The sequence below is a fragment of the Tinamus guttatus genome, unplaced genomic scaffold (genome assembly GCF_059628265.1).
Source record: "Tinamus guttatus ecotype Peru unplaced genomic scaffold, ASM5962826v1 Tinamus_guttatus_pri_ptg000732l, whole genome shotgun sequence".
Taxonomy (NCBI): domain Eukaryota; kingdom Metazoa; phylum Chordata; class Aves; order Tinamiformes; family Tinamidae; genus Tinamus; species Tinamus guttatus.
This window is the reverse complement of record NW_028289266.1, coordinates 1,325,406-1,458,093: the sequence shown is the minus strand read 5'-3', so window position 1 is coordinate 1,458,093 and position 132,688 is coordinate 1,325,406. Positions and strand designations below refer to the sequence as shown.

At 61.3% G+C, this 132,688-nt stretch overlaps 11 protein-coding genes across 11 annotated transcripts; 5 read left to right on the top strand and 6 right to left on the bottom strand.

The window, feature by feature from the left end:
- Positions 1-3,514: 3,514 nt before the first annotated feature.
- Positions 3,515-6,631, bottom strand: LOC148591678 (myosin light chain kinase, smooth muscle-like). The gene is made up of 10 exons (XM_088537145.1): positions 6,603-6,631; positions 6,345-6,432; positions 6,026-6,229; positions 5,538-5,755; positions 4,982-5,105; positions 4,758-4,910; positions 4,414-4,534; positions 4,250-4,340; positions 3,929-4,060; positions 3,515-3,735 (listed from the first exon to the last, which is right to left on the bottom strand). Exons 1-10 carry the CDS (start codon positions 6,616-6,618, stop codon positions 3,515-3,517), a joined length of 1,368 nt encoding a protein of 455 aa, XP_088393271.1. The 5' UTR covers positions 6,619-6,631.
- Positions 6,632-14,425: 7,794 nt separating this feature from the next.
- Positions 14,426-15,390, bottom strand: HEXIM1 (HEXIM P-TEFb complex subunit 1). Its single transcript, XM_010227076.2, has one exon. It carries the CDS (start codon positions 15,358-15,360, stop codon positions 14,443-14,445), a length of 918 nt encoding a protein of 305 aa, XP_010225378.2. The 5' UTR covers positions 15,361-15,390; the 3' UTR covers positions 14,426-14,442.
- Positions 15,391-16,946: 1,556 nt separating this feature from the next.
- On the bottom strand, positions 16,947-22,749 carry ACBD4 (acyl-CoA binding domain containing 4). The gene is made up of 9 exons (XM_088537210.1): positions 22,657-22,749; positions 22,460-22,580; positions 22,296-22,380; positions 22,108-22,228; positions 19,040-19,113; positions 18,450-18,555; positions 17,626-17,807; positions 17,298-17,342; positions 16,947-17,051 (listed from the first exon to the last, which is right to left on the bottom strand). The coding sequence occupies exons 1-9, from the start codon at positions 22,724-22,726 to the stop codon at positions 16,947-16,949; spliced, it is 909 nt and encodes a 302-aa protein (XP_088393336.1). The 5' UTR covers positions 22,727-22,749.
- Positions 22,750-26,695: 3,946 nt separating this feature from the next.
- On the top strand, positions 26,696-36,262 carry PLCD3 (phospholipase C delta 3). The gene is made up of 16 exons (XM_088537243.1): positions 26,696-26,783; positions 28,793-28,951; positions 29,722-29,950; positions 30,039-30,168; positions 30,403-30,628; positions 31,411-31,612; positions 31,738-31,882; positions 31,981-32,133; positions 32,228-32,380; positions 32,680-32,715; positions 33,174-33,333; positions 33,733-33,849; positions 34,737-34,906; positions 34,990-35,125; positions 35,957-36,106; positions 36,174-36,262. Exons 1-16 carry the CDS (start codon positions 26,696-26,698, stop codon positions 36,260-36,262), a joined length of 2,343 nt encoding a protein of 780 aa, XP_088393369.1.
- A 2,324-nt stretch (positions 36,263-38,586) lies between these two features.
- NMT1 (N-myristoyltransferase 1) lies at positions 38,587-53,030 on the bottom strand. Its single transcript, XM_088537263.1, has 12 exons — positions 52,814-53,030; positions 48,636-48,747; positions 47,246-47,390; positions 45,267-45,385; positions 44,600-44,691; positions 43,854-43,970; positions 43,183-43,353; positions 42,667-42,775; positions 41,355-41,525; positions 40,899-41,066; positions 40,490-40,627; positions 38,587-38,926 (listed from the first exon to the last, which is right to left on the bottom strand). Exons 1-12 carry the CDS (start codon positions 53,014-53,016, stop codon positions 38,906-38,908), a joined length of 1,566 nt encoding a protein of 521 aa, XP_088393389.1. The 5' UTR covers positions 53,017-53,030; the 3' UTR covers positions 38,587-38,905.
- Positions 53,031-54,779: 1,749 nt separating this feature from the next.
- DCAKD (dephospho-CoA kinase domain containing) lies at positions 54,780-59,562 on the top strand. Its single transcript, XM_088537264.1, has 4 exons — positions 54,780-54,892; positions 56,724-56,927; positions 58,805-58,892; positions 59,274-59,562. The coding sequence occupies exons 1-4, from the start codon at positions 54,781-54,783 to the stop codon at positions 59,557-59,559; spliced, it is 690 nt and encodes a 229-aa protein (XP_088393390.1). The 5' UTR covers position 54,780; the 3' UTR covers positions 59,560-59,562.
- Positions 59,563-68,431: 8,869 nt separating this feature from the next.
- On the top strand, positions 68,432-73,624 carry C1QL1 (complement C1q like 1). The gene is made up of 2 exons (XM_088537138.1): positions 68,432-69,046; positions 73,424-73,624. Exons 1-2 carry the CDS (start codon positions 68,459-68,461, stop codon positions 73,601-73,603), a joined length of 768 nt encoding a protein of 255 aa, XP_088393264.1. The 5' UTR covers positions 68,432-68,458; the 3' UTR covers positions 73,604-73,624.
- A 1,533-nt stretch (positions 73,625-75,157) lies between these two features.
- On the top strand, positions 75,158-85,744 carry KIF18B (kinesin family member 18B). The gene is made up of 15 exons (XM_088537208.1): positions 75,158-75,473; positions 76,625-76,782; positions 76,997-77,101; positions 77,335-77,445; positions 78,689-78,886; positions 79,106-79,282; positions 79,656-79,730; positions 79,883-79,957; positions 80,682-80,797; positions 81,766-81,977; positions 82,600-83,116; positions 83,755-83,853; positions 83,945-84,057; positions 85,003-85,022; positions 85,658-85,744. The coding sequence occupies exons 1-15, from the start codon at positions 75,158-75,160 to the stop codon at positions 85,742-85,744; spliced, it is 2,379 nt and encodes a 792-aa protein (XP_088393334.1).
- Positions 85,745-93,077: 7,333 nt separating this feature from the next.
- FAM187A (family with sequence similarity 187 member A) lies at positions 93,078-94,322 on the bottom strand. The gene has a single exon (XM_010227252.2). It carries the CDS (start codon positions 94,320-94,322, stop codon positions 93,078-93,080), a length of 1,245 nt encoding a protein of 414 aa, XP_010225554.2.
- A 2,427-nt stretch (positions 94,323-96,749) lies between these two features.
- DNAAF19 (dynein axonemal assembly factor 19) lies at positions 96,750-99,902 on the bottom strand. The gene is made up of 3 exons (XM_010227263.2): positions 99,738-99,902; positions 99,070-99,202; positions 96,750-97,233 (listed from the first exon to the last, which is right to left on the bottom strand). The coding sequence occupies exons 1-3, from the start codon at positions 99,878-99,880 to the stop codon at positions 96,763-96,765; spliced, it is 747 nt and encodes a 248-aa protein (XP_010225565.2). The 5' UTR covers positions 99,881-99,902; the 3' UTR covers positions 96,750-96,762.
- A 627-nt stretch (positions 99,903-100,529) lies between these two features.
- Positions 100,530-120,375, top strand: EFTUD2 (elongation factor Tu GTP binding domain containing 2). Its single transcript, XM_088537216.1, has 27 exons — positions 100,530-100,666; positions 101,211-101,376; positions 101,809-101,887; positions 103,952-104,027; positions 104,328-104,393; positions 104,657-104,692; positions 105,596-105,686; positions 106,747-106,829; positions 107,276-107,442; positions 108,474-108,598; positions 110,292-110,355; positions 110,724-110,814; positions 111,197-111,332; positions 111,633-111,760; positions 112,712-112,905; positions 113,035-113,146; positions 113,366-113,506; positions 113,812-113,913; positions 114,786-114,868; positions 116,001-116,087; positions 116,371-116,497; positions 116,951-117,038; positions 117,535-117,653; positions 118,096-118,190; positions 118,439-118,592; positions 119,492-119,599; positions 120,242-120,375. Exons 1-27 carry the CDS (start codon positions 100,562-100,564, stop codon positions 120,335-120,337), a joined length of 2,919 nt encoding a protein of 972 aa, XP_088393342.1. The 5' UTR covers positions 100,530-100,561; the 3' UTR covers positions 120,338-120,375.
- The last annotated feature ends 12,313 nt before the right edge of the window (positions 120,376-132,688 follow it).

Below are 132,688 nucleotides of genomic sequence, written 5' to 3'. Positions count from 1 at the left end.
CGGAGCCAGAACTAAACACCTGGGACCCCCAACTTGGACAGTGCCGCGTTCGCCAGGCCCCCAAGCACCTCCCATTCTGCAAGATGCACAGGGCGCAAACACCCGCCGAGGCACCGTGTTCAGTCACCCGCCGCAGAGGCCGCGCGGGCCGGGCAAACGCGCTGGACCTGTTTGACCAACGGTTGCAGCAAACACAGCAGGGAAAATTAACAGCCTCAATCGCCGGGTGGCTCCAAACTGCTCCCTTTGCAAACCCCATGGGCCACACGGGGATGCTTGACGCGTCTGACGGGAAGCGACGAGGAGGCGGCTATGGCCCTGCCACAGATTCCTGCGGTGACCTTGGCACATTGCTGTCCCCTCCCCGTGTGCTCAGTGCCATCCTGGTGGCTTGGGAGGTCTGAGAGGAGCTGCCGGCATCTCAGAGAGGGAGAAATTGGGGTCACCCACATCCTGGTGTGCGCTGACTTTCCAGGGCTCAACTTTGCAGTTCCAATACTGTCTTCTCATTAAATATTTCATTAATTCATTAAGGATTTTGCCTTTACATCCCTGGGTGCCCTTCTGCAGGAGGAGCATTGCGGCTGGGGCCAAACCGCCCCAGGGAGCCAGGTGTCCCATGTGTGCCACATCTGCGCTCCGATGACGGAGCTACGGGCAAGGGGAGGGCACCAAGGCCCTGCCCTCATCCTGGCTCGGCCACGTGTTCCTGGCTCTTGTCCCCATGTTGTCCCTGGAGCACCCAAGGGAATCAAGGTGGAGGGGGCATGGAGGAAGCCACAGAGTGAGACCGCAGGGGACGCCTGGGGACAGGGAGGGTAGAAGCACCACAGAGTGTGACTGCAGGGACACAAGGACGTGGCTGCTGGGGACACAGGCGCTGTCAGGACACCCCTCAGAGCAGCCGCCTCCAGGTGCCATGGGAGCGCTGGCACTACCGTCCCACTTGCACCCAGCGGGGTTTACAGGGACGGGCGCTCGCTCGTCCCCTGCCACTCCAGCCAGGCTGCGGAATGGGGGGTGCCCCCATGCAGGCAGAGCCAGCAAGGGGACGAGCCCTCAGGGTGGCACACGGGGACAGCGGGGCCTGTCCCGGGGTCTGGGGCTCCTAAGGGCAGGTGGCACCTCGCTGTCCCCGCCCGGGGACACCGGGAGGTGCCGGCGCCGCAGAACGGCGGGGAGCTGCTGCCCTCGCTCGGCGGCCGCCGGGCGCTGCAGCCGGAGCCGCCCGGACGCCACGGGGATGGCACCGCCGGGTACCGGCTCCCTGCAGGACAGCGGGCCCAGCGCGGGCACCGCGGCAGGGACAGCGGCCTCCCCAGGCCAGCAAGGGGACCCTCGGCCTCGCCGCCGCACCGGGTCACGCCTGGCTCAGCGTCACCTCGTCCTCCAGCACCGTCCCCTCGGCTCACGTTCCCCACATTCCCATATCCCACTGACTCTGCCCTGGGAGCTCCTGTGCAGGGAGGCAGCCCAGGGATGGAGATCGGCCCCAGACACCAACGGGAGAAAAAACTTGAATACTTGGCTGTGAAATGAGGAAGGCTTGAACTAAGAAGACATCAAATCACTCCCCTCATATACAGGCCCCGTGGTCTCTGCGTGGGGACACCGCTAAGCCGGCCGCAGGCGCTGAGGTTAGCACAAAGCTCAACCCTTTCCCTAAACACCTCCTTCAGCGCTTCGAGATCCTCTCCTGGTTTGGCCATCTGTGCACGGGGTGAGGGCAAAGCTCCACATTCCCTCTGTCTTCTCCTCCTGCTCCTGCCTTTCCGTATTTTTCTTGAGCTACATGAAAGCTTTTATCTGCCAACTCAAATTACGTGGTAGCTCTTCATTTCCCGCAATAATAGTCATTTAAAAAGCAGCCTAGAAATGACATATTAAAATAATCTTCTCGACTATGTGCCCTGAGGTTTTTTTTTTTTTTTTTCACATTAAGCCCAGCTTAGGTTTGTTCTCTTAATTCATCTCAATTTGCAGGAAAATACCCAAGCAGGAAATCACACTCATGGCTTCTGGTGGTTTGGTTTCTTTTTCTTTTTTTTTTTTCCTTGTCAAACACAGGAAGGAGGGATTCCATGAAGAAACACTGTTTCTTGATGCTAGTGCTACCTAGCTGCATGCCTAAAGAAGCAACCTCATGCAGCCTAAAATAAAGAGTAGTTCATGAGGATGGCTTGGTGTGGAAGGGAGAAGTCTAAGGGGGTTTACGATACTGAAGGGGACCAGGTACCGCTCTTCCTTTCTGTCTCACTCGGAAGTTTCTGGTGATTCTTGTGCATCTCTGCAGAGAGGTGAGATTTGGTTTCTATTTTTGGGACTGCTGAATTTCTCTGCCATCGTGATGAGTCCCAGCTATAATTCCACTCTTTATTTAGCCAATTCCTTTCACTGGCAAGTGTTCATTGTTCTGCATTAATCTACGGGACGTCGGGGAAAGAAGAGAAATGTGCTGAGCCCCAAGCAGGATGTATCATACGAACTGTAGGCAAATAAAGCGACAAGCAAAATCATGGAGAGGAGACTTCTGTCGGGAGTCCCGGGGCATGGAAATTCAGGATTGAGGGTATTTTGAGGGAGAGGGTAAAATAGTTCCTACCCGCACATATTTTGGTAAGGTCACACATTAAAGAGCTCATCGAGAGATCCATCATATGTAACTTGGTGCATGGAAGAACTTTTACACCCAAACCAAGTTCTCTCCCTGCCTTCCCATTCCAGAAGCACCACACCTCTAATAATATCTCCAACTGGGAAAAGGGCAGAGCTGGAATTTTTGCTCTGCCCCTGAAGCAGATGGGCCCATCTGCCCCAGGACTGGAGCATTTCGGGCTCTGGCCCCACAGCAGGCTGGACTGGGGCCACCCAACACCCCATGGCTCCAAAGGGCCCTTGGCTCTACAGGGCCCAGCTCTGGCTCTCAAGGCCTCTAAGTTGGAGCCGGCCGTAGCCCAAAGCAGCTGCTGGCAACGGAGATGACCCAGGGGAGCAGGACCCTGCCCCAGGGGAGGGCAGCAGGACCCAGTTTGCTTTGCAGGAGAAGAAGGGAGGCCTTAGTGCCCTGGTCACCATGCTGCCCCAGCCCCACTTAAACCAGGAGGTGCTTGTGAGACCTCAGTGCGGGCAGCTCCCAGCCCAGCTCCACAGGAGCTGGTTTCAGCGCAGGAGCGCGCGGCCGCTGCAGCCGGCTCCTCGCTGGAGCTGCCCTGGGAGGGAAAAACTAGAAACGCAGCAGGCCCAGGGCTCCCAATGCCCCATTTCTACAGAAAAGGCTCCTCCGGATGAAACTGGGAACCCCAGTGCCATCCCGGGGGCCTTGGCACCTTCTTTCCCACCCCTCTCCCTGCTTCTAAGAAGAAGACACAGTCACCCTGGGAACACAAAAGCCTTCAGCATTTTATTGGCCTTGGGAAACAAGGAGCAGAGCTGAGCCCGCCGGAGGAGGGACAATGTGGAGCAGACCCTGCTCTCCGCGGCGTCCCCTGGGCTCTGCTGGGACAGCAGGGCAGCACTAGGTGTCCCTGGGAGGGGGCAGCACAGCCAGCGCGGCGCTGCTCTCCACGGGGCCTGCGGCCGTCGCGGCCCTGCACACGTAGAGCCCTGCGTCCGCGGGCACCAGCGCCGAGATGTGGAGGCTGCAGCGCCCATCGGCCCCGCGCTCCATGCGCACACGGGGACCGGCACAGACGGGAGCGCGATCCTGCAGCCAGGTCACCTCCAGAGCAGGGACACCTGCAGGGAGGTGACAGGGAAGGGTAGGGATGGGGCTCGCTGCCCTTCGGTGGGTGCTTCTGTGGGGAAGAGCCACCCCTGGGCATTGCCACCATCCCAGGGCACTGCCATCTCTAAAGGACATCGGGCTCCCTAGTGTTAACCAGGGCCACCCCAAACTGTGGTTGCCCTGGCACCCCCGGGCAGGTCTCACCTTCAATGCGGCACTGGAGGGAGACGCTCCCACCTTCCACCCCTTCCTGGTCTGTCAAGGGCTCCGAGAAGCTGGGGACGCGCCGAGATGGGAGCGCGGAGGCTCCATCCTCCTCCGGGCTGCAGCTCAGGGCTGCATCTGGACAGACTGACAGAGAAGCAGTGAGGAAACTACCACCTTCAACCCTCCCCTCTGCCAGAGGGATGGGGCCAGGGGGTTGGTGGCACAGGGACAGGTCAGGCTCAGGTGGAAGATGCTGCCCTGGGGCAGCAGAGGGAGCAGGGGGGATGAGTTGGGGTCAGCACTTGCAGGGACTCTCACCTTCCTCGCCTTGGGTTTCCGCTGCGTCCCTGTCCGGGTTTGGGGAGCGCAGAGCGAGTCTGTTGAGAGCCAGCAGGGCTTGGCCCGTTCTCTGGAGGGGGAGAAGGAGCGCTGTGTCCCAGCAGAGCCACGTCCTCCCCTCGCCGAGCACATCCCCAGCGTACCTGCCACTTGCGACGCGTCAGAAACTGCTTGATCCTCTCCTTCGAGAGCACCTTGGTGCTGCTGAGCACCGGCTGCTGCAACCAGGGGTGCAGCAGGGCCTCACTGCTGGAGAGCCGGCACCTGGGGGCAAAAACAGGGTGGTTCAGGGGGCTTCATCATGCTCAAAAGCTCATGGAGGCCCTGGAGAACCGCTCCAAGCAGGGGTCCGCAGGGGCCGGGCAGATGCTGCCTTCAGCTTGTCAGGCTGTGCCCAGTCCCAGGCTTGTCCTTCTGCTCCCCAAAACCCAGCTCAGCTCCATCCTCCAGCCCAGGGATGTCCCCACGCTCCTTGCCCAGGTCCTACCGGGCGTCCTTCTGCAGCAGCTGCCTGATGAAGTCTTTGGCCTGCTGGGAGATCTCCGAGAAGGTCTCCTCCTCAAACTCCCACTGGGCAGCTGTGACGTTGCTCAAGGTCTCCATGTCATTCTCCCCCTGGAAGGGGGACTCCCCACTCAACCTGAGGGGACAGCTCACAGCAGTGGAGGCCCAGCCCTCTCCAGCCCAGCTGCTCTACCCAGAGTCACTCACAGGATATAGCAAATGACACCGATGCTCCACATGTCCGTGGCAAGTCCCACGGGCTCGAAGGAGACCACTTCAGGAGCCATGAACTCGGGGGTTCCGTGCAGCACCTTCACAGGGGTGCCTGGAGCTGCAGAGAAGGTGGAGGCCTCGGGATGGGTCTCTGGAGGTCCCTCCCCAGCTGGGGCCTCCTGACCCCAACCCCAAGCCAGCTCAACCCACAGCCAGGGGGATGATGAAGCCCTGGCATCCAACCAGTGTCCACTGCAGGTCTTGGTGCTCTCCTAGGGCACCCCTGGGCACTGAGCACCCAGAGCCAGGCCTAGGAGCTGGGGACTGCCCATCTCAGAAAGGGCTGGTGACATCCCATGATCCCGGCTCATCCCATGATCAGCAGCAAGGGCCCTGATCCAGTGTCACAGAGCTGCGCATCCTGGAGACGCACACAGCAGGATGCAGGAAGCATCTAAGAGTCTGCTGATGTTGCTGGATTGGGCCCTACAGCAGGTCTGTGATGGTGACAGTCCCTGTCCTGGTCACCCAGGTGTTCCCCTGTGCTCACCTAGTTTCCGCGCCAGGCCAAAGTCAATGATCTTGAGCCAGTGGCTGCTCGCTTTGACGCAGACGATGTTCTCGGGTTTGAGGTCCAGGTGGACGATAGCCTGGCCGTGCATGTACTGGAGCCCCTCCAGGATCTGCCGCATGTACTGGATGCTGCTGGGCTCCGTGTGCTCAAAGTCGTCGTCCACAATGCGCTCAAAGAGCTCCCCACCTGCAACGCTGGGGAGCAGACAAGGCTGCGCCAAGAGCTTGGGACTTCTGCTAGGGTCTGCCAGCCCCAGGGAGGAGAAACCCACCCAGGAGCCACGCAGGCTCTCGAGGGCATCTTGGAGAGCCTGTGTCCCCCGGGTCCCTGATCCATGTTACCCCCAGAGCCAGGGCCCAAGGTACGGGGGCATCTTCCCACCTTAGCCAGCCCTCCTGGTTGCACCCAGAGCAGACCCAGAAGTGGCCCTGTTCCCCTCACACTCCGTTATCTCCCCTACTCACTATTCCATCACCATCACCAGCTCCCGGGGGCCCTGGAAGGCGGCAAGACACTGCACGAGACGTGGGTGATGCAGCAGGTTCATGAGCTCCACTTCAGCCTGAGCCGCCTGCCTCTCTTTGGGCGTCCGCGTCCGGAAATACTTCCCAGCCCGGATCTTCCCGGTGGCTTTTTCCTGCAGCTTGTACACCATCCCGAACTTCCCCCTGCGATGGGGCACAGGATGCGGGAAACCATCACGACCTCCCTGCAACCCACTAGCGCGAAAGCCCCATGGAGCCCGGCGGTGGCATCGGGGTGGACGTGGGGACTCCGACTCACTCCCCGAGCTTCTCCAGCTGGGTGTACACATCGGAAACCTTCTCCCGGCTGTTGATGGTAACGTCACAGCACTCAAAAGCCTCCTCGCCTGTGGGGAAGGAGAAAGAGGTGGCCATGAAACCAGGTCCCAGGGGCTTCTCCAGGGCTTCTCTTCACGGCTTCTCCAAGGCTTGTGCTGGGAGATGCCCTTGGGAAAGGCTTTGGTGAGGATGGGACACTGAGCTGGAGGTCAGTCCAGCGGCAGGGTGTTCCGAGTACCTTCATCCTGGGACATGGTGGTGCCAGCAGCTCCTTGCTCCATGCCGGGCCTGAGGTGACAGTCAGGATCGAGGCAGGATGTGACTCTCGGTGCTCTGCAAAGGGCAGACACGGGGACAAGTGCGTGGTGTCCCAGCGGAGGTGGGGAGAGGGTTTTAAGATGACCCCATTTCCCTCAGGGAGCAGAAAACCCTTTTCCAGGAGCAGCAGCGGCAGCTCCTCGGGCTGCACTGCCAGCCTTCCTCCCGCTCCTCCTCACAGCGGCCAGGAAATCCCCAGGAAAGAGCTGCGGTTCCAGGGCAAAGGCGCCAGCGGAGCCGCTTCCGTGCACGGAATGGCTTCCCAGCACGCGCAGTGCCAGGCCGCGCGGCTCACCTGCCTGTCCCCGTCCCCAAGCCCACACGTCCAAGGGAGCTGGAGAGGAAAGGGAGACACCGGCCCTGGGAGCCCTGGGGACACTTGGCCCCACGGGGACTTGTCCTGGCCCAAGGGCTGGTGACGGGGATGCAGGCAGGAGCATTTCGCCCGTCCCGGAGCAGCAGCAGGGGAAGAGCCCCAGCTCCCTCCTCCCCTTCCTTCCCGCCGGAGCGTTTCCCCTCGCCGCATTCCCACCCTCGCAGACAAACACAGCCCCCACAGCCCCCCCGAGCCCGTGTCCGTCACGGCAGCTTGGGGCCCTCTCCGGTACCACCCAAGCCCGGACCAGGCAGGGCTGGGGACACGGCCCAGCCGAGAGCACCCAGGACTGCAGAGACCCAACCCACCTCATCACACAGAGGGCAGCAGCAAAGCTCAACAGCAGGAGGGGCCAGAACCAGGTATCCCAGTGGCCCTTCCCACATGGCTCCAGAGCCATAAATCTCAGGAGCTAAATCCAGGCATGGCCATGGCACCCTCCCTCCCCTCCCGCACCTGCGGGTGGGCTCTCGTCAGCGCTGAGTGCCCCCACCTGCTCCCGCTGTCCCCAGCTCCACCTGCAGCCGGCATCATCCCGCCGGAGCGGCCGCATCCCGCCGGAGCAGCCGGACACTGGGCTCCGGGCCGGGCCCGGAGGGGTTGTGACGGAGCAGGGACAGCTCCGTGCCTCGTTTTCCCTCTTTAATTAGGAATAACCGGATTTGTCCCGAGGGCGTCCCCAGGCCCGGCCATCGTTACCTGCGGGCGGTCACGGCGCAGGCGGCTGCTGCTCCCGGCCCAAAGTCCAGGCCCGTCCCTGGGGCTGGCGGCAGCTCCACACAGTGACAGCCGCCCTGTCACCTTGTCACCGTCACCCCGTCAGCTTGGCCGGCTCCCGGCGGGATATCGACTGCCACGAGCCTCAGGGCCGGAGCGGTGCCGGACCTGGGTCCCCACTGCAGCGCGGGGGGAAAAGTGCCGCCTGCAGGGCACGGCCACCCCCCTGTCACCGCACAGCAAGGCCTGGCCGCCCCCATGGCCATCCCGCACAGTGCGCCCGCTGCCAGCTCCCATGTCCACCTGCCACTCCACAGTGGGTTGGGGCCACCCCAGGGCACCCGCTGCCACCCCACAGTGGGACAGAGCCACCCCACAGCAGGCATGGCCACCCCACGGCCACCCCGCAGCCGAGCAGAGGGGCAGCCCCGTGGGCCCCCCCAGGCCCCGTGCTGGACCCCCAGGGCTGGCAGTGCCCCGAGGCCTGGCCGGGTGACGGTGCCACCCTTGTGGGTCCCTTGCCAGGGGACAGCCCTCGGTGTGGGGTGGCAGGGGGCAGCAGGGGATCCTGCTGTCCCCAAACGTGTCCCCCTCCCGCCCTCAGCAGCAGCCTCTGGAGCTGATGTGACCCCGCGGGCGGCAGCTCCCGCCACGGGGACGTCCCCGAGTCCCCCCGCCCCGGTGCCACCACGGGGACAAGCGCGGGGTCACCGGGGGGGCCCGGCTGTGGGCGGGGCTGAATCCCCAACCCCCCCGGAGGCGGGGGGGGGCCAGCCCCTGCCGCGCGGCTTGTGGCGGGGGCCTCGCTCGGCACGGCGGTTGTGGGCGGGGCCCTCGCTCGGCACGGGGGTTGTGGGCGGGGCGTCGCTCTGCACGGCGGTTGTGGGCGGGGCCTCGCTCTGCACGGCGGTTGTAGGCGGGGCCTCGCTCGGCACGGGGGCCGTGGGCGGGGCCTCGCTCGGCACGGGGCCGTGGGCGGGGCCTCGCTCGGCACGGGGGGCGTGGGAGGGGCCTCGCTCGGCACGGGGCCGTGGGCGGGGCCAAGCCGCCCCGTTGCTCCCCTCGGTTCCAGCCCCGCCACCGAGAGGCGCCTCCGGTCCCCGGTGCCTCGTCCCCCAGCACCTCTGCCCCCCTCCGACAGTGGCCTTGAGCGTGCAGCATGAACACCACCGGGGCTGCCCATGGGCATCATTCCCGTCCGTCGTGAGGCACCAGATACAGGATGTGGCACGGAAGCACCGTGGCGGTGCCAGCCCTGGCCAGGGCGCTGCCCTCTGCCATTCCATTGCGAAGCTCTGTTTCCTCGAAATCCGAGCAGACCCTGCCAACTCATTGTCAGGCTTAAATCCAAGAAGTGCTGGAACATCTCAGGACTTTCAGGTGGGAGGTGGCTCGGGGTGAAGTGTCCCCCGAACTGTGCAAGAGCAGGGTCATGCTGGCACCACCCAATGCCCCAAAATACTGGTACATGGGGGAGCAATGATATCAGCAGGGCCTTTTCCCTCCAGAAACACAAAAGCACCTATCCGGTCTTTGAAACCTTGATGGACCTGGAACTGTGATGCTAGATGGACCTTGAGCAGCCTCTGCTTCTCCACAGCCTCAGACCAGCGCTGCCACCACCCGTGGGGCAGGCCGGGCCTCTTGCTGGCTGCCAGCACTTGCAGCTCCCAGCTCGTGCAGGCTTACAGATTTCTTTAAAATTCCTTACAGATTTCATTAAATATAATGGTAATAATAAACACCACATTTTCATGCACTACTTGGTAGTAGAGCTGCGATCTGCTGAAATGAAAAACTGTAACGCACGTGTCTGTGATTTTACCGATTTTTAGTGTCGTCTCCCACACAAGAAAAAAAAAAAAGTTTCATTTTAGCAGCGCGACCTGATTCAGAGGCCCCAGGCCCGACACGGGGGCGGCAGCCAGGCCGCGGCCTGGCCGGGCCCGTTGCCATGGCAACGCTTCCGGGAGGTGCCGCGAGGCATCTCGGGACCGCGAGTCCCTCCCGCATCGCGCGTCCCGGCCGGGGCGAACCACAGCCCCCACAACCCCCCGCGGCGCCGCGCGCCCCGCCCCTTCCCCAACGAGTCGCGCCGCTGTTGGCTCCGCCGCGTCGGCCAGCAGCAGTACGGCGGCTCCTGATTGGCCGCGGCGCGCCCGGGCAGAGGCGCCCGCAATGGCGGCTGCTGGGGCGGTGGGGGAGCGGCGGGCGCCATTTTGTGTGTGCGGCGGCGCGGGCCGCCCGGGGGCGGCGGGGCCGAGCGAGGCCGGGCCGGGTCTGGTCTCCCGGCGCTGCCGCCGCGGCCGTTTCCTCCCCCGGGGCGGGGAGGCCGCTCGGGGGGCAGAGCGAGTCGGGGGCCCCGGCGGCTGGGCCCGCAGCGGCCTTTGTGCGGAAGCCCCGCGGCCCCCCCGGGCTGAGGGAGCTCCGTGACCCCCGGCGGGGCCGGTCGGGGGGGTCAGTCCCGGGGCCTGGGGGAGGGGGCGGTTTAGGCCGCCCGCAGAGCCGGGGGGTGTCGCGGGGCTCCGTCCCGCCCGTCCCGGCACTCAGGGAGGAGGGGAACCGGCCACAAACCCGCTCCGAAGGCAGAGGAAAAACGGGTCAAATCGCGCGGCATTGGGATGCGGTGACCCCCAGGAGCAGAGGGGGCTGCGGCATGGGTTGGAACCTGGAACAGAAGAGAACAGGGGTGAAAAACCCCTTTCCTGGCCGGGGTGGAGGCTGCTTTGGTGGCTGCCGATTGCACCATTCGCCTTTACCCCCGATACGTAAAAGGAAAAAAAAAATGTGAATCCCCCAAATTGGCTCCCTTGTGTCACCCGCTCGCGCTGGAGGCGCCGGGTTCCCACGGGAGGTGTCACCGGGCGCCCGGGCCCGGAGGAACGTGGCCTCCCCGTGGGGCCTGAAACAAAAGCTCTCTTGGCGGGGCCGGGAGCTCCGCGCACCGGAGCGAACGGCGTCCGGGCGCCGCGGGCGCAGTCCTCCAGCCGGGGATGCCACCAAGGGCCTTTCTAGCGGGCGCTCAGAAAACGCCAGCGCGGACGTAGCCGTGGGAGTTCCGGGGCTGTTGGGGTCTTCTGAATCCCCGAGGAGCTGTGGGAATCATGACAGCCCACGGCAGCGGGAGGGCTCTGTGTGCCCAGCGGCTCTGAGCGGGCTGCTTGGCCACCTTTCCTTCCCCCTCAACATGGAGGTGCCGCCAGGTTCCCGTGTGAAGCCGGGAGCTTTGGGAGGCTTCTGCTTTGAGCGCAGCTTGTGCCGCAAAATGGGGAGGTTTTTTCACTTGCAGAACAATATTCCACGCTATGTGCAGTGCATTTCATCAAGTGCTCCGCTGAAATTGCTCTGCCGACAAATTTTAGGCCCCTCCCGTGTTGCTGTGCTGCTTCCTGGGCTCTGGAGCGTTGGGTTTAGCTATGACTGCGTTTCCCAAGCTGCAGAGCTGCGCTCTCATCCACATCTTCGCGTACACGAAGTAGCTGGGGGTCTAATTTGAAGTTGATTGTTGCCAAACTAGGAGGCGTATTTAGCGTGAGCCGCCTGCCTGGCACCTAGCTGCGCTGCTGGGGTTTTGTCCTTGCTGGTTTTTAAGGTTGGGGGCAGGAAACGGGAACAGGAAAGGCCTCGTCCACAGAGCCAGCGCTCAACAGGCTGCAGACGGAGCCAAGGCTGGTTCTTGGGGAGGCTGAGGGTGAGGGCCCTATGGAGAGGCCTATAAAGGAGCTCTCCTTGTATCCAGTTGACTGTGCTGGAGATTTTCCTCTGCAAAAACCAAAACCCAAAACGTTTCTTGAATCCAGTCAAACACAACCATGGGGCTATCCAGAGCGGCCATGTTGATTCGTTGCCATAAACGTCAATTCAAGGCGTCTCGGGTAGGCTGGGTTCGCCACGGTCCGCGCGTTCCTCACGATAAGACGTGACAAATCCCAGATGGGTTTGGTGCTTGGCGGCAGGAGCAGGACACGGAGCTGCCTCGGCGGGGCTGGAGCAAACGGGCGCGTGCGGAGGTGCCCGCGGGGCCGCCGTGGAGCGGGAAAAGGTGGCGGCAGCTCCCGTCCCGCCAGCGCCCGCACGGGGCTGCGGCCTCCCCTCGCCGCGGCGGTGGCCAGAGCTCCTGCTCTGGGGCCGTGTGGCCGTGGTGACATGCGCGGGGGCTGCTCTGGGGTGGCTGCCTTGCATTCAAAACAGCCCCCCGTTTGCAGAGTGGCCCGGGTGGCCCCAGGCCGTCCCTGCCGCCCGGCCCCGCGGTGCGGCCAGGCCGAAGCTCCGAGGGGCCCCGTCCTGCGGGGCCGGGTCCCGTTGCCGCCTGTTGGACCCTGCAGGGCCGTTGGGAGAAGCCCGAGTGCGGCCGCAAGCACTGGCAACGCTGCCATGAGCCGGGACCCGGCCTCAGCAGGCCGTGGAGCCCGGGGAAAGGGGCGGGCAGCCCCACGGGCCCGGCGGAGCGGAGCGGCACCAGGCGCAGGAGGGCTCTGCGCAGGTCCCACAAGCGGGGGGCAGCGGCACCGCTGCCGTGTGTCCATACAGACCGGGGCCGCCCTCGATGGCACCACGGGGGGCGTTGGGCCCCAGCACCTCGCGGGGTCGGTTTGTGCCTCAAACCAGCCGCCCCGTGCACCGGCCTGCGGGGGTGTCTCATCCCGTCACCCCTCTCTCCCAGGGCCGCAGCCTGGCCGAGCTCCCCGGCGGCTGCTGGTCCACAGGGAGGTCCCAAGGGCCCGGTCCGGCCGCAAGGGCCGTCCCGAGCCCTGGCAGAGCCGGGGGAGCCGCGCTCGGCGCTTTGGCAAGGAGCAGCCCTGGGGAGCAGCGATAACCCGGTGCTTAAGGCAGGCGGGTGCCATCAGAGCAGTTTGAAGGGCCGCAGCGCGGCGCGAAGCAGAAAGGCCGGGAGAATCAGAGCGCTGGGGCCAGGGCACAATGGCAGCAGTGCTTTTTGTGGGGGGAAACGTCTTTAAGTCACAGCTGTTAAAGCAGTTGCAGAAAACCCAGAATGAAGCTTTATTTCCTTATTAGAAGAGACGCCACTTTGCTTGTAACGGCCATCGCCGCAGCCTTTGCCGAATACCCCTTCCTGGGGGTCGGCCTCTTTGTGTTAACTGGAGGCCGAGGACAGTGTCTCAGCGCGGGACACCGAGACCCCTTGGAGCGCAGAGCCGGCACCGACCGCTGCGGTTTCCCTGCCGGAACGCGGAGCCGTCGTGCGGTTCTTTGGAGGGACGAGCTCCTTAGGGCAGACAAACGGCACCAGGACGGGGCCGGGCTCCCCGCGCGGCGCCGGCCCAGCCAAGTCACGGCAGAGCGGAAGGAAAATGGGCACCCGGGAGGGTCTCGGGTGAGCAACCTCCACCCGTGCCTTTTTCCCTTCCCAAAGCCAAGAGCGGTGTCAGCACATGCCCTGCAGCAGAAACGTTGCCAATTTTCCTTAAAAAAAAAAAAAAAAAAAAATCTAAAATGCCTTAAAATCACAGGCCCTTGGCCACAGTGCTGCTCCCCAGCCCCTGCCCGGGGCCTCTGCTGCCCACCCCGGCCTGGATGCACCCGCTACCTGCCACCTCAAGGATATTTGTGAACCCCCTAATTGTAGGAAAAGGAACCGTTTTGTGTTGCGCTTTCCCTTGCGGAGCGTGGCGGCTGTTCAGACCTCCCGATTTGCCCCGTGTCCATGTCAGGCCCCACATGGATCAGAGCGGATGGGTCCGATACCACTTCAGGCTTCGCCGCCCCCAGACCGCAGCTCCCGCCGTGCTGGGGGACAGCGGTGCCTCCACCTCGGCTGCCAGCCCTGTGTGCGGTGCAGCGCCCGCTCCCCCCGCAGCGGCGCGCGGAGCTTCGTCCCGCTGCCCTGTTTCGAGGAGTTTCTTCTGCTTGGCTTCCTACAGAGGGACAGAACCGTGCTTTTAACGAGATGGATACACCCCAATCCGCGCACATCAGGAGGGCCAGGGCCCTGTTAGGGAGGTGCAAACAGGGCCCTGGGCCCTCCTGATGCTGCGCGGATCGGGGCTGTCCCCTCTCGTCCAGGCAGGTTTGTTGTAGGCAGAGCAGAAACTCCTCGAGGGTTAAAGCTCCCGGCAAGCAGCGTCCGCAGGGGGAGCTCCGCGGAGCGGCCGGCCAGGAACCGGAGCCAGGCCCAGCTCCCCGCGCCGGCAGCGCCCGCGGAGGCGCCCGGAGCAGAGCGACGCTCGGAACCTTCTTCCAGAAACGACACCAGAACCGTTACAGTTACAAGTAGTTAAATTTATTAGACCTCTATAATTTTTATAGTCTTTTTTTTTTTGCCAATTTACAGGTTTCCTGGGGAGGTTTTCTTTTCGGGTTTGTTTTTGGTTTAAACACAACAAAATAAAACAAGGGGAGAAAAAAAGCAAAAAAAAAAAAAAAGGCAAAAAAGCAAAAACAAAAAGAAGAAAAAAAATCAAGTTCACTTATACATCACCCCTCCCCTAGCCCCAAAAGCCACCTACAAAATAAAAAAGAAACAAAACAAACCAGGCAACAGCAAGGAGGGGACGCGGCCGCCGGGCGCGCGGCGCTGCAGCGCCCGGCCCGGGCAGCTCCGCGCCGTCTCTGTACACGGGTATTTATAATGTTACCCCCCACCACTGTAAAAAGCGACCCCCCGCCCCGCCACCCCCCCGAGTGTCACCCCAGCCCCCCCACGGTGTCACTCGGCCGGCGGCGGCGCCGGCTCCTTCTCCTGGAGCAGCCGCAGGTTCTCGGCTCGCAACTTGTCCACCTCGAGCTCCAGCTGCCGCAGCCGGGCCGCCTCCCCCCCGCACTTCTTGCTCTCCATCCGCAGCCGGTTGTTCTCGTCCTCCATGCGCGACAGGCACTTCTCGAGCTCCAGGTACTCCTTGACGAGCTCCTGCTTGCTCATGTTCTGCAGGCTCTCCACGTGGTACCGCTCGTAGGTCTCCGAGAAGTCCCGCTGCAGGAACTCGCTGCCGTCGCCCCCCATGCCGTCGCTGCCGCCGTCCTCGTCGGCCGCCTCCTCCAGGAAGTCCTCGTCGCTCGTCTCGGCCGGCTTGGCGGCCGCCCGCCGCGGGTACAGCCCGGTCTTGAGGTCGGGCTCCTCCTGGTCGTGGTCCTCCATGAGGAACTGCGTGGTGTTATAGGGGGCCACGGGCTGCCCCTTGGCGAACATCTCGGCGCGGAGGCGCGAGGCGCGCAGGCTCTGCCGCTCGTCGAACTGCTGCTTCTCCTCCCAGCTCAGCTTCGAGTAGGGCTTCCAGCGCCGCTTCTTCTTCGACGGCCGCCGACGGTGCTTCTTCTTGGGCGGCCACTCGGCGGGGCGCCCCGCGGGCGGCCGGCACCGCGGCCCCGCCAGGCCCGGCCGCGCCGTCCGCCCCGCGGCGTCTCCAGCGCCCTCGGCCGCCTCAAGCGGCGGCGCCGGCTCCGCCTCGCCGCCCCCCGCCGCCGCCGGAGGAGCGTCGCCGCTCTCAGCCTCGGGCTGCGCCTCGGGCTCGGGCTGCGCCTGGGGCTCAGGCTGCGTCTCGGACTCGAGCTGCGTCTCGGGCTCGCGCTGCGCCTGCGGCTCCGCTTCAGGCTCCGGCCGCGGCTCCGCGGGCGCCGCGTCGGCCATGGCTGCGCGGCTGCCTCCCCTCAGCGCCGGGTGCCGCCGCGGCGCATGGGGGCCGCGTCCGCTCAGGCCGCGCGCGCCACCGGCGCGGCCGCCGCGCGCGCAGCGGGTGAAGGCGCCGCCGGGCGCGCAGGGGTTAACGCCGCCGGGCCCGCCCCCCCGCGCGCATGGCACGCGCCGCCGCCGCCCCAAGCCCGCCCCGCACCGCCACCCGCTGCCCGCGCCGCCAGCTCCCGACTGCTGCTCCCAGCGCGCTCCCACGCCTTATATAGCGTCGCCTGGCCCCGCCCCACGCCGCGCACGCGCACTGCCCGCCCCGCGCCGCGCGGCATGCCGGGAGCCGTAGTCCGCCGCCGCGATCGATCCGCTGGCTCCCGCCGGCGGCGGCGACTACGGCTCCCAGAAGCGCCGCCGCCGCCGCGCAGCGGCCAATCAGCGCACGCGGGGGAAGGGTCCTCCCGCCGCGGCAGACGCTCTCCCATTGGCCGCGGCGAACGTCACTCCCGCGCAGCTCAACCAATGGGCGCGCGGCGGGCCGTACCATGAGCTCGAGGGGTTCCCCCGCGCGGCGGGGCCGCGCGCGCCCGGCGACCTTCACGGCGGCGCTAAGGGCAGCGCCCGGCGCCTCCCCGCGCCCACCGGGAGATGGTTCGGTCCGAAAGTAGTCCCCGGGCGGCACCGCGAAGGGAGCGGAGCGGGGGAGGCGGATCCCGGAGGAGCCGCCGTCCCGGGACCGGGATTCGGCCCGCCCCAAACGCGAGCGGCCGCGCCCCGAACGCGGGCGGGCCGAATCCCGGTCCCGGGACGGCGGAGGGCGGGCGCAAGGATCCGGGTACCGCGCGGAGGGAGATGTAAACAAACGCAGGCGGAAACGAGGCCCTCCTTAAAGGGGCCGCGTCGCCCTGGCGCTAAGCCCCGGCGGCCGAGGCCAAGGCCACGGTGGCGAGGGGGGAATCCCCGAAACGCGACGCCCTCCTGGGCCTCTCCAGCGTGCCGGGAGCCCACGGGTGACCACGGGGACGTGGGGGACCCGCGCCCGCTCCACTCCGAGTCTGCGCATGCCCGAGGCTGCCCCATGGCGGCGGCCGCGTCCCCCGCACACGCAGGCAGCGCTGGGAAGGCGACTTTAATGAGGCGGCGGCGGGGACGTGTCCGCGGCCCCCGCGGGGGCACTTGGCACTGACCCCCCTCCATGTGCGTGACAGCGACAGCCCCCGCCTGGGGCCGTCCCCGAGCGGTGACGGCGCTTGGCCCGTGTGTCCCGTTCCCCCCCCGCCCCAGCTCCTCTCCCTGCTCCCAGTGTCATTCCCGCGCCCCAGTTGGAGATTGCGTTTTCCCTGGGAAGTCCCCCCCGTGGAAGCTGCGTTTTCCCTGGGTGCAAAGCGCTTTTGTCCCCCTTGCAGTGCCAGGGGGACCCTCAGAGTGGCCAGGGGCAGCGGGTCCTCGCGGCTGCGACAGTCACTTAAAAAGCCCCTGTCCCCTGATGGGGGCTGGCGCGGGGGTCCCTTCCCTCCTTGCACCGGTCCCGTTGCTCTTGCCAGGCTGCGGAAGCAGAATCGCTCGTTGTCGCTGCGGGGCCGGGGCCACGGTCACCTCTTCCTGCCCTGCAGGCGCCGCAGCAGCCACTGGGCGACGAAGGGCCAGGCGACGAGGAAGAGCAGCGTGCGAGGGGACACGGGCAGCGGCCACGGGAGCTGCGGAGGGCATGGGGACGTGGGCCGGGAGCGCCCCGGGGCTCCCTGCGGAGAGCAGCCATCCCCCCTGCCCTCCCTGGCACAGCCCCACGGGCACCCCCTGCCCCTGCCACATCCCTGGGGGTGTCCTGGGTTGTCCCCTGCCCTCTGTCCTGCTCGGGGCAGGCAGGCTCCTCCAGTGGGTGCATGGGGACAGGACAGCAGGACGGCCAAGGCCGCACGGCGCCGCGTCCCCCTCCAACTCACCTGCGCAGCGAGGGGCTGGCGGGGAGGACCCTCGCACACGTCCACCTGCAAGGCAGGAGAGGCTGTGGGTGCAGCCGGGGCCACCCCTGTGGCGGCCACTGCGTCCCCACAGGAGCGGGGACAGACAGAGCCGAGCGCAGCCAGGACAGGACCCAGGGGCCATGGGGACCACGGAGACAGCACGTTGGGGCAGATCAGAGCCTCTACCCTGACAGGATGTGCCACGACAGCCCCGCTCTCCGCACCAGGGACACGCCAGGATGCCGTAGCCAACCCCCTGGGCCGGTGGGTCGCACGGCCCCGTCCCCGGAGGCGGCAGGGCAGGTACCTGCGCGGCCGCAAGCGTCTCCAGCTGGCTCAGCCGCTCCTGCACTCGCTGCATGTCGTCCTGCAGCGCTCGGACGGTGCCGGCCACCTGCGCCCCCAGCTCCGCCGGCACCTCCTGGGTCGGCTCCGCGTCACCTTCGGTGTCGCTCTGGGCGTCCTGCTCTCCCGCGGCGAGCTGCGTAGCTGGGGGGCATGGGGCACCGCTCAGGGCGGGCAGGAACACGGCGACGTGGCAGTGCCACCGCTTGGCAGCAACAGCTTGTGCCAGCGCTGCCAGCACAGCCCCCCAGAGCCCGCAGGGAGCCCATGGTGTCACGGTCCCTGGTTGGCACTGCAGGTGCTTCCCAAGGGCTCCGCGTCCCGCTGAGGCGTCCGTGCGCTCCCGGCTCCAGCCCCGAGCTGCAGCGCTGCCCGGGCTCAGCAAAGCCCCAGAGCGGCCCCATTTCGGGCCGCGGACACCCCGGTAGCCCTTGCCGTGAGCCGGAGCCCGGCAGTGCGCACCGTGCCGCGGCTGCTCCCAACACGGCTCTGTGGAGCCGCTTGGCCCCTTCCCGGCGCTGCCGGAGGCCGGGGTCGCCCGTCCCCGCGGCAGGTGCCTTTATGGGCCTCGTTACAAGTTAACTCCCAAGGTCAAGCAGCCGGGAGGCCCTGCAGAAACATCACGGCACGGAGACGAGCGCCGGCGGCCGGGCCCCGCTCCAGTGCGGCGGCTGCTTGGCCTGGCTGCTCCCGCCGCACAGAGCACCGGGACAGACCCGCGGAGGTACCGTGCGGCCCGTCCCCGTGCCGAGCGCCCTTCCCTCCCGTCCCAAGCGCTGCACCCACCTGTCTCCGCGCCGGGGCCGCTCTTCCACGACGGTCTCCTGCCTTGGCCCTGCGGCTCGGGCCCGGCGCGGGCGCCGCGCAGGGAGAGCCCCTGTGTGGCCAGCAGCTGTGCGGGGCAGAGGAGAGCGGCGCTGGGAGCCCCCTTGGCGCCCGCCGCCGCCCCAGGCCGTCCTGCTCCGCAGGCTGCTCCTCCCGTGCCCAGGAGCAGCGCCCGGAGAACCAGCTCATGCGGGCTCAGCCTGGGATGGGCTCCTGAGGGCACCCAGGCATCCGGGCGCTCTCCACCCCGCCGGCTCCTCAGCACCCGCTCTGCTACCGTGGGTGCAAAACTCGGCCCATGGGACCCAAGGTGACGGTTAGGAGCGAGCAGGGAGTGGTGGCAGGAACAAGGGAGATCAGTGCATGCCAGGGCCCTCAGTGATGGGCACCCGGCTCGAGGGACACGAGGGACACAAGGATCCCTCTCCAGGGCGGAGCCAGGGAGCCTCCCTGCTCGGGCAGGGCTCCTGGAGCGGCGGCGCAGGCAGGTGCGCGGAGCCCACGCGGGGCCCCGGCGCTTCACAGCCTCCTCCTGCGCCGCAGGGCGTTACCTGCTCGGGCTCCACGTGCTCCAGGGTGTCGCAGTAAACGTCCCCCTCGGAGTCGCTGGGCACCCGGCCGCCTCCTGCAAGGGAAGCGCCGGCTGAGCGCGGCGGCAGCACCAGCGCCCCGGCTCCCGCCGCAGCCGGTGCCCCAGGCCACAAGGAGGGCGCTCCGCGAGCGGCCGGGAAGGCAGCGCCGGCGCCTGCGGGGACCCGGCACAGAACTCGCCGTGGGGCAGCTCCGGGCATGGGGCAGCTCCCTCCCCGCTGCAGGAATGTGGCTTTTGCTGCAGGAAAGGGCACTGGGGAGCCCCAAGGGTGAAGGAGTCAGCTCCGCTACCAGCGTCAGAGCCGTGGCCTCGAATCCAAGGACCGAATTCCCCTTGTCCTGCCCAGCCGCAAGGCGAGGCTCACAGGCAGAGCCCAAGCGACAGGGAGCTCTTTTGGGCTGGGTTTCACCATGCACACACAGCCCCCCCCAGGGAAAGGGCTGGCATGGTGGGACAGCGGCCGGCGGAAATCCCAGCGCAGAGCCACGCACGGAGTCTTCCCACTTGGATCCAGGGCACCCGGCTGCTCCGACGTGGCAGGTCGGCGTGCTGCAGTCCCCCTGGCACCCAGTGGGCACGGTGCCCAGCGCCGCTCACGTGCCTGGCCCGTGTGCCCGTGAGGACAGCCGTGTGTCGGGAGCGACGCGCTCGCTCCGTGCCCATATATGCTCCTGGAGGGAGGGCACCAGCGCCTCGGAGGAATTCCTCCCTCTGGCACCCGGAGGCCCCTGCGCCGAGGCGCTCTGAGCACCGCGAGCCATGCAGGGAGGCGCAGGGATCCCGCTGCCCAGCAGCTGCCTTCCTTGGGCTGGGACTTTGTGGGACATCTTCCCCGTCCGTGTCTCAGCCCAGCCCTCAATCCTGCCCCTGCAAGTCAGCAGGATCAGACCTCTCTCAACAGAGCAGAGCAACACAGAGATACCAACATGCTAGAGGTGACGCAGGGCCCAGGAACAGCTCCGAGAGCTGGATCCACGGAAAGCACCAGCTCTCCAGTGCTTGGGAAGAGCAAGCAGGGCTGGACCATCCGTGGCCAAGGCCGAGGGCTCTGCAGACGGATGGAGGCCGGGCCGGCCGCATCCTCCAGGGCCGGTGCCAGGGCCTGCGCCTCCCCGCGGGTCCCTGCCGGTGCCGGCCGCACTGGGAGACCCACCTGCCGCGCGCTCCCCGCGCGCCTCCTCCTCGGGCAGGCTGCTCTCCAAGTGATCCTGAGCCGGGCTCCCTTCCTGCCCTTCCTGGCTGGGGCCGGGCTCCTGCTCCCCATCTCCTGCACAGAGGGGAGGGAGGAACTGGCGTTAAAACAGTGCAGACGGCCCTGCGCTCCGGGACGCGCCGGCTGCGGAGAGCAACAACTGCGAGAGCTGGAGCGGCCCTGGGCCCCCCGGGGTCTCCCTGTCCTTGGGTAATCCCGGCCCCGCGGCGTCTCCAGCGGTCGGGACTTTGCTCCCCACTCCCAGCCCGCCCTGCACCCCGGGGCTGCTCTTCCCCATGGGCCTCCGGCTCCGGGTCCCTCCTCAGTGCGTCCCCCGCGGGAGGACATGGCGGGTCCCGTCGCAGCCCCAGGTCCCGTCGCAGCCCCGGCTGCCCCAGCCTCGAGGGCAGGAGCCGGGAGCTGCAGTTACCCCAAGGCACCTCCCAGGGCGGCTGTGAAACTGCTTCCCTGGAGATTGCTCCGGATCAGGAGCCGCTCAGAACTGACCTCCCGAGCGCCAGCGCTATTTTCATTTTCTAAAAACATGGGTCTGGTTTTTGAGCACCCCAGACACCCCCCTCCAAGGCACGGGAAGCTTCTCAAGGGCCTCGAGCGCTCCTCCCAGCACCAACCAGCTCTGGCGCCCAAACCCACCCCTGTGCTTGGGATTATCATTAACACCAGCTGCAAAGCGCCCGCGCGCCCACGGGGTTTGGGACCTTGAACACACATGACTCAATGGTCTCAAAGCTCCTGCATTTTGAACCACGGCTGAGGCACCTTGGGTTTATTTAGCCTGCAGACTCGATCGGGCTCAGAGCTAAAGGAGAGACTCTCACCCGTGCCCGACAGCGGCACGGGACGACGCTCCCCAGAGCGCCTGGTCCCACGGGTGGTACCGGCCGGCCTGGCCTCCGGGCAGTGGGTTTTGGCATCCTCCTGGGAAGCAGCCGGTGACAGCAGCTGCCAGAGAGGGCCCAGGTGGGGCAAGTACTTGGGACAGGCCGGCAGCGGGTGTTTATCAGAGCTCTTCTGACACCAGCAAAACCCCCACAGTTTATCCCTGCCATGGGCACAGCCCAACGTGCCAGGGTCTCCTGCAGAGCTGGTCTCCTGCTGGAGCCTGGGTCCAGCCAAACCTGCACGCTTGGACTTTGCACCTTCATTCACCAGTAGCTGATGCCCTTCTGAAACCTCCCGGCTGATTAAGGACAACCAAATCAAAACTCTTTGCTCGAGTTTTCCAGCGTTTGGGTAGCTGCTGCTGCAGCACAGTGGCCTGGTTCGCGGCGCGCTCGGCCACCGCGGGTCCCATGCGCTGGGGACCCTGCTGCAGAGGTGAGAACAGTCCCCAGCAGCCCCTCTGCGCGCGACAGGCGTCACCGCAGACGCATGCATGGAACGGCTGGGAAGAGCTCTCTGGAACAAGAGTCCCGGCAGCCCTGGATCCCTGTAATCCCGTTTCTCAACCCCAGGCTCTCCACGTCCATTCCCACCTGCCCAGCTGTTTATGTTGGATGATCCGACGAGGTTGTCTTAGCCAGATCCCACCCTTGCCAGGGGTGGCTGCTAGTCAAGGCTAAGCGAGCGGAAGCGGACAGGACATTAAACTGGAGCTGCTCCAACCGCTCGACAACGTGGGGCCACGTACGGCCTTGCACCGTGCCACATTTGGGGACCAAATCCCAAGTTCCCTCCACAAAGTCCCAGGGAGAGAAAGCCCGGAATGAAGCGATGCCCAAGCAGGAGCAGTGCCCGGCGGCAGGGCGGGCAGCGGGACGGGCCCGGGCGGCGCTGCAAGGGGCGCGCGGGGAGGCGACGCGCCGGCCACTCACCCGCGCTGCCACCAAGGACGGCGCCGGGGGGCCGCGGCAGGTCGCGGATCACCTCGTAGAGCGGCGCCAAGGCCTCGAACACGTCCCGCGTCGCCTCGTCCAGGGGCACCGTGTCGATGACCTGCGGAGAGCCGCGCTGGCAGCGGCGCCCGGCCGGCCGCCCCGGCCCGACCCGCTGCCCCCGCTACCTTCTGCGCCACCTTCTTCATCTCGGCCACGTAGGCGGCCATGGCCTCCTCCTTGGACATCCGCCCCAGGCTGTGCCAGGCGTCCCTGCGGGCGGCAGCGGCCGTGAGGGGCCGCGGGGACACGGGCGCGGGCCGGCCGCGCGCCGCGCGCCGCCCCGTCTCACCACTTGTAGCGGCCGATGGGGTCCCAGAAGCCGGGCCGCGGGCCCTGGCAGCGCCCCGCCGTCGCCTGCTTGTAGTAGCTGTAGAAGCGCAGCATCTCCTCGTACGAGGGCCGGTACGAACCTGCGGCACGGCGGAGCCTCAGCGGGCGCGGCGGGAACCGCCGCCCGCCACCGGGGCCGCCGCCGCCGCCACTCACCGCTTCGGGGCAGCCCCTGGATGACCTGCACGGCAGCGCGGAACTGCGCCCCGCAGCTCGCCTCCTCCATGGCGCCGCCCGGCACCGGCACCGGCACCGACACCAGCGGCGGCACCGGCACCGGGGCGCGTGCGAGGGGGGGAAGCGCGGGTCCAATCAGCACGCGCCTTCCATCCGCGCCGACGCGGCGCGCCCAATGAGCGCGCAGCTTCCGAAACGGCCCGGGCTGCCTCCCTCCCTGCCCCGCTCCCCCGCGCGCCCCCCCGCGCGGCGCAGCCAATCACGGCGCGACTCGCTCGCCCCCTGCTGGCCGCACAGCGCGCGGGCCGCCACCCCGCTCCCTCCCCCCGCGCGGGGCAGCCAATGGGCGCGCGGCTGGCGGACACCGCGGCGCCCCCTGCCGGAGCGTGGCGGCGCCGCGCGGGCTGCGGGCGGGGGCGGCGGCGACCTGCGGGGTAACGCACCGGGACAGCGCACGGGGTAACGCACTGGGACAGCGCATGGGATAATGCACCGGGGTGATGCACCGGGACAGCGCACGGGATAATGCCCTGGGGTGATGCACCGGGACAGTGCACGGGGTAGCGCACCAGGGTGATGCACCTGGGTGGTGCACCGAGGCAGTGCACGGAGTAATGCACCGGGACAGTGCACGGGATAATGCACTGGGCTGATGCACTGGGGTGATGCACCGGGACAGCGCACGGGATGGAGCACCGGGATGATGCACCAGGGCAGTGCACGGGGTAATGCACTAGGACAATGCACGGGATAATGCGCCAGGCTGATGCACCACGCCAGTGCATGAGGTAACGCACCAGGCCAGTGCACGGGTAACACACCGCAGTGATGCACCGGGACAGTGCATGGCGTAATGCACCGGGACAGCATGCAGGGTGATGCACCAGGACAGCGCACTGGGCAATGCATCGAGACAGTGCACTGGGACAGTGCATGGGTTAATGCACCAGGGTGATGCACCAGAACAGTGCACCGGGGCAGTGCACGGAGTAACACACCAGTACAGTGCACTGGGACAGCACGTAGGATGTTGCACCGGGACAGTGCACCGGGACAGTGCAGGGGTTAATGCACCAGGGAGATGCACTGGCACAGTGCACGAGGTGATGCACCAGGGTGATACACCAGGACAGCTTAGGGGATAATGCACCAGGGTGATGAACCAGGACAGTGCACAGGGTAATGCACTGGGTTAGTGCATTGGGGTGATGCACTGGGTTAGTGCACTGGGGTGATGCACCGGGACAGTGCACGGAGTAATGCACTGGGTTGAGGCACTGGGGTGATGCACTGGGTTAAGGCACTGGGGTGATGCACTGAGTTAGTGCACAAGGACAGTGCACGGGATAATGCACCAGGGTAATGCACCGGAGTGATGCACCGGGATAGTGCATGGGGTAATGCACCAGGGCAGTGCACCAGGGTAATGCACTGGGATGGTGCATTGGGATAATACACTGGGTTAATGCACCAAAGTGATGCACTTGGATAATGTACTGGGACAGTGCACCAGATAATGTACTGCATTAATGCACTGGGCAACGTACCGGGACAGTGCACTGAAATAATGCAGTGGGCAGTGCACTGGAGTAATGCATCAGGGTGATGCACCGGGATAATGCACCAAGCGAGTGCATGGGGACAGTGCACCAGGGTAATGCACCAGAGCAGTGCACCAAGTTATTGCCCTGGGGAAATGTATTGGAGCAGTAGGACAATGCACTGGGATTAATACACCCAGACAGTGCCATGGGGCAATGCACGCGGCTTTTCCCCTAAGGCTCCAAGGGCTTCCTTTGAAGGCAGCGGGGCTTACAGTGACACAGAGGGGCTTGGGGATAAAGGAGGGCCTGGGATGACCGAGGGATGGGGTTGCCCTGAGGCCCCACGTGAGCCCCACTTCAATGCCAAGCTCCATATCCCCAAATCTGGTGGTTTAACAGCAGGAAAAAAAGCCCCCTAGTCAATATATTTCCACCCCACATGGCCAGGGCATTTGGAAACCTTTCCTCTACCCAGGGCAAAAGTTCAAGATGCAGAAAAGAAAAAAAAAAAGCCCAAAACAGGCTTTTGAACCCTGTTTTTTTGTTTGTTTGTTTTGTTTTGGTTTTTTATTTTTTTGCTATTTCTTAGGTGTGACTCAGGCCTTCTGCTTCTTGGCCGCAGGGCCCGCTGTTTCTGACTCACTGGAAAACAAGCCGGGATCACGGGCAGCGAGCCCGTGCCGAGGGCGCCCCTGCCCTGAGCGCCGAGTCACGGGGACAGGGCCCGTGCTGGAAGCGGCCGGGAATGCAGGCAGCTTTCCATGGGCTCCCTCCAAACCGCCACCGGGTGCGGAAAACAGCAGCGCCGCCAGCCCGGCGGGAGCGCCCGCAGCCCGGCATCGTCCCGCCACGGGGCTGGGTTCACTGCGTGCGACGCTCCAGGCTTTCCCAGCCCTAATCCCACTCCTAATCGTATTCCGGTGGCGGGAGCGGCGCTCGCTGCTTTGCTGTTATGTAATGTGTTTTCCCCACAATGGCCCCGAGCACGAGGCCCCAGCCGGAAATTTTCAGCTCCTGAACTGGGGAAAGGTGACGCTGCCTGTGGACCAATGTCCCTGTGTCCCCAAAATGTCCTCCTGCACCATGCTGGCCTCTGCAGCGCTCAGCCAAAGGGTTGCCAGAGGTTGCAACCCCTGCCCACCTGTTGCACCAACTGCCCAGATGCTGCACCAACAGCCCAGATGTTTCACAACCCACCCAGAGGTTGCAACACGTGTCCAGATACCTCTCGACCTGCCCAGGTGTTGCTCAGCATTCCCAGATGTTGCTCTGCATGTTCAAGCACTGTCCCACCTGCCCAGGTGCTTTGCTACCCGTCCAGATGCTGCACCACCTGCCTAGATGCTGCACCCTGTGTGCAGATGTTGCGCCTCTGGTCCAGCTGTGATGCCTCCTGCCCAGATGTTGCCCCTGCTGTCCGCAGTGGTCCTTCCATAAGCTCTGTGCATGCATCACCAGGTGCTCCCAGCATCATCGGCATGGAAAAACACAGGCTCAAAAAGCAAAAACGGTCCTTGCTTTTGTTTCCCAGGAGGAATTATTCTGGATTTGGAAGTGCAGAGCTGGCCGCACTGCTAAAACACACAGAACTGTGGAGTTCCCTTGGGATGAGAGCACTAGCCCTGTCAAACCTGAGGGCAGTTGCTTAGAAATCAAAGCTGGGACCTTTGTCCCTGGGTGTAGCCACCTGACCAGCTCCACGTGCAACACAACCACCAAAACACCCTGGATCAAACCTGTCCCTCCACTGCCCAGGGCTGCTGGGACCGGTCCCTGCCGGTGTCCTCGGGGTCTGGCACCCTCTGTGGGGTCGGTGTTGCACAGCCTGGGCAGGGGGAGGGGGGGTCTGCCTGCATCCCACCCCTCCAGTGTGACCCGAGGGCCTGAGGTAGCCCTGGGAAAGTTGGAAAAGCAGTGGGGAAATTTCTGGAATGAGGGTAAATTCCCACGCACGCGGGCATGGCTGTGCGTCCCCATGTGTCCTCACGTTCCCATGGGGCTGCTTACACACGTATGCACAGACGCCCCCATCCCATTCCCAGTGCATCCGGACCCCGTCCTCTCCCCCAGCCACGTCCTGGTGTAGCCCCCCCGCCCAGCCTGCTCCATTCCCAGGGCAGCCCGGACCCCCCTCCCCGGCCCGATCCCAGTGCAACTCCCCCGTCCCCTCGCTATACCCGCCCCGTTCTCCTGGTGCAACCTCCGTGCCCTGGCCCGTTCCCGATACAGCCCCGCCGCGGAGCCGCCCGCTCCCGTTGCAGGCCCCGACACCACGTCCCGGTGGACGCGGACCCGTCCCGCTCCCGGTGCAGTCCCCGCCGCGGAGCCGCCCGCCGCCGTCCGGGCCGCCACAAACGGTTAACAGCGCCCGGCTGCAACGTGACTCCTCCCCTCGCCGGCCCCAGTCCCAGTCCCGGTCCCGGCCCCGCCGCCGCCCCGGCCCGGCCCGTCGCGCAGCCCCGTCGCGGAGCACCATGATCTGCGGCGCGAGGCGGCAGCCGCGGGGCCCCGCGGACGGCGCCGGCGGCCCCCGACGGCCCGGGACAGCCTTCAAGAAAATGGGTGAGAACGGGACGGGACCGGGAACCGCCACCCATGCCGCCCCGCTCCGCACGCGACGGGGCTCTGGGACATGCAGGGTCTGCCAGGTGGGGGGGAGCTGAGGCTGGGAGGAAGGGAGGAAGGTTAGAGGTGACAGGGGACCCCCCTGGCAGGGACAGGCCCCCATGGCAGGGAAGGGCCCTGGGGTGACAGGGGACCCCATGGCAGGGAGGGTTCCATGGTTGCGTGAGGCCCTCTCCACGGGCCGGTGTCTCCATGGTGGCGAGGTGTCCCCACAGGTGGGAGAGGTCCCCATGGCCGGGACAGGTCCCCATGGCAAGGAGGGTCCCTAAGGGAGGGTCCATAGCAAGGAAGGGTCCCTCAGCTGGGGGCCCTCCTCACTGTTGGCAGGTGTCCCCATGGCAGGGACGGGTCCCCAGAGTGACCAGGGACTTGATGTCTGGGCGAGGTCCTCACCATGGGCAGGTGTCACCATGGCAGGGACAGGTCCCCATGGCAGGGAGGGTCCCCATAGGGGCAGGCCTTGCCCGTGCCTGCGCTTGGGTGCAGGCTGTGTGCCCAGAGCTGCACATGTCGGCACCAGTGTGTGACTGTCCCCAGCAGTGACTGCATGGGTGTGAGCCTGGGTGTCCCCGTGTCTCTGCACCCCTGTGCTCACCTGCCCATGCATCGTTGTGCCCATGTGTCTGTCTGTGCATCCAAGTGTCCGTGAATCCTGGTGTCCATGTGCCTGTGTGTCCGTGCATCCCTGTGTGTGCATCATGTATCCCTGCACCCATGTGTCTGTGCACCCTGAATCCTTGTGTCCAAGAATCTGTGTATCCATGAATCCCTGTGTGTCCATGAGTCTGTGTACCTGTGCATCCATGCACCCGTGTGTCCATGCACCTGTGGATCCGTACATCCCTGTGTCCATGCACCCGTGTGTCTATAGATCCGTGCATTTGTGCACCTGTGGTTCTGTGCATCCGTACAGCCGCACACACGACACGGGACAGCAGCTCCGGGCAGGCTGCCACCCACGGTGCCGGGACGCGCGGGCCGGGTGCGGTGGTCCAAAGTCCTCGGGGTGCCACGGCCGCCCAGCCCCAGGACTGGCACGTGTGGGGGCTGCCGGCACTCGGAAAGGACAAGAGCCCCATTGAGGACACCCGAGGCTGCCGGCTCCGTGACGCACATGACACCAGCAACGTCCCCAAAGCTGCTCCATCCCCAAACTCCCATTTTCCACCCCAGGGGAGCATTATGAGTGGAGCGGGAGAGGCCGGAGTGCTGGGGCTATTTTTACAGATTGCAAAGAAAATAAAAAGGAGAGGAGGAAATAACAGAGCAGTTTCTTGAATAACAGACGGAAAAGTCCCGGCCCACAGCGAGGCCGGGTGCAAGCCCGGCCGCCCGGTCCCAGCGAGTGGGTCGGTGACTCACCTCCGCTCCCACTCCCGGGCTATTCCCACGCGGCTCCTGGGCCCGTCGCTGGCAGTGGGGCACAGGGCAGGGAGGCAGGATTTGGGCGGCTCCATCGGGATCTGACAGCCTCTGTTCTGTGCACTGAGCAGGGCACCGGAGCTGTTGCCCAGAGTTGTTCCTGCAGAGGGGCGACAGGGGCTGCACAGTGATGGCTTGTCCTGTCTTGTCCTGTCCTGTCCTGTCTTGTCCTGCCCTGTCTGGTCTGGCCCATCCCATTCTACCCTGTCCTGTCTTGCCCTATCACATCCTATCCTGTTCCTCCATCCTGTCATATCTGTCCTGTCCCATCCTGTTGCATCCTGTTCCCCCATCCCATCCCAACCCATCTTGTTCCATCCTGTTCCCTCATCCCATCCCATCCCATCCCATCATGTCTGTCCTCGCCCATCTGTCCCTTCTTGTCTCATCCATCCTATTTCACCTGTCTGCCCCATCTCACCTTGCCCCATCCCATCATCTCTGTCCTGTCCCATCTTCTCCTTCCTGGAGGGGGGCATCCCGGGCCCTGGGTGCCGGGAGCTGATGGGGTCGTCCCCTCGCAGGCCTGACGGATGACGAGGACATCAAGCTCATGCTGAAGGGCTCTCTGCTCTGGAAGATCAAGGCGCCGCGGGCCAAGGAGCGCCTGTACCGCTTGCAGGAGGACGGCATGACCATCTGGTTCGAGCGGCGCTTCCGGCACGCTCGCTCCAAGCACATCTGTAAGTGCTGGAGCCTGGGGGCATCCCCTGGATGCTCAGGGCTCCAGGACCTGTCCCCACACTGCCCCAGTGAGCCCAAACTCTCCGGTGGGACCCAAGGCATGGCCTGGGATGCAGCATGGCCGGGGACCCTGGGTGCCACCCAGCACCCAAGGGACAATCCAAAATCCTGGCTCCTGATCCAGGGTATGAACAGGGACCCTGAGCATAAGCTGGGACTTTGGGCACAAACTTGGGAGCCTGGGCATGACCTGGGACACTGGATATGACACTGGGCACCACTTGGGACGTGGCCTCCAGCCCCCAGCTTGGACCTAACCCATGGCCACAGCACCCTGGGGAGCCCCGACCCCACTGAGGCCTTGCAGCACTCCTTGCTCTGCCCCCCAGCCCCAACCCAGTGACTCTCAGTGCATCCCAGTGCCTCCCAGTGCCTCCCAGTGCCTCCTTGTGCCTCCCAGTGATTCCCAGTGCCTCCTGGTGCAGCCAAAGCCAAGCTTCTGGAGGGTCCCTTTCCCTCCCTGCCAGCCCCATCACCATCCTGCCCTTCCCAACCCCCAGACTGGGATAGCCGGCCCTGGCTCCGGGATAGGGCTCCATCTCCGCCACCGCAGCCAATGCCCCCATCCCCGCGGGGCTCTGTCTCGCCGGGGATTAGAGCAGCTGAAAAGGCAGCTTAAGCGGGTGCCCTGCTCCCTGCCCCGGCTGCAAGGGGACACCCCGGGGACAGGCTTGGTGCTGGTGGCCGTCAGTGCCCGCTCTCCCCGCAGTCTCCGTGATGCACATCGAGGGCGTGCGCCCGGGGCGCCAGTCCGAGGGGCTGCGCAAGTTCGGCGGCTCCTTCCCCGAGGGGCACTGCTTCACCATCGTCTTCAAGGGCAAGCGGAAAAACCTCGACCTGGCTGCCGGCACCGCGGCGGACGCCCGCCACTGGGTGCAGGGGCTCGCCAAGCTCATGGCACGAGCGGCCGCCATGAGCCAGCGGGAGAAGCTCGAGCAATATCCTTGGCGGGAGACGGGGCGTGCAGGAAGGTGGCAGATGCCGGGTCGGGACACGCCGCCGGGCGCTTTCCTTAGCCGGGTGCAGCTGGATCCACGATATCCTGCGGCGCGCGGACAAGAACCGGGACAACAAGATGTGCTTCGGCGAGGTCAAGGACATGCTGCGAATGATCAACATCGACATGAACGATGTCTATGCCTACAAGCTCTTCAAGGTACCGCCAGTCCCCCGCCGCATCCTGCCCGCCATCACCCCCCTCTCCGAATGTGGCAGAGGACCGTCAAACTCAGTGCATCCAAGGCACTTCCCCACCATCGACATCAGGGCCCCGTCATGTGCTTGGCTGTGTCAGGGCAGGCAGCTGAGACCCCCCTGAAGCTCATCACACGTGGGGAGGGCTAGAGGGCCAAGGAGAGGGGTGTCCCCAAGGCTCCCACTGTCCCCCCAGGAGTGCGACAGGTCGGGCGACGGGCGCCTGGAGGAGCGCGAGCTGGAGGAGTTCTGCCGGCGCCTGCTGCGGCGCCCGGAGCTCGAGGAGCTTTTCCGGCGCTACTCGGGCGAGGACTGCGTGCTGTCGGCCGAGGAGCTGCGCGACTTCCTGCGCGACCAGGGCGAGGAGGCCACCCTGCGGCGGGCGCGCGCCGTCATCCACACCTACGAGCTCAGCGAGAAAGGTGCCGGGGGCTGCTGCTGCCGGGGACGCTGGCGCTGCTGGTGCTCGTGGCGCTGGTGCTGGTGGAGATGCTGGTGCTGGTGATGGTTCTGCTGGTGATGGTGCTGGTACTGGTGGTGCTGCTGGGATTCCTGATCCCAGCAGGGCAGGCTGAGAATGGGCCAGCTCAGCTCAGAGGTGGCTCCTCTGCCATGGGCAGTGTGGAGTGGCGGGTTAAGGGACCAGCCCAGAGCTGCTCTGAGGACAGGGACGTGGCCTTGCCTGCTCGGCAGGGTGTCCCCGGCTTGCTGGTGCAGAGCCCTGCAGGGTGCTGGTGGGTGGCCCGTGTCATGGCATCGAAGCCACAGCTGGTGTCCCCTGTCCCTTCCCTGGTAGCCTATGTCCTTGCTGGTCCCTGGCCTGTCTGCCCAGGATGAACATGGCACTGTGGGGAAAGGGGGTGTCGGAATACGGAAGGACACCAAGGGGACCGCCGTGTCCCCTGGCTGCCACAATGCCAGGGCTGGGGTGAGGGTGACACTACGGAGACAGGGAACACCAGGGTGGGGATGGACACCAAGGGGACCTGCAAGTGCCAGGATCAGGGTGAGGATGACATTATGGAGACATGAGAGTGGGAAAAGGCACCAAGGGGACCTCTGTGTCCCCTGGATGCCACAGTACCAGGCCTGGGGCGAGTGTGAGCTCAGGGTGGGGATGGTTTCTCGTGTGCTGTGATGCTGGATGTGTCAGCACATGTCGGGCACGTGTCAGCTGTCACCAACGGCCCGCCATGTCCCCCAGCCAAGCAGCAGGATTTCATGATGCTTGATGGCTTCATGATGTATCTGCTATCCGCCGATGGGGACATCCTCAACCAGGAGCACACCAAGGTGCACCAGGACATGAACCAGCCCCTGTGCCACTATTTCATCTCCTCCTCCCACAACACCTACCTGACCAACAACCAGATCGGCGGCACCAGCAGCACTGAAGCCTACATCAGGTGGGACCCACGTGGTGCTCCAGGGAGGCTCTGGGTGCCTTGAGAGGCTGCAGGGCTGGTGGCCACTCTTGGCTGCTCTGGGGTGGCCCGGGTGCCGTGGGGCTGAGATGGCTCCACATGGGCAGGGCGCTCATGAAGGGCTGTCGCTGCGTGGAGCTGGACTGCTGGGAGGGCTCCAATGGGGAGCCCATCATCTACCACGGCCGCACGTTCACCTCCAAGATCCTCTTCCGGGATGTCATTGAGAGCATTCGGGATTACGCCTTCAAGGTGAGCGGCGCAGAGCCTGGTGGGGCTGGCAGCAGGTGCCTCATGTGCCGGGTGCCCTCAGCCACCCGCTCTGCCCTGCCCGGCTCCTCTGTCCGCAGCAATCGCCCTACCCCGTCATCCTGTCCCTGGAGAACCACTGCGGGCTGGAGCAGCAGGCCACCATGGCCCGGCACATGAAGGCCATCTTGGGGGACATGCTGCTGACACAGCCGCTGGAGGGACAGGACCCCAAGGATCTCCCGTCCCCAGAGGTAAGGCCACCCCAGGGGCTTGTCTGCTGCCCTACCCCTGTCCGGTGAGTCCTGTGTCCCCACCAAACCCAGAGGTTCTTCCTTCCTCCTGCAGCAGCTGAAAGGGAAGGTCCTGGTGAAAGGGAAGAAGCTGCCGGACCTGCAGCATAGGGTGCAGAACAGCGGCTCTGTGTCAGACAACGAGGAAGAGGAGGAGGAGGAGGAAGAGGAGGAGGAAGAGGGGCTGCAGGAGAAAGCCCTGCAGCAGGTAAGGAGCAGTGGGCATGAGGCTGGTTCCCAAGGGCTGCTGCTCTGCTCAGTGGCAATGTCACCATGCCAATGGCACAGCAGGGTACCTCATGTCAGAGGGAACTCCTCGTGACCCAAGGGGTGACCATGGCGGGGTGGCCATGATGCCCTGCTGAGCCATTCTAGACCCGCCCTGTGTTTTCTGGCTGGGAAAGGCCAGTGCTGATGATGGAGACGATCCTATGGTTGGACTGGTGGTGCTGGGGGCTGAGCACTCCTGGGCATCCCTGGACATGGTTTCTCTTTCTCCTCTTCCAGTCACTTCGCTCTCTGCAGGAGATCAAGCCATTGCAGGTGGGTTGTGGTGTTCTCCCCTATTTGTCTGGGTACTTCATGCTCAGGATCTCCATCGCCCTGGTGCCTCCTTCACCCAGGGGTTTCCATTGCCTCAGGGAGTTCTCCATCTCCTCGGCTTCTCCATTGCCTCAGGGTCTCCTTTGTGTTAGGATGTCCATTCTCTTGGGGTCTCCACAGCCTTGAGCCTACACTGCTTTGGGATGTCCATTGCTTTGGGGTCTCTATCATCCTGGATCTGCATCACCTTGGGTTCTCCATTGCCTTGGGGTCTCTGTCATCTTGGGCTTTCCATTGCCTTGAGTGCGCCACTGCCTCCAAGTCTCCACTGCCTTGGGGGGTTCAGCACTTGGTGCCAGCCTGCTCAGGCCTCTTTAGCATGAGTGGGGTGAGGGGCCATGGTCCATGGGTGGGCCCTGGAGCTGGGGGTGGCTCTGAGGCTGCCCTGGCTCCCCCAGGCCAAGGAGGCCTCTCAGGTGGCCCCGGAGCTCTCCTCCGTGGTGGTGTACTGCCAAGCCGTGCACTTCCCCGGCCTGGCCCGGGCCCTGCGCGACCCACGGCCCTGCGAGATGTCGTCCTTCAGCGAGAGGAAGGCCCGGAAGCTCATCAGGGAGGCAGGTGAGGGGGCAGCGATGGCTGCTGGGCCCGGGCTTGGCCAGGGTGTGGGGCATCCACTGGGTAGGATGAACTAGGATGCTCTGGGTTGTCACCGGGGATGCTCTGAGAGGGACGTGCTGGACCCTGGTGCCTGGGGCAGCCTGGGCTCCAGGATTGGGATCTAAGGTCTCGGGTCAGGGTCTGCGCTCCAGGGTCAAGGTCTGGAGTCAAGGCCCAGGTGAGGATCCAGGCCCAGGCTCTGAGCCTGCCAGGTTGAGTGGGCGCCTTCAGGGCCACCGGCGGGTAGGGTGTCCCTGAGGGTGCTGGGACAGCCAGCATGGCTATACATGGCACCCAAGGGTGCCCCGTCCCACCCGGGCACCCTGCACACCCGGCCTCCGCTCAGCCCCGCTCCCGCAGGCAAGGCCTTCGTGCGCTACAACGCCCGGCAGCTCAGCCGCGTCTACCCACTGGGACTCAAGATGAACTCCTCCAACTACAACCCCCAGGAGATGTGGAACGCCGGCTGCCAGCTCGGTGCGGCCCTGCCAGGGAGGCCCTGGTGCCCCTCTGCTCGTCCTGACCCAACACCCCTCAGCCCACCCCAAACTGGCACCTCATGGCCCACCCCTACCCAGCACCCCTGGGCCCTCTCAGCCCACCCCAACCAGGCTCACCATGGCCCGCCTTGACCCAGCCGCCCCCCCAGGCAAACCAACCCAGCACCTCTTGGTCCATCTCTACTTAGCAACCCATGAGACTCTCCAGCACCTCTGACCCACCCCAACTGCCACCGCATGTCTCACCCTGAACCAACACCCCTTGGTCCAAACCAACTCAGCACACCTCAGCTCACCCCAACCAGGCACTCCATGACCCAGCTTGTCCCAATATCCAATGGCCCCCCATGATCCAGCTTGTTCCAACACCCCACAGTTCACCCCAATCAGGCACCCCAAGACCCACCTCGACCCAGCACCTCTCAGTCCAAACCAGCCCAACATCCCTTGGCCCATCTTGACCTAGCACCCCATAGGCCACCTCAGCACCCGTGACCCATCCCCACCCAGCACCCATGGCTCACCTTGACTTAACACCTCATAGACCACCCCAACCAGGGACCCCATGGTCCACTTCAACCAGGTACCCCATGGCCCACCTTGACCCAACACCCCATAGCCCACCCCAACCAGGTACCCCAAGACCCATTTTGACTCACCACCCGATGGACACTTTGACCCAACACCCCATCGCCTACCACAACCATGCAGCCCACAGTCCACCTTGACTCAACACCCCTCGGCCCAAGCAAACCCTCAGACCAACCCAACCGCCCTGCGACCACAGTGGCAGCGTTGGTGCTTCCCCCATGCCCACATCCCGATGACACCGGCCCCCGGCCACCCTCCTCTCTGCCCCGGCAGTGGCCCTCAACTTCCAGACGCCGGGCTACGAGATGGACCTCAACGCCGGGCGCTTCCTGGGCAATGGGCGCTGCGGCTACGTGCTGAAGCCCGGCTTCCTGCGCAGCACCCGCGGCTCCTTCGGGCCCGAGTCCGGCCCAACCTCGCGCCGCCTGGTCCTGGCCATCAGGGTGAGAGCGCAGGGCCCGCACGCTGCCCGGCCGTCCCGGTGCCACTGCCGCCGCCCGGGCCCAGCCACCTCTCTGCCGCGCAGGTGATCACGGCGCAGCAGCTGCCCAAGCTCAACGCCGAGAAGCGCCGCTCCATCGTGGACCCGCTGGTGCGCGTGGAGATCCACGGCGTCCCCGCCGACTGCGGCAGGCAGCAAACCCGGCACAAGCTCAACAACGGTGAGCGGCCCCGGCCCTCCCGGCGGCCCCGGCTGCTCCTCGGTTGCTCCCAGCACCGGGGCCTCCTCACGCCAGGCCCCAGTGTGGCCCTGTCCCCCCTGCCCACCCCGGCCCAGCCTGTTGGCTGCTCCTGCCCTCCCAACTACACCCGGCCCAGGCTCTGGGACCCCCCATTCCTCTCTGGTCCAGCCCCAGCTGACCCCCCATCACCCTGGTCCACCCCAGTCTGCCCCAGGGTGATGTCTGCCCCCCAGGACACCCCAGCCTGGCACTGAGGTGACCCCCCCCAGGACACCCCAGTCCAACCCCAGTAATGACTCTGCCCTCACCCCATACGCTGCACTCTGGCCCCAATATAACTCCTCTCTCCTGCAGGCCCCAGTCCAGGCCAATATCACCCCCATCCCTCCCTGTCACACACCCGCCCCTGCCAGTTTCACCCCCAGGGCTCCCATATAGCCCAGCCTGGCCCCAGAATGTCCCCTCCACCCAGTACAGCCCAGTATGACCCCTGCCCCCCATATACCCCAGGGTGGCCCCAGGGTGACCCCAGAGTGACTCCTTTCCCCCCAGCACCCCAGTCCAGCCTAGTCTGATCCCCACTCCTCCCTGCACAGCCCAGCCCCAGCGCCATCCCCGTCCCTTCCAGGACGTCCCAGCATGTCCCTGTTCCCAGCCTCCCCCCACCCCGATTGGACCCCCATTCCCCTAGCACAGCCCAGCCTGGCCCCCGTGCGGCTCCCCCAGCCTGGGCCAGAGCCCCAGCAGCCCCAACCGGGGGGCACGAGCCCGGCCCGGTGCCCGGGTGCCCCCCCTGACGCGCGGGCGCAGGCTTCAACCCCCGCTGGGAGGAGACGCTGACGTTCCAGCTGCGGGTGCCCGAGCTGGCCCTCGTGCGCTTCGTGGTGCTCGACTACGACACCGCCTCCTGCAACGACTTCGTGGGCCAGTTCACGCTGCCGCTGGGCAGCATGCGCGAAGGTGGGCGCGGGGCGGCCGCGGGGCCCCCGGGCCGCGGGGCGGCCGCTCAGCCCCTCGCTGCCCGCAGGCTACCGCCACATCCACCTGCTCTCCAAGGACGGCGCCTCGCTGGCGCCCGCCACGCTCTTCGTGCACGTTAAGTGCAAGCGCCTGTGAGCACCCGCGGAGGCAGCGCCGGGCGCCGGCAGGGATCGCCGGCGGCGGGTATCGCTCCGTGCACCCCACTCTGTGTCTCTCTGCTGCGGGGACGTAGCACAAGTTGGGTGAGAGCAACCCCAAGGCCACTCTGTGAGGACCCTCAGGGCCACAGGCCACGAGGGCCAAGAGCCTTTGCCTGGTGGCCCCAAGACGCCCACGGCATTTGCAACCCCTGCTAGAGAACCGGCAACGGGCAAATATTTATACGAGGTTGTCAAGCGAGTCGAATAAAGGTTTATTTAAGCGCCCAACAATGCCCTGACTCTGCCACCAACGCTGCCCTGAAGCCGCAGGGAAGAGGGACAGGGCTAGGTCGGGGTGTCCAAGGCAGCGCCAGAGCTTGCAAAGCGCCATTCCTTGAGCGGGGGAAGGAGACAGTGGGTTGGGACAGGGAAGGAGGGTTACAGGCCTCTCCCAGACCTTCCCATAGGACCCTCTGCCCCCCACGGGAGCCGAGGGGAGGCCCCAAGAGCTTCACGGGCTCCTGGCTCCATGTCCCTTGGCACTGGCATCGCTCTGCAGCCTCCAGCAGCTCCAGCTCCTGCTCCAGAGGGTCGTTTTGCAGAGGGCCGGGTGCCGGAGAGGGGGTTTAAGCTTTGAATGGGCTCCGTTTCCCCCAGAGCCTCCTTGAGCCACAAGGAGCATCCCAGCCTGCATGAGTTCCCCTCCAGCCCCAACGCCGGCGGCCTCCGTCCTCCTCGTGCGGTGGCGGGACAGGGACATCAATTCTTGCATAGGTGATACAGGACCCCCAGCCCGGGCAAGGGGATGGGGCAGCTCCTGCTCACAGAGGTCCAGGCCAGGGCCCCGAGGGGCTGGGGGCGGAGGAAGGCGCTCCCTGATGCATGGGGCGCCTGTTCCTGGGGACATGGAGGCTGAGGGGATTCAAGGCTTTGGAAAGGGACCAGGGAGGTGGCCTCGGTGCCGGCGCTCAAGCTGTGCACAAGGACAAGGGCACACAGTGCCTCCAGCCCTTTGCGGGCGCCTTTGTAAGCCTTTGGCTGGGAACTTGAAGACAACTCAGAGCAATGGAAACCGCCGTGCCAGAAGCGGCTCAGGACCCAGGGCTGGAGAAGACGCGGGAGGGCTGCGCTGGGCACACGGGGGTACTCGCGGGACACCGCAGCCTGCACCAGCCTCCTCCAGCCACCGGCACCACGGGGACAGCTCAGAAAGGAGGGTCAGAAAAGAGCCACGCCGCTCCCTCCCCGCGGCGGAGCTGGGAGTGAGCAGCCCAAAGCAGGACGAGGTTTCCTGGAGGAGCCATCCCGATCTTGGAGCAGGGCTGCTGTTCTGTAGAATTTGCTCTCGGGAATCACACTCTTCCAGGCGCCTCAGTCAAGGACGAGCTGACTTCCTCGCACAAGTTCATCTTTATGGAATTCCATCACATGGGAAGCTGCATAGCGCATGGAGCACGAGGCTGCTGGCGTCGGCGCTGGAGAGGCTCAAGGGCTTCACCCCCGGGTGAAGAGGATGTTCCCGCCTTGCAGGGAAACACTCGTGTTCGTAGTTTGCATGGTTTAGACAACAAGCCTGAGCAAAGCAAGTGCGCAGAGTGCTCCGGCGTGCGCCAGCGGTGACGGAGCGTCCCCGAGCGCCCATCCTGCAGAGCCAGGCAGCGGGGAAGGAGACAGCCACAGGAGTCAGCGTCGAGCTGGGTGCATCCGGGCCGCGCACCGAGGGCGGCGGGAAGCCGAGTGCCCGGGACCGTCAGGAGCTGCCACGTCTCCGCTGGGGCTCGTGCTGCGGCGCTGTGCGGCTTGGAGGCTCCGGGACTGGGGAGGAGACGGCACAAGGCAGCGCTTGCACAAATAGCCCTTAGTGATAAACAGAGACTTGCTCCCGAGCCCGCAGGGAGGGACGGCGCCATCCTCCCTCTCAAGGCACCTGCGGCAGAGCCGGGACGGGAAGGAGCGAGTCGACCAGAGCAGGCAGCAGGCGGAGGTGGCCGAGCGCAGGGACGTAGCGCGGGCAGCGTGTCCTCCACGAGGCGTCAGGCGGGAGCCCTGCGGGCGCACAGAGCGCGGCAGCAACGTCCTGCCGCTCCCGGCCGCGGCTCTGCCGAGTCCCTGCTGAGCTGCCGGTGCCACCGGGGCCGAAGTGCCGAGCTCCTTCCTGGGGCAGGATTTGCCCTTTTCTGTGCAGACAAAGAAAGAACCTGGCACACTAAGGAACCACCTCTGCCAACCCAGCTTCTTGGTGAGGAGAGTCACGGTCCAGGGACCAGGAGGTGGCCTTCAGCAGATGAGTGCATTAGCGTCAGTTTGGAACAGGAAAGATTTAAAATATATATAATATATACTTTTATTATTCACCCGTTAAATCCATTATATGCCAATCATGAGCTAGTTTCTGCAGTTACATTCCCTTGATCACGTCTTTACGAGGATGCAATTAAATCAAAACAAAGGAGGCCACCGAGGCCACCGGGGGAGCCGTGGCCGGTTGTGTGTGAGACAAGCGTTAAAAATCGGTCGACGTCCGCGTAGCGGGTCCAGTGCCGCTGCTCCGCGCACGGGTCCGGCTCGGGCGGGATCGGCGAGGGCAGCGTCTCGCGGGCCCAGCTCCTCCTCGCAGCGCTCTCCTCGCAGGGCTCGCTTACTGCAACACCAGTCCAACCTGGGAGAGCCAACGGGGACAGCGGGTGAAGAAGTGCCCGAGCGCGAGCGTCCTCCGCCCCGCGCCCACAGCGGGATGGACGAGAGGCTCGCGGAGCTTGGCCGTGTTTGCACCCACCGGCTCCAGGGCTTTGAGGCCAGCAGAGCCCAGTGCTAGACGGGCAGGTTGTGCAGCCAAACGGGCGCACGGTCCTGCCGGATCGGATATGCAGAGGTGGCCAAGGCTTAGGGGTTTCCTAGCTGCCCTGCACGAGCGGGGCGGCGGGTCTGCACGATGGGATGCGCGGAGCAGCACCTCTGCTTTGGGGTTTGGCTCGTGGCATTTTCTAGCCAGGACTGTCTCTAAGCTCACAGCAATAGGTTAGACAGCAGCTGCTCGCTGGCAGCCTCGTACTGCGCCAAGTCCTGCTCGGGACACTTCTGGGTACCCCTGGGGCCGGTGGCTGCTCCCAGGGATCCGCCCGGATCGCGGAGATGGCTCAGAGCCCCCGCAGGGCGTAGCAGGAGAGCAGCTCCCAGCACCAGGCGCACACATCCATCAGCCCTTCCAGCGAGGGAAGGACTTGGATAAATCTCCCAGCAACCCCCCTCGAGTTATTTTTTTAAAGCATCGGTGATGGAGCAGAATTGGTTTTAAAGTGTTGATTTGTGGCACAGTGCCCTGCAGGTGCTGCAGGCCTCGGCGCTGCGGGCACAGCAACCCAAATATCACCTGGAGACGCCACCAGGACAAGCAATTAGCCACGTTAATCAGCCTGTTGGACCTCACACCTCTGGCTGCCGGCAGGAGCCTCTCGCTTCCTGCAGAGCAGCCGCCCACTCGGCTTCACCGGCTCTGCGAGAGCGATCAAAGTCCAGCTACATTAATGACTTGTTTTGACCTGGCTGGACACGCTGCAGATCCAGCACCCAGTGCAGAGGGGTGGCTGGAGCTTCTCCAGCGCTATCCGTGCCAACGTGCCAAGGAACCGAAGGATGCTGAACTGCAGCACCTCCTCGCGGACCCACGGTAGCCAGAGGGCAACTGGACACTGCTGATGATGGCCCAGCCACCAGGGCACCTCCCCGGGGACCCTGCTAGAAGCAGCTGCAAGTGCCCAGAGCAGCTGGGGGCAACGAGTCACAGAATCACAGAATCACAGAATGGTTGAGGTTGGAAGGGACCTCTAGAGATCATCTAGTCCAACCCCCTGCTCCAGAGTCGCCGGCCTTGGGGACCATGTGGCTGATCTCACGGCTTGGCCGCTCCGCAAACGCCGCGGGCTCCTGCTCAGCAGCAACCCCACGGCTCTCCAAGCACCACTGCGCTCCCTAGAGCAGCCCCTGTCCGGCTGGTCTCACCAGGACGTGTGAGGACACCGAAAACAGACCGACACACATGGCCCCACATAGGTCCAAGTGCAAAATTACTCTGAGGAGACCAACTGGTGAGAGCTTCTGCCCATGCTGAGCTGAAAAGACAGCACCAGACCCGGGTGGCCTGCCCGTCCCCACAGCCTCAGTGAGGCCAGACCAGACCCCTGCTCGCGTGCTGGCCAGGCTGGAGGAGCAGCAATGCACTGACCTTCTCTGGTGCCATGCTGGGACACTTCCAATTGTACAGGTAATACTGCAGGTTCCCGTCCCCGATCCCAAACTTCAGCTTCTCCAGGAAGGTTTTGTTTTCCATGAGATCCAGTGCATTGAACACGTCGAATCCTTTCTGCACAGGCAAGAAAGCAGCGATCAGCTCCTCTAGCCATCGGCTGCTCTCCTCTTTGGGCACTGCCTGCCCTCTACTAGCGTTCCTTTCTCCTCCTGCCTTGCAGACCCTTTAGGATCCGGATTCGTACAGCACTGAGTACAAGGTACAAAGCCCATGACTGGCCCTCCCCACAGGTTCAAGCGCAGCCAGGAGGCTGGAGATGCCTGTGATGAGCTGCCCAGAACCCAAGGGTGCTGCCCCCAACCTGCCCGGTCCTGCCAGCACTCACCGACTTGGCAAGGATGAGAGCGTCGCCCATGAGGTCGAGGAGAGGTGTCTTGGTGTGCACGTTGTAGAAGGAATAAGCAGCTTTGAGACTCTTGTGGGTCGCGTGGTTCATGATGGTGGAGGGCAGCGTGTAGAAGCTCAGGAAGTCTGTCACCTCCCCAGGGGCGCTCTGAAAGCCAAGGGTGACACAGCGGTGACACAGCCGCACGACACAACCAGGCGATGCCGCTTTGAAGTGCGGAGGGGCTTTGCCCATCTCCGTGGGCGCCCAGTGGGCAGGCTCATGGCAGCCCAGGATGGAAGCATCGTCCTCCAGCAGCTCAAACTCCAGCACCTGCAAGAGGATCCCAGCTCCCACTGCCCAGGAGGGCAGCCACCTCTCTGATCTCTACTGCAGAGAACGGAGCAGCTCACTGCACACCCTTCCAGTGGTGGGGGAAGCCCAGAACACTCTCACCTCTACCACAAAGGTGTCAATGATGTTCTCTTGAGGTAAGAACCAGTGCTCCACCTCCTCTCGGCTCATGACAGGCGTCAGGTGGAACTGCTTCAGGTATTCGGTCAGGAGCTTGTGCACTGCAGAAATGTCTTTGTGCTCCATTGGCCGCAAGCCGGGAGTCTTGGGAGTCTGCAGAAAACAAGAACAAACTGTTAGCGTGGCTTGCAAGGGTGCTTTGACCCCTCTCAAGGACTAGCCTTCCTCCTCAGCAGCCTCTGACAAGCAGCATGGGGATGTTTTCTGCTTAGATTGCACCATTTCCCATCTCACAGCCCTTGCCAAGCACTTTCCTCCCAGCCCTGCTTGTCTGGAAGGACGTGATCGGCTGTGACACTGATGCAAAGACTGCAGGAAAGCCCAGGGTGTCACAGCCTCCCGTGCTGGGTCAAGTCACACTGGGAGAGGCCTCTTAGTCATTAACAACATAAGGTCTCTGCTTCCTTCCAGGTCTCTGCTCCCAAGCACAGGGGGACCAGGCTGGCAGAAGTGCCCCAGGCACAGCAGGATACATCAAGGAAAGAGGTGGCGAGAGCAACACCCGGCTCCCGTCCGAGTGTTTATTTCCAGCATGACCCCATTTCTAGCCTCGGGTTGGGAACGCTCAACGTAGCCCAACTCAAGTCACACAAATGTTTTTTGGGTCTGGGTTTCTGCACAAAAAAAGCCAAGGGCTACGATCAGCGACTGCTGCCATTGCTGAGGTGGGAGACAGGGGACACTGGGCTGCACGATGCCCAGCTCTGAAACACCGCTCTGACCCAAACCACCAGCTCTGGCCAACAGAAGGAAGCAAACAACGTCTGGGAAGGTGGGGACAATTTTCATGCTCTGTTTTTCTTTTCTACTCTAGTCAGCTGGGGAACTTCCCCCAGGAGGACAAGTGCTGTGACAGAACTGATCAGTTTGAACGAGGGACTAACCCAATTCAAGGTCGCTCCAAGGTTGTGTTTGGACAGATGAAGGCTGTCACATCTGTATTCTCGTTTTACCAGGAGAACAGGATATGAGTCACCATGAAACAAAGGATCATAGGGTGCTCTAGCTGCAAAAATATGCCCTTAAAATACAGGTATCCAGGCAAAATAAATAAGAATTAAATAAAGCACAGTGGCTTGACAGGGCCATTTATCATATGAAACACAAACCCCCAGTCTCCAGGCAAAAGATGGACCCAGCTGAGCTGCTCGTGTGCCCGATGTCGAGCCCCATCCCTCGCTCGGCTGGGAGCAACTCCTGGGTTCTGTTGCTTGCAGCCCCTGCTGGCACCCACCTCCGGCAGCCGATAAAGCTTCATGGTACGTTGCATAGTCATGTTCCTGCTCAGGTGGGAAAACTTGACTTCGATGAGTTTCCGAGGATTCAGGGACCGATGCCAGTACCTGCAGAAACACATTGGCTGTGGGAGACTTGTTCTTGGACAGCGGGAAGGCTGCGATAGCGGCAGGTCCTCGAAGTGGCCATGAGAGGGCAAGCGAGAACATGGTGCGGGCTGGAGAAGAGGCTCTCGGAGGCCAGGATAAAAACAAGGGCAGCCTGAGGTGCATGTGCCGCAGAGTCTCCTGGCTTGTGACAAACGAGCAGCTTAAGCAAAGCTGCAGTGCTTAATCCCCGAAGGACAGCATGGGGAGCAGAAATCTAAGCTGGAATTGCCCTGTCTTGCCCCAGGGAATGCCACACCTGCAAGCACAGCCATCCAAGCACCTTGTAACGGAGCAGCTCCTGATAAAGGAAGGTCTGCAGAGGGTTCCCCCAGCCCTCAGTGCTTCAGAGCACTGCAGTCACTTACCTGCAAGTCCCCACAGGCTTTGGCAGCACCACTCCGGCAGTGTAAACAGCCTGAAATATTCCCTCCAGATGAACCCGCCGCGTGATCTCCCGGATCAGAACTGGAGCCACTCGTTTGGAGCGCAGCTTTTTGTGGACACACAGGAAATTTATTTCCACCATCTTCTTCTCTCTTAGGAAAGAAACGATGCACAGGATGAGACCCAATTGTCCTGACCACGGAGATCGGACTGATGCCCTGGACGATTTACTTCCAGCCCCCACGAGACACAGGGAGGTCAAATTCCCAGGAAGGCCAAGGGCTGAGGTCCAGAGGCCTGACACACTGGTGCTTTGGAAGACTCTCCTTGAGCTGCTATCCAATAGTTTCCCAAGAGAATATAGTCTCCGCTGGCATCCAGCCCAGGAGGATTAGAGCCAGAGCTCTAAGCTGACCCCACTCACTGAGGAAAAGAACCTCCTCAAGTAACTGCAAGACATCCCCACACAGAACTCCACCAGCCACCCTAAATATCCTCCACCTTCTCCTCCCAGCAGCAAAGTGTCTCTACAGCTGCAGTCAGTCCATGTGCTGCAGTGAGGGCCTTGTGGTCAGATCCCTCCTGAGCACCGCTGGGAACCGCCACGCGCCACCAAGGTGCAGCAGAAGCAGCGGAGCGGAGCAGCACTCACGTGTCGTAGATGTGGATGGTGGCTGGAATCGCGCTGATGAATCCCACCAGCTTCTTGCTGGAGACAACTCTGACACCGCAGTGCCACTGGGGCAGCCAGCCTGGCGGACGCAGCGCCCTGCGGAACAGACACGTCTCACCCATCCAAAGGGCCCCCTGCACCCATATCTGCCTCCAGCCTCCCCACCATGTCCTGGGACACTCAGTGACACATTTCAGGCCACCCAAGACACCCGTGGCAGGAGAACGAGGGCAACTGTGAAGTTACAGGGCAGGGCTGTTCGGGTCCAAGGGAATTCCTGCGCTCTGTGGCCAAGGCCATTTGCTCACTCGCAAACCAGGAGGAAATCTGTGTCCTCCATTGGTGAACGCCCTGAAGAAACGGCAGCTCATCTGCAACAGATCTTCAAGTATTATTGCTGGCAATAATACTTGGCAGTCACCTTCCTCCTTTAACTCTGGAACAGTGGGAAACTCCTCAGCTACCAGAATTTTTGAAAACGCTCAAGGGATCAAAACAAAGAGGAAAAAATGCAGTTTTAGGTTCCAATATCTCAAAGAGGCCTGAGGCAGGCAGTACTACACGACAGACAGGTCTCTTGCAGAGCACCTGGGACACCCAGTTCCCAGACACGTGCAGAGAGTGACAGATAACAAAGCGAAATTTTGAGAAAAAAGGTGAGCAGAGGCAGCTTGAGTGCTATCCACCCACTGTGCTCTGTGGTGCGTGGTCACGGTGCCACTCACCACAGCAGGAACTCGGGAGAGTAATCGAAGCGGAACATGTTGTCATCGTCTTCCACGTAGTTCTCGTTCAGAAGCGTGTAGAGCTCCTTCAGCTGCAGCAGGAGACATCAAGCAGGTCAAGGGAGTTTTCAGCAGTCACACCCCGAAGCTGCTCTGAAGCACGACCCAAAACTCGCTTTCCATGAGGCTGCGGCATTGGGAACCGCGTGTTGCCGTGTCCCTGTAACTGGCACGTCTCCCTTCTCCTTGCTGCTGGCTCTGGGCTCCTAGAAGGGCGCCCTGCAGAGCACAGTTAGCAGCAGGACACACAGACACTCCTGCCACCCCCAGGTCAACTCTCAGGAAGATGGCCACGATCTGGAGTGTCTTTGCCTGGAAAAAACTCCATGCTTACACTTTAAAAACATGGAAAAACATTCCCATCTGGCCATCCCCCATGAAGAAACCAATCAACCCTGGCCAACACGTGGGAGGTAAGTACCTGTTTTAGGGGAAACGACCCACCTAACTAAGGAGGCGGTGAGATCGGAGAGCTGGAGTGTTGCTCATAAGGGTGGAGGACACATTCCAGCCACCAAAGACACCTCTGGCAGTCCAAGCACTGCACTGCCAACCGAGCAACAGAGATGCCCTCCCCACCAGTGCGTGCCCAGGTGCCCACACTCACCACGCCTCTGTCGCCAAGGTCCAGGGCATCCCAGGTGAAGCCCTGGGGCAAGGTGTACGGCTCCTGACGGATGTTGTCTTTGTCTGGTTCCACGGGACCGTGGGTGTTCACCACTTCTCCTGCAAGAGAGAATCACAGAATCATTATGGTTGGAAAAGACCTCAAGATCATCAAGTTCAACCATAAGCCCTTCAACACCATCCTGCTAAACCATGTCCCTAAGTGCCTCATCTCCACGTTTCCTGAACGCTGTCAGGGATGGTGAGAGGGAGGAGGGAGCCCTGAAGATGCTCTCTGCTGTTGGAGGCCATGTCCCCACGACGCCACGGGTGGTTTCACTTGACAGCCCTTCTCACCCCAGATCCACAGCCTGAGCAGTCAGGAACCAAGTGCTCAACACCACCAAATGGGGCACAGAATCCAGTCTGCCCTTCCAAGGGTCATGGCAGAGGGGGAGCAGAGAGGAGCAGCCTGAATTACTCAGAGCTTCGAGACCAGAGCACCATCCTCCACGTCCACAAGCCTCAGGCCTCCCAGTCCCCATCACTGCTGGCCCCACCTTTCGTGGCACATCAGGATGTCAGATCTCAGCGGGGCACAGTGGCCATGAGAGCACGACCTGCCCCGTCGCTGCCAGCCAGCGCCTCCTGTGACCTGCTCCACCACCCCCAAGCACCAGCTGGTGGCTCTCCCCTGCCAGCCCCAGCCCCTGCCGCTTGGCAGGTGTCAGGATCTCCTTCCCAGTGCGTTTCAGTCGGAGCTGCAGGGAACAAGACGACTTTTGTTGAAAAACGCTGACCCCTGGAGCACTCGATTCAGCCAAGAGGTGTTGGTTAAAGCACCGTCTTGCTCAGGGACGTAAACACAGCTCTGCAAACAGCAGCATCACTCGAGCGCTGCCAAGAGAAGCTCACTGCACTGATTAGGAATTCCCTTAAAAAGGAGCTGAAAAGAGGTTTCCAGGCAATGAGGAGGAATAAACTCAAAACAAGAACCACCCCCATCGCACCCAGGCTAGGACAGGTTCCAGGAACACTCTGTTTTGAGTAGGTACCAAACCCTGACCCAGTCCCCAAAACCTCACGGCACTTTCGTGCCCAGGCCCTGAACAGCCTCCTGGGGGTGACATCGTGTGCCACAGAGCGCTTTTGAGCAAGCCCCAAGGGAGATGGTGGCATCTAGCAAGGAGTCGGACACCAGAGTGTGGGCAGCAATTTCGCATATGGAGGACCAAGCTGGTTAGGGCCTCTTCTTTCCCATCTTCCACCTTCCAGGGTTTTCTGGAGCAGCTGTGATGTGTCTAACATCAAGGTCTTCTGGTGACAAGTGCAAACACAAGGTTGGACTCTGCAGCCCCCCATAACCCTGTGCCTGGGGTGTCTCACCATGGGCTTGGACTCATTCTCCAGCTCTCCCGAGGTCTGCATGGAATTTGTTGGGAGACACCAGGGCGGGGAGACAAAGCAAAGCAAACCCAGAGCTGGGAACGCGCAGAGTCGCTCCTGCCAGCACCGCAGTGAAAAGCCAACATCTGCCTTGCAGATGTGCACAGCCGCCGAGGCGAAAAAACACCTCACTACCAAGAGGGAAACACTTGGACACCCGCCCACAGAACTGAGCACAACCTGGAGCAGGAGCACAGCAACCACCAGAGATGGGAAGCACAGGAACGCAGCCACAGCGGGCTGGGGAAGTCCAGCACAAGGGGAAAAGACTGAGATTAAGGGATCAAAGAGCCCTGAAGTGGCTGTGCGTGCACCTCGATATCCCCAGCCCTCCTGCAGCACGGATGGGAAGCTGGTCTGAGATCTGGCGCTGACTGGAGGCTGTCATTGATGCTCCACAGCGCACGGGTCACAGCAGGGCTTGCTCGTCGGCCAGAAACCCTCCCAGCTCCAGTGAGGGCTTCTTAGACCAGCTGAGGATCTCAAAACACTGCGAGTTGAGCCTGCAGTAGAACGGCGACAGGCTGTACGTACCGAGCTTGGGCACCGGCTGCGTGTCCCAGAACTGGTAGCTCCGCTTGCTGGCTTCCTCCATGGTTTTGGCAGGTCCCTGTCCTACAGAGAAGAGCTCGATGGCTTTTTGAATCTCCTGGATCCTCTCAGCCGGTAAAGAGTTCACCTGAGTGCAGAGAGGGGGAGGGAAAGTGAGTGACCTGAGCTCTATTTCAGCCTCCCGTAAGGGCCGGCAGGAGCTCAGCCTGCCTTGGAGGGCTGCCAGGGAGGGGAAAGCAGGGAAGAGACTCCCTTTCCAGCCCGGATCCTCTTGTAACCCACTGTGAGACGAATAAACCCTTTTTCTAGCCACCTGCTACATGCTTAGACCTGATTTTTAGGCACGCCTGGGTCAAAGGGGCTGGAAGATCCAGCACCATAAGACGCCTTAAGCTTCAGTCAAAGGAAGATGTTGGGAGCAGAAAAGCTGCTCGCCTGCCCCACAGGCAGGCTCTGGACAACCCGCACCCTGCAAGCGCTAACTCAGCGCTCTGCGCTACCAGAAGGGCTGAGCATTAGGAATTATTTACATTATTTGCTGGGATCTGGACAGCAAACAGCTTAGGCCCATGCAGAGCCCCGTGTTCTCAGTTTGCCCCTGGTGTGAGGGAGGCCGAAGGCTCCATGGAGCTGCAGAGGAAGGCAGGGCCTGAGGCCGGAATGTCCCGGCAGAGGGTGGGCAGGGAGCAGAGGCCGCTGCTTTTTACAGACGCAGGAATGAGGCCTCAGAGCAGGGCTAAGACAAGCACCAGCCTCCCGGACCAGCGTCCAGCGTCCCGTGCCGCGAGCCGGCGCGCCGGCTGCCGGAGGCGCGGGGCACGCGGGATCCCGGCCGGCATGGCGCCGTGCAGGGCTCGGCACGGCCCCTCGGGCACAGGCCTTGGCAGGGCTGACCGGGAAGGGGCCGCCGGCACAGGGACAAGCCCCGTGCGTCCCACCTCATCCCTGCGCACGGGAAAGGGGCAGGACGGCCCCTTCTCTGACCCTGCTCGTCCTTATGTTAATCCATCCCCAAAACCACCAACGTCGGGTGCTGTCCAGGGGCAGCAGCAAGGGCTGTTGTGCTGCGGGGCGGCAGCAGGGGCTGGCAGCGGGCTCGGCCGCACGGATCGAGCTGTCTCGGCCCAAGGAGGCAGCTGATTTCTGGGCAGAACAACTCGGCGGCGCCAGGCTGCCCCTTCCACGGCACTGGGAATTCCCGTGCATGGAGCCAGGCCAGGAAATTGCTCTAAATCTCCGACCTCGGAGCAACCAAGTGCTTCAAGACAGCAGGTAGCAGGGAGACCCTGTCCTTGCCGCGCCGCAGAGAGTGAGGACGGGATTTGCTGCTCCTTGGACTGCGACTCCCAGAGCCGGGGAAGGGGCCGGGTACCTTCACGGGCTGCTCCTGGGCCTGCTCAGGTTGCTCTCCTCCTTTCTCTTTCTTCCTTTTCGGTTTCTTTTTCTTCTTTTTGGCTCCGCTGTCATTTGCTGGACTCAAGCCACTAAGGAAACAAAAGAACCATCATTAGAGGCTTTTTTGGAAGGCCGTTTACAGAGTCCCTGAAGCTCCATAAGGAAAATAAAAGCTGCCCGTCGGGAGCCAGTGCAAGCCCTTCGGAACGGGGTTGCGGCGGGCGCCGCCGCGTGCCCCTGTCCCGGGATCATTCCAAGGCTCCTGTGGCAGGACTCGCTCCCGGAGCAGGAAGAGCACAAAGAGCTTCCACCCTGAGCTGGGAAAACATCCACAGCGTTACCCCAAAGCTGGAAAACACAGGCCCAGCAGCAAATCTCCTGGGAGAGCAGGGGCTGAGGGGGATCAGGCCGCACCGAGAGCCCTAGTGCTCCCTGCACTCCACCCAGACCTTCCCAACGGCACCGCAGGACACGGCGCGGGTGCCGCATCCCCTCCCACGGGATAGGGGCAGTTCCCGGCTCCCCAGCCCCGGTGCGCGGAGGCTCCCGGCTTCTCCCGAGCACGGTGACGCATCGCCCGGCACGCGCAGCGTCCGGCTCCTCGGAACCTGCCCGCACGAGCCGCCACAACCAAACGTGGCCCAAAGTGCCGGCTCCAAGAACCTGGCGGCTGGGTTGTCCGAGCAATCCCGGTGTCTCCTTGGGTTTCCCACCTCGCTGCTCACGGTGTCCCCCGCAGGCGCAAAGTGCCTGGTCCCCGTCGCGCGGCCCAGGAGCGGGGACATCCAGGAGCACCGGTCCTGCCACCGGCTTCTCCCGAAGGAGATGCCATGTCCTGCCGCTTCCCCGCCCAAATCCCAACTCCTTATCCTGAATCCCGGGTCCTTGGCGCAGCCTCCACGCCTGCTTAATGACTTCACTGCAGAGCAGGGTGCAGCGCAGCGGGGAGAGGGGAGGCACATTGGGGACCACGTTGGAGCCACAGCCAGCGATTTACGGCAGGAAAAGCAGGGAGCCAGGAGGGAAACGAGGTTTAACCAGGCCTGGAGAGAGCAGCGAGGCTGGGAAGCAGGGGAAAGCACCCTGGGGTGCCTCTAGGGTGATAAAAGGGCGAGAGCTGGACAGGGAGATGCTGCAGACGCAGCGTTTGGTGACTCGGTGCAGCCCGGCCACTGCCCAGAGCTTTGAAGGCAGCGAGCGCCGAGTCTCGGAAGGACAGAAATACAGAAAACGCTGTGTTTTGGATGGAGGAAAAGCGAAGTGGAGATCTTGTGGAGAGTCCTCGCTTGGGAAAAAGGGCTCGTGCTCCGAAGACGTGGATTTTGCAGGCCCGGTCCCTCTCCTGCCGGGGGGCCTGGCGAGTCCGCGCCGCGTCTGGCCTCCTCCTCCTCCGAGGCAGCGGCCGAGCCCTGATCTGATGGCGCCTGGGCCGCCCTGGGAAGCGCATGGATGAGCACGGAGCGCCGTGAAAACCAGACGCCGGCACGTGAGGAGCAAAGAACACAGAGAGCTGGAAAACCCTCGGGCTTCTCCTGCTTCAGCAGTGTCCTGGGGAACCGGGGCCGCCCCGGTGACAGTGACAGGCGCTATCCTAAAGACCCAGCAAACCCCCAGGGTTGCTCAGGGAGGGACCCGGGTGTCCTCTGGTGTGGGATGCACAGTGCGACGCGAGCGGGCGCGCGGCGCCTCGTGATGCGGCCGGCACAGCGACATCCCGGAGCCGGCCGCGGCCCCCTGCGATTCCCAAGCACAGCGGGGAAGGGAAGAGGAAGCCTCGCTTGCCCCAAGCTTTGGGACAACCCTCGGGGCGGGAAAATGCCCTTCGTCACACAAACCGGAATGTCGCTTGCAGGCGGGCTGGGCCGTGAAACGGCCCAAGAGCGAAACAGAAGCGAACGGGACCAACGTCCCCTTGCTCCGTCCTCAAAGCCCGTTTTGGGAGCACCGCTTTGGACACCAGAGCGGGACGCGCACAGCAACGCGGAGCAGCGGCCTCGCTCGGAGCCGCTCAGGGAGCTGCCCCACGAGAGGGCAATGCCGCCTGTGTGGAGCTGGACACGCTGTGGGGAGCCCCAATCCCGTCCGCGCAGCGTCGATCCCGGGAGGCCGCAGGGGAGCCGGCAGAGGCGAGCGGACGCGCTGGCCCTGCGAGTGGCGGATCCCGCGGGCCGCCCAGCCCGCACCTCGCCGTGTCGCTGCGCACGGATCCTGCCCCTTCCTCTCTGCTAACCAGCAAGTCTTTTCCCTCCACATTTAATTTATCCCCTAAACATCTCTCCCAGGGACAACCGGAGGAGCAACAGCCAAAAGGCTTGTGCCAAGCGGGAGCACATTAGGCCGAGAAGCGCTTTAACGCGTCTCCACCGCATTCCAGGAGACGGAAACGAAGCGGCGCTTTCCTATCTGGAGCAAACGGCAGCACCCTGGTCACACGAGGAGCAGGAACACCACATTGCAGCCCTGCCGGGGAAACGAACCCGGACATGGCACCGGCACAGCCGCACTGCCCGCGCGAGCCGGAGGAAGCGCAATTCCTCTTTCCTGGCCTTAAAAGGAGAGGAAGGGCGGCTTTCACTGTGCAATATTCTTATTTATTTATTTTTCTCCATCTCGGGAGGACTCATAGCGCAGCCCCGGGCTGCAGTGTCAGCCCTGCGGACAACCTTCACCCCGGTCACTTGGGATGGCCAGGAACGTTTTTGTATCTTAGCGTAGCAATGATAATATAATAAGAAAAAGGGCAAGATAGGAATCAACAGAACTGACAATGCATCGAGAACAAAACCCACAACTTTCCTTCCTGCCTGGTCTTTCCTCTCCTCCAGGCCATTCGGATTACAGGGCTGGGTGGGGACAGGGACCTTGCAGGAGGGCACAGGCGCCGTCGTGACTCGTGTCCGCTATCGCTGTGGCCGTCGGGGACCTTGAACAAAACCCTCCCCCTCGATCCCACAGCCGACCCGCAGCAGGAGCGCTGTGGATGGGTTCCCTGGAGGACGCTCCCACACTGACCTGCCGGCCTCCTCATCCCCGGGCCCCAGCACAGGCTGATAACCGTGTTTCACCAATCTTAACTGCTCGTGGCCAAGGGTTCCCGTGCGCTCAGAAAGCACCGAGGCCCCGTGCGCGCTCCGGCACGCACCTCTGCCCGGCACACGCAGGCTGGACCGGGAAACCGCGGCTCGGGAGCCGGCCCTGCCACAGGGATTAAGCGCCGCGGCTCCTCTGCGCTCCGACCTGCTTTCTGCAAACCTAATCACGTCAGAGGGCAAGGAGAAGACAAATCTCCCCGGCACAGCTAACCCTATTACGCCGAGACACCGGGCTGCGCCCGGGAGGCAAATAAAATAGAAACGCGCGTCTGTGCTGTCACAAAAATCAACCAGGAGGGTCTGTAATCTTTCTTGCGCGCTCTGTTATTAACGCTGGGCACCGGCCAGGCGAGTTCACCCACGAGAAGCTGCCGCAGCCAGGAAGGAGCAGGGGGAGCACGGGAAGAGCCGGGCGAAACTGGGCGTGCGACACCCTGGGAACAGGCGATGCTACCCGGGCTGCGGCTGCTGCATCCCGCAAGGGGCGGATGCGGGAGGATCCGGCCGCGGATCCTCCGCTTTTGGGCATTGCCAGGCGGCCTCGTGGCCTATCCAGGGTGATGGCAGCCAGGTCGTTTCATGTTCGGACACCTGCGCCTGGCAGCGGCACCGCCGAGGAGTGGAGCCCGCGGAGGCCAGAGCCCCCGGCCCCAGGACACGAGTCTCGGGGGCCCTCCCCTGCCAGCGCCCTGCACTCCGCGGGCAGCTGGGCCGCACCTGCCGCTCCTCGTAGCCTCACGGGGCAGCGGGGACACGCGGGGGCCACGGGAGGGCTCGGGGGCATCGGCAGGCACACAGGGCGCCGCAAGCCCGTCTCCCATCCGCACCGCGCGCGGGCCCGACCCTGCTTAGCTTCGCGACACGCTCCCGCAAGAGGAGTGAATGGGAACGGCGGGGCCCCGCCCCCGCGAGACTGACAGGCCTCTCGGCCAACCGCGGCGCGGAATGCCACCGGGCGGCCAATCAGGAGGCGCGCGGGGCGGGGCTCCGCTCACTTCCCGGCCGCTGCCCTGCTCAATGGGCCTGGCGGGCGCGGCGGTGGGCGGCCCCGGGCTCCGCTCACCCCCGGTTGGAGCCGTGCTCTGCCTCGTTCTCGCAGTCGCTGCAGTGCTCGTGGTCGTTTTCCTCTGCGGACGGCCGCTGAGGCCTCGGCGGCGGCCGCCTCATTGCTGTCTCACTGTCGTCCGCCATCTTGAACGGGGCCTCGGCAGCTGCCGCACCCCCACAACAAAGCGCGCCGCGATTGGGTGGCGGGGCGCGGGGCATGCCGGGACGCGTAGTCCTCGTGGGATGGAGGGGGCCGGGCCGTGACGGGGCCGGGACTACGACTCCCATGAGACTTTGGGAGGGCCGGGGGCGGGGCTCCGTGGCCCGTGCAGGGTTGGGGGTGTCCGGCCAGGGCAGCCCTGTGGGGACGGGAACTCGCATCCCGTGCGGCTCAGAGCGCCGTCCCCGAGCGCCGACCGTTCCCCCACGTGCACAGCGCGAGGTGCCTTTAGCATCCACGCGCTTCCTTCCCCAGGGGGCAGGCTGAGATGAACAAGCGCGATGGCGATTTGCTGAGAGGGAAGACGCTCTTCTCGCCAGCCAATAGGCGGCCGTGAGACTCCGCCGTGCATGAAGCCCAGCACAGGGTGAGTGGGTGAGGGCGCCGGTGGGCAGGCGCGGGGTTCCGCGGCGCTGCGGGGCTGGACGTGCCCGCGGCGGTTGTCCCGTGCAGGAGGGGCCTTTGGAATAACGGCAACCTGCGAGCGGGGCCTCATCCCCTGGCGCCCCGGTCGTGGGGGCGGTTCGAGCCGGGTAATGCCCGGCTGAGGGGTTGGTGGGGCACGGGAAGAGCCAGTTGGCCCCCTCAGGGCTTATCCTGCCGGCGCTGCTTGCCTGGGCCCTGTCTGCAGGGCCGACGTGTGGGAAAGATGCCTTATTTTTCCAGAATAGAAGAAAAGGAGGAGTAGGAGGAAGTGGCGCTGCATTTTCACCAGGGCCATGGGTCACCAGGGGTCGCAGGGGGAGCCGTGAGGGTCTCTGGCAGCAGCCTGGGACCTCTGCAGGGGTCCCGGCTCCCGCTCCAGGCGGCCGGAGTGGAGACAGGAGGGTCCCTTCCCGCGCGGCCGGGATCCCTGGCGCGAGGCAGGGCCCAGGCCTGCAGGAGCCCCCGGGGGCGGCTGCTGTGCAGGGAGCCCCTGGGCAGCGCCGGGGGAGCCCGGATCGAGCTGCTCCCCCGGCCTGGGCCTCGGCGCCGCCAGGAGCCTCCGCTCCGACTCCGGCAGGTGCTGGTAGGGCCCTCCCAGCCTCAAAGCTGTCAGGTGTGCACGGATTTATTTATTTATTTATTTATTTATTTTGCATTTACCGTGACGTTAATGCCACAGCTGTGAGCTGCCAGGCGTGAGCCGGCTGCGGAGAGGCACGATTCCTTCCCCGCTTTGTGCCGTCCGTGTAGCGGGGGCTGTTGGTGACAGCGTTGGCTCCAGGCAGCGTGGGGACGTGCCCGGCGCCGCGCTCTGCGTCCCGGTTCTGCCGGGGCAGCGCGTCTGCCGCCGCAGCCCATCTGCTGAGCTCAGGCCGTGCCGGCGCCAGCAGGGCGCGCGTGGCCGTCTGCCCCCGCCATTGCGTGGCCCCTTCCCGCTTGTCACCGACTCCGAGTCACCTGTGATAACCCCGCCAGAAGTGCCCGACTTTGAGTGATACGATGTCTCCGTTTGGGCAGATGCTAAATGGGAGCGAATGCAGAGAGTCACGTGGAGCTGCAGGAACCCGGCTTGCGCCTCCCGCATGATGAGGGCCCAGGGGAGCCCAGCTTGACCTGCCTCAGCTCTTATCGCTGTGAAGCTAGAGGCACCCGTTGAGCTTTGGTAGGATCCTCACGGCTGCCTGGAGCGACAAACTTCAGCGCGTGAATATGAATATGAAGCACAACGGCCTTGGGATGAATTCGCCTCCATGGGACAAATATTTCCCGTGTGCGGTGCAGGCGAAGCAGCTCTGCCACGGAGCCTTCTCAGCGCTTCCTTTCTGTTCCAGAGCACCATGTTCCTGGTGGGACTTTCGGGCGGCATCGCGACGGGGAAGAGCACGGTGGTGGCCATGCTGCAGGAGCTGGGCTGTGCCGTGATCGATGCCGATGTTATTGCCAGGGAAGGTCAGTTCCGCGCAGCCCCTCGTCCCCCCGGGTTCCCTTGGCGCCTGGCGGCCGTGCCTGCTGCAGCGCAGACGGCAGAGGGTGCTCTGGGGACGTTAGTAACCCTCTCCCTCTGCTTCCCGAGTCCGCGTGGACGTGCAGAGCAGCTGACTTGGGGAATTAGAGCGAGGGCATATCTTTAATTAAAAATAAAAAATAAAAATCGCATCCTAATAACAAACACACCAGCAAAATCTCGACTCCTGGCCCGCTTTCCTGTCCTGGAGCGCGGGGTGGCCGGTGCTGCTCAGCTCCGGGAGGCAGCTCCTTGCACAGGAGCTTCTCCACGTCGTGTTCCCTCTGCTGTTTGACTCCTTCTGTCATTCCCAGGACACTCAGCTGGTAGCTCAGATGTGTTACCTGCTGTCACTCAAACACAGAAAGAGCATTTTCCTCTCTGGTGGATATTTCTCCTTTGTTAATGCTGGCAGACTGGTCCACAAAATCATTTACGTCTTAATCTGCTGAAACCCAGAGCCCAGCACGTGTGTTCAGGCTAGGGCCTGGGCACGTGTGTTCAGCAGGGCACTGGGGCTGCAGCAGACCTTGCTGCTCCTCAAACACACTGTTCTTGCTGCAAAGGGACCTCGAAATCCGGGTTTGGTGCCTCTGTCCTCCTCCGTTATCCACATGCTGCGGGTGGCACTGTTAATCCCACTGGTCCAGTGGGATAACGGGGAGAGCGGCGCTCACTGCAGTAAAACCTGCTGATTGTGGATAGCAGAGGCTTGGAGCTTGCCGTGGTGAAACGGTGCAGCTTGAACTGCACCTTGCCTATGTCCCTGTGAAGCGCCGGGGTTGTTCTGTTTGCTGAAGAACTTGCCGCGTAGCCGCTCACCGCTGGGATGCTCCCACACTTTATTGCACTGTAATTCCTCTCGCGGTGTGGAAAATTTGCTAGAGGTGCAAAATGCTCCCAGAGACAATCAGAAAAGAATATTCAGTATTGGTTTCCTCCCAGTCAATTCATTTTTTTCTCCAGTTCCTTTTTCATATGTGTGTGTTTGCTCCCTAGATTTCACTCACACTGAAATTCCAATTCGAAATTCCAATGGAGAAAGAAATTGCTCTTCAAGACTTTTATTAAGGTGCCCCAAGGCTACAACCCATGGCAATGCTCCAGGATTTAGAGAAAAATTATATATGCTCTGCCTTTCTCTGCGGTTAGCCTCAGCTTGATCTTAATTATGTTTTTATTATTGCATCCTTTTGCTGCTGCTTTCTGAGGTCTCTCAAATTATGTTCCTGTGCGGTGTCAGAGTGCCTGCAAACAGCTCCTGGGCGCTCACCTCCGAGACGGCTTTTGTGTCCGTTCTCGCCAGGGATCCGGTGGCTGAGGTTGACAGCAGTAACAATCCGTGTTAACGGGCAGGCTCGCGGCGGCCGGGCCGTGTTTGCCCAAGCGCTGACGTTCTCGGTGAACGTGACCCTGCAGTTGCTGCCTCTCTAAGCTCTCCTGCCCTGGCCTCCTCCCTGCGCGCCGCGGGAAGGGCCTGCTCCTTTCCCGCCCGTGCCGAGCGCGGGGTGGTCAGCAGGTCCCTTGCTGGCCCCGCTGGCTCCTCAGCCGGGGTGGCAGCCGCCCCAGGAGGGCTGTGGGGCCGCATTGGTGACAGTGTCACACGTGGGTCCCCGCAGAGGGAGGTGGCTGCGCGCGCCGGGCCCGCGTGTGCTGGCAGGCGGCTCTGCTCGCTGCCGCGAGGGATAAACCCAATATTCAATGAGCAGAGCTCGTCTGGGGCTGCCGCCGCAGGCGCCGTGCAGGGCTCTAAGCGGCGGCTCTTTGGTGTCACAGTGGTGCGGCCGCGCCGCAAGGCCTACGAGCAGATCGTGCAGCACTTCGGCCCCGGCATCCTCCTGGAGAGCGGCGAGATCAACCGCGCGGCCCTGGGGAGCATCGTCTTCTCGCAGCCGCAGCAGCGGCAGCTGCTCAACGCCATCACCCACCCCGAGATCCAGAAGGAGATGCTGAAGCAGGTCCTCAAGTACTTCGTGCTAGGTGAGCGGCCGGGTGCTGGGGGGGCCTCGTGCGCGGCCGCCGCTGCCCTCCGCATCCTCCCGCCGCGGCTCCGTGCGCAGGGCCCGAGCCGAGCGCTGGGAGGCCCCTTCCGAGGTTGCCACCTGGATAATATCTCAGAATCGCAGCATAATGTCAGACCTCCTGGAACAGCCGAGCCTTCTCGCCCACCCCCCGGCCTTGCGGCTTCGGTGGAAGCTGCCGAGCGCTTTCAGAGCCAATAAGGTGAGAAAGGGGCTGACAGCTGAGCTTCCAAAGGGCCGCGTCCCCCCTGATAAATAGAACAAATACAGCTGTCAAACTCGCTCTAGTCAAATGCCAGAGAAGATCACCAGCTGTTTCCGAGGGCTGCGTGTAGACAGAAGGATGTCTTCACGGCCAGCCCGGCTGGCGGGGCCTGTCGAAGCCGAGCTGCGTGACAGCCCGCGAGCCCCGCGCCGGGGCCGCGCTCCCGAGGGCCGCGAGGAGGGAAGGAGCCGAGGAGGGGACGCGCCGGCAACCCGGCAGCCCAGGGGCCGCGGCGCTTCGGAGCCGTCCCGGCCCTCGGCGAGAGCGCTGCGCCCGCTGCCTTGTGCTCGTTAGTCCCGTTTTAATGACTCGGGATGGCTGGATGTCGTCTCGGCGGGGCTGGCGCGTGAGGAAGCGCTATTGATCCAGCCCCAGGGCAGCCCGGACGCGCTCGGGGTGGAGGTGCAGGTGCAAGGGGGCTCCTTGGCTCATCGTGTCTTCGTTAATGCCCTGATTGCCGCCGCCAGTTCAGTTAGGGCGAATTACTTCAGTTTAAGATAAAATTATATAAATGCCCCAACAAAACCGGAGGCCTCCCTGTGCCGGGCTACGCCCCGGTGTCCCAGCGCCTCTGCCAGGGCAATGGGGTCTCCCCACTCGCAGCTTTTCCCCCACCCCGGGCGTCTCCAGGTGCTCCGGGTGTGATACAGCGGTGCGTGGAAGACATGGAGACGCCCAGGGGCAGCCGTGGGGCCTGGCCGGCTGCACCCAGTGGTTTGGGTCCTCCTCGAGCTGCTCCTCGTGGTCGAGGAACCACAGACGGGAGGCGCCGGCGGGTAGAATCCTCCTGACTTGTCCGGGCTGGAGACAGGATTGGTTTCCTCACCGTCCCTGTGCTCCTGCTGTCCCCAGCGGTCCCCATGACTCTGCTGGGGGAAGCCCTTGGCAGCAAGAGGAGAAGCAGGCGGCAGCAGCGCCGAGGGGCTCGGGGTGGGTTCGGTCGCAGCTGGGGACGCTCTGGAGGGCCTGGCACAAGAGGTGCCTCTCGCATCCGTTTGGATTTGCGGCCCTGGGGACACGGCTCGTGGGCACTCATGGCTTGGTGGCAGGGCCAGGAAGGGGTTTGCAGGGATTTGCTCCCTGTAAATGCGGAAATGTTGAGCTAAAGCTTTCCAAAAAGAGAAGGAAACGTGTCTGGAAACAGAGCTGGAAAACATCAGCTCGAATCACTGTAGCCTGGCAAAGTCATAGTCGAGTGAAAGAGGAGCAGAGAGGAAGGCCAATGCTGCTGCAGGCAGCGCTCCGGAGAGGCGAGCGCGGGTGGCGGGACGGCTCCGCCGGGACGCGCTGCCGTCCGCGCCTCTCGTCTCAGCACCTCGTTTTATTTTCCGCAGCTTCACCTTTGGTCAGAGACCATCAGGTTAGCGGATATTGTGTTTTTGTGTTTTTTTTTCCTGTGGAAACACAAGCGCTTTCCTCCCTGCGGAATGGAGGGGGAGGTTGTGCTGCGCTCCCGCTCCGGAGCGGCTCTCCCGGCTCGGCGCGGCCGGAGCGGCCTCGTGCACGTGCGGAGCAGGGTGCGCGGGCCCCGGGCGGCGCTCACCACTTCCCGGGGGCTGTCGTTCCTGCAGGCTACCGCTACGTGATCCTCGACATCCCCCTGCTCTTCGAGACCAACAGACTGACCAAGTTCATGAAATACACGGTGCTGGTGTACTGGTGAGTGCCACGCGGGACCCTGCCGCCTCTCTCGGTGGCTGGGAGGGGGTTTGTCACCTCCCGGCCTCTCCAGAGGGAATTTAGCTGTGGCCCCAGGTGAAGCCTTTGGATGTGCTGCCTCTTTTCCATATGAGAGAGAAGCTCCGCAGTCCTTTACCCAGCCAGCGAGTGGGGGCTGCTCCCCCAGGCTGCTTGGAGACCGGGCACCAACCCGAGCAGAAAACTGCTGTCTGCGGGTGCTGGGGACACCCAGGTCGCCTTGGGGGACACGGGGCGGGCAGGGTGGCCCCACGGGATGGTGGTGGCCTCCGGGGGCTGCTGTGTGTGCAGGGAGCCGGGGAGGGGTGGCCGGGCTCCCCGATCCATCCCCATGTCCCGCAGCGACCCGCGGACGCAGCTGGAGCGGCTCATGCGGCGGGACGGGCTGTCGCGCGCCGAGGCCGAGGCCCGCGTTGCCTGCCAGCTGCCGCTGGACGAGAAGCGCCGCTTGGCCACGCACGTCGTGGACAACTCGGGCGAGCGCGCCTGCACCCGCCGGCACGTGCTGCGCCTGCACGGGCAGCTCGCCGCCTCGCGCGCCTTCCTGTGGGCACGGCTGGCGGCGGGCACGGCCGCGGCCGGCCTCGCCGCGCTCCTCTGCTGCCTCCTCCGCCGCTTCCTCTCCTGAGTCACCTGCCGAGCTCTGGTTTGTTTGGCTTTCAAACCCGGATCGCCAGCTTTGAAAAGGACAGGGAAAGGCCACCCGTTTTAATGAGCGAGGCTGGCTGAACGCAGGCAGGGAGAGGAGGCATCTCCTTCCCAAGGTGAAGATGGGGTTTCTCGCAGCATCATCTCCCATCTCCTTGCTCTCACTTCTTGCCCGGGTACTTACGGATCTGCTGTGTCCGTGGGATGGGATTGCTCCGGCTGCTGCTGCCAGGGATAACCCTTGTTATCCTTGGGCTGATCTTCAGCCTGGGGTGAGCTGAGGCACTCTAAAGCCTTCCAGGACCATCTCTTCAGCAGGGGAACATGTGAATTCCTGAGTCCTTTCTCACCAGAGGCCATGCCTGGGTCGGTCTCCTCCAAGCCCTTGGCCCTGGCTAATCCCACCTTAGGTGGGAGATGCCCTCTGCTTTCCTGGAGATTTAACGAAAAGCCTTAAATCAGTCCACGGGGAACTGACAATAAATCATCTCGCAAGGAAGAGGTGTCCGCCCGACGCGCTCTGCCCAGCCCTGCGTTCCTGCAGCCGGAGCGATCCCGGGACGTTCCCTGCGGCTCCGCGGGCCCAGGCGAGCGGCGCCCTCAGCGCCGGCAGCCCCGGGGCCTCCTGCAGCGTTCGGCGGCTCCTGGGGGCCTCCTGGCACTTCCCTGGGATGGGTGTCCGGGCGCAGCGGCTGCCTCCCCCGCACCCTCCTCATTAATGAAGTGCAGAGCAGCGCCCGGCTCCGGCGCTTCCAGAATTTCCGCTGCTCTTTCCCCGGCCCATTCCCATGTTGCTCCCAGGCCGAGCGCGCCGCAGCCGCTCTCTAAAGGTCACTGCTCGAGAGCAAAGTTTAGGAACCTCTCGGCCCGGCCTGGAGCTCCAGCCCCGCTCCAGCCACCCGGGAACGCCGCAGCCGGTGCTAACCCTCCGCCGCCGGCTGCTCTCCTCCGCTTGCTTGATGTTTTTTTAATGCACCTCTAATTGCGGTGGCAGCGCGTGAGGCCCTCGCAGCGAGCCATAAATCAGGGCCGCGGTGAAGCCGGAGCTGAGGCCGGGTTGTCTCCCGGCTCCGCGACAAATGGGGCCGCACGGCGGCCGGCGGGAGCAGGAGCGGAGCCGTAATCGCATTTGCCGCTCGCTCACGGCCGGCCGGCGCTTTCCAGCTGGTAATGAGTTTAGCGCGGCCGTGGGTGGGATTTCTGGGGGGAAACGGAGACGTTTGGTGCTGTCCCTGCGTGGGAAGGGGCCGCAGAGCTGGCGCTGCCCTGGGATCTGGGGATCCAAGTGGACACAGGGGCGCTCGGCAGCGCAGGGAGCTGAGCCCGGGGCAGCTCGTCACACTTCCACGATGGATGGGGCCGCATCCGGGGCGGCCTCCCCGCTCCTGCCTCCGCTGATCCAGGTCTGTTTGAGTGGGGAGATGGCGTCGAGGCCAAATGTTTGGCTGCTGCAAATTGGTGGCCAGTGCGGTCGCTCGGTGGACGGCCACGTGTCACGGGTCACCGCCGGGGACACGGCCGGGGCTGTCCATGGGGAAGGGATTTTGCCGACGCTGCCAGCGGGTCGGGCACCCGTCCCGGGATGTCCCGCGAGGACGGCGGGAGCTGGGGACAGTCTGCCCGGGAGCCAGGAGCTGCCGAGTGACGATGTCACCGTGCGGCGTCGCGGTGTCCTGAGCGTCGCTGCTGCCTGTCACCTGTGTGGGGTCACCAGTGTCCCAGTCAGTGCCCGGAGTGTGGGATGTCCCCCAGTGCCGCTATCCCTGCATGTGCCACAGGGCATTACAGTGGCATCACGTGGCCCTTGGCATGTCACCCAGTGTCATCTTCCCATCACCTGTTGTCCCCAACCCATCACCCAGTGTCCTCATCCCCTCATCCAACATCCCTGTCCTGTCACCCAGCATTCCCAGTCCTGTCATCCAATATCCTCAACCTATTACTGGATGTTCCTGTCATCTAATATCCCCATCTCATCACCCAGCATCTCCACCTCATCACCCAGCGTCCCCATCTCATCATGCAGTGTCCCCATCCCACTGTCCAGCGTCATCATCCCATCACCCAACATCCCTCTCCCATCACCCTGTGTCCTCATCCCATCACTCGTCATCCCCGTCCTGCCCCCCATCTACCTCCTAACACTCAAATTTCCTGTCCCATCACCCAACACCCCCATCCCATCACCCAACATCCACATCCCATCACCCAACATCATCCCATCACGCAACACCCCATCCCATCACCCAACATCAACCCAGCACCCCAACTCGTCACCATTGTCCCCATCCCAACATCCCTGTCCTATCACCCAATGCCCCCATCCCACCAGCCCACGTCCCGGTCCCATCCACACACTGTTAGCTGCAGGAGCCCAGTCCACGCCGCCTCCGAGCAACCGGGGAAGGAGGCGCCAGCGAAAATAAATCAATGTGTGACTTTAATATATGTGCTCTCAGCGTCTCTGTGTGCCACAGGATTATGAGTAACCTTGATTCGGACTCAGCGTCCGCGCGCCGGGGCCCCCAGGGAAGGGAGCAAAATTAGGCGGCCGCGGCCCCGCGCCTGATTGACGCGCGGGTAAACACGGCCACGTTGGGCATTGCCGTCACGTTCGGGCCCCGGCGACACGAAGCCTCCAGCCCTAATTCGGCAGCAACGAGTGAAACCGGCAGCAGCTCGAGGCCCCTGGGTGTGGGCCCAGGCGTCCTGGGCCCCATGGGCAGGTGCTCGGGCTGGCACGTTCCCCCCAGGGCTGGCTCTGCTCCCTGGTGGCCCTGGTCCCCGCTCGCCTCGGCCAGGAGAGCAGTGATTTTCCGTCAGGCGGCGCCCGGCCCCGTCAGGCAGCCTCTAATTAAGCCGCGGTGTTGCCAGCCCTTAATTGAGAACCGGCAGGAGGGTGCGCAGGCCCTGCTGGGCGCAAGACATCGTTAATTAGAGGCTGGGTGACACAGGGGGACAGTGCGGAGGATGCGCCGCCCCTGCGGCGCTGGAGCCGGGAGCATCCCAGCTCCCACCGTGGCCCCGGGACGGGGTGTCCGCGCGATGGGGAGGCCGTCTGCCACCCGTGGGCCGAGGGACGGTCCTGCGGGCGTGCGGACACACGGGTGGCTGGCGAGCAGCCAGCCAAATGGCCATTGTGCCATCTGGTGGGTCACCCAGCCAGCCGGCCAAACGGCCCCTTGGCCAAGCGGCCAGGCAGCTGCTCGACTGGCCAGCCAGCCGGCTGGTGGTCAACAGCCTCCTACCCGACCAGCTGGGCAGCTGGGCAAGCAGCCGGCTAGCTAGCCACCTGCCTGGTCTGCCAGCTAGCCCATAAGGCAAGCAGGAGGACAGCCAGCCAGGTAAGCACCTTACTGGCCAACTGACCAGGCAACAAACTAGATAGCTAGCCAACCAAGCAACCAAGCAACCAACCAGCCAACCAAACAAGCAACCAAGCAGCCAAACAGCCAAGCATTTGCCTGGCAAAAGCCAACTAACCGGCCAGCCAATCAAACAACTAGCCAAACAGCCAAATAGTTAGTCAACTGGTCAGCCAGTCAACCAGCTAGCTAGTCAACCAGTCAACCAACTGGACAACTGACCAGCCAGTCAATCAGATGGCAAATCTACCATCCCCCAGCTGGCCAACCACCCAGCTAGCTAAATAGCCAGATGGTGAACCATCTAGTCAGCCTTCCAGCCACCAGCTGGCCAGTCCTCTGCCAGGCAGCCAAATGGTCACCTTGCTGTCCAGCTAGCCAGGCAGCCAAGCAGATAACTCTTTGGTCAAGTCCTCAGTCAAGTTTGCAATCAGCTACCAGCCAAAGCACCAAGCTGGCTGCCAGCCATCTCCTCAAAGAGCCAGCCACGTGACCAGGTAGCCATGGGCTCACTAGTCAACTTCAGGCTGGCTGCCAGCCAGCACCATCTCCCACATCCTCTCCAAACAGCCCAGCATCTTCCCACCGAAGACATTTCTCCTTTGAGCACCAAGCTTGGCTCCTTCCTCATGGATCCTCATGGATCCATAGTGGATACGTGGGTGGCCCGAGTCAGGCCCATGACCAAGGGGATTTGCAGGGATGTGGCATCCCAGTTCTGGCTGGGTCCTGGGGGCATCCAGGGGGACTCCGAGGCCATGTCCTCCTGCCTGGCAGCAGTGCAAGCTGCCTTGGGCTGCTCACTTATAGATGGGTGGATGGACAGACGGATGGATGGATTTGGGGAATGATGGATGCCCGGACATGTGTGGATGGGTGGATGTTTTGCCAGGTGAATGCATGGACACATGTGGATGGATGCATGGATGGATGGATATGTGGATAAATGGATGTGAAGATGGATGATGAATGGAAATGGGGAGGGTTCTGTGGATGACTGCATGGATGTGTGGGTGGAGGAACGGATATATGCAGGGATGCATGGGTAGGTAGGTGGAAGAGAGGTGGCATGGATGGATGGACAGAAGGAAAGGTGGCTGGATGGACGGAAGGATGGGTTTGTGGGTGGATGAATGTCCCCACCAGGCAACAGCAACCAGCACAGTGATCCCAGAACCCAGAGTGATCCCAGGGCTCTTCCCAGTCCCATGTAGCACTTGGCACCCGGGGAGTCCCAAGCCCACCCACCACGTCCCGCTGCAGCCTGGAGGGGCTGGGCAGTCAGCCGCTCCATCCCTCCACGCCGTGTCCTGGGCAGGCCGGTGCCGCGGGGCTTTGCCCGGCCCCGCGCCTGGCCGTGCCGCAGCACCAGGCTCCTGCGGCGCCCGCACGGCCGCGTCCCCTCGCCGGTGACACGGGCAGCGCCGCGGGGGCCCGCGCGGTGGCTCAGCCGTGACGGAGCTGCCGGCCGCGCCGCGGGAAGGCGGCCGCCGTGCCGCCCGCCTGTCACTTCTGCAGCACGGCTGCATCGTTGTCAGCGCGCGGTTCCTCCCGGCGCACACACACACCACCGCGCTCGCCTGTGCACGCACCTCCATTCCGAGTGTGTGCATGCAAGCACCCCCCTGCCCCTCTAAACATGCGTGTGCAAGCGCAGGCGTGCTTGTGCTCACACCCCTCTGCACACAGCTGCATGTCTAGGTTCCCTTGCACTTGTGCCCATGCAGCCTTTCCCACTCGTGTGCACAAACACAGCCAGGAGGGCACCCCTGTTGCCCTCCCCTGTGCATGCACCCATGCACCAACCCATGTGCACAAACACATGTCCACATACACAAACGCTCCTCTCTGTACCCATGTGCACACACAGAGTTGCACATTGGCACTCCCATGTGTGCAGCCTTTCACGTTCACGTGCACAAGTGCATCACACTCAGTTGTGCAGCATTGCACTCACCTGTGCATGCACACAAGCATGTGCATGCACCTCTCTGCACACCTGCATGCACCTCTCTGCGCACCTGCACTTGCACTGCTGTGCAAGTCAGCGAACAAGCACCGATGCACACACACACACTCTTGCACACTTGTGCTCACAGCACTTGCACGCGTGCCCCCTGCACACACCTCTGTCCACACACACCATCCCCTCGCACGAATGCACACACGTGCTGCCAGCTTCGCCCGCGCAAGGGGAAACTGAGGCACGGAACAACATCCACCCCGTCCCTATTCCCAAATCTGCCTTGACCAACTCTGCAGCAGAGAGGGTCCTGAGCCCCCTTGTCCTGCCCTCTGTGCGCTCGCCCCAGCCTCTCCTGCCGCCCACCTCCCCGCGCAATTATGCAAAGCAAACAGCCGGGGGCTCGCGCTGCGCATCGATTGCGGCAGGAGCTCTTGTTAGCTTAACCTTTCCGCTGGCGCGCGGCTGCTCGCGTCACCGGGAGCCTCCTGACGGAGCGGTGGCCGCGGCGCTTCGTGCTTTTCCACCTGCCCTTTTCCTTGCAAACTCGGTGCTTGGGAGATTTGTTGCTTGTTTGCTCCGTTCTGGGCACCTCTGCTGCAGGGATCTTGGGTGTGGGGACACGGTGGCCTTGGAGAGAGGGACCTAAGGGGTTAGAGCATTGTCCTGCTGGAGTGTGCATGTGTGTGAGCATGTGTACAGGCGCAGGGTGCATGCACATGACTGTGCATGCGTGTGTGCATGCGTGCAGGTGCACAGACACGACTGTGGGTGCAATTGTCTGTGCATATGCACGTGTATGTGTGCGACCACAGACGCATGCATGGCCTTGCGTGCAAGTCTGTGTGTGCCTGTAGACACAAGTGTGCACATGCAAAGCTCTGTGCAGACACGCGTGCATGTATATGCCCATGCATGCATGTGTGCACGCACCTGTTTCTGCAGGCATGCTTATGTCATGCACACGACTGTGCATGCAAGCACCTGCACGCATGCATGCCCGTGTGTGCAGACAGAAGTGCACACGCACATGCACGCCTGCTTGCACGTGTAGATGCACACACGTGCGTGCATGTGGCCCTCTGTTGCATGGGGCTGGCTGAACCCCTGCACGCGTGCAGGCAGCGCGCGGATCTGGGTGCTCAGCCACGCGCATGTGCACGCGTTTGTGCGCTCATGGGCACTGTGGGGCACTCGCCAGCTCTGGCTCTGCAAAGCTGAGACCCCACGGACAGAGGGGACACAGGTGACCAGCACCCCAGGACACCCCTGCGTCGCCAGGGGGGTGACTCAGCTCATCGCCTCTGCGAGGCGGCAGGGCGTATTTTTAGGAGCTCATTAAAAAAGCAAAAGCAGGGGGAAGAAGAGAAAAGAATCGGGGAAGAAGTAGCAGATTCCGAGTTATTTGTCATGATAGTGACAGCACGGAGGGAGCTGCCAGCAGGGGGGCCACGGCGGGTGCATCCGTGGGTGCAAGGGGCAGCACCCGCCACTCTGCTGCACATTCAGCAGCGAGCGGGTGCACAAAGCGCTGCGCCCGCCGGGCTCGGGCTTTTCGGAAAAAAAGCAAAAAGAAGCAAAAAGAAAAGAAAAAAAAATCTCGTTAAGATAATAGGAATAATTGCCTCCCACTTTGGGAGCTTCTTATGAAACATGATTTTTTTTTCTTGGTGGCATCTTTATCTCACTCTCCAGTAAGCGGAGCGGCGGGTCATAAGTGGCTAATTGATTTCTGCACGCTGATTAAACGGGAAGCGCTTTACCCGCGAGCAGGGGAGGAGAAGGAGGTCAGCGCGGGCCCCGCGCCGCAGCGCAGCAGCGTCATCGATTTGCAAATCGATGCTCGGAGAAATGATTAAATGTGTGTCCCCCCCCGTCCTCGTCCCTTGGCGGAGCAGAGCATGCAAAGGGCGCCCTAATGAGACTCCGCGCGCTCGGCACCCCCGGATGCATCCGGGCGCCCCAGGGTGTCCCCGTCCCCCAGTGCCTGTGGTGGCAAAGGGCAGTGACAGGGGCCGCGTGTTGCATGTGGTGCAGCCGGGATATTTTCCGCTGGGTTTGGAGTGTGCATGCGTGTTTGCACGGGTGCTCGTGCACACATTGGTGTGCATGATGAATGGGCATGAATGTGTGTCTGCACGCACACATGTGCATGTGTTTGCACACACACTTGTGTGCATGTTGCATCACCGCCTGTGCACATCTGTTGGACTCTTGCACACATGTATGTGTTTGCACATGTATTTGCATGCATGTTACATTGGCACGTACAGGCCAACATGTGAGTGTCTGTGCACACGTGCGTGTGTTTGCACACATGCACGGATGCGCACACGTATGTGTGTGCATGTTGCATTGCAACGTGTGCAGCCGTGCGCACGCACATCAGTGTGTGCACACGCACATTGCGCCAGCAGCGCCGTGCAGCTTTGCACACGTATGCCTGTGTGCAAACGCGTGCACGGACACGTGTTCGTGCGCATGTTGCATATCGAGGTGCCTTTGCATGCCCGCACCCAGCCCTGCACCGCACTCCCCGGGACCCCAGCCCGGGCAGCGCAGCCCCCGCGCGGGCAGCAGCTGCCCCGGGGCTGCTCTGCGGCCGCCAGCGCCGCGTCCCCGTCCCCGTGACCCGCCGAGCCGCAGATGCTGCCGCGGCCTCTGCTTAATTCCAGCGCTGGAGGCGGCTGTCACTGCCCGAGCCGCCCGGCGGCCCCGGCGCCGCTGATTGAGATGCCAGACGACGGCCCCGCCGCTGCGGGTCCCCGGCCGCCCCCCCGCCACACGTGGCACGAGCCCGCCGGTGCTCTGCGGCAGACGTGATGGGGAGCGACGCGGGGGCCGGGGCTGCGCGCCGGGCCCCCCGGAGCCGCCGCCGCCCTGGTGCGGCCTTCGCTCCGCAGCCCCTGGCATGCGCTGAGCGTACCCGGGCTCAGCCGGGCCCAACCGCGTGCGATGGCGGGGGGCGCCGTGACCAACCCCTGCCCCCCAACCGCATGTACCCGTGGCCAGGAGGGGAACTGAGGCAGGAGGCTGCGCCCCCACCAGGGAGCGGGCGGCTTGGGGCCCGCAGTGGGGGTTGGCTGCTGCGTTTGGGTTTAATTAAAGGGTTTTGGGGGCTGGGGGTGACGAGAGGTGGAAGCGACGGCGGGGCGGGGCGGCCGGAGCTGCCCCCGCTCGGAGGGGCCGGGGGCGCCGTCGGGGCCGCGGGGTGGCCACGCCAAGGGGGCGTGGCCTGAAGGTGGAGGGGGCGTGGTCTCTGGGAGGATGGGCGTGATCTGTCACTGCGAGCCCCGCCCACCCCGCCCGAAGCGCGGCGAGGGGGCGTGTCCGAGGGCGTGTCCGGGGCGGGGGCGTGTCCGGGGCGGGCGCGCGGCGCGCACCGGAGCCAGCGGAGCGGAGCCGCCGCCGCCGCCGCCGCCGCCGCCCTGCCCGCCGCCGGGCCCCCCCCCACCGGCACCATTCCCGCCGCCGGGCGGCCGCGCGCCCCGGCCGGGCGGCGCCTCAGCCTGGGCCGCAAAACTTTGCTGGCGGCCGCGGCCGGCGTGGTGATGCTGCTCGTGCTCGTGGTGCTCATCCCGGTGCTCGTGAGCTCGGCGGGCACCGACGGCCGCTACGAGATGCTGGGCACGTGCCGCATGGTGTGCGAGCCCTACGGCGGGCCGCCCCCCGCCGCCACCGGCGCCGCCGGCCCGATGAGCGAGCGCGGCGCCCTCCCGCCGCCCTCCACCTTGGTGCAGGGCCCGCAGGGCAAACCGGGCCGGCCGGGCAAACCGGGGCCGCCGGGGCCGCCGGGCGAACCAGGGCCGCCGGGCGCGGCGGGGCCACCGGGGGCACGGGGCGAGCCGGGCCGGCCGGGTCCCCCCGGGCTGCCGGGTGCCGGGGCGGCGGGCGCCGTGAGCACGGCCACGTACAGCACGGTGCCCCGCGTCGCCTTCTATGCCGGCCTCAAGAACCCGCACGAGGGCTACGAGATCCTCAAGTTCGACGACGTGGTCACCAACCTGGGCAACAGCTACGACGCCGCCTCGGGCAAGTTCACCTGCGCCGTCGCTGGCACCTACTTCTTCACCTACCACGTCCTCATGCGCGGTGGCGATGGCACCAGCATGTGGGCCGACCTCTGCAAGAACGGGCAGGTAAGGGGCGATGGCAGCTGCTTGCTGCGCACTCCAGTGCGCCCCGGGGTGCCCTGTCCTTCCCCTAGCCATGGAGATGTGCTCCTGGTGCACTCCCTGCATGCCCTGTCCTTCTCCAAGGCGCTGGGATGTGCTCCGGGTGCACCCCCTGCATGCCCTGTCCTTCTCTGAACCATTGGGATGTGCTCCTGGTGCACCCCCTGCATGCCCTGTCCTTCTCCGAACCATTGGGATGTGCTCCTGGTGCACCCTCTACATGCCCTGTCCTTCTCCAAGGCACTGGGTTGTGCTCTGGGTGCACCTCCTGCATGCCCTGTCCTGCTCCGGACCATTGGGATGTGCTCCGGGTGCACCCCCTGCATGCTCTGTCCTTCTCCAGACCATTAGGATGTGCTCCAGGTGCACCCCCTGCATGCCCTGTCCTGCTCCAGACCATTGGGATGTGCTCTGGGTGCACTCCCTTCATGCCCTGTCCTTCTCCAAGGCACTGCAATGTGCTCTGGGTGCATTCCCTGCATGCCCTGTCCTTGTCCGGACCATTGGGATGTGCTCCGGGTGCACCCCTGGGCACCCTCTCCTTCTCCCGGCCCTGGAGACACACTCTTCCTGCGCCTCCAGCATGTCCTGTCCTTCTCCCAGGCTCAGAGATGCACTCTGAGTGCACTCCAGGGTTTCCTTGTCCTTCTCCTGGGTCCAGAGATGTGCTCCGGGTGCATATCCAGAATTCCCTGTCCTTCTGCCAGCCATGGAGATGTGCTCCGGGTTTACTCTGGGGTGCCCTGTTCTCCTCCCGGCTCCGGAGATGCTCTCCAGCTGCACCTCCAGGATGCCCTGTCCTTCTCCTGGCCCTGGAGATGCGCTCCGGGTGCCCTGTCTTTCTCCGAGCCATGGGGAGAGGCTCTGGGAGCACCCAGGGGTGCCCTGTCCTTCTCCCGGCTCCAGAGGCGCACTCCAGATTTCCCCCTGGCAAGCTCAGCTCTTCCCCAGCTGCGTCCCCACGTGCCCTGTCCTTCCCCTGGCTCCAGAGATGCATCCCCGGGGCACCCACAGCGTCCCCAAGAACCCACCACGTCCCCGGGCACCCGCAGCATCCCCGGGCACCCACCGCATCCCCGGGCACCCACCGCATCCCTGTGCAACTGCTGCATCCCCGGGTGCGTTGGCCCCGTGGCACCTCCAGCCCCCCTGGGAGATGCCCACAGCCACCTGGGTGCTGCAAGCAGGGGCTGTACAGGGGAATCACCCCCCGGAGATCCACCCTCACCCCCCCAGCCACCATCTCCCCGGGGACCCCCACACCTCCGTGCACCCCTGTGTCACCCCCCGTGTCACCCCATCCCAGACCCTGGGCACATTTCAGGGGACTCCCCAGCCTGCCGGGTGCCTCCTGCCACCCCCAGCCCACCTGTCATGCTTTGATTTCAATCATTTTTTTAATATACGTGTAATTATGTTTTATTATTTTGATTTACGGCAAGCCCTGGGGCACCGGCCAGGGCACTCGGATGAGCGCGGCCATCTAAGCACCTAATGCCGCCGATGCCTCATTAAACCCGAGACCCACTAACGAACTCTGCACGGGGCTGAGCTCGCCAGCGCCGGGGGCTTTAACACTTTGCCTCCCTTTGCATCTTCACCCTATGGCAATCCCCCCCCAGCAAAATCCCCCTCTTTGCACCCCAAAGTCAGAGGGAAATCTTGCAATGCTCGGGAGCCCTGACTAATTTGTTTATTTATTTATTTCCCAGCTTCATGCAATTAAATATTTATATATATATATATAATATATATATGTTTCACCCCCAAATGACCCCCCCGGGCCGTGCGCTGAGCTCCGTGCTGCCCCAAGGGCTCACGCTCAGTAGCCTTAATGAGAGCCAGGGGATCCCACGCAGGGCGGGAGCCGCTCCGTGCGCTTAATTACCATTAATTAATTATTTGCCTTGCATCCGAGTGCTGGGGAAGGTGGACGGCGAAGCAGCGCGGGTGCTGCCGCGCTGAGCCCTGCCCGGGGCACCCCGCTATAACCGGCTGCCCAAGCACTACCCCTGTTGCCCCCGTTGCCACCGTGGCACCCGCCGCGACGGTGGGCACAGAACCACGCACAGCCCCGGCCACGGCGCCGCTCATCCCCGTGCTGGGGTGGCACCACCCAGGGCACCCAGTGCCCCCCGCGGGGCCAGCGCGCACCCCGGCAGCCTGGGTGCAGCACCCTGAAATGCGACGGATTCGGGAGCAGCGCCCGCGGGGCCCGATGGGCACCCGAGGCCGGAGCAGAGCATCCGGGTGCCCGGGAGCTGGCGCTGCCCGGGGAGGGATTTTTCTCTCTTTCCTTTTCCCTGCTCCGGGCACCTCCGGAGCTGCCGTGCGGGGCAGCGGTGCCCAAGGAAGCGGCTCTGCAGGTGGCTCCGGGGAGGGGACAGCATCTCATTGCAGCTGAGAAAGATTAATTTTGGGAAACGACAGGCTTTGCAAAGGGCTTTCCCTTTGCGCTTCCCGCCGGCGCTTTGCCCCCGGCTTTGGTTCCCTTTGGGCTGGGGGGATGCGGCGTCCCCGTCCCCATGTGCCATCACACTGTGGGTGACAAAAAAACATGGGCTTTTAAGGAGGTTTTAGTGTTTCCCAACACTGTGCCGGGGATGGGGGAATCCGGGATCTCTGCCGCTGCTGCGCGCAGGGAAACTGAGGCGCGGGGCAGCTCTGCGGTGCCCGGCGGCCGCGGCCCTGCCATTTGTCACGGCTCGTTGGGGCTGGCGCGCGGCGGCGCGCGCAGTGACAAGGCATCTCCTTAACGAGGCAAGACGAATGGCCCCATGTGGCGGCGAGCGCGGAGGAGGGGACGGCGGCTGCACGAAATGGCTCTTGCCGCCGCGCGCCGGCACCCGTGTCCCCGGCGCCGCAGGAGCCATCGCCAGGTCCCGCTGGGCCAGGCTGGGTCCTCCAGGGCTTCCTGCCCGGAGCTGCTTCCTGCAGCTGCTCCTGGAGCTGAGGCTGGGCAGAGGGGTTAGAAAAAAGGGTGATTTTTAGTGTGGTGACAGCACGACGGCAACCATAGGTGTTGCATGAGAGCAATCCCGATGAGACTGTGTGGTGGCCATCAGTAGGCTTCAGAGTGAACAGCTTCTGACCAGAGCTGTGAGCTATGGCCGAGGAGAGGGGGCCGAGCTGCGGGCAGGGGCTGCTCCGGCTGCGTCTCCCTGGCTGCCAAGAGGCCCCTGGGAGCCCCGGCCGGCAGAGCGTCTGCTCCGGGGCACCGTGTGCCGCGTCTCCAGAGCCTGGAGAGGCGGGAGCGGAGCCCGGGGCCACCTCTGAGCCCCGGCGCCGTGGGCCCGTATCCGAGGTGCCGCCCAGAGCCCACCGGGCCGGCGGAAGTGCTGAGAGATGCTCGGAGGAGCCGTGCGATGGACCCCAGCTCCGTGCCAGGGCCACGCAGGGCCTTGTACTGGGGTGCCCCGCGGATGACAGCGGGACCCGGTGTCCTCTGTGCCCCGTGGGAGGGCTGGGCCTGCCGGGGCGCATGTCCCCAGCGCCCGTGGGTGCCCCACAGCGGGGACACAGGCTGCCCAGCCCTGGCCTGGCCGCTAAACCTGACCTGGGCGGCAGCCGGGAGAAGGGAAAAGCCCCGGGGCAGCCGTGGGGCCGGAGTGCCGGGAAAGGACCCGGAGCGGCCGTGGGGCCGGAGCGTTGGCTGAGGGGACAGAGCCGGGGGCGCCGGGCCCTACGCGTGGCTCTGCCCCGGCCCTGCCTGTCACCTGTTGTTCCCTGGGGCACCAGGGCACGGGGCTGAGGTGGGGACAGGAGGGGACACTGCGGGGAGGCCAGGGTGACACTGGGGTGCAGGGCTGATGTGGGGGCCTTGGGGTGGCAGGAGCCACGCAGGGTTGTGAGGCCAAGGTGGGGACAGGGGACAGAGACACCAGGGCACAGGACTGAGACAGGGACATGGGAGATGGGGCCGAAACAGGGACCCCAGGGAGCCATGGCAGGGACATGGGGGGAGGAAGGGACATGGGCCACGAGGCCAAGGCAGGGAGAAGGGACAGGGGACGGGGACAAGGACACCAAGGCACAGGTCTGAGGTGGGAACATGGGAGGTAGGACTGAAAGGGGGACATTGGGACGCAGGACCATGGCAGGGCCATAGGGCTGAAGCAGGGACATGGGAGGGTGGAAGGGACACAGGGCCAAGACGGGGACACCAGGACACAGCACCAAGGCAGAGACAGGACCGAAACAGGGACACTGGGACACGAGGCCATGCCAGGGACCCTGGGCCACACCACGGCCACAGGGCCACAGGACACAAGACAAAACAGGGCCATGTCGCAGGGCGGAGGCCGGGGCGGCGCGGGGGTGACGCGGGTGTCCCCGCCGCAGGTGCGGGCCAGCGCCATCGCGCAGGACGCCGACCAGAACTACGACTACGCCAGCAACAGCGTCATCCTGCACCTGGACGCGGGCGACGAGGTCTTCATCAAGCTGGACGGGGGCAAGGCCCACGGCGGCAACAACAACAAGTACAGCACCTTCTCGGGCTTCATCGTGTACGCGGACTGAGCGCCGCGGCGCCGCACGGCCCGTAAACGGAGCTGCCACCCTGTGCCTGCCTCGCTCTGCTTTCTTTGGGCCCCCGGCCCGCGCCACCGCGTTCGGGGCGAGGGGTCCCGCTGCCCTGTCCCCGTCCCCAAGGAGCCCTCAGTCGGATCCCCGAGCACCCCATGTTCCTCTCCCTGGGGAGGCTGCGGTGAGATGGACCCGGCTTGTCCCCAGGTGACCTGTCCCGTCACCATCACCTCTGCCCCAGCCCGATCCCAGCCTGGGGACAACGGGAGCCTCCCAGGCGGGTGCCGGGGCGGGGGGAGCGGGTGGAGGGGCTGAGGCTGCTAGGAACCCGTGGAGGCATTGAGGCCGGCAGCTCGCGGAGGCACCGAGGCCGCTGGGAGCCTGTGGAGGCTTGGGGGTGACAAGGAGCCCACGGAGGCATCAAGGCCAGCGGGGATGTCCCAACAGGCAGCCCACAGAGGCGCGGAGGCCAATGGGGAGTCTGAGGAGGCGTTGAGGCCAGGGGGAGTCCGGGGAGGTCAGGCCACGGGAGCCCCGCCGTGAGCGCCACGGGTCTCAGAGGGACGAGCGGCTCCATCCTCCCATGATGGCCACGTTCCCTTGGCGCTAATTAGCAGAGGCCACCGGCCGCGGGGCTCGTCACGGCGCAGCGGGGGCCTCAGCCGGAAAATGGGATGAGAAAGCAGCAATTAGGGGCTGGCCGGCATCCAGGGAGCGCCGAGCTGGCGGGAGGGCAGCCCCGAGGGCGCGGGGATGGGCGCGCCCGCGCGGCGGCTCCCGGTGCCCCCGACGGGCCCCGCGGGCGGACGCGGCTCCTCCGCCGCCCCCGCGATCCCGCCGGCTGCAGCGGGGAAGGGGTCCGGGCGTCCGAGCGGCGCCGGGGGTCCCGGGACTACAACTCCCGTGAGGCCCCGCGCGCGGGCCGCGGGCACGTGACGCGCGAGAGCCAATGGGAGGAGGCAAAACCAAGGCCAATGAGGAGGCCCGAAGGGGGTTGCCGGGAGATTTGAACGCGGCGGAAGCGGCTGCGTGAGGTGGGACTGGGGCGACGGGCCGGGGGCCCCGGGGGGGACACGGGGGGCCGGGGCCGGGAGCCCCGGGGCGGGTCTGCAGGGCTACGGGCCCAGATCGGCCCTAGAAGCCTTGGAAGGGGTGTTATTGGGCCATAGGGAACCTGGGGCGCCATAGGGCACCCAGGGGACCCATCGGGCGGGGGCCCTTATGGAGCGGGGATGCCCCAGGGAACCAGGGGGACAAATGGGCCGGGCGGGAGCCCGCAGGGGGAATGGAGAAGGGCTCAGAGGGGACCCGCAGGGGTCACAGGAGCCTTGTGGGGGGTGCTATGGGATGAGGATGGCAATAGGTGACCCGAGGGATAGCAGAGCCGGAGGAAGTCACGGTGGGGGGAGTGAGGCTGTGGGAGGGCAATAGAGGCCGTGGGCTGGGTGCTGGGAAGGCCGTGGGGGATGGTGGGCCATAGGGGTTGTGGGGCAGGAGCCCCCTGGGCGCCCTGCCCCAGACTCAGCCCTGCACTCGCAGCGCCGACCCATGGCGCTGGGTGCGCCGCCCGCCGAGGCCGCGGTGGCCGTGGTCGTGCGTGTGCGGCCGCCCGGTGCCGGCGAGCGCGACGGGGCCGCGCGCCCTGCGCTGCACGTTGTCGACCATCACGTCCTCGTCTTCGACCCCGATGAGCCTGGCGGCCCCCTGGGTGCCCTGCCGCCCACCCGCGCGCCCAGGTCGCGCGGCAAGGACCTGACGTTCGTCTTCGACCGCGTGTTTGGCGAGGGTGCCACGCAGGAGGAGGTTTTCCAGCACACCACGCGAGACCTCCTGGATGGCGTCCTCAGCGGGTACAACTGCTCCGGTGAGCCCCCGCGTGGCCCTGGGTGCTGCTCGGCGCGGGATAGCAGGAGCAGTGCAAGAGCCTGGGAATTATTCCGCTGCCCGTGGGCCTGGCGCCTGCGGAGTGCCTGGGCTGAGGGCTGGGAGAGCCGTGACGCTGCTTGGCCCTCGGGGGCACGATGCCCAGGGCGTCTGTGTGGAGAGCGAGACGGAGCAGGTGCTGCCCAGACGCGTGTGGCTGCGATCGCCACCCGCCCAGGGCGGCAAAGGCGGGAGGGGACCCGGGTGAGCTCCCAGCGTGGCAGCCGCTCCGCTTTTGCTCTCCTTCCCCGAGCGAAATCATGGTGTCAGGCGCAGCCCCGACAGCCCCGGCTGGGGACTCGCTGCGGGAGGAGGACGCGGGTGCCGGGGGCTGCGTGTCCCCCGCAAGCCCGGGCGCCGTTCGCAGGCTGTCGGGAGGAGGGGAGCACGACCAGCGCAGCGTGCGCGACGCCGTGTGCGGCGGGCGCCAGCTCTCTCCTGTCTCGTCATGCGCCGCGCTGGGCGCCGGCACTCGCCGATGCTATTCCTGGCTCTGAAGGCTGCCTCTGTCACTGTGCCCACCTGGCAGGCATGTCTCGTGTCTCCATCTGCATAAAATAACTGCAGGAGCCTCAAACGAGATGCTCGCTGAGCACAAAGTGTTGCTAATGGGGAGAAGGGCTGAGAGTCTCTAGATTAGTGTGTCCTGCTCTGATGTTAATGCTTCAAAGAGGGTGTTGAAAGATGGGAGGGAAGAAATGAGATGAGTTACAAGGTCTGGAAGAGAAAAAACACCTTCTAGTGAGAGACGGGGGGCACTGGGTCTGCTCGGCTTGTTAATGGGAGGGTTACAGGGTGTCTTGAGAACGGCCTCCAAGTGCCTAAGCGGGTGATGGCTGGGGGACTCGTGCTGCCTTCATCTGCTAAATTAGGGATCCTGCAGCTGAAAGCTGAAGCCAGGCAAAAATTGCAAGGAGGACAGCGCGGCTTTTCACACTGAGGGCAATTAACTGCCTAGCCAATTTGCCTGCTCTCCCGTCCGTCATCCCCCGCGGAGGCTTGAGCCCTGTGGCGGGGGCTGTCGGCTGGGGAGTCCTCGTTGTGCTGCTCCTGCTGACGACAGTTGCAAACGCCCCCTCTTTCCCCTCGCAGTGTTCGCGTATGGTGCGACCGGAGCAGGGAAAACCTACACCATGCTGGGCTCCGAGGAGAGCCCGGGCATCATGTACCTCACCATGGCAGAGCTCTACAAGAGGATCGAGGCCAGGAAGGACGAGAAGAGCTGCGAGGTGCTCGTCTCCTACCAGGAGGTACCTGCTGTGTCCCCGCCGTGTCCCCTCCCACCACCGAGTCACTGTCCCTGGGAGCTAGGGCTGACACAGTCCCTGGGAACTAGGGCTGATGCAGCCCCTGGAATGTCACCTGGGGCTTCCCAGCTGTGTCCGGGTGTAAAAAGCTGCTTTCTCTGCTCGCTGCACCTTGCGGCTGGGCAAGCAACCTCTGTGCTGCTCTGCATTGCTGCAGGTGTACAATGAGCAAATCCATGACCTCCTGGAGCCCAAGGGCCCCTTGGCAATCCGGGAAGATCCAGAGAGAGGCGTCGTGGTCCAGGGACTCTCCTTCCACCAGGTGGGTGTGAAAGACGGGTGTGAGATCTGGGCCACGCGGTGCCTAAAGCAGCTCTGGATGCAGCTGCGTGTCCTGGGGCCACGTGTGGGGACACTGTTTGCGCAGCAAATGGGACCCTGAGCTGAAGCCTGGTCGAACAGTAGGATGTCTGAGCTGCCGCTGGCTGCTGTTGGGTCGCCTTGGTGCCTGCATGCCCTGGCTGCTGATCCCTGTCTCTGTGCGTTCCCTCCCAGCCCAAATCGGCAGAGCAGCTCCTGGAGATGTTGGCCAACGGCAACAAGAACCGCACGCAACACCCCACCGATGCCAACGCCACCTCATCCCGTTCGCACGCGGTCTTCCAGGTGAGGGTGACACTGGAGGGAGGGATTCCTTGGGCTTTGTGCCGAAAGTGGGGCTAGAAAGGAAGGTTGGGCAGGGCCCGGCCTCCTGAGGGCGGAAATTTCACCTTAAGCTTTTGATTTTGCAAATTTGGCAGTGTAGAGTATTACCTGGCGTAGAGCAAAGGGGCATGGGTTGTCATAGACACTTTCCTGAATGCCTCTGGGCAGCCTCTTTTCTCCCCCTCGGTGCTGAGCCGAGAATTGCACTCCCAGCCCTGTAGCATTGGCCCCAGTCCCTTGGCGCTCTCCTGTGGAAACCTCGCAGGGGATTCTGCTTCCAGGCAGGCGGCTCCCCGGGTCAGCAGGGCCCTCCCAGCCGCACGAGGGCACCGGGGCCTCTGGCTGCAGTTCCAGCGCGGAGCCGGTGCCCGGCCCGTTGCTGCTCCCAGGTGTCTGGAAGCTTCCGAGCTGCCTCCGCAGCTGGGCATGGCGGTGGCCTCGGCACCCCTGCCTGCCCTGGAGCCCTCGGCCGTGCTGGGAACGGGCCCTGCCCGCAGCCCGCTGGGGAGGAAGCGGGACCAGTGCCAAGGCCTCAGCCTGTGGGAAGAGGCGGTGTGTCCTTCCCAAGGGAGCTCCCCGGGACGAGCAAGGTGCAGGGGGTGTTTCATGTCGGTGGGAGGTGTCTGCTGCTCCTGGAAGGTCTCTAGGACAGCAGAGGAGCCTCTGGAGCAGCAAAGCCTCCTCAGCACCAAGGAGCTTGAGTCACAGCCCCCTTGGGGACACCTCTAGGCCATGGCAGCTGTCCTGGGGTGGCTCGCAGCGCCTCTCGGGGTCCAAGCTGGCTCCTGCGTTATCATCTGCCACCCCGTTCTTGGGGCGAGGCCCTGAGCGGGACTCGGAGCTCGAGGCTGCCGCTGCGCGAGCCCGTCCCAGGCACCGGCAGGGCTCGGCGAGCGCGGGGCCCTGTGGAGACCCCGCTCGCGGGGTGCTGCCTGCTGGAACGGCACAGGGGGTCCTGACTGCTTTCCCAAATGCTTGTAGCTTCACGTGAGGTCACCTCCATGGCTTTGCCACTCGTGTGGTCACGGTTTGGGCTCGTCAACGTATGAGGACTCTCTCTCCCCTCACCTGCCATCCTGGTGCCTGTGATCCCCTTCACTGCTCTTTTGTGAACAGTAGCCCCTCACCCTGTCGGCACCGCAGCCTCCAGCTAGCGACGTCACCCCCGGTTTGGCCGTGGCCTCATGGATCTCTGTGCTCGCAGATCTACGTGAAGCAGCAGGACCGTGTGCTCGGCCTCACGCAGGACCTGCAAGTGGCCAAGATGAGTTTGATCGACCTGGCAGGCTCGGAGAGAGCGTCGGTCACCAAGGCCAGGGGAGAGCGGCTCCGCGAGGGCGCCAACATCAACCGCTCGCTGCTGGCCCTCATCAACGTCATCAACGCCCTGGCCGATGCCAAGGTAGAGCTGCCACTCCAGGCAGGGGGCGTGAGGGGGCCCCTGAGCGCCAGAGCCGGGCACGTCCCCATTGCAGTGGGGATGGCGCTTTGCCTTGGGGACAGCAGTAGGGATGGCTTTGAGAGGTGGCCTGGGACGTGCATAACCGTCCCCTCGCGGCACAGGGCTTGGGGCAGAGCGTCTTCGAGCCCAGAGCTGAGCAGATCCTTGATCTCGGTGCAGAGCAAGAAGAGCCACATCCCGTACCGGGACAGCAAGCTCACGCGCCTGCTCAAGGACTCCATCGGCGGCAACTGCCGCACCGTCATGATCGCCGCCGTGAGCCCCTCGGCGCTGGCCTACGAGGACACCTACAACACGCTCAAATACGCCAGCCGCGCCAAGGACATCAAGCTGGCGGTGAGGAGCGCGGTGCCGCGCGGAGCTGCCCTGCCTTTGGGCTGGGCTGGGGGGAAAGGAGCTGCCGTGCTGCATGTCGGGGAGCTCATTGGGCGAGTCTGCCTGAGCTCCGGTTTTCTAGGTCTGGGAGTGAAGCCCCTAACCATGAAGCTACGTGGCCTGAGCGCCCTCTCTTCTGCTAAAGCCCCTCAGTCCCACGCCTAGACAGGCCGCCGAGGGGGACATCAGGTCCCTGAGTGCAGGCAGTGGCTGCTCTAGCCACCCTGGGGACCCCTGGGCACAGAAGAAGCTGAGGAGCTGCCTTCCTCTGGTGGGGATGGAGTACCGGCTGCCTCTGCGCTTTTTAACCTCTAGCTCATCCCCGTCTCCACAGCTGAAGAGCAACGTGCTCAGCCTCGACTGCCACATCAGTAAATACGCCGTGATCTGCGAGCAGCTGAAAGCAGAGGTGAGATGTTGCTGAGCAGGGGGGCTCGGAGAGACAGGACCCACCCCTCTGAGTTCCCTGATCCTCCTGCATGACGGGGCTGTGTGCCGGGAGGGCCGCGTTAACCCCCTGCGGCGCGGGGAGCTCCGCTCTGCCCCGCGCTCCCCTCCCAGGTGGCAGAGCTGCGGGAGAAGCTCCGCGCCTACGAGGGCAGCGCGCAGGACACAGGAGAGCGGCCGCCCGGCCCCGCGGGGCTGCCCAGGTGAGGCTGTGGGGCTGCAGGGAGGGCTGCCCGTGCCGAGGAGCTCGCGCTGGTCAGGGCGCAGGCGTGAGGCCGAAGCAGACGAGTCTGTGCTGTTCTGTGCCATCCTCTCGGCTGTGCGCAGAGCTAACGAGGCCGGACAGACTGCGATGTGCAAGCGTCACGGGAAGTTGGGCTGCAAAGACCAATTCTCGTTCTGTCTCATTCATCCCCAAACTTCTTAGACAAATGCGACAGCTTTCCCAGCAGATCTTCTTTGGCTCAGTGACTTCCCCTCTGGAGATTTCTCTTCCCCAGGGTTGTTTCTGCTTTATGTAGGTTGGAGGAAGCTGTCCCAAAGACAGGCTCAGACCCCCAAGTTTCCTTGGAGAGAGACCAAGAAACAGATGCAGAATTGGAAGCTGAACGGCTTGTTCAGCCACGGGAGCTTGAACAGGAGGAAGAGGTGAGAGGAGGAGCATGCAGCAAGGGGCGACTCTCCAAGCTGCTCGGGAGGGAACCTCTGGCTCAGCTCGGCCTGCTCAGAGAGGGCAGGAGCTCATCAGGCCCGTGGGTCCCCAGGGCGCCTGGCTCAGTGTGCACCAGCCTGTGTGTTGCTAGCAAAACCCATTAACTTCCCTGATAACGGCGCGTTCAGGGCAGCAAACTCAGCTCGGATACGGGCTAATCCGGGGCTGGATGGCTAAGCACTTCTTCGCTGATCATTGCAGGCTCGAGAGGAGATGCCCCCCAGCAGCCCCGGAGCAGCCCCCCACTTGGATCCCCAGCTGCGGACGCAGGGAGTGAAGCTTCCTCCACAGGGGCTGTCCAGCAGCCGGATGGAGATGTGAGTGTCCTCGCGCCGGCCCCACGTGCCCCTTCATCCCCGTTGGTGCACGTGCCCCTGTGCCCGCTCTGGCTGCACGCAGTCGTCTGAGGGACATTCTGCATGGATTTGGGAACAGGTCTTTGCTTGTAGACAACTGCCTTGCTGTAAAAAGAGCAGATTGGGCTCCTGGGGATTTAATCCCAGGGGATAACCTTTCTCAGGCATGAAGCAGAGAGATAGATAATCCCTGGGGATTCACCTGGGGAAGGTCTTCCTTTTATAGGTGTCCTCATCAGTTGTCGTGCCTGGGAACAAGGCTCGGGAAGCAGATACACAGTGCAATGAGTAGTCAACCAGGTCTCTCTGTCCTGGAAATGCTGCTTCCACTGGCAGACAGAGGCTTCCAGGCACAGCAAAAGCAGGAGCCTTAAGTGCAAATCATTAGTTCCGAAATTACCTCTGCAGAAGCCGCCCTGGCTCCCCCAGGCCCTGCCCTGGCAGGGCTCCTGTGGCACCATCTACCGAAGTCTCTGCCCAAGCATCCTGGCAGAGGGAGCCCCTTTGGAAAGGCATCCTGGAGGAGGCTGCCCCTGGTGTGTGCCTGGATCTCCGTCTGGCTCTTCCGCCAGCCCTCAGACACTCTGAGTTAAAAAAACGAGCCTGTTGGTGCCGTTCCCCAACCCGGGAGCCAGCAGGTGCATGCACAGGTCACAGCTCTGGCTCTCTGGGTGGGGATTTGCAGCTCGGGTACCTTACGGCTTCCTAGTTTGCTTCTCTTCCCCTCGTAAAGGTCACTAAAGGGCTCTGTCCCAACGGAGCACGTATCTAGAGGTGACACTGGTGGTCCTGAGCCTCTGCTGCTGGTGACACTGGCCCAGGACCACTGGCTAACTGGTTCCTGGCTCTGAGTGCAGATGGGTTGCTTGATGCCGGATCAGAGGGACGCCACGTCCCCTCATTGGGCACTGTGTCCCTCTCTGTCCCAGGCTCGTAGCTGCCGTCCTCAGCATCGCCCGGAGGCAGTACTCCCTCCTCAGGGCTGCCAACCTCTTAACTCCTGACATGATCTCCGAATTTGAGGACCTGGAGCGCGAGGTCCAGCGGGAGGCTGGTGCCAGCCTGGAGCAGCTCAGGCAGCTGGAAGGGCCCGCGGGGACCAGCGGGACTGCGGCAGGAAGGACCCAGCAGGACCGTCATGGTGAGGACGGTGCAGGCACTGGGCTCCCCCCACTCCTTGGCGAGTGGAGGGTGGGCTGGGGGGCTGAACTGGAGGGGACAGTGGTGGCCATGGGCACAGGGCTGCAAGCTGAGGTTCCTCCTGCCGTGGTCCCTCGTGGGCTGTGCCTGGAGCGGCTCCCAGCCCTGTGATTTTGTAGAGCTTTGGGAGCTAACGAGCATCCCTGGCAACCCGGGCCACCAGGAGCAGCCTTTGGCTCGGCGGCTTCAGCGTGTGGTTGTGCAAGTCAGCTTAAACGGAGCAGGATTTGCTCTCGGGGATACTGAGGTTGCAGCCGGGTTGACTCCTCAGTACCTTTTCCCGAGTCAGCCCAGCTCCAGCCTTGCTGCATCCCAAGCTCTTCCTCCACATCCTCAGCATCAGGGCACAAGGCCAATAGTGAAGTCTCCTGCACACCCTCTTTTCCAGGGTCAGACCGGGCTCTTGCTTCTGGGCTCATCTGATGCCTTTAGATTAAGGAAGCATTGGGGTTTGTCCTGACTGTCCCTGCAGGTTTCCTGGGAACATGGTGTGATGGGAATGCCAAAGCTCGTGGCCAGGCAGGGGCCTTGGCAGGGAGGTGACAGTTCTGCTTTCCCTTTAGCTGGGGCCGCCGAGTGCCGTGTCCCTGTGGGCAGAGCCACCCCACACCACTCGCCGTCCCCTCCGCCCGCCAGCCCCGTGCCAGGGCCTGGCCCAGCCAAGAAGAGGAAGAGGTCGGCTCTGAGGAGCGCGTCTGGCCCGGGGACTCCTGCCAGCCTCCAGGCGAGGGCTAAACGGCAGCGGAAATCCTGCCCACCGCAGCAGCGGGAGGGCTCTGGCGGGGAAGCGGAGACGCCTGGGGCCACGGGCAGCCCCTGTGCCCAGGGGGTTGGGTCCTCCCAGCTCCTGCCCTCTGGCACTCCCAGGGTCTGCCCGCTGACGGTCACCAAACGGCGCCTGCCCCTGGCCCCGCTGGCCGCGCAGAACGGCGGCGCGCCGGCGCTCCGCGACCTCAACATGACGTTCGAGCTCTCCGAGGACGGCGCCCCGGCCGCATCAGGGCCCTTCGGCCTGGACTTCCCCGACTGGGAGAACGTGCGGTGCCTCCTGGGCCAGCAGGACGGGCCCTTCGCGCCCAGGTCGGTGCTGCTGTCCGCGGGGCTCCGGGGCTCCGTGGGGCTGCACCAGCGGGTTCCTCCTGGAGAGGCACTTTCTACCAGGCAGGCAGCAGGCTAAGTTTGGGCACAGATTGCCTGCAGAGATAGGGAAAATGTTCAAAAAAATCAGGTGCTCCTGTTGTCTTTCCCTTTGGGCCTCGGAGGACTATCCTCCAGAAAGTTGGGAGAGCCCAACGTGTGTGGCCCAGAGCCCCTTCCCTCGGGGAGCCAGGGAGCAGCTGTTCCAGCGATGGGGCAGCATCACCTTCCCTTGGGGTGCCCCAGGGATGCTCTGGCTTTTGTGGCCCTCTGGAAATGGACACGGTGATGCCCTTGGGGACATGGGAGCTCCTTGAGGGAACGTTTCCTGCCGAGGAGCACTGAGGGAAGGGCGGTGGAGGGGAGCGGTCCTGGCCCCAGAGAGCAGGGTGCTCCTGCCGCCCTGTGCGGATTCCTCGAGGCCTCCTCCGTGCCTGATCCCTTCCCTGCAAACCAGGCTGCCCGTAGGTCAGGTTCCGTGCCCGCACATGGTACTGCCCGGCCCCGGGGCACACAGGGAGGTGTCGGGATGTGGCCAGGACATTTTGCAGGGCGCCTCCCAACCCTCCTTTCCTCGACAGGGGCACCTCCATCCCGGTGTTCACCATGAAGGGCTCCTCCATCCCCAAGCCCTGCTCCAGCTCCAGAGCGTCCGCCCAGCAGCGCAGGCGAGCGGCGAGGTGAGAGCCGCGGGGCGCCGCGTGCGGGGACAGCCCTCTCAGAGCGCTGGGGTGGGCTGGGGCTGCGGCTCTGCCCCCGGCCTGTCCCCAGCCTCGTGCTTCCCTTGGGCAGCGCCGCGTCCCGCTCGCTCGGAGCGCTGCAGAGCCGCATCGCCCGCCCGCCGCGCGGCAGCCGCGGGGCCACGCAGCCACCGGCTCCCCCAGGTGAGTCCTGCCCCGCGTGGGGATCTGGCAGGTGGATCCTGCCCTGTGGATTGGGCTGCCAGGGGCGGTAACCCGAACTCGGTGCCTTTGGCGCTGGGGAAGGCGCTGCTGGCTGCAGGGGTGCGGATGGGGCTGTGAACGGGGCACGGGTGCTCGGAGGAGGCTGCAGAGCAGGATGGAGCAGGCGGTGCCTGGATGTCCCCAGGAGGGACTGGGGTGGATTTGCTTCCTCCAGTCTCATCCTCCTCTCCGTTTCCCCTTCAGACCCTCCTGGGAGCAGCCTGGGCCCCAAGGGCAGCAGGAGGAGCACAAGGGAGCTCAGGGCTGCTCCCAGGCCGCAGCTCGTGAAGCTCTTGTGCTGAGCGACCCTCCGGCCGGGGCTCCTTGCCGCCCGGCCCGCGCTGCGCTGCCGGAATGCTGCGTCCCGTCATGTCCTCCATGCTCCTTCCTCGCCGTCTGGGGACCGACCTGCTCCGAGCTTGTTCCCAGCTGCCTCCTCTCCGCTGCCCACCCCTGGGGTGCCCCCAAACCTCCCCAAACGCCTTCCACGTCCGCTCCTCAGTGCCCGGCGCCTGCCTCCCCGCGCCCTGTCCCGCCCTTCAACAGGGGTTAGCGCTGCCCCCTCGCACCCCTGTGGTGCCAACGCGGGCGCTGCCGGGAACAACCTCTCCCTTGGAATAAACCCCGGAGCTGAAAGCAGCAGGGCCAGCGTGGCTGTGGGGCTCCCGCTTGTTCTCGTCACTGTCACCTCCTTGCACGGGGAGCAGCGTGGGTACCGACTCCAGCAGGACCCGCCGCTGCCTTCAGCTCTTGTCTTCCCCCCGGCGGCTCCACAGGCACCTTCGATCTCGCTGGGCCGGGTGTCCGACTCCCCATCCCGTGCTCCAGGGGGCTGCGGGAGGGCCCTCCTGCCCCCGCTGCTCCTGTGTCCTCCCTCACCCCCAGCTCCGTCCCCAGCGCTGCGGGTGGGAGCAGGGCCGGGCACCTCGGCCCCCGCGCTTCTGCCCGGCTGATCCACACACGGGGATCCCGTGGGAGCACTGCCCCCGGCCCTGACCTACTTCCCGCACCGGCTCTGCAGCCTCTCGTCTCCTCACGACACCCTGGTTGCTCTCGTGAGGCCTGGGGAGCCCAGGGCACAGGAGGCAGCTGCGCTTTGATCCCGGCTGTGCAGGAGCTGGGAGAAACTTCCACGCCAGGAGCGTGATGGAGCCGCCCTGGGTGCCCCGGCAGCCGCCAAGGGTCGCAGAGCCCCGGGCTCTGCGTCACTGCGGTGGTGTCACTGCACTCTGTCCCCAAACCTGGCTGCTTTAGCCCTGTGCGTGGGCTGGGCCCCGGCGTCCTGCGGCTGGCAGCGCTCTGGCTCCGCTCCCTGGGGCTGGCAGCAGGGCTGTGCAGCCAAGGTTGTCCCTGCCATTCCGGGGGACACAGCCTGGTGGCCTCGCACGGGGCTCGGCCCAGCTCCCGGCCAGCGGCTGCCATCTAGTGCTGGCCACCTCAAGGTCCCCACTGTCCCCATGGCCGCTCGCAGGGACCCTCCCACCTCCCCCCAGCTGCTGCTTCCCCCTGAGATGCTGCGCATGTCCCTTGTGTCCTCAAGGCGCCCTCGGCCCTTGCTCTGCTCCCCAGCAGCCTGGAGATGCCAGCTGCCACCCACGCTGTCCCCAAGGTCCCGCTGTCCCCATGATGCTGTAGCTCACAGGGGGATGCAACTCATCGCCCCCTCCCAAATCTTGCCGGGAAGACCCTGCGATCCAGAATCCAGCAGCTCCAGGACTTGGCACCAGGCTGGCAGAAAGGCCCCTGGGTGCTCTACCAGCGGCCCCAGTGTCCCCCTGGCCGTGTCCCCATCCTGTCACCGCGAGCACAAAGCCCCTTTCAGGGGCTGGAAAAGCCTCTGGCCTTCGGCCACATGGAAGGCCGGGAGCAGTGCCAGGGACGTGGTGAGTCCCAGCCCTTCCCGGTGTTCCTGCACGACTGCAAGAGGGGCCGGATGAGCTGGGTTTAATGAAGGCTCCTCGTTAGCCCCCGCTGCAGCTGTCAGGAGCTGGGATCCCCCCAGCTCTCCTGAAATCCCAAGTTCAGGATTTTTGTTTTCCCTGAGACAATCGGGAAGGGGCCCTGGTCGGAACTGGACGGTTGCACCACGCTGAGAGAGGAACCAGCCTGGGAGGCTTCGGACAGGCACTAATTAGAATCCCTCCTAATTAGTGTGTGTTCCACATGGGCAAGCGGCCGTCGCAGGGGGACATGTGTGTGCAGGGGGACAGGCAGGAGTGTGCACGGCTGCACGTGCATGTGTGTGCACATGTGTGCAGGGATGTGGATGGGCCTGTGCATGGGTGTACGCATGGGTGTGCATGGGGTGCAGATGTGCACAGCTGTGCACACGTGTGTGCATGGGGAGTGCACAGCTGTGCACACAGATGTACCTATGTATATGGGGATGCACATGCACAGCTGTGCATACACATACATGCATAGATGTGAGGGGAACACAGATATTTACATGCACAGCTGTGCATACACTCATGTACACACGTGTGTAAGGGACACAGATGTGCACGTGCATGGATGTGCACATGTGTGTGCATGGAGGACGCAGACCTGAACGTGCACAGCTGGGCGTGCACGTATTTGCACACACACACTGGGATGCAGACGTGCACATGGAGACACATGCATGCACACATGTATGGGGATGCAGACATGCACAGATGTGCACACACACGTGCACACGTGTGCGGGGATGCAGATGTGCACACACATGTATGGGGATGCAGGCGTGCACATGTACATGGATGTGCACAGGGATGCAGACGGGCAGCTCCTCGGGCCCAGCCTCCACTGCAGGGTGCACGTGGACGCCCAGCGCCCCGGCCCCGCTCTGCCCACAGAGCGCCGGCCGCTCCATCCTGGGCTCCAGCCTTGGACTCCATCCCAGGCTCCATCCTGGGCTCCATCCCCAGCGGCTGCCACCCGCTTCCCTCCCCGCAGGGCCCCACAAAGGCCCTGCTTGCGTGTCCGTGTCCCTGTCTGTGCTCGTGGCCGTGTCTGTGGCCGTGGCCGTGCCCGCATGGCCACACTTGGCTGCAGGCCACGTGAGGCAGCCCAGGGTGGCCGAAGCCTCCTCGGAAGGCCCAGAGGAAGCGCTGGGAGACGCTTGTCCCTGCACATCCCCGGCTGCCCCAGGAGCCTCTGGGTCCCTGTGCGAGGCCACGTGCGACAGGGACCCCATGCAAGGGACATATGTGACATGGTGAGCAGGGTCCCGCAGGAACCCCGTAGGTGCCACCATGAATGGGTGGCTCATGTGTGTCCAGCCCGGGGAGGGGACGGGAGCTGTGTGGGTGGCACGGGGGGACATGGGGAACACACGGCTGGCATGGGGGGACACAGAGGACCCACGCAGGTGACACGGGGAACCTGTGAGGGTGGCGCAGGGGACACACGGGTGCTAGGCTGCCGCGACGAGCGGCGCCGCCTAATGAGGAGCGGCGCCTGATGAGTGACGGCGCCTAACGAGGCGCCACGCGTCACCAGTGACAGCGGCAGCCAGGCCGGCGCTTAATGAGCTCTGGTGGCACCTAACGAGCTGCAGCCCCGCCGGCACGCGGGCGCTCAGCGGCCGCGGCGCGGGGAGTGACCGTGGTGTCCCCATGCCGGGACCGGGCTGTCCCCTGGGCTCCGCAACAGGGTGACCCTGGCTGGAGGCCGAGAGCTCCCCGGCTCCCTGCAGGCAGGTGAGGGCAGGGGCACATCCCAAAGCCATGGAGTGGGACAGGCTGGGGACAGGGACAGGCTGGGACATGTGTGAGTGGGACAGGCCTGGATGGGCAGTGAGGGTCTGTGGTGCTTGGGGACAGGCAGGATGAGCAGGGGACAGGCAGGGGCATGCACAAACGGGCAGGGGACAGGCAGGGATGGTCAAGGAGCACAAACGGGCAGGGGACAGGAGCACATAGGGACAGGCAGGTCTGGGACAGGCAGGGGACAGTGTGTGACAGCCAGGAACAGGCAGGGATGGAGACTGGGTTGAGCAGCGGTGATTGGTGACACTTGGGGACAGCGAAGGAGCCCTGGGCTGGGGCAGGGCAGTGTGGGGACAACGGAACGTCCCTCCCATCGCTCCCTGCTGCAGGCTGCCCGGGGCGCGGGGGGCCTCGCTGCGGGAGGAGGCCGCCGTCCCGCGCGAGGCCCACGAGGAGGTGGCACCGCGGGGGCCAGCGGGGGCCTTGGCAGGAGCTGCGGGAGCTGCGGGAGCTGCTGGCCCGGCTGCGGGGCCCATGGGGCAGGAGGCCACCGAGGCCGCCCTGGGGGACACCCGCGCCCAGTGTGAGGTCGCGGCCGCCGGCAGCGCGGGACACCGAGGAGGGGTGCGAGGCCAAGGCCCACGGGACGTCCCTGGCACCCGGCTGTCACCACGGGACGTGTCGCCCTCTTGGGGCTGCGGTTGAAGCCTGGCTCTGGGCAGCTCTGCAGTGTGGGGGGATCGCGTGTCCCTGCTGTCCCCGCCTGTGTCCCATGGCCTCCTGTGGCTCCCAAGCCCTCCCTCGGGCAGGGGGGATGTCCTGTAGATGGTGACCCCGTGCAGGCTGTCCCCAAAGAGATGTGTCCCCAGCAGCGGGTCTCACATGCACCATCCTGCCCTCCTGTGGGATCAGGACCATGTCCCCAGAGCCACGTGTCATCAGGACCATGTCGTGCTGTCCTTTCCTCCCATGAGAGAAAGGTCATGTCCTAGTACCCTGTGCCACCAGGACTGTGTCCTTCCCATGGAGCAGGGAGGTGTCCCCAGTGCCACTGGGGCCATGTCCCATGGGCACCATCCATTCCTCCCGTGGGAGCAAGGACACCAGGGCACCACCCTGGGGATGCCCCTCGCTCCGATGGCCCCGGCCCAGGCGCCGACGGCAGCTGCAGCCCTCAGTGCGAGCGGGAGGCTCCATGGGGCGTCCGGGACGCGTGGGATGGGGTGGGCAGCAGCGTCGCAGCCACCCCCTGTGCCCGGGGCGATTCCTGGGGGCAGCGGTGGCGGGAGGCAGCGCGGCGGGACGCGGCTGCGGGGGGTGAGGACACGCAGCCTCGCGGAGGAGACGGTGCCTGCCGCGCTGCCAAGAGCAGCAACACGTCAGGCTGGCCCCGGGTGTGGGGTCACCATGTGCCACCAGCTGCAGGGCGAGGAGAGCGGGTGACAGAGCGGTGGGAGTCGCTCCCTGCTGGCCTGGAGCCCTCGTGGTCCTCCTGGAGCACCCATCCCTTCTGGGGCCTTGTTGCCATCCCTCCTGCCCCAGCTCTGGTGAAGGCACCCGGGGCGCCGGGGCCCTCGTCACTGCCCTGTGCTGACGCGTCCCTGTCGCTCCCGCGGGGTCTCCGCACCCCTGCAGGCTGCAGAGCCGGGTGAGGACGCTCCCGGGATGGAGGCCGGGGCTGTGGGGCGAGCAGCGGGACTGGCCGTGCCCGGGGTCTCCAGGGAAGGAAACGTCTCCTCCCTGTCCCGTCCAAACGGTCTTTGAATCCCAAGGAACTCCTGGGTCCTGGCCCTGGAGGTGACCTGCAGCTGGGTCTCAGAGCTGAGGTAGGGCCCCATGGACGTCCCTCCATGGTGTCCCACAGTGGGAGATGAGGAATGTGCAATGGCCACATCCGCGGGGCCGGCCATGTCCCCAAGGCCGCCCACCTCCCCGAGACTGGTCATGTCCCCATGGCTGTTGCCACCCCCGTGGTCTGGGGTTTCCCCCCGACCTGGGCCCCGCGAGCTGCTCTGCTTGGATGGAGGGTCTATACCAGGGCATGGGGTCACACACTGTCCTGCTGTGTCCCCTAGACGCCAGCCTGGACACCAAGTCTGTGTCAGAACCTCACCTGAAGAGGAGCATCGCGGTCAACACTGCAGAGAGCAGAGATGGAGAGGGGGGAAGGCCTTGTCCATGCCTCCCATGTGGCCTTGCCTCTGTGCCAGGCGCCCTGTGGTGTCCCCTGAGTCCCCAACAGGGCGACCGGTCACACACCTTGTGCCCCAGGAGCAGCCTGGGCAGGGAGCTGCTCCGCACCACAGCGGAGCCTGAGCCTGGCACCGTGCGGCCAAATCCCTCTCCCTGTCCCCGTTCCAGAGTCAGGAGGAGGCCGGGAGGGGAGTCGGGGCCCAGGGCGATGGCTCCTTCCACTCTGCCTGCAGGTGCTCGAGGATCCGAGCGGGAGCCCGTGGTGGTGCCGCCCGCAGCAGACGCGCCCGGAGCCGGAGCGGTTGGTCCCGAGCGCCGGCCGCAGGAGCTGCTGCTCCGGACACGGCTGTGCCCGGGACGCGGCTGTGCCCGGGATGCGGCTGTGCCCGGGCACAGTGCCCCGGCCCTCGCTCCCATTGGGATCCCGCTGACGCCCGACCCCTTGCAAGGGGATGTGGCAACACCCGCGGTGGCACCGTGCTGTGCTGGGAGGAGACGGGAATTACAGGGCAGAGGTCAGTGGTCCTCGAGCAGATCCAGGCTCTCCCCTTCCTGGGATGCTGCACAGAGGGACAAGGGTTCCAGAGGGGCTGGATCCAGCTGGGGATACCCCACTTGGCCGATGTCCAGGATCTTGCACTGTTTCCATCTCTGCACATTCCTTGGGAAGAGGACCAGGCCAAGAGCATCTGTCCCTGCATCCAACCTTGCTGCCCACCCTCTGCTCCGGGAGCCACCCTCAATGTCTCCAGCCCGTGCAGGTTCTGAGCAGCACAGGGCACTCGAGGGGACGAGGTACCGGCTCAGGACGCCTTTCCCCATCGCTGAGTGTTGGGCTTTGCCAAGAGCAGGAAGGAGGGACCTGTGGAAGGAAAACGCGGTGCTGTCACCATGCTGCAAAGCGGTGACAAATTTGGTATAATGAAGTGTCAGGGGCTCTGGGCTGTGTGGGTGGCTCGAGGGCCGCAGTGACGGTTGGCACAGCCACGGGGACTCCCTGGCAGGGAGCCACACGGTCCCGACGGGGCAGCCACCTTCGAGGTGTCCCTGCGGCCACCGTGGGGAAAAGGGTCCCCAGGGGCTCATGGTGAGGGGTCATGCGGTGTCAGGTGCCTCGTCCCTCACTTGGGAGGCTCCTATGCAGCTGAAAACGAAGAGGAGGGGAGTGAAAAGCAGAGAGGAGAAGAGGAGGAGGAGGCGGAGGGTGTCTGGGCACCGGCGGGTGTGGGTGGAAGGAGCGGGAGGAGCTGGAGCTGCCCCGTTCTGCCGGTCCCACCTGGGCCTGTGGCGCAAGTCCCACCATGGGGACCCTGCCAAGCCGGGTCCACAAAAAGAGGGAGCAGCAAGAAATCCCTCGTCCCTGGGGCTGTGTGGCCCTGTGCCCCCGAGCCCCCCTTGCTCCCGCTGTGCGACCGGACACCCCGGTCCCTCCAGGGCTGCGGCCTGGCCCGTAGCAGCCCTCTGCGTCCGGCTGCCGGCGCCCCCGGAACCCGCCCGCTTTTCAGCTGCGCGGCCTGAGCCACTAACGTGGGAGCAACCCCGAGCCCTCGCCATGAGCCCCTGGATGCCACCCGGCTCCGTCCCTTTCCCCAGCCTGGGCGCTCAGCCTGCCGTGCAGATGCTGGACTCTGGGAAACTCATTCCGGGATGCAGGGGCTGTTACCGGAGGAGACCCAGGTGCCACCCGGGTTTGACATGGGGGGCTCAGCCCAGGCTGGGGGTGTCCTGCGTGTGCCACTCACTGCCACGGGTCCCATAGGCAGGCTGGGGACAGCGCAGGGCCGGGGGGCTCAGCCGCCCCGGTGTCCCACATCCCGGGATGCTCCAGGCCGGCGCATTCGCAGCCCACATCGCTACGGAATTAATGCACTAGCTCCTGTGGCTGCGCGGGACGGGAGATGAAGCTAACGGCAGCTCGCGCTTCCGCACCCACACGCGCTGGCCCCGAGCCCGGCTGGAGCAGCTGCCGGTTGTTTGGGACACGTCCAACGTCCCTTGGGAGCCCAAGCCTGCTGCTGCCGGGTGGCTCCTGGGGCATGGCCAACGTGGGCCGCTCGCGACGCGCTTGGAAGCGCATCCATGGGTGCAGCCTGGGGGGAGGCGGGCGCTGGAACAGCAGCAGAGCGGGAGGAAAAGCAGCGATCTGGGCGCTCCAGCCCCAAATCCAGCTCCTTCGCGGATGCGCCGAGGCGGCTGCAGCTGGGAGGCTCCTGGGATCCTCCAGAGCTGTCAGGACTGATGGGTGGTTTGTGAGACTCTGCAAAGGCTCCACAGGGAAACGTTGTATGTGCCAACGGCAGCTGGCAAATGTGGCTGGTTGGTGGGAGAGGGACACGGCGGGCTTTGCGGGCCCCAAACCACCCCCTCCGGGAAGGGCAGAGGCAGATATTTGGCTGCACGTTGTCCCCGCCGGTGCCAAGATGCCCCGTGGAGGCACCTTCCCCACCGGAGCTCGTCTGTCGTCGCAGACAAATGTCGGCTTGCAGAAACCCAACTAGCTCACAGACCCACACGGAGCTGCCTTGGAAATTTCTTTTTCCTTCCCAAATGAAGAAAAAAAAATGTTCCAAATTTTTAAAAATGGTTTTGCTACAGCTAAAACACTCCAGTGAACACTAGGTGTTTTGAAACTTGGACATTCAAAGTTTTCGGCAAAGGAAAAACGTTAGAAATAAAGGTGAGGACAGTAAGAAAGACTAAGTCAGAGGACATTTTTTCAGCTTGTCTTTTTACAGCAGCCCGTTAATGAACAAACTGGCTCTGCAGAATCGCTGCTGCGGGCCAACAGCTCAGCAGTGCTCGGCCAGGAAACACTGCAGCGGCTCGAAGCCTTTTCTCAAAAAGGACCAGACTGAGGTTAAAATGACACCGCAGCGGCAGGAGCAGAGCCCGCGGCTCCCAAAGCCCAGCGGGTCCCAGGGGAGCTGCTGCAGCGCCGCTCCTCCCGCTCCCTCTGCGCCGCGTTCTGCTCACGGATGTTTCCAACCCGCCTCAGGATGCGGCTGCAGCCGGAGGGAGACGGTCCAGGGGGTAGCAGCGACAAGACAGCTCCCGGCCGAGGCTGCAGCGGAGCCGCTACGTCCTGGGAGGGCACCAGAAGAGCCGCCGGCAGCAGCGGCACAGGTGGATGCCGACGAAAACGATGGTGACGAGGACGTAGCTCGCGAGGATGATCTGGATGGCGAACTTGGTCTCGGGGTCGTCGAGCGTCCGCCTGCGCTGGCTGTCGGTGGCAACGCTCAGGCGGAAGGCGGCCACCATCCTGCCCTCGCGCCAGCAGTAGTAGGTGCCCCTGTCGCCGCGGCGCACGCGCAGGATGTGCAGGTGGTTGCCGTGGTCGATGAAGACCCGCATGCTCCTGTTGACGCCGTGGAGGTAGCGGGAGCGGTAGAGGCGCACGGAGCCCTTGTCCCAGGCCACGGCGTGCTCGGGCCTGGCCCCGGGGCAGGCGATGACGAGCGTGCGGCCCGCGGGGTGCGTGTGCAGCTGTGTGGGCAGCGCGGGCAGCGCGGGCTTCTCGCCGAGCTTGACGACGACGTTGGCGATGGCCCGCACGCCTTCGGGGGTGGCCGCCTCCTTCGGGCAGGGCGCCAGGCAGCTGCGGACCAGCACCTCGGGCCTGCGGAGGCGGCCGGGCCGGGGGAAGCGCGCCGGGACGGCCCGCGAGCCGCACGACGTCACGTTGGGCACCGCGGAGCGGTAGCGCGGGTGCAACCGGGCGCTGCGCACGTAGCACAGCCCGATGCGCCGCTGCTCGCCCCGCACGCCGCAGCGGTCGCATTTGCTCCAGTCCCAGAAGGTGGTGAAGAGGCTGAAGTCCTTCCTGGCATAGTCCTCCTGCGCGTGCTGCCCCCGGTCCGCGAACGCCACCGCGATGCCCTTGGTGGACTGCACGTCCACGTCATAGCCGTAGAAGAAATCGCCCTTCTTGGTGCCGCACAGGTAGAGGCCCGAGTCCCTCGCCTGGGCCCGGAAGACGATGAGGCTGAACATGCGGATGCTGAAACGCTTCAGCACGTCGCTGCCCACATGGATGTGGCCCGAGTCCACCACCATGGTGCCAGCAAAGTCCGTCAGGACCGTGGTTTGGTGGCTGCCCTCGTCCTTCTGGAAGTACCAGACGACCGACGCGACCTCCTCCGGCTTGCAGTTGCAAGGGAGCTCGAAGGTCATGTCGGCCAAGTAGGCGGCATTCTCGAAGAGCAGGAAGGCGGGACAGGCCCCTCGCTTGAACACGTCGTCCTTCTCCTCGATGGCGAAGGCGTGGAGGACGCCGGGCAGGCACAGGAGCAGGGCGGCCCCCAGCAGCCGGGCCGCCATCGTCAGCTCAGTGACGGCCTCAACACGAGGTTGAGGAGGGCAGAGGTGCAGCCCTCTGCATCTGGGGGTGGGAGCCCAAAGCAGCCCCGCAACGAGGGGGCTGAGGTGACCCCGGCAGCCGCAGTCCCCAGCTGCAGATACGTGGCCGGCTGCAGGGCTTCGAGAGCCACTGTGAGACCTCGTCCGCCCTCGGAGTTACCGGGGAGCGATCGCAGCTTGTGCTGCTCCAGCAAAGCGCTCCTCGTCCCTGCCTGGGGCCAGGCTGCGTCCGCAGGGCCCCAGGGACTCCAGAATCCCTATGTTCCCTCCCGCGTCCGTTCCGGAGCGCGCGCGCCTGGACGCGCTTGGAGCCCGCGTGTGGGGCCTCGGAGGTCCCCAGCGCTGCACAGAGCGCGCGGGCGGCTGGCCCGTCTGAGAGCTCGATGGCAGCGGGGAGACACGGGCTCAGATGGGGACCCAGCGCGGTGGGAATGGGGCTACCGCTGCTCAGGTGCCATGAGCACAGAGGAGAACCTGCCCCAACTGCAGTTGCTCTCTGCAGCCCAAAACGAGGGGTTTCCAACACACTATTCAGCCTTCTGCTTCTTCCCTGTTGGTTTTCCGAGCGCTCCTGCTGAATCCCTCTGCATGGGTGACGATGGAGACTCTCCCTCTCCAGGAGGCCAAGTGGGGCTTTCCCCTTCCGTCGCCTTTGCCAGCACTAACGCTGGCACCAGCGCTGGGGGTCCTGAATGCATCTCTGCTCTGAGGAAGGTGAGTTATTTGCTTCCTGCTGGACCTGGCCAGGCCTTCAGCCCAGCTTTGAGCAAATACTCACATCTGACATGAGGAAACGGCTGGGGAAACAGGTCCCAGCCAGGCCGGCAGCCCTTCGTGCTGCTCATAACCGTGTCACCTCGTCTTCAAGCAGGAGCTTAGCACTGGCATTTCGTTTCTCCAGAGTCTTCCAGGCAAACAACAGGGATTTTGCTTCTCCCAGCACACGGGGGATGCGCAGGCTGTGCCCGTCCTTCTGAGGCGACACAAACACGAGCCCTGAGCCTTGGGACCTGCCAAGAGCCCCGCAGCTGCTCCCAGTAGCTCCTGGAGCGCAGCGGCTCGTGCAGCCGTGCAGGGACTGCTCCAGCACAGAGCGGTGTCCCCCAAGGAGCCCTCGGACGAATGGTGCTCATTCTTGTCATGTGTGGCCACGGGAGAAAAAGCCCTTGCTCATTGGCCACTGTCCCAGGAAGAAAAGGACCTGCCTTTGGGGCTGTTGAAACCCTCTGAGGGTTCAGTCCAGCTCCACAATCCAAGGAATCGCCCTAGCACCCAGTTTGCACATTCGTAAGCAGGAGCAGAGGCTCAGGGCTGGGGTAGGAAGGGCACTCACACATCCCGGATCCACTGCAGTCATGACGAGGTCCTGAGCTAAGGGTGACAGTCCCTGAGCGCCTCAGGAGCAGGCGGCTGCAGGGCCCTGGGTTCCCACCTCTGCCTTCAGAACTAGCTTGTGATGGAGGAAATCAGCAGAAGCAACCTCAGGAGAAGAGCCCATTGCTGCCCACGCCGGGAAGCCGCTCCAGCAGCCTCTGCTTGACTCCAGCCTGATGTCGGGGCAGGGAGGCTCTGGGTCCTGCATGTTGCCCATGTTGTATCAGCTGGGGCAGCTCTCCCTGCTGCTCCTGCAGCTGGATTTCTGTGCAAGACAAACCTGGGGGTTGGTTCTGAACTCAGTTCAGGAGAGGCCAAGCTGCTTAACACACACCAGGCTCCCCGGCTCCTCCCAGGTCTTCCCAGAGCAGAACTGCAAAGAGCTTGGTGGGAAAATGGAAAGGCTATTAAATTTAAAACGAGTATTAGGCAGTACTGGACACTCTCTGGGACTGGGGCTTGTCAGCTTCATCTAAACTTCAACTTACAGGGCATTTAGGCAAACCGGATTGTGTCTGAGATCACAAGGTCACCAGGGGACAGGATCTCTGCAGCGTAAAACAGCACCAGGACACCCACACCCACATTTCCACCTCCATCAGCCCCTTTGTCCGTGACTGCATGGATAAACATGGAATTGTCATTGATTCCACTTTCTAAATTGCCTGCATGAGCAGGACTACATGGACAGAGATAGAAGAGGGAGGGCACTACTTGTTTTTCTGTTTCCTCCTACATAAGCGCTAGCCCAGTTTTTCCTTCCCTCAGTTATTTTCCTCATCTAAGAGATTCTCCCAGCGGCATTCTGTGAGGACACACTGCCCCAGGAATCACCACACAGCCCTCCCTGAGATCAACCTTTATTTGTGCAGAGCTACCGCTCTGCATGAACTCCGGAGGCCGAAGGAATCAGAACCAGCAACACTCCGAGAGGTCTGATTTATCTGCAAGTCTCTGTCAGCGTCTGATGACAAAGCCGGGCTGGGAACCTCTTTTGTCCCTGCGGGACCACTTGGCTTCTGCTCCTTCAGCCAACTTGGTAACGTTTCATCAGCTCCCTCACGATCTCTCCCTCAGTTTCCTTTTGCAAACTGCTGCTCGGGAGCTGGGCTTCTCCCTCTGCCTTGCGGTCAGTGGGGCCGCTGGGCTCTCCGGAGCTTCCCCCACTTGTGCTCATGCTCTGCAGCTTCCTGAACAAATCCCTGCCGCTCTCCTTCTCCGCCTCGCTGAGAAGATCCAGGTTCAGCCCGAAGCGCTTGGTGCTCGAAAGGCCCTGCAGGATCTGCACCACGGCGGCTCTGTCTTCACGACACACGTTCTCCGCCAGCACGGTCAGGAATTCACCCAGGAGCCCAAAACCTAGGTCAGCCTGGAAGATCCTGCCCAAGGCCTTGCCTTCAAGTTTAAGTAAAAACTGATATTTTTCTTTTCCATTTTTTAAGCATCTGCGCCAATCTCTGTAAAATTCAGCAGAGGTTCCAGGCAGTTGATGTAGTTCCTGGAGGAGAAATTAGTTAGTGAGTTTCTGGCGTGTGATTTCCACTTTATCCCCCACTTACCAACCCTTGGATGTCCAATAGACACAAGTATAGCTTTGATAAAGGGCTGCATGAAGCTGGCGAGGTGGCAAAGCGTGCAGGAAAGGGAACAAATATCAGTTAGTGAAGCCCAAAGGAAACCAGAGAACCTCAGAGGGAAATAACAAGCAGAACGGGTGAAGCAGGAAGCACGATGTGAAAGGCAGTGGTGCAGGATCCCTAGCCCTAAGCAGAGCGACCCGGACACACCGCTCTGTGCAGGAGGGATCCGAAGGGCTGTGGTACTTCCGTGAAAACCTCTGCTCCATCTCAAGCACCATGAAGCAAATCAAGGGAATGAGCAGATAAAAGATAAGGGATGTAAATTGTTCTGAGGCCCCTAGCACTCCCTTTCCTTACCTGCTAACTGCTATGGGCCTGTGGCTTGGGCTATGAGAGATACGCTCAATGTGGCATCTCCAGATAAAAGGAAATCTGCTTTATCCAACATGTAATCAGGCTGCTGAACTCCTCACTGCCAACTTAACTCAGGCACAGATTGAAGGAGGATTAAAATATTTAGGCTTTTATATAGAGAGTGAAAACAAGTCACAGCAATAACAGGCTGTGTTTAGATACAAGATGTGGATGCCCTGGAGATCAGAGCCCAAGCACTAATGAGATTAGAAACAGAATTTCCTCTAGGAGGATCACTGTTCAGTACAGCCAAATCTAAAGCTGCCTGCAAGACTCTCAGAAGGATCTCGTAATAATAGGCAAATGAGATTCACTGTCAAAAAATTCACGAGGTACTTGTGAGAAGCATCCACAGGAAATATCTCAACTACATGTTCAGTGAGAGACGCTGCTGAAGCTCCCATCAGGCAGGAAAGTAGCCCTGTCACTGTGTCACTGGGCCAGGAAAGTCAGGGTGGAAATTCTTCTGAAAACATCAGCTCAAGCTCAGCAGCAAACTGGCAAAGCCAGCGCGAGGAGTCAGCAGGAAAGCACCAGAGAATAAAACACAACGGCTGTTTTGTGACTGTGTAAATCCATAGGGTACCCATGCCTTGAGTACTGCTTGCAGTTTGCCCACCCTTTTGCACAAAAAGACTAGCTAGTGCTGGAGAAGAGATGGGCAACAAGGGGATGGAGGTGCAGGCTGCTCTCTGGAGCAGAAGACATCAGACTGGGACCCTTCTGGTTGGACAGAGTCCTCCGAAGGGGCAGGACAGGTGTCCCGTGTCCCAGCTGCCATGGGAAATGTTTATTGGTGGTTTCGCACAGCTGAAGAGCTCAGGAGCATCCCAGGAACTCCCCAGGTTTCAAACAAAGACAGGAACATTTTTCATAGCATGTGTAATTAAACTGCGAGAGGCCTGGCCGTAGCGTGGGAGACACGCTGCCTGCGGCTGCTAAATGTGACCTTCCTCACGGCCAGACCATCCTCGTGCGTGCGACCATCGTCCAAAGCGCAGGGAGCTGGAGGAGCAGGGCCAAGGCAGGGCCCTCTGCGCCAGGAATGTCCCTGCCCCGGTCAGAGGTGGCCTGGGGCTGCGGCCGGACGCTGCACAGACGGTCCCAAGTCCCAAAGGGTTGAAACAGCCTCTTCTTGAAGCAGCGGGTACAACTCTTCGTCAAACACAAAATAAGGACCAAGCCTGAACCCCACAGTTATCTAATTGCAGTAACTCTGGGGATTTCTATGTTCCCCATGGAAATACTTCTGAGTAATTCTTGCACTTTAAAGTAAGAGCCCAAATTGTTCCAGAGTAATGTTTTGATGTGGACAGGGCCCCAGGGTGCGTCTGCCTCACCTGGGCTATCTCCACGCTGCTGCTTTCCTCCCGCTTCGCACGGGTCACACACGGGTTCCACAGCACGGTTCCTTTCTTGGCCGCTTTGTCCTTTCTCTCTAGAGGCTTCAGGTGTGACGCCAGCACGATATCCCTGCAGGCAACAAAGGGGATATTGAGGATATTTAGGAGGGACCAAATCCCTGGGTCCCTTTTGCAGTGCCCCCAGTGAGGCAACTTCTGAGTTTGCGGCAGGGTGGGCATCAAACAGGGCCCGGATTCAAACACGATCCACAGGCGGATCAGGAGGTCGCTGCAGGGGACACCTGGCAGCACATCCTGCTCACACGCTCATGTTGATCCAGTCACTGGGATCAACCAAGCCGGAGTGTCCCCGTGGGCTGTCCTGCTATGGAGCACTGCGATGGGCATTTGCACCCAGGAGCCCTGGCCAGAGCCAGAGCCCAGGGAACAGCCCGACACTTCCCTGCTGCCCCTTTCCTACGACGCCCTGGAGTTTTTGTCACTTTTACACTTTCGCGGGAAAGATCCCAATTCCCGACACCGCCCAAGGATCGCTTGGCAGCTCACGCAGCGCCAGCCAGCGCTGTTTGGGCGGATTCCCGGGAATTCCGCGTGTTACAGCCCCGTCTGCCACCGCAGGAGGCTTCGAGGTGCCGGGGCCGCACCGGAACTCCTCGTAGCAGGCGAGGCGCTGGCGCACGGCCCGCAGCTTCGCGTCGTTCTCCCGCTCGCGCTGCTCGTCGGCCGCCACGGCCGCCCGCAGCTCCCGCTCCAGCGCGCCCCAGTCGATGGCCCCGGCCGCCTCCATGGCGCCCCGCGGGGGCACCCGCTCCTGTCGCGACAGGCGCGGCGGGACGGACGGAGCCTGCGCTCGGGGTGGGGCGGCTGACGGGCTGGGTCAGCCGCGCCGAGGCGGGGACACCCGCTCGTGTCGCGACACCCCCGGCAGCGGCGGCCGCTCCTATCGTGACAGACCGCGCGCGTCGCCATGGCGACCGGGCAGCGCCGCGCGAGGCCCCGGCTCGGGGCTGCCCCGGGCAGCGCCTGACCGAACCGCCCCGCTGCGTCCCGCCGCCCCCGAACCGAACCGAACAGAGGCTGCCAGGACCGCGCCGACACCGAGACCGGCGCCGCCAGCTCCGTGTCGCGTGGGCCGCGGCGGGGCGGGCCCGGCAGGCGGCTCCGGGCAGCCCGGGGGTCCTTCCGGCCCGGTGTCGCGCGGCGCGGGCGGCGAAGGCAGCGCGCGGGTGAGCGGAGCGGGACCGGGTCCGGGTCCGGATCCAAGCCCGAGGTCCGCGGGTCGAGTCCGAATCCGAATCCGGATCCGGGGCGGGGGGCGGGACGTAGTTCGGGGTCCGAGGTTCGTGTTCGGATCCGGGTCCGGGGCTTCGGGGCTGCGCTCAGGGGTCGGGTCTGTCACGGCGGTACCGGCCCGGTGCGGCCTCAGTCCGGCCCGTTCGCGGTGTGAGCGTGTCCCGTGTCCCCAGCCATGGACACCGACCTGTACGACGAGTTCGGGAACTACATCGGGCCGGAGCTGGACTCCGACGACGACGACGACGAGCTGGGCAGGGAGGCCAAGGACCTGGACGAGGCGAGTGCGGGGCGGGCGGCGGGGCCGGGCCGGGCCCGGGTGCGGGCACAGCCCTGCGCCCATCCCCTTCCCCAGGCCACGGTTCCGTTTTCATCCTATTTTATCCCTGCGGATCAGAGTTGATTTTTTAAAAAATCCAGCAAATATTGCAATCCTGAGAGATTAAGGAGAGAAACAGTTTCTGCTCGAGTCTCTGTTACAGCTGGATCTCAGGGAGTTCAGGTGACACTTGGCTTTTTTTGCGGTCAGCCAGGGGAGCCGCATCCGGCAGCGGAGCCTCCTGGTTCGCCCTCCGCTCTGGCAGAGTCACAGGAACTCGATCCCCAGGGGTGGGCGCAGGGTGGAGGTTGGCGCAGACAGGACCGCAGGGCTGGGCGGGCGGCTCCCCGCGGCACCGAGGGGCTCCGAGGGCCCCAGCCCCCTTCCAGGGGATCCCAACCCCTTTCCAGGCTGCTCCCGTGAGACTTTCTGTGGAAATCCATGGCCATGAACCCTCCCCACGGCCTGCGTGGTGGCAGCGGCTAAACGCAAGTGTTGGTTGCAGCTCGAGGATGACGACGATGACGATGACATGGGGGACCACGACGAGGACCACCCCGGCATGGAGGTGGTGCTGCACGAGGACAAGAAGTACTATCCCACCGCCGAGGAGGTCTACGGGCCCGAGGTGGAGACCATCGTGCAGGAGGAGGACACGCAGCCTCTCACCGGTGAGGGCGCAAGGCAGCGAGCTGGGTTTGGAGCGTGTAAACTCTTAGCACATCTTTGGAAAGGCAAAGGGGTTTTCCATTCTCATCCCTCATCGATTTTAACACCCCTCTTAGAAACCTGCACGGCCTCTAAAATGAATAAACTCTTCCTGTTTGTCTGGCAGTGCCCAGCTTTTGGCACTCTGCATTACTGCAAAGGCCAACCAAAGCGTCCTTTGAAGAACAGATATTGGCAGGAAGGTTGTTTTAAAGAGATGGGAAAATGCATTTAAATCATCTCATTTGTTTCTCCCGTAAAAAAGAGAGAAGAGTCTCTCAGCCTGAAAGATGTGTTTGTAGCTGCGAAACATCCCTGTTTAGTGAGAGTTTCTGAGAACGCTGCTGTTCAGGGTCACGGATAACAATTCTTATTGCACTTTCTCTTGTTTTCAGAGCCTATTATTAAACCCGTGAAAACAAAAAAATTCTCTCTGATGGAACAGACGTTACCGGTCACTGTCTATGAGATGGAGTAAGTAACGTGCAGGGCTTTGAGCTCCGTCCGTGCTGCGCCTCCCTCCTGTTCACAGGCAGGGGCTGGAGGCAGAGGGGGCTGCACGAGCGCGGAGGAGAGAGCCGAGAGGCAGCTTTGGGTTTCTGTCTTATTGACACCAGCAATTTAACTGTGAGTGCAGCTGCCTCCCCTGCTTTGATCCAAAAAGAAGAGCACGAAAGCACAGGAGTAATGAGATTTTGCAGATATTTTCCCTCAGCAGTGCACAGTGTAGAGCGCTTCTTTCTCTGCTGCTTAAATCTGTTGTCATCTCGACAGCTGATGTGCAGCTTGGGAACCCTCACGGGGTGGGTTTGCTGAAAGCAACTTTTCCTCATACACTCAGGAAATATTTATACAGCCACTTCCTACTGATGCAGCCAGAAGGGACATTTTACTTTGATCTCAATGAACAGCAGCCTGGGGCTGTGTCGGATTTGTTCCTATCTGCGGGAGGAGTTTCCAGGCAGGATTTGTCTTGTCACCCCACGCTGTGTGGGTGTTACTAGGAGGCAGGAGCTAAACTGCACCAAGGGTGTCTGCTCGTGCTACCCCACCAAGCAGTGTCTGGGGGCAAACCTCTCAAAAATTCCAGACAGTTTTAAAAATTGAATTATTCTATCTCAGTTTTTATCTAAAAGCATTTTTTAACCTTCTCTGTTAAAACTGTGTTTTGTCGATGAGTAGAGGGGCTCTTGATCATCACATAGGTTTTTTTTTTTTTTTTTTCCATATGCTTTCTTCTGCTTGAAGATGATCAGCTTGAGCTGTATGAGTGTCTTGCTAGGCTCATCCTCCAAGCCCCTGCACCATTTCATGGCTAATCTCAGCCTTTTCCAGTGTTTCATAGTCTCTAAGTGTAAATCCCAGAACCGGAGGCAGGTTTGGTTTCTCTGGAGTTTGTGTTTGGTCAGTTATTTCCATAGACCCACCCCCCAGCCCTTTTGGAAATAGCTGCTTCCAGGGGCTGTCCCCCGTGTTCCTTATTCAGAGATATCTTCAGTAAATGCAGACATAAAGCAGTGAGCAGGCTTGATCTTATTTTTTAAGCAACCCATTTTGCTCTTGGTTGGTGACCTGTGTTCTTTATTTTTTACCACTTTGGCGATCCTTGTTCTCTGCTCATTCCATTGCTAATGGATTTTAATTCTTCCCGTTCATTGATATTAATGGCTAGCAGGAGGCCCAGAGGAAGACCCTTAACCAGGGACATGCAAGCTTGCTATTGATTTCCCACTTAGCCTTATTCTGAGACCAATTGGCAAGCTTTTAATCTACATTGCCATTGATTTTGGGCTTTTTTACCTTCTAATGAAAATGTTGCATGTTAAATGCCTTACAGCAAAAGTCCGCTACTTGACTAAAATATAAACTCTTTTCAAATAGAGATTATTTGGCAGGACTTATTTTTCACAACCCTGTGGTAACTGATATTTGTTGGGTAGCCTCCCCTTATCTTTAGAGGGTTTGCTAATTTAGGATCTTGTTATTAGAGTTCAGTTATGTTCTCCCCAGGGTTTGTTTAGAAGGGACTAGCCCATCATTACCTGCTCAGTTGGTGATTCTAGGGAGTTTTAAGAGATTTAAGCTCCAACATTGTTTCCTTAAGCCATTGGGAACTTCACTCTATTACAACTTGCTAAAAATCAGATTTGTGGAGCCCTCTGGCTGCCTTTTGAAGCTGCCTGGAGTGCCTGTTATCCAACTCTGATTTTACTAATGGCTACTACTTGAGTGGAAGTATTTCATCGCCTGGATACACGGATGTGACTTTTCCTGTAACGCTGACTGCAAGAGAAGGAAGATATTTAATAATATTTCATCAGTAGCAGTTTTACCAACTCTCCCACCCACTGCCATCTGGCTAGGGCTCCAACTCTCTTATCCTGCCCATCTCTAAAGTGAGATTCTTCCTCCGCAGGGCACTGGCAGAATGAAAGCTTGGAGAGGATTCAGGTGGAGACCTTGGGGAGAAAGCGTGATCGAAACGGCTCTGCTTTTCCGTGGAATCCTCTAACAGTCTTTTGTGTTTCCTTCCCCCAGTTTCCTGGCAGATCTGATGGATAACTCGGAGCTAATTCGCAATGTGACTCTGTGTGGGCACCTCCATCACGGCAAGGTAGTCGGATACCCAGCAGTACCCAGGGGTGTATTAAGTAGTAGTAACGACCTGTCAGTGCTTAATTTTACCACTGCTTTTTTGACCCCCTGCTCTCAGCAGCAGTGATCTCTTTTTGCTGCTATCGCTATGCAATTATTTGCAGTCTTTTTTTTTTTTTTTTTTTATCCTTGTGGAAATAATGTGCCACCCACCTTTCTCTGTGCAGCCTGGAAGAGATGTGATGATTTACTTGTCTTTTTTTTTTTTTTCTGTTTGAACATAGTCATCTGCTTTTTCTTGTGGTCCAATATTTTTCAGACTTGTTTTGTTGACTGCCTGATAGAACAGACGCACCCAGAAATCCGGAAACGCTATGACCAGGATGTGAGTGAGTTTTTGGTGTATTCCTCCCTTTAGGAACGATGGCATCAACTGTCTTCTGGGCTTTGCAGGAGAAAGACTGTGGGTGGAAAATGTTGTTTAATGCTGAGACTATAGGATTAGAAAGCCAGAGCTCAGTCCTAGTTCCAGCTGTCACTTATTTGCCACACTAACCATGTGTAAAGAGTTATCATTTCCCATTTAGAACAGCGTTTGATACCAAAAATGTGCTGTTCTGACCTGAGGATTTTGCTCTGTCTTTGCAGCTCTGCTACACTGATATATTGTTCACAGAGCAAGAGGTAAGTGCAGCGATTGCAGCCTGTCGGTTGTCTCATTCATTCACAGTTAATTTACTGTAATCAGTGTCTTCTTCCACTGTAACATCTTTTTGTGCCTTACACATTTAGATCGTCTTCCTTATAAATTCAATGATCTGCTCATCTTTGCAGCAGAAAGATCCTCAGTCCAACTTCACTTTCCCTCAATACTTTGCCCATGTTTTTATTCGCCTGAGTTGATAACCTCTGTGATATTGAGAATCTGCCCCACGGTTATCGCCTCCCTTCTGTTCCAGGGAAGGATGTGACAGGGGTTGTTCCCAGCAGTGCTGGGTGAGAAGGGAAACTCGCCTCTCACAATATACACAGTACTTTTTGCCAGGCTTCCCGGGCTGGAAGCTGGGTGCTTTGGCTCCGTGTGCTTGGACATGGATGGGAACCTTATCTTGTCCTACTTGCTCGATGTCGTTACATCGGCGTGTCCAGAACAATCCTGTCAACTGTTTCTTTTTCTCCTCATTTTAATGCTGTTCTTCACACTCCGTATGATCAAATCTTATGCATGGAGGCATAGCTTAATGGCAACAGAAGGGCAAAAGCACAGAAAGCCAAAAAAAAAAAAAAAAGAGTCTTTTGTCTCTGGTATAATTGTATATTTTCCCCTGTCTGAAATGAGGCTTGGCCTGTGTTGTGTTAGAGCAGTAGCTCACTAGTGTGAGCCAGGATGGATGGAGGAGCTGGGCTGGGCAGGGTAGTGAGATGGGGTTGCTATTTCCTCCCCGAGGTCAGGAGGATGAGCTGGATGGTTACTTTCCATCTTTTTAATTAGTTTTTCCTGATCATCCTCTGCATCTGCACACTGTGTTTTTTTGTTTGTTTGTTTGTTTTTCCTTTATTCAATAATCCTTGTTTCCTCTCTTTCAGAGGGGTGTAGGGATCAAGAGCACTCCAGTGACTATCGTTCTGCCAGACACCAAAGGAAAATCTTTTCTCTTCAACATCATTGACACGCCAGGTGATTATATAATCCTGAAAATTCTTTTTTTGGAAGTTCCATAGGAGAAGGCAACTTAATGTGTGAAGCAGAAATCTGTGAATAAAGGTTTTTCTCAGTATTGAAGGTCTGACCCTCTCAGTGGTGCTACTGAGAGGAGCAGAGCAATAAAAACATGCCCAGGTTAAATGAGGACAATTGAAGAGCTTTTTCATTAGACTGCAGTGGGACATTGGCACTCAGAAAAACAGAATGAAAATCTCTACCCTTAACGCTCATTCATCCATTATTTTGGCTGGAAGTGCCACTTAAGTGCAATGGCACCCTGGGAAGTTTCCTTTCCCAAATGGAAAACCTGTGTTGGCTTTGTATTTTTGTAGGTGATTCTAGCCAAGTCTGGAAACCTGAGCATTTAGCTGAGTTCGTTCTCCTGAAATCACTTGCTGCAGTAATGACTCTGTGGTGGTTTTTTAGTTACAATTGTTTCCAATTTTCAGGCAAAATGAGCGTTAATGGAGCTGAAGTTTGACTCGGGTATAGTAGAAGCAGATGTAGAATAGGCTTTTCCAGGTTTTCTCAAATTGCCCCACAGTGGGACTTTCTGTGCCCTCCTTTGAGCCTCTGGCGAGCTCCTGTGTGTGGGTGCCATCCCCGTGAGCCTGTTGCAGGAAGTGGAGGCAGAGCTTTAGGAAAGAGGGTTTCTGGGCACCTCTCAGGTTTCAGCTGAAGGGGAGGGAGATTGAAGTACAGGAGGAAGACAATGGTGGGAGAAGCACCTGTTCTTCCAAGAGAAGTAATTGTCCTCTTTTTCTTGAAGTATTTGCACTGAGCTTTGGGAAACACAGTGGCAAATGCAAGAAAGCAGTGCCTGTTAAACTAGTTGTGTCTGCTCGCAAAAAAATAGGATTAACCCTCCCTGGAGCTCTGCTGCTGCTGGGGGAGCAGAGTGGCCTGTGCCCGGCCTCGCTGCATGGCAGCTAGTTGCATGGCAAGCTACAGAGCAGGAGGCACTTTCTCCTTCTGTGCTGCTGCTATCAGGGCTCTGCTCACTCTGCCCCTCTCCTCTGGTTTCTTTCTGAAGGCCACGTCAACTTTTCGGATGAGGTCACAGCCGGCCTTCGTATTTCGGACGGCGTCGTGCTTTTCATTGATGCAGCTGAAGGGGTGAGTCAGTGGCAGGGTTAATTTCCAAGTGTCGTAGGTTGAATTCTTTGATCCTGCTTTGTGGTGAAGGCATGGGATGGGCTCAGCTTTCTGTGAAGGGTTTTTGGAGGACGGTCTGAAAAGCGAGAGCGCTTTCCCACCAAAGCAGAGAGTCGGGCGCCTGGCTTCTGCTTCCAGATCTGACACGATGCATGTGAACCGTAGGCTGACTCCTTTGCATCTCCTAAAAGCGAGCAGATTATTTATATCAGAGATGTCCAAGGGGTAGAATTCAAGAAATGTGGTTGCCTTAGCACCTGCTGCTCCGTTTGACAAGATGAGCTGGTCGCCGCTGGCGGAGCGCGGGCTCTGCTGCGGGCTGCAGCCCTGTGCGTGAGGGTCGCTGCTTCCCTGGAGAGCCCTTTGGGGAGGCTGTGCCTGGAGGTGCCTGTGCTCCTCGCCCCCAGGTGATGCTCAACACGGAGCGGCTCATCAAGCACGCGGTGCAGGAGAGGCTGGCGGTCACCGTGTGCATCAACAAGATCGACCGCCTCATCCTGGAGCTCAAGCTGCCCCCCACGGACGCCTACTACAAACTGCGACACATCGTGGACGAAGTGAACGGGCTCATCAGGTACAGGGCTCGTGTGTCACTGCTGCCCCTTGTCCTCGTTTCAGCCCAAACGCTTCTCTTTGTGGCTGCTAAAATTACAAGCTTAACTCTTGATATGTTGAATCATAGAAAATGGAGCAGGCAGAACCACTGAAAATTTATTTCAGATAATTTAATGTATTAGAAAATATTGTCTCTTCGTTTGTGACTTCTGCCTGGAATAATTTTCTTTTCCCCACAGTCAATACAGAGAGTGGCCACAGGACTTGGTGGGGGGAACTTTTGTGCTCTCTGTGTCCCATGCCATAGGCTGAGATTTGTCAAATTTCCTAAAAGATTTTAAGAAATAAATGGGAATCGTCTGTCCCAGCCCCTAAATATATACCATAGCATTGCTTTGGTGAAACCTTCCTGCAAGACTACCCTCCAAAACTGAGGGAAATCTCTAACCTTGACAGTGAAATACAACTGTTATTTTCCTGTCCTTGTTTCTGGGGTGCCTTTGCCAGTCAGGTCATTTTTTAATAGCAGTCTTCCCCTCAGTCTGTCTGCGAGTGTGTTGTAACCTGTATAACCCCAGATCTGAATTTGCACACGACTTCACTTGCATGTCTCTGTTCCGTTGCTACTGGCATCATGCAGTTCAGAGCATGATAATTTATCCTGTCTAGCATGCTTGTGAACTCATTAAAATCACTTCCATTCTATCTGTGCCTTATTTGCCTTGCATTGTCTTTTCCCTTAGTTGACTGACTTTGCTCCCTCTTTTTAGAGGGAAAACAACCCCTACCTAACAATACAAAGCACTGCTGCTGGTGACCTGTTAGTTCTAGATCTGTGAATATTTCCTTGTAATTTGTGGTAACAAAAAAGATCCTGATCCTGAAATTCTGACAGCCAAGCACGTTGCAATCATTTTTCAGCTGCTGTTTGGCAGTGCAGAATCCTTCCCTATCACACGCTACTGTTTGGTGTGGGGAGTAGATTTAGGTGTCTGTCTTGGTTCATAACATTGATATTTTTTCCTATGTCTAAAATCTGTCTTCCCTCAGCATGTATTCCACCGATGAAAACCTGGTCCTGTCTCCCCTTCTGGGAAACGTGTGTTTCTCCAGTTCACAGTACAGCATCTGCTTCACGCTGGGATCTTTTGCAAAGATTTATGCAGACACATATGGTGAGGATTATCCAGAAACCTTGTACAGTTTTAACATTTCATTTCCTAACACTTTATTTTTGTTGAGACTTTCTAAGGCGTTCAGCTTCAGCTTTTCATTGCTCGTGTATGGCCAACATGTGCATTCCTGAACTTCTGGGAATTGAGAGCTACTGCAAATCTCAGTCCAGATGACTTTATTGCAGTTTTTTCCATGCCAGTAGAAAGCAGCGATCCGATTCTAACTTGTTTTTAGCTAGATAGTTTCTCCTGATAAATATTTCCCGAGTCAAAAGCCAGTGCCTTGTATGTATCCTTAAGCAGAAAAAATGAACCCTGTGATGACAAAGGAAGGCAGATTTGTTGATCACACCCTGCCTCCCTACCAGAACAGCTCTGAAGTGAACCAGTTAAGTTCCTTTTCATAAAAGTCTCCGGAGTCTGAGGCACAGCTGCAGCCAGGCACAAGCTTGGCCCATGAGGTTTTGCACTCTTGCCCTTTAGTCTTTTTTAAGAAACTGTCTTTTTCTGGCTTTGATTTAATTCTGTCCTCCCCAGCTGCCAACCCAGGGCAATGTGCCACGTGTACAAGTGGGCATTTTGCTTGCGTTACCCGGCCGGGCAGCTAAGATTTTGAAGAATTTTCTCACCCTGGGAATTTTGGGTGAACTGCAGGAGCAGAGAGCAGAGGAGAAGGATATTTTAAAGCAGCTGGCCTCGCTCTTGCAAAGCAGTTGGCCTCAGGGTGGAAGAAGCTGGAGAGGTCAGGGGCTGGTGTGCCAGAATATCATGTGCCCTCATGAGTTTGGAGGAATAAATGACTTCCCTGACACCACAGAATTCACTCGTTACCTTCTAAACTGATTCTCCTTTCAGGGAGTGCACACGGGCGCAGTCAGTAGGAGATTTCATCCTTTCTGGGAGATGTGGGCTGAATGGGTACTTCAAATCAGCGATATTTGGCTGTGGCCGGCAGGGATTTTATAAGAAGCTCCAGCTAACATAAGTTATAGTCATTGAACTGTCAAAACCACAGCCACCATGAAATTTCTTATGCTTGTATGTATCCCCACAGCAAAAGCTTGTTTGAAAACTGCGCTAGATTATCACTGCTGTCCTACTGTAAATCCACCGTGACAGTCCAACATTACCCTGTTCTTCAGCACTTGGGTATTTGGCTGTGGACTTTGTGCATCAGCTAAAAAAGAGAAGAGAACCCAGAGATGTTCAGCAAGGCAGAAAATGCACGTGATAGAGCTGCAGGGCAGAGGGTGGAGCCAGCCCAGCACCTTGGCATTAGCGTTTGGAAGTGTAAAAATGTTTGGAAGAGAAAGCAGATGCAGCAGGATTCCTGCAGCATGGAGCCAGGCCAGCCAGCTGTTCTCACCCGTAACCTTTTGTGTAGCTGAGATGGTTGAAACGCTCCTGAGGAGCAAATGGTCAAACCCGTGTTGACATGGGCTGCTGGTGCCATCCTCAGTGGATTGTTTTCAAGCCTCCTCCCTGGATGGTCTTCCCAGATCAGGGTTCAGATATTTGTTCAGGAGTGGGGCAAAGTACCCTCTGGAGCTGCCTCGTTCTACCCACCAGCACTGGCTCATTGCATTGAATCTTTGTGGTTGTTTTATTGGAAACTATTGCTTTTTCATTTTATGGGAGAAATGCATTTTATTAGTGATGTCAGAGATTTTTGTTCTTTGCTTTTTCCTCTTAGGTGATATCAATTACCAGGAGTTTGCGAAGCGGCTTTGGGGTGACATCTACTTCAACCCGAAGACGTAAGAAACTCATTTGAATGTCTGTTAGGTTTTCCTTTCCCTGCTCTCTGAACATGGACTGGATGACCTCCCAAGATCCCTTCCAACGTGGATTATCCGGTGATCCTATGATAAAGGAGTAGCTGGGGAGGGTTGAGTCAGGCTTCCTGCTTGTCGGACTCTGGTTGTTCTGAACCCATAAGTGGGAGCAGAAAGTCTCTCTTGGTCTTTGCTTGGAGTAAGAGTGACTCCTGTGTCCATGAGCATTTCCCAGGGAGACTGGGAGGGAGGACAAGAGAAGCTGAGGAGAGCAGAGGCTGTGCCAGCGTGCTGGCAGCTGGGGTGCTCGCCAGTTTGTCCCCCAAGGCTCTCCTTTTATCTCCCTACAGTCGGAAGTTCACGAAAAAGGCCCCGACCAGCAGTTCCCAGCGCAGTTTTGTGGAGTTCATCCTTGAGCCCCTTTACAAGATCCTGGCTCAGGTATGTGGTGGGTCCATCTCCTTGCTGCTGTTCTGGCCCTGAGCTTCTGGGACTGAACACTAGATGGTGGTGGCGTCTGCAGGACTCTCCCTTATGTACTGTGATCTTCATGGGTTTCTCCAACTGAAGGTGCAGAGAATCCTTGGGCAACTCCTCACAGTTGTTCCTTACACATTCACACTTGGGTTTGCACAGCTAATAAATAGAACTTCTTTTGCTGTGGTTTTGTCACATGCTCTGGGATCAGCTAAGTGACTATTTTACCCGACAGGCAGTTCCCATGTAAGGAGCCCAGAACCAGGCTGGGGTGTGAGGCTGCGCCTGGGAGTCGACGTCGTGGGTGTCCCCGGCGAAGGTGCCAGCAGTGCTTGCTCTCTTGCAGGTGGTTGGGGATGTGGACACGACCCTGCCCAGGACTCTGGATGAACTTGGCATCCACCTGACCAAAGAGGAGCTGAAACTGAACATTCGACCCCTCCTGCGGCTTGTCTGCAAGAAGTTCTTCGGGGAATTCACAGGTAAATGCTGTTTCTCTTCTCTTGCACAGTCATCCTGATAGCTAAGACAGAGTTATGTGCTGTACTGCAGCTGTGGAGTGCCTGCTTGCACTTGCAAAGATCTTGTCTCAACTCTTGCCTTTCTAAACATAAAATACAAACTGTGTCCCCAGAGGAGACCTCGAGACGCTGGTTGTGTCTCCCCATGGCCACACGTGCACTGCCAGAAAGGCCTGGGCTTGTCTTCCTTGGAGCCTCTTTCTTTTCTGTACCCTGAAGTCTTCTGCCTAACCACGTTCTCACGAGACGCTGCTTTTCCAGGCTTTGTGGACATGTGTGTGCAACACATCCCTTCCCCCAAAGTGGGGGCCAAGACCAAAATCGAGCACACCTACACGGGCGGCGTTGACTCCGATCTGGGGGAGGCCATGAGCGACTGCGACCCTGATGTAAGGAAACATTTTTTTCTTTGCTTTAAATCTTCAAAAGTGCAGCAAATGTCCCCTCCTTTCGTAGCCTTGACAGGGCAGCTGCCTCTTAGGCAGGCGACTGCCCAGATTTGACCTCCAGCATCTCGAAACCTCTCATCCGATACTGAAACAAATCTCTTCACTCTGAGAAAATTCAGCTGCCTGCCAGGGCAGCCCTTGGGAGAGAACTGTGTGACTGCTCAGCGAAGAGCAGAGACTAGGTCAGGCCTCCAGAGCGCATGGGACCTGCAGGGTGATTTTTGTGATTTTTGCTGCCTTTTTGTCCCTTTTTTGTGAAGTTGGGATCTCTTTCCAAACTGAGAAAACTGATCTGAACTCTGCTGACAAAAATAGCCTCAAGAGTTAGCCAGGCTCTTTTCTATTAAAGCAGCCTCACTAAACTGTCCTCTTCCAACATGCCTTGCATGGAGTTGGCATTCAGAGTTGCCCAGAGCCACCCGTACCAACTATCTGCCTAATGAAGAACCTGCCCGTGACTTTCGGAGTTGGGAGTATCTCCATGAAACCTTAACAGTGGTTATTGTCACTACATCACTAGCTGTAGAGTGACCTTTTGGGGCTGAAGGCTGCAACCTGCAGCAGCTCAGCTGTTGTGCCCTGCAGGGGGATCGACTGCAGATCTTGCTTTTCCTTGTACATACTCCACCTAAGTTGTGGCCTTGTCCTCACTGCTATTCATTGTTCCACAAGAGTAGGGGTAGAGCACCAGAAAAGCGCCATTCCAGGGGGCTTTGTATGAAGAAGGAGGAGATAAAGCTTGTCACCCAGGAAAACTATGGACTTAGAAATACCTCTTTTGATGTTTCAGCCCATTAATCACTTTCTCTCCATGAGTCCTTTTCGGTCTGTGTCTGCTGCTTGTCTGTTTATGTTAGAAAAGGCTTATTTCTCTCTCTCTTTTGCGGGAAGGGTCCACTGATGTGTCACACCACAAAGATGTACAGCACAGACGACGGCGTTCAGTTCCACGCCTTTGGCAGAGTGCTCAGTGGCACCATCCATGCTGGGCAGCCTGTGAAGGTCCTTGGAGAAAACTACACCCTGGAGGATGAGGAGGATTCCCAGATCTGCACTGTGGGACGGCTCTGGATCTCGGTTGCAAGGTAGGGAAAGCTTTGGCTGCACCATTCCCTGCGAGTGGCGTCGCCTGGGGGCACCGCCGGGGACACGGGCGGGAGGCCAGCGCCGTGGTGGTGGCAGCGAGCGGCGCGGTGACGCTCCCGGCCTTGCAGATACCACATTGAGGTCAACCGGGTTCCTGCCGGTAACTGGGTGCTCATCGAAGGAGTGGACCAACCCATCGTGAAGACGGCAACCGTCACGGAGCCGCGAGGAAACGAGGAGGTACCGAGCTCGGCGCGGCTCCCTCGGCGGGGCAGGGAGGCAAGGCCATGGGGGGCATCTTCAAAGCTCTGGTGGCAGCGTTAAGAAAAAGCCAACGACTCTATGACAAGATGCCAGGGCACAACAGCCGCTAATAGGAGATTATCCAAGTGCTTTGTCCAATTCCAGCATCCATCTCATGATGCAGAGATTCAAGTCTCTGTTCTTGTCTGGTTTCAGGCTCAGATCTTTCGTCCTCTGAAGTTCAATACCACGTCTGTCATCAAAATCGCTGTGGAGCCAGTCAATCCCTCTGAGCTGCCCAAAATGTTAGATGGTCTCCGCAAAGTCAACAAGAGTTACCCATCGCTTACTACTAAGGTACTTCTGGACTTTGGGCTGTTTGCAGGCCGTGCTTTGGGCTGCTTTGTAGGCTGATCTTGAAAGACAAACTGTTTTTTTCACTGTGGGTTATTTTGCTCTTGTGGGTTTTCTCATGCTGCTGCAGCTGATCTCGTAAACCAGGTGGAAAGAGCAGAATGCTGTAAATCAAGCAAAAATGCACATGCCTTGCTGTGCCATGGAGGCAGCTTTCTGCAGAGCACACGAGCACTTTCTGCTAGAAAAGGCTGGTGGTCGATTCAGCATGAGTTTGCTGCAAGTTAAACCCTGCTCTTGTTTTTCAGGTGGAAGAGTCTGGGGAACACGTGATCTTGGGGACGGGGGAGCTCTATCTGGACTGTGTGATGCATGATCTGCGCAAGATGTATTCAGAGATTGATATCAAGGTGAGGAAATGAAAGAGGGAGATCATCCCCTGTAGTTTTGTCCCCATTAGTCAGAGGGGTGCAGTAATAAACATAGCAAAATGTAGAGTTTCTGTCGTCTTCTGGTCCCTCTCCGGTTCAGGAGGAGGGAGCTTGATGGGGTCATTGCATTGAGCTCCCTGCAGCTGCTTGTGAGTTGCTAGAGACTTCTGTGGCTGTAGCTTCAGGTGCCTTCTCATGCCTTGGCCATGCCTTGCCCCATGCTGAGGTGGCAGCCAGCTTTTCTCATGCAGGAGGTTGGTTGGTGGGTTTGAGGTTGTGTGACGGGCCTGGAGAAGGTAAGAGACAGCTCCAGTACCTGGAGCTGAGGTATTCTCATCACTGCCAGGTCTGCCCTCCTGCTGCACACAGCGCCCCTTGCTCGTCAGCATGGGCTTTGTCACCTTTCCTTAAAAACAAAAGCTCCATCCACCTACAAAAGTTGCTCTTACAGCCTAGTTGTATTGGACCATGTAGCCTAAAACTGCCACGGAGAGCAGCGGGTGAGCGTGTCCCAGCCCTTTCCTTTACTCCAGCCATCGCATGGCCAACATCAATGGAGATCAATATATTTCCTGGTCAGGAAAGAAGAGGTGTCTCTGCTGAGGGATGTCTGTGGATAGACAACTCTGCTCAGCTTTAAAGTTTCTCTCTCTTGTTTGGGTGACAGAGTTGCTACAGCTGCCTGTGCAGGCTTCAGTGGTGCATGTGAAACACCAACTAAAAGGCTGGCAGAGGAGCCAGGTTTTTCCTGCAGGTGTTGAAAGATTTCAGCTAGTCTCCTTGGCCCAGCAAAGTATTGCTGGAACCTGGGTAGTACAAAGCGCCCTGCAACCCTGTTGCTGCTCTTGCAGGTTGCTGATCCGGTTGTGACGTTCTGCGAGACGGTGGTGGAAACGTCCTCCCTGAAGTGCTTTGCCGAGACACCGAATAAGAAGTAAGAACTCTTGGCAACCCGGGAGAGCCTGAGACGAGGCAGATGGAGGGGGCTGCTGGAGACGAAATTTTGGTGCCTCCAAGGGGTCTGCTCGAGCAGCTGTTGCCCATGAAAGTGGCAGGGGTCCAAGGTTTGCAGCCTTCCACTGCAGCAGCTCTGTTAAACCCTTCCATAACACACTCAGTCCCGAGGATGTTTCTGCACTTCCTAGTATTTCTCAAAACAGAGGAAACAGAGAGATTCATATCTCTCTGTCTCTTCTTTTAACTAAATTTTGCACTAAATTGTGACCTTCTCAGCACTTGTCTGGTGTTTCTGAGACTAAGAAATATATCCTAGGGCCAGAAGAGTTGCCAAAGAGCCAACTGCTGCCTTCATTATTCCCCAAATCCATTGTTTTTCTTGCACATTCTCAGTCTTGCAATGGATTTGCTCTTTCTGGCCTTACTGCTTGGTCCTGTCGTCCTTCTCCGCCAGTGCATTATGAGATGGACATAGTTGAAGGAGGGAGATCTGGGAGATAACACAGGAAATGTTCACAGAATAAGATCTGTGAGCCCGGCGTGTTTTTATGCCGGAATTTTCCTGGCACTCGTTGTCTGTCATGTTATCCTGAGCAGAGCTTTCCTGGATTCCACTGTGGTTTCTGATTTTTCTTGCCCTGCTTTACTGTGGTGCACTCTCCCTGTGGCTGGAAACGTTACTTCTGGGAAGAGGAAAAGTTTGAACTGTTGGGCATGCAGAGGCGACCTGATCTGGGGGCACTTCCCGTGTGTTGGTGGGGTTTGAGGCAATGTCTGACACACCTGGTCCTGCTGGTGACAGGGGGACACTGACCTGGTCCCTGGCCTGGTCGGGCCTGGCTCTGCTTCCTTCTGCAGTTGGGTGCCTGGCAGGAGGGAGGGAGCAGTCCTGGCCCTTCCGGATCCCGTTCTGGAGACGGGCGGATTTGGGAGAACGGTCCTGAGGAGCAGGGCTGCGAACGCGCGGGTTCCAGCTCTACAGCCTGACGGCAGCACCCGAGGGCACAAACCTCCCCAGCCATGTCCTAGGCAGCGAGCAATCCCCGAGGTCCTCCAGTTATCCCATTGCCATAGCTCTGTGCCCTAATTGTGACCCTTTCACCTCTCAGGAACAAGATCACGATGATTGCTGAGCCTCTGGAGAAGGGACTCGCTGAGGACATCGAGAATGAAGTGGTGCAGATAACATGGAACAGGTAGGAGTAACTAGGGGAAAGCAGGAATCCTTCTTGGAGCAAACAATGGGAAAATAGGCAGCCCTGGAGATCTGAGGCACATGGTATTAAACAGCAGCCTCTAGGCAGGGATTTTTGTCCCAGTGTTGACTCCAGCTAATCCATGAGCATCTTTGCCTCAATAAACAAGGTGCTTGAGGTAAAAAGCTGAGTCCCTTCTATGCCTGCAGGGAACAGGGTCATAAAAATGTTGTTAGTGCAGGTGGAATATTTGTTTTCTAAAGTTTCTTCCTTATGCCATCAGAAAGAAGCTGGGTGAATTCTTCCAGACCAAATACGATTGGGATTTGCTGGCTGCTCGTTCCATCTGGGCATTCGGGCCTGATGCAACCGGCCCAAACATCCTGGTCGATGACACGTTGCCCTCCGAGGTGAGATGTGGGCGCTGGGTTGGGGTTCAGCGGGACATGTTAGTGCTGTGGTGTCTGCAGCTCCTTTGTGGACCTGCTAGCAAGGTCCCCGTGTGGCTGCAGTGTTTACTGGTTTGCTAGCTCTGACTTGTTGTATTTTCTGTGATGCAGTCATGCCCTGGTGAGTAAATTGCCTGTGATTTTTGTGAGTTCCTGCTGTTTGACTCAAAGTCTTCAAAGCTGGCAACAAAATGGCCTTAAGCATTAACAAAATCCAGACTCTTCATTTATAGTTCTAGATGCCAAACTGAAGATGATGCTCCTGAGCTGCAACAGGGAGTAACAGTCAGCGTGGGGTAGAGGGGGACAGAGCTGCTCTTCTAGGAAGTGCCTCTGAAACACTGGGCTCTGCCTGTTGATTCCTGGCAGTCCACATGCAGTCTCGGAAGTCTCTGTCTGTCTGTGTGTCTGCAGGTGGACAAGTCGCTGCTGGGCTCCGTGAAGGACAGCATTGTACAAGGATTTCAGTGGGGAACCAGAGAAGGGCCCCTCTGTGATGAATGTAAGTAGAGCCTGTAGGAATGAAGCTGATCAAAACGATGAATTTTGCCCTCCATAAGAACCTTTGGGATTTGGCCGGCGCAGGGCTGGCTCCAAGCACCACGTCCTTCTGCGAGCGGTTGTCCTTGCACAGCAGAGAGCTGGGGACAGGTCTGGGGATGGGTGACGAGGGAGGTGATAAACTCCCCCTCTCTCCCCGACACCGGTGCCACCCAGGCCACGGCACTTAGTGTCTATGTGCAAAGAAGGTCTCTGGCTCTGCTCCTGCCAGAGCTCTGAGCACCTGCAGGATGAAGTGCTATAAATCACCTCTCCTGGGTGGGTGGGCAGGGTTTGGACATGGTCACCCTTGTCCTTTTGGGCCTCGGTTTAGGAACCTTCCCTGGTGGCTCTCAGGTTTTACAGTGTGCTCAGGTCTCTGGAGATGCCCAGCTGGTGCTAAGAGGGTGGAGAACGTCCCCCTCCGGTCACTTGCTGTCATTTGTTCCCCTCCCCAGTGATCCGCAATGTGAAGTTTAAGATCCTGGATGCGGTGATTGCTCAGGAGCCCCTGCACCGGGGCGGAGGGCAGATCATCCCGACGGCCCGCAGGGTGGTGTACTCGGCCTTCCTGATGGTGAGGACGTGGCTGCGCGCGACGGAGCCCGAGCGCCCCGCGGCGCCGGCACCCGCGGGCTCCGGGAGGGTGCGGGAGCCCAGGCTGCACCATGGCTGCAATTCCTGCCCCAGGGATGCCGGATCAAACCGTCTCAGTCACTCGTTAGTGCTTCCAGCACCCTGGCAGGCAGCAGGCAGGTTTCAGAGCAGCCGCATTCCCTGGAAACCTGCTGGCATGTCCTCCGTTTTCCCTCTCACTGGCACTCGCCTTGCCGGGAGAGAGGGCTAGCGGGAGGGAAGCTCTGTCCAAGCTTCGAGTTTCTTTGGGCACCCGTGGGGGCGAGACGGGAGCGGTGCCGCGCAGCGGGGCGCCGTGCTGGCCACGAGCGCGCCGGGCGCTCCAGCTGCGTCGCGTCAGCACCGCTGCCGGCTCAGCCGCGCGTGTCCCTTCCTGCCCGCAGGCCACCCCTCGCCTCATGGAGCCCTACTACTTCGTGGAGGTGCAGGCCCCCGCCGACTGCGTGTCCGCGGTCTACACGGTGCTGGCCAGGCGGAGGTGGGTGCTTGCGGCGTCTGGGTCCCCGGGGATGCTCCAGCGCTGATCCTGGTAGTGCAGGGGGAGGGTGAAGTCCCTGCGACGGGAGAGCTGGGGGTTTCTAGACTGATCCTGGCCACTGCACTCTGTGGGTAGAGGGTGTCCAAGATCCTGTGAAGCCTCCAGATCGTGTCCGTGTTTCCCTGAGTGTTAGGGAGGAGAAATCCAAAGGAGCAAGGAGGAGGACTAGTCTGTTCTCCCATTGGCAGAGGCCACGTGACACAAGATGCTCCGATCCCAGGCTCCCCACTCTACACCATCAAAGCCTTCATCCCAGCCATTGACTCGTTCGGCTTTGAGACGGACCTGCGGACCCACACGCAGGGCCAAGCCTTCTCGCTCTCCGTCTTCCACCACTGGCAGGTGAGTCCGAGCACCCGCGAGCCAGGGGAGAGGGACACAGCGGGGACAGGCTATGCCAGGTGCCCTCTGCAGAGCAAGCTGCTTTTTGTGGACGACCTCCTCAATGGCAGAGGGTTTGGGAGCTGGTGGAGGCTTCGTGCGTTAGCTGCAAACTGTCTGCCAGAAACCAGTGGCTTGGTTCCAAGCTACGTCACCATTTGCCTTAGCGAGGGAGCGCTCGACGCTGCTGCTCGCTGAGCGTAAGGGTCCTTCAGCGCCTGGAGAAAGGGCATCCTCGTGCAGGGGAAGCTGTCGGTGCAGCGAGCGCTCTGCGGCGCAGGGAGCTTGGAGCGGGGCTCAGAGCCCATCTGCTGCAGGATGCCCTAATCGAGGAGGCAGGAGGCTGCGCTCGAGCTGCGCCGCGCGCGGGAGCTGTGACAGGGCCGTGCAGAGCAGGGCCTGGCACAGGATTGCAGCCGCTGCTCCGAGAGGCAACGGCTGCTCGTGGTTGCAGCGGGATGGGAAGAGCCGGCTTGGACGTGAGGAGGGGAGGGCCGGAGGGTCGGCGCCGCGGGGAGCCCAATGGGCCTGGGCTTTCGCGACGGCTGCTCCGGTTGGGATGCTCATGGGCCTCGGGAGTTAGCAGGTATCTGATAGGGGAAGGTGGGATGTGTCTTGGCTCGGATGAGCATTACTGTTTAACTGCATCCTGGCAGTGCAGACGGAGGCGGTGGTAGTGAGGTGACAGTGTCCCTGTGCCAGGAAAGGAGATGTGGTGTCGGGGCTGTGAGGACAGGGCCAAGGGTGGCTGCAGGGCCTGGGGGGGGTGTCTCCCGCCGCGCTGCAGTTGAGGCCTGGAGCTTGAAGCAGCCCCCGGCATCACTCCGTGCATGTTCTCACGTCCCAGACTTGTGTTTCAGATTGTGCCTGGTGACCCCTTGGACAAGAGCATCGTCATCCGGCCCCTGGAGCCCCAGCCGGCCCCGCATCTGGCCAGGGAGTTCATGATCAAGACCAGGCGCAGGAAGGTAGGTCGGGAGCCAGCCCGGTCGCATCCCTCTGTGCTGGCAGCTCAGACGTTGCAGTGCTCTCCCTGGAGCACGCTGTGTCCCCTTCGTGTTCCCAGACTTGAATAATGTCCTCTGTGCCTCGGGGACTTCCCTTTTTTTGACGTTCCTCCGTGCTGCTCGTTGGTGGCTGCGATGGTCCCATGAGCACGTTAATCTGGCAGCAACTGCAGCCAAAAGCAAAGTCCTGCGGCCTCCACTGAGCCCCGCTCTCTCCCCAGTGCCTGTTTTACACCTTGGTGACCTGACTGAGCTCATCAGCCCTGTGAAAACACAGGTGTCTTTTCTGTACCTGTCTAGTGCACTGGACTGAGGGGTTGGGGCTGGTGTGGGAGGTGGGAACAGACAGGAGCGAAGGGGAGCAGGTTCCACCATGGGAGGGCAGCGAGCTGGTAGGTACCCCTGCCTGCAGAAACTGCCCGTTTGCACCTTCCTGACAGGCTCTTGGCTGTCTTCAAGCTGCTGGGCAGATTTTCCTGCTTCTCCTGGGGCCCAAAAGTTGCCCTTATCCCCCAGGACATCAGGGCTCTGTCCTGGGGTTTCTGCCGGGGTGGCCCTGCCGGCTGCGCAGGGCCTCACTCCGGCTTCGTGCTCGCTCCGCAGGGCCTCAGCGAGGACGTCAGCATCAGCAAGTTCTTCGACGATCCCATGTTGCTGGAGCTGGCCAAGCAGGACGTTGTTCTCAACTACCCCATGTGAACGGGCCCTGCGGGGCTGCCCCGGGCGCTGTCCCTCCCTGCTCCCCCGGCTCCTCGGGGTGGCAGGGACCTGCTTCCGTGGTGGCTCCTCCGCGGCCGCTCTCAGGAGCAACCCCGAGCCCCAAAGCTTCTCCTTGGCCACGGAGGCCTCCAGGGAGGAGGGTTCCCCTCCGGCCACACGGCTTGTCCCTGCGTGTGGCCCCCGCTGCTGTGCAGCAGCATGAATATAACGTTAAGATTACTAGGGACGGAGTGTAAATGGGTCCTAGAAGCCTTCCCTGGAGCAAGGGCAAGTCTGGCTCTTACCTTTTTGTACAAGAGTTTTTCTGAGTCCTTATAAACGTTAATACAAACATCCCGCCCGGGTGGCTGTGTGTGATCGCTCGAGGGGAGCTGGGGGCCGGGAGCGCCTCTGTCTTCGCTGGTGCTCAGTGGGGGCAGCGCTGCCCCGATTACCCCTGCAGAATCTCCCTGACTCCCTCGCCCAGAACATTTTCACCCGCTCCCATACTCGGATTTTCTTCCTTTCTTGGCGCTGCTTCAGGCGGACGCTGGCTCCTCTTGGAGCTCGCCGTGTGCTGTAAACCCAGCTCTGCTCCGGGCGTTTGCTGCCCTCTCCCTGCCTCCTGCTCCGTGGAGCCGCTTATCCCGCGTTGTCCTGGGCTGAGCCCCGCGCCGGGGGCTCGGGCTGAACCCAGCTCTGCGCTTTGTTTCCACAGGGCTTTCCGGGACAGCGGGGAAGGAAGCAGCTCATGGAAAGCAGCTCCTCTCCCGTGCACGGGGCAGGATGGTGGAGCAGGGCCTGGAAAGCAGCGGGAAGGGTTTCCTGCCGCCCATGGGGCTGGGGGCTCCGGCCTTATCGCTTCGCTCGGCCCTTTCCGGCCTCATTGTCCCGCTCCAAGCCCCTTTCCCTGGGCTAACGGGCGGGGAGGAGCCCCCCGCCAGCGCCCGCGGCCCCGGGGCCGTGGGAAGGAGCCGCTTCCTACGCAGCGCCTGGAAAACGCTGACCCGGGCTCCGCGCGGGGAGATAAGCGGCCGTCGGGATCTGCCCGGGCGGCCGCAGAGGGATTTTTCCGCTGCGTGGGAACCGGCCCGACCCGCGGCCCCCTGGCCCGGCCTGGAACCCGAGTCCCGCTCTGAGCGCGGAGCGTCGCCCTCCGCGGGGAGCCGGAGCCGCCCGTGACACGAGTGGGCCGGGCTCGGCCGCGCCGGCGGCTCCCGGGGCCCCGCGCGTGGGGGCGGCGCGTGGGGACGGTCCCCGCGTGTCGCCGCGCTCGCGGCGGGGGGGAGGGGTCTGCGCGCATGCGCCCCGCGCCCCCTCCCCGCGCGGGGGCAGCGGCCGCGCGCGTGGGCGGCCCGGGAGGCTGCGGGGCCGCCGGGACCATGAGCGGGAGCCGCGCGGGGCGGCGGCGGCGCCGTGAGTGAGCGGGGACGGGGGGCGGGAGCCGCCGCCGCCAGCGGCGCCGCCGGCCAAACTTCCCGCGCCCGGGGGAGGCGGCGGCGGGCGCTGCCCGGGGGGCTGAGGGGACCGAGGGACCCTTGGGGGCGCTGAGGGGACCGAGGGGCCGCTGGGTCCGGGGTCGCTGAGGGGGCCGGGGGGGATTGAGGAGACGGCGCGGCCGTTGGACCCGGAGGGGCTGAGGGGACCGGGGGGACGAAGTGGCCGTCGGAGCCGCGGGGCTGAGGGGCCCCAGGGGCCGTCGGAGCCCGCGGAGCCGCCGCCTTCGTCCCCCCCGGCTCGCGGGGCGCAGCTGGGGCTCGGCGGCGGTTCCCGGCGCTTCCCCCCGAAGCCCTGCGCGGGGCCGGGGGGCCCGCGGGGTTGGCCCCGTGGCCGGGCCGCGCTGCCGCCGGCCGGGCAGGTGTAACAGGTACCGGGGCACCCGGCCCGGGCTCCGGCGCGGCCCTTTCCCCTCCCCGGCCGGGCACGGCCGTGCTGGGCACGTCCCGGCGCTCGTCCCCATCGCACACGCTCAGTTCCTGGCTCAAACCCGCCGCCGTGGCGCCAAAATGAGGTTGGAAATGGGGGGCTCGCTGGGATGGCTGCGCTGGTAGCGGCTGCTCCGGCTGTCGGGTCTGGGTTGACGCTCCGGGGAGAAGCATCCGGCGCCTCCATCGGCTCCCGGAGTTTTGCTAGGAAAGTTTGGGCTCCTGGTAGGCCTTGCCTTGCTGTTGGAATCCCTCCGGGATGGCGTCGGTACCGGCACTGCCGGGGGCCCGTTTTATCCAATTCTGCCCCTTTAGCCCTCGCTTCCTAGGGACGCTCCAATTCGGTTCCGTCGTCACATTGATTACAAAGGGAAGATGATGCGTATAGATTTAATTAGGGCACGTATGTGCGCTGGGGGTACTTGAGCACACTGGAATCGGCCTTTTTGTCCTTAGCCAGTGTTTAGAAATGAGAGGGGAAGAGAAAAGCGGGTGTCTGGCCACCGGGTCTCCCCACTCTGTGTTTCTGCACGCTGTAAGGAGAGAAGAACCAGCAGAAAAATCATCCTCTCCCTTTGGGTGAGAAATCTGTTTCGCGCTGGTGTTCAGCCATTCAGTGGTGTGAATTAGTTGATCCAAAAATGCTCCTTTCCCTCCTTTGGGTCTGTTAGGAGAGGAAAGCGGCTGTTTTCTATCAAGGCCTGTGTTTAAAGAAATAAAAACACTGTTCTCCTTATTTTTGATTCTTTCGGAGAATACGTTAAAATTGCGTTTTCCTGGGGGGAGCAAATCAGCCCCAATCCGTTACATGAAACAAATAAGCTTTGATCTGCTGTATGAAAGCAGAGGTGTGCGAGTGTTTTCCTTAGCGATCCGCACGCAGGGCGGGCGCAGTCCGGGCGCTGCTTCCCCGTCGTTCCCCGGACTCCGCGCGCGGCGGAGTGCGGCGTTCCCGCCGCGCGGCATTCCCGCCCGGAGCGGCGCCGGGGGGGCCGGGGGCGGGATGAGCCGCTCCATATCTGCGGGGCCGGCGGAGCGCGGGCGGCAGAGCGTCCGCCGCGGCCCGGAGCTGCTGGATGCGCTGGAACTCGGGAAGCCGCCGCGGCCCTTCCGTGCCAGAGGCTCCCTGCGATGCCCGCGGCTGAGCGCGATGCCAGGTAAGGACCGGCCGGGCCGACCCCGCCGTTAGGTGCCCAGGCTGGGGCTCGTATCGAGTTTGGAGCTGTGCCCTGCGGATGTTTCTGCTTCCTTGTCGGAACGATCCTTTCGCTGTCTCTTTTGGACAGCTGCAACTCGACCATCGCGTTTTTGGAATTGAAATGGCAAAGGATGGGGCAAAACAGAAAGATAAACTTAATTTTAATAAGTTTCAGCAAATATTTTTGGAGGCTTGTGTTCCTTAAAACACAAGTTATTTTACAAGACCGTCTCCTTTCTCTCATCCATATAGAAAACGCGTTTGGTAACTATTTGTTACCGCTTCTTCTGCTTGTCCTCCAGCTTCACTCATCCCTGTTTTTAATTTTAAACTTGCATCAGTTTAAAATTTGAAAAGTTATTTTAAAAAATAACTTCAGACTGGCTGTGCGCTTACCAAAGTGACTGCCTTTAAACTTTTTAAGGGTAAAATTGCAAGTTCTATCATATTTTTGCTGATGCAAGAAAGCCTGGATTATTGATAATAGGAATCCTAATTAACATATATATATATTTTAAATTGATGGAGTTACATAAAGGTTTTTATTGTTAAAAAAAAACTACTTAAAGGTTGGAAAGCACTGTTATGAAGGAGGAATTGTCGCAAAGTTTTCTAGGTGGATCCCATAGGTGGATCCCTTCGTAGCCTCTCCTTAGTGAATCTTCTTGTCCGCTTTTTCGAAGGAATCATCATGGATAATGTGCAAGCGATGCAAAGGTTGGAAAATAAGTGAAAAATGAGTCGCAGACTGGGTGCTGCAGCCTGCTTTGGGTTAGAGAAGAGCTGAGAAAGGATCGAGAAACAGGCTGGCAGCAGCCCCATCTGCCTCCTAGCGAAGAGGACGTTAAAATAAGACTCAATAACAGGTTTTCGGTGCATTTGTGGGGACAATAAAGGTGGTAACAGTGTGGTCTGCATCTAGCAAGGGTACAGTGAGCCTCTGCTTGGCCACTGGGCAAATTTAGAGCAGTTTTAACAATTCAGGGGAGATTTTAGTACCTACTTCTGGCTTTTCAATTTGAGAGGCTCTGTTTTTCTACAGAATTGTATGTGGTAAGTGCATTGGTTTGGGAGCTGTGCTGCCCAGGTGAAGCGCTATCCCGCGGGTCTCGCCTGGTCCTGCCCGGTCCAGCTTGTGCCTGAGCAGGGCAGGGTCCGGGGGCACTGCTCCTAAATCGCAGAATACTCCTTGTCGGTGGGGAGTTTGTGCTGAATTTTACCGTGTGCAGGTGTTGACTTAGTAACTTACTTCATTTTTGGACTGCTAGCAACGTCTCTAAACACAAACAAATCCCCAGCTCTCCTCTCGGGAGTGCTTTTCATTCAGTGCAGGCGAGGGGTGCGACGCGGGCGGCTGCGTGGAGCTCCTGGAGCGATGCGTAGGTATCACGTAGGCAACAGCAGCATCTGGGAAGATGGTCCTGGGAGCCGTTCAACCCCACGAGTGCCTGTGTGGGAGCCTCTGTAGGTGCCTGTGGTGGAGGAGCCGGTGCCCACGGGGGCTCCAGACACATCTACCGCTGCCTTTCGATGAAGCAGCGATGCTGGAGAAGCAGGTTTTGTTATAAAGCTTTAGGTTTTCAGTGGGAAACTTGGGAAGCAAACCAGGCTGGATGGGAGCCGGAGCTGGGATCTGCCGGGTGACTCCGAGTCCGCTGGGCAGCGCTCCTGCCCGGGGCGCTCGCCCTGCGCTGGCTGTATAGCCCGTCCTCGCCCGGTCACCCAGCGGGAGAGCTCGGTTAACGCGGGGCTCTGTTCGTCCCCTTGCACCAGAAGCAGCGGCGTCCCCAGCGCGGAACCCCCGGGTGCCCCCGGGAGCTCGGCCTGGCTTGTCCCCGCGGAGCCGCGTGGCCCGGTGCTCCCTCCGGAGCGCATCCGAGCGCCGCGGCAGCGACGGAGAGATCCCGACCTGGCCTCCGAGGCGGGCACCGAGCCGGGCACGCGGCGCCAGCGTGGCCTCTTTCCCAAAGCTGCTGCCGCCTTTCGCTCCACGGGCAGCCTGGAGCGCGCGGCGGCCTCGCTGGGGCTGTCGCCGTCCCTGCCGGGCAGCGCTCGCGAGCGGCGGCAGCGGCCACCGTCATTAGGGCGCGGAGCGGGGAGAGCCGCGCGGCGGCGCGCGGAGAACAGAGCCCCTTGTTGTCCGCGCCGCTCCTCATTAGACGGGCAGGATTTCTCCCCATATGATTTTCAGCTTTTGTTTTCCACGCGTTCAGCAAAGTCCCTCTGTGCCCCAGATTTGTTTTTTCTTAATCTAGTTAATAGGCGGTAAATTACTCCCACAAAAAACCTTTCACTAAGGTTTCCTACTGATTATTTTTTGCACTGTTCCCTTTTTCCCTTGCTCCAGCCCTAACACCGCCAACCGGAGCGAGGAAATCTGCTCCTTGGTCGTGTCCCCGTGTCGCGCACGAAGCTTCCCCAGTTACAGAAGCGCTTTTGAGAGCCGGCCCGGAGCCCTCGCGGGCGACGGCGTCGCGTCCCCTTTGCAGCAAAACGGTCCTTTTTGTTGCGCTCGGTGAATGAATATGTTCATTGCAAAAACCCACGCGATTATCGGCCTTTCCAGCTGCTCCCTGTGCTTCCGATGAGCAGCAGGAGTGGAATTCCTCCATCCTGTGCTCCAGCCCTGCGACAATCCCACGTATTTTCTTTCCACTGAAGTTGTTAACAATGACACAATTCTGTGAATTCAGCTTTTACTCGCTGTGTTCAATACTGCTCCATTTTTAAATGCTCTCAGAAAACCTCTACTTTCTAATAGTCTAAATTACATACATTTGCTGGCCAAGCTTGGGAACATTTCAGTAGGCTGTTTGTTTTCTATTAAAAGACACAGACACAAAAAAAAAAAAAAAAAGAATTAATGCTTCAGATGCTCCTCGGAGGGGAAAAAGGCTGTGTTAGATTTCCTTTTCTGCGCTCCTTTTACAACAGATATGAATCATTGCCCTTGTTTGGCTAGTAGCACGCAGCTTTATTTATTTTTTCTTCTTCGAGTCAGGGACTGTCAAGAAAATCCGGTCGGGATTTTAAAAACCCTTGGTTTTCTTTGATGCAAAATCAAGACCGAGGGCAAAAGTTCACAGCTGCGTTATGAATTAAATTGGCACACTGATAGGGACGGTTGGGCAAAGGCAGAGGATGATATTCCTGTGATGTTGCTACATATCGCCTGGGTAACACACGTTCCTGAAGGGTGGCAGTAAAATTTCAAGGGGTTTTCATCAGAGACTGGCAAATACTGCAGCAAAAATAAATGGTTTTCGTTTTTTGCAAGTGTCTATAGCTTAAGTCAGTACTTAAATAATCGAAGTGAATAATTTCTCAGTGATTGCATTTCAAGGAAAATCCCAGAGATTTAAGTAACAGCAGGAGTTACAGCATTTTCTTGCTCTATAAATAAAAAAATAGCTATATTTGGAAAAGGGGATGGTATATTTATGGACAAAACTGTATTAAGGCAAATGCGATGGAAAATTTGAGTCAGATGAGCTGATGTACGAGGCATTTCCCTATGGAGTCACTGGGCTGAAAAATGTTTTATGTGCTTAAACTTGAACAGATGCTTCAACACACACACACGCACGCGGCCCCCTCCTGCCCCCAAGTTTAACGTGAGTCCTTCTGTTCATGCCACTGTGCTTAACACACAGCCAGGTCTGCTTTAATCTCTGCTTTCTGCGGATTTCGGGGTCTTTCCAGATCATCCAGGCACTTTAGCCTGTGCCTAACTGTATATACCCAGCCCACTTATTAGCAGGATTCCTTTCAGGCTCTAAATTAGGCCTAAGCGACTCTCTGCTCTGGGATTTACGTTTTCACATGTGTGAGCAAAGGATTTCCCCCTATTTACCTTTCGTAGATGGAAATCATTGAAGTCAGCAGGATTTTTTGCCTAAATAAGGGCACGATATCGGCTTTCAGCTCGCAGGGATTTTAGTTCCACCTTTGCTGTTGCGTATTTGTCAGGAAAAGAAAAAGAATCGGGATTTTTAGGTACCCACACACGGTGCCTCTCCTTGTTTCAGAGAGAGAAATCCAAGAGCAGCGCCTCTTTGCCCCTGCGCTTCCGAGGGAGCAAAATGGGGAAAAATGAGGAAAATCAAACGACCTCTGGATTGTAGAGCGAGGGGAGTCGCGCTCGTGTGCGCGTAGACCGCTCCTTCCGTGGGCTCCGTCCGCTGCCCTGAGGATGAGCTTCCGACCCCTCGTCCGTGCTCCCCGCTCGCGGTACGCGATGGGGGCACAGCCTGGAAGTCATGCTGCAAAATCTGGGGGAACCTTATTGAAAAAACAGCGTTTGCAGGTGGTCCGGGGATGGGGGATGCACATCTGGCAGCTCTGTGTGTTGTTATTTTTCATGGTGTAAAATAATTAAGGTTCTCAAACGCAGCGTGTCTTTTTTTAATGGGTAAACTGTGCTGTATGAAAAGTATTTTACTGAAAATCATCTTTTTTTCACTGTAATTTGTTTAGGTGTTCAAGAAATGGTACCTTTATTTAAAGCAGACGTGCTTACAAGAGCAACTTATTTGACATTGAAATACATCAACTTTTTTTCTGAAAAAAGAAAAGCATTTTCAGTGGAAAATGGGATCCCCGGCTTATATATATTGAAAAAGAAATGGAAGGGTTTGGAAAAATACAGAGGGATCTTCAGTATCGCTGTATGGGAATGATTTTCCTTATTCTCTGGTTCAAATACAGTCTTCTTTCTACCATGCTGCTTATTTGCAGTCTCCACTTCCATGGCAATATTGCGCTTGATTTATGCTCCTCGGCCTGGTCCTCTTTGCAGTCCGGGGCAAAACCCGCCAGGATTTGGGCGTCTGCAAAATCCGTGTCCCAGAGTGTCGCGGTGGCAGGAATCCATCCCGGCCGCGCTTCGAGGGGGCAGAAGCAGCAGGTTTGGCCCATAGGGAAGCACTAAAAACTCACACGTTGCCACTTGCCATCTGCGAGTGGCCGCAGCGCCAGACTTGAGGTGTTGGAGACGGTGGTTCCTTTTTCCTTGAGAACATCCCTATGGGATCCGACTGGTTCTGATGCAGGTCAGAAGTGGAAGCTGATGAAAAACCCAGAATCCTGTTGCAAACTTCTGCCCGCCTTTTAAGTATTTTCCACCCAGCCCATAGGAGAACAGTCCCTTTCCTTAATTTTTAAGGCACAGTGAAGGATCAGCTGCTTCCCTGTTCCAGGCTGCTCAGGAACAGTTCTCCTCCTCTCCCAGCAATGGTGAGGTTTTCCTTGCTTCCCGAACGCGCTGCGCAGGAATGCACTGATGCTTTCACTGAACAGCCTCTGCCAGCCCGAGGTGACGTCTCTGCCTGGAAAGGTCATCTTGGGGCACATCCTTTTCAGTGTGAAATCGGATTCCATTATATTTCATTTTGCATACACATCACTTTGTATTTATCTACGTTGAATTTCACCTGCTGCTTTATTATCCAGTCTTAGCGTCCTGAGGTCCTTCTGCAGCTCCTCGTAGTCGCTCACCTTCCTCACCTCCAATCTTAGTGCTTGGTCACTTGCTTCTCACGTCCCTTTTTGCTCATACATAGTGTGCAGGTTTTAGCAGGTGTCCCGCGACCTCCCTCCATGCAGGAGTCGATTCCTTATTCCCGTTTTGTTTATTATCTTTTGCCCAGTTACTCACCCATGAAGTTTCTTTTCTAGTAGAGCTTTTCAGTTGCCTTGCCCAAAGTCTCGGGTGAGGGTCCCCCAGGTCTTGAGGATCCAGGCAGTGTGGCTGCAGGTTCCTCGCTGAAGCTCTGTTGACTTTTCCCCCGATGTATTCACCTGGCAGAGGGGTTGGAGCTGTCCTAATACTGTGAATACTGGTTATTATTCCCAGTGTGGCAGTCCATTCTCTTCTGGCAGCACTAGGACCTGAAGCTTTTCCTGGTGTTGATCCTCAGTAGGTTCCCTAAAGGGACACTGGAATCCGTCAACAAGCACAGCTCCTGGGGAGGATTTTGCTTTACCTCTTATCTCCCTTTTCCTTCCTCTTCCCTCGTGTTAGGTGTACGTTTTAACCCCCCTGTGTCTGTGCTGGGACGCAGCGGGCCCACGGGCAGGTTCAGCCCGCGGAGCTCCCGTGGAGCAGCATCTTGCAGTGTTTCCTCTGCGGTTCCGCTGCGCGGTACTGCCCTGCCGTCCTCGAAACCACCGGGAAGTTCCCTCAGTGCCCAGCAAGGTTGGGACTGCTGCCCCCATCCAGTCTGCCCTCTTGGTACCAAGCTTTTTGACCGCGCTTTTGTATCACCAGCTCCCACACTTGGCCTCTACGGTTCCCATTCCCCCAGGAGCCTGGCGTGCCCGTAATTTTCCTTATCCTTGTTCATAATGAGGCTGGCAAAATACGCGGCAGTGTAAAGCAGGTCACAGGAAAGGTAAGTGCCTGTCACTCTGTGCATGGTTGTGTGCACCCGCGTGGTGGGAGGCGTGGGGACAAGGGGCCTTCTGTCTTCCCCTGGGAAAACTGGAGCTACCTGCAGCTCTTCCCGGGAAGAGCCTGTTCTCCGAGCGCGTCGCGGGCAGGACTGCCCCTGCGTGAGGAGCAGGGCTGAGAGGCGGCCAGAACCTCGACTTTTTTGGAAAGAAAAGCTCCCAGAAATAGTAATTCTCCATTTCTTATTGTGCTTATGGCAAATAATTATTTTTTTCCAACAAAGAACTAAAAATAATCCACACACACTGAAATTATATCTGTGTTTATGGCCTATATTTCTTTTGCAAAGTAGAACTGTTATAATTAAACTTCGGCCTGAGGAAAATCTTGCTCGTGAGGCAGCAGCCTGCTCTGATTTACTGCATTGCTTCCCTCAAAACAAATTATATGAAAACAGAATTATTGAAACAAACTCCTCAATTGATTTCCTGTGTTCAGTAGCACTTGTGAGGAAGATTTGCCTGGGCAGCTTGTGGCTTTGCTGCTCCCATTGCCGTGAACTGCTGCTCTTCCCACATGGCGCCTGGGAGAGAGCGGCTCTGCTCGGCCTTCTGTGCGCTGCTCCCCCATATGTGCATAGGGGACAGTCTCATTATAGAAAATGCTGCTGATGGGCTCCTAAGGCACCGTAAAGCTCCGTCCTTGAGGGTAGCTGCTGCCAGTGTGATCCTGCCGGCTTGCTGTGCTGTACAGATCATTCAAGGCTCTCTGCAGTTTTGTAAGGTAAGGGAGGTCTGGGAAACTTGTCCTCCATCTCAGCAAGCGGAAAATATAAATGAGCTTTGGTGAAGTGTTCTGCGTGCTGGGCATCTTGTTTGGCAGTCATGATCAGAAGGATTTGGGATACATGGTCCCAAAAGGTCCTTTGCTGCACTTAGGAAATTTTCCTTTTCTCTAAAAACGGCTTCTTTTAAGAAAAGGCTTCTTTTTTTAAAAAAAACTATAATATGAACTTGAATGCTACACTTGTAGGGAGAGGTGGCATCTCTTACTGTACCAGCTGATGCTGTAGAAAGGAAGCTCTCTTTTGGAATTTGCATTCCAGTGAAACAGCCGCTGTCCTTCCACGTTGCGCGTGCAGCGCTGGGCTGTTGTGCAGTCCGGGCCGTGCTGTTTTATTGCCCTCGTTCGTATCTGTTTTCGGGCTCAGCTGTGAAAAAAGGCCCGAACGCCGTTTCCTCTGACTGCCATAGCATGGTGGGAGGTGAACTGGGAGTTTGGACCAATTTGATTTTCGCCAGCTCAGTTGACTGTAAAGAGCCTTTTGAGTTACCGGAGCAGACAGAGCCGCTCTCTTTCGGCGGCTTTCCCTTCCCCGCAGTGGCCGTGAGTGATATTTGGGTCAGCTGCCTCCAGTGTGCGGTTCCTCCTGACACTCATCCCTGTGCGCACGGAGGAGGAGCCCCTGGGGCTGCGGTGCCGCTGGCTGCGGTGCGGAATTGCGGTTCTTCAGCCCCGTTGGCCGTGTCAAGGCAGGGAAGCGTCTCCGAGGCGCACGGGAGAATGTGATATTCTCCTTTCTGATCTAACCACAGTGGTCACCAAATGCCCTCCGGAGGTTTTCGGTAGGGGTTTTTACTGTGAGGGTGCTCGCACATGGGAGCAGGTTGCGCAGAGGCCATGGAGATGCTCAGACCTGCCCGTGTCTTGGGCAAGCTGCTGGGCTGACCTGCTCGGAGCAGCGGGCTCGGGCTAGGTGTGCTCCAACCTCAGCCATTCTGCAAGGGGCTTCTCAGCAAACCCTTGTGGTTTCCTGACCTTGTGGTTTGCTAATCCTGAGCTAAGCAGCAGGCGGTTTCTTATTAAATGGACATCTAAGTAGCAAGCGAGCACCGAATACGCTGGTCAGCTCATCAAAAGCCTCAGGATTCGGGCAACGTGTAAGGACGGGAGCTGGAAGCTCCTGTTAGGGGATATTGGGAGCCATTTGGCCTTGCTTGTTCCTTAGGATAGTGATTCCTTTTAGAGGAGCAATCCCTAGGGGCCTGGCTCAGCTTTTGGAAGGGCCTAAAGAGCAGGCCCTTGCCATGGTGTCACAGACAGTGCTCGGAGAGCTCAGTTTTCTCTCAAACACTTGGCCTCTGGAGAACCAAGCCTGGGTAGAGAGCTGCCCTTGGCTCTTGTGTTTCTAGTTTCCAATGCCCGACTCAATTCTGCAGGGAAACGGCGCCGTTGCAGCTCCCAGCTACTCCGTTGCGGTGTCGAGGCCGAGTCTCAGTGAGTCGGTTAGTGTGGGGCCAGTTCATACGGGAGCTGGCTGAAACCGTCTGGGCTGAGCAGGGTTAAATTCGACTGTGCTGAAAACCCTTCGAGTGGAGAGGGGCTGTGGGGAAGAGCTGCCCTTCAGGCGGGGAAGGGCCCTCCACGCCATGCCGGGAGGTGCTGCCTGTCAGCGCGGGGCCCCTCTCCTCACCTGCCTGCCCATCCTCCCCGCCATTCCCCTCCCCATCCCCGAGCGCGGGTGTCCGTGGGGCTCCGTCTGCAGCTTTGTTGCTCCCGGAGCGCGCAGGAGAGCGGCGCCATGAGCCCCGCTCAGCGCCTCCTGGGGTGCCGTGGAGGGCCCTGCCCCTGCAGGAAGGGGCTCCGGAAGCTTCTGGAGAGCCTCGGCAGCCTCCGGAGCCGCCGCCGCGAGCGGCCCCGCGGGATCCCGTGGGCTCCGAGCAGGACCGGCGCTCTCCTGCGGAGCGCGGTTGCTTTGGGTGAAGGAGAGGCTGGTTTGGGGCAGCAGGGAGCAGACAGCAATTTCATCTGAATCGTGTCACTGCAGGGGGACGTTG

Excerpts from the sequence above, each read along its gene's own strand:
- EFTUD2 (XM_088537216.1), top strand. The coding sequence starts at position 100,562 with ATGGACACCGACCTGTACGACGAGTTCGGGAACTACATCGGGCCGGAG. Across the intron at positions 104,693-105,595 it reads TATTGTTCACAGAGCAAGAG|AGGGGTGTAGGGATCAAGAG; the intron begins GTAAGTGCAGCG and ends CCTCTCTTTCAG. Across the intron at positions 117,654-118,095 it reads TGTACTCGGCCTTCCTGATG|GCCACCCCTCGCCTCATGGA; the intron begins GTGAGGACGTGG and ends TCCTGCCCGCAG.
- NMT1 (XM_088537263.1), bottom strand. The coding sequence starts at position 53,016 with ATGCCCCGCGCCCCGCCACCCAATCGCGGCGCGCTTTGTTGTGGGGGT. Across the intron at positions 45,386-47,245 it reads GCAGCCGGTGCCCAAGCTCG|GAGAAGTGGTGAACACCCAC; the intron begins GTACGTACAGCC and ends TCTCTCTTGCAG. Across the intron at positions 38,927-40,489 it reads CCAGCATGGCACCAGAGAAG|GTTGGACTGGTGTTGCAGTA; the intron begins GTCAGTGCATTG and ends TGGCTCTCCCAG.
- HEXIM1 (XM_010227076.2), bottom strand. The coding sequence starts at position 15,360 with ATGGCCGACGCGGCGCCCGCGGAGCCGCGGCCGGAGCCTGAAGCGGAG.
- FAM187A (XM_010227252.2), bottom strand. The coding sequence starts at position 94,322 with ATGGCGGCCCGGCTGCTGGGGGCCGCCCTGCTCCTGTGCCTGCCCGGC.
- LOC148591678 (XM_088537145.1), bottom strand. Across the intron at positions 5,106-5,537 it reads TGGCCTGGCGCGGAAACTAG|CTCCAGGCACCCCTGTGAAG; the intron begins GTGAGCACAGGG and ends CCTTCTCTGCAG. Across the intron at positions 3,736-3,928 it reads CCTCCAGTGCCGCATTGAAG|GTGTCCCTGCTCTGGAGGTG; the intron begins GTGAGACCTGCC and ends ACCTCCCTGCAG.
- DCAKD (XM_088537264.1), top strand. The coding sequence starts at position 54,781 with ATGTTCCTGGTGGGACTTTCGGGCGGCATCGCGACGGGGAAGAGCACG. Across the intron at positions 54,893-56,723 it reads CGATGTTATTGCCAGGGAAG|TGGTGCGGCCGCGCCGCAAG; the intron begins GTCAGTTCCGCG and ends TTGGTGTCACAG. Across the intron at positions 56,928-58,804 it reads CCTCAAGTACTTCGTGCTAG|GCTACCGCTACGTGATCCTC; the intron begins GTGAGCGGCCGG and ends TCGTTCCTGCAG.
- DNAAF19 (XM_010227263.2), bottom strand. The coding sequence starts at position 99,880 with ATGGAGGCGGCCGGGGCCATCGACTGGGGCGCGCTGGAGCGGGAGCTG. Across the intron at positions 99,203-99,737 it reads GCCTGCTACGAGGAGTTCCG|GGATATCGTGCTGGCGTCAC; the intron begins GTGCGGCCCCGG and ends TGTTGCCTGCAG. Across the intron at positions 97,234-99,069 it reads GCAGCGTGGAGATAGCCCAG|GAACTACATCAACTGCCTGG; the intron begins GTGAGGCAGACG and ends TTTCTCCTCCAG.
- C1QL1 (XM_088537138.1), top strand. The coding sequence starts at position 68,459 with ATGCTGCTCGTGCTCGTGGTGCTCATCCCGGTGCTCGTGAGCTCGGCG. Across the intron at positions 69,047-73,423 it reads ACCTCTGCAAGAACGGGCAG|GTGCGGGCCAGCGCCATCGC; the intron begins GTAAGGGGCGAT and ends TCCCCGCCGCAG.
- ACBD4 (XM_088537210.1), bottom strand. The coding sequence starts at position 22,726 with ATGGAGGAGGCGAGCTGCGGGGCGCAGTTCCGCGCTGCCGTGCAGGTC. Across the intron at positions 19,114-22,107 it reads CGTCCTTGGTGGCAGCGCGG|GAGGCGGCCGGGTGCCCAGC; the intron begins GTGAGTGGCCGG and ends CTTCCCTTGCAG. Across the intron at positions 17,343-17,625 it reads AGACGCTTGCGGCCGCGCAG|GTGGACGTGTGCGAGGGTCC; the intron begins GTACCTGCCCTG and ends CCTGCCTTGCAG.
- PLCD3 (XM_088537243.1), top strand. The coding sequence starts at position 26,696 with ATGATCTGCGGCGCGAGGCGGCAGCCGCGGGGCCCCGCGGACGGCGCC. Across the intron at positions 30,629-31,410 it reads CTACGAGCTCAGCGAGAAAG|CCAAGCAGCAGGATTTCATG; the intron begins GTGCCGGGGGCT and ends CATGTCCCCCAG. Across the intron at positions 35,126-35,956 it reads CCGGCACAAGCTCAACAACG|GCTTCAACCCCCGCTGGGAG; the intron begins GTGAGCGGCCCC and ends GCGCGGGCGCAG.
- KIF18B (XM_088537208.1), top strand. The coding sequence starts at position 75,158 with ATGGCGCTGGGTGCGCCGCCCGCCGAGGCCGCGGTGGCCGTGGTCGTG. Across the intron at positions 75,474-76,624 it reads CAGCGGGTACAACTGCTCCG|TGTTCGCGTATGGTGCGACC; the intron begins GTGAGCCCCCGC and ends TTCCCCTCGCAG. Across the intron at positions 78,887-79,105 it reads ACGCCCTGGCCGATGCCAAG|AGCAAGAAGAGCCACATCCC; the intron begins GTAGAGCTGCCA and ends ATCTCGGTGCAG.